The sequence below is a fragment of the Polyodon spathula genome, chromosome 24 (assembly GCF_017654505.1).
Source record: "Polyodon spathula isolate WHYD16114869_AA chromosome 24, ASM1765450v1, whole genome shotgun sequence".
NCBI lineage: Eukaryota > Metazoa > Chordata > Actinopteri > Acipenseriformes > Polyodontidae > Polyodon > Polyodon spathula.
Window position 1 is genome coordinate 17,348,590 of NC_054557.1, and position 144,179 is coordinate 17,492,768.

The 144,179-nt window shown below is 41.8% G+C and overlaps 1 protein-coding gene across 2 annotated transcripts; it reads left to right on the forward strand.

Annotated features, from left to right (window-relative positions):
- The first annotated feature begins 11,226 nt into the window (after positions 1-11,226).
- On the forward strand, positions 11,227-111,494 carry LOC121299046 (cytosolic carboxypeptidase 4). Of its 2 annotated transcripts, XR_005947353.1 has the most exons (24): positions 11,228-11,501; positions 17,458-17,521; positions 18,118-18,264; positions 18,897-19,028; positions 19,330-19,423; positions 26,354-26,391; positions 33,449-33,657; positions 39,197-39,365; positions 41,445-41,509; positions 42,736-42,852; positions 46,248-46,702; positions 49,137-49,220; positions 50,585-50,674; positions 51,265-51,413; positions 51,776-51,863; positions 54,242-54,386; positions 54,656-54,809; positions 63,518-63,698; positions 77,797-77,926; positions 78,828-78,959; positions 79,109-79,285; positions 88,192-88,352; positions 107,293-107,398; positions 110,806-110,857. XR_005947353.1 is itself a non-coding variant. In XM_041226529.1 (23 exons), the coding sequence occupies exons 1-23, from the start codon at positions 11,439-11,441 to the stop codon at positions 111,101-111,103; spliced, it is 3,342 nt and encodes a 1,113-aa protein (XP_041082463.1). In that variant the 5' UTR covers positions 11,227-11,438; the 3' UTR covers positions 111,104-111,494. The 2 variants fall into 2 exon arrangements, 1 of the variants encoding a protein (XP_041082463.1); XM_041226529.1 differs by lacking the exon at positions 107,293-107,398 and having other exon boundaries at positions 11,227-11,501; positions 110,806-111,494.
- Positions 111,495-144,179: the final 32,685 nt, after the last annotated feature.

A 144,179-nucleotide genomic window follows, 5' to 3' on the forward strand; every position in this document is an offset into this window, starting at 1 on the left:
GAGCTGGGATTGGAGGTCTGAAGCACAAGGAGCAAGCCTGTAACTGAGCTGGGATTGGAGGTCTGAAGCACAAGGAGCAAGCCTGTAACTGAGCTGGGATTGGAGGTCTGAAGCACAAGGAGCAAGCCTGTAACTGAGCTGGGATTGGAGGTCTGAAGCACAAGGAGCAAGCCTGTAACTGAGCTGGGATTGGAGGTCTGAAGCACAAGGAGCAAGCCTGTAACTGAGCTGGGATTGGAGGTCTGAAGCACAAGGAGCAAGCCTGTAACTGAGCTGGGATTGGAGGTCTGAAGCACAAGGAGCAAGCCTGTAACTGAGCTGGGATTGGAGGTCTGAAGCACATTGAGCAAGCCTGTAACTGAGCTGGGATTGGAGGTCTGAAGCACAAGGAGCTCCAACTGAGCACCTTTCCCAATGAAGGCAGATCACAGCCCAGAAAAAGCCTATGCTGCTTATTTCCTCATTCGCTTGTGCCTGCAGCTCTATTACATTGAACTGTGCTTTTATTGACAGTCTCATTGTTTGTAAGAGTTTGCATTGTGTACATCATCTCAGACTGTGGCCCCTGTATGAGCTTTTCCAGGCTTCATTTTGCAAGTGCGCCAAAGGCTTTAAAGCATAGGAGCACATGCTGGTGGAAGCAAATATGTGTTTTTAAAAGAATGCATAAACTATTTTAGAAACTGAAGAGCAGAGGGCGTCATTTATAAAATGAGTGTCTGCTTTTACTGCTGAGAGAGAGAGAGAGAGAGAGAGAGAGAGAGAGAGAGAGAGAGAGAGAGAGAGAGAGAGAGAGAGAGAGAGAGAGAGAGAGAGCGCAATGTCCATTTCCATTCCTGCCATTCCAGGCACAATCATTCTGAAGATGTAAACCATTAATGAACAAGTCATAATACAGGACAGGGCCATCAATCTGGGCTGCTTAGCCATCTCCAGAAATATACAGGATGCTATAATGGACGCTTCTAGTTCTTGTTTATTTCATGTCACATATTTTGCTGTCCAGGCATGGAAACTGTTCTTCTGAATCTCTCCAGACAGCTTTGTTGTTTCAACAGAGTAGCAACTCCTTTATATTTATATGCTGCCGCTAATAGAGGCTTCTGTATCTCTGAGGTTTGTGCCACCAGTCCACTGAGCAGAGCTGATCAGCTCTGCAGCACACATGGTCTTTTCCTACTGTGATTAAAATCCATCCTTATGCTTTCAAACATGAAATACAAATGATTGATTGTTGCTGTCCAGTGACCATGCCACTCTTTCAGGGGTGTTCTCCAATGAAGTCTGGGAGCTGAAGGAGCTGCCTCTCAGTCTATAGGACATGTTTGAATGTGAGAGGAACCCCCATTTCCTCTTGCAATAGTAGATACGGGACGAACGGAGCCTCTCTGCTTGAGGTGTCTATTTACAGCATCTTCTCAAGTCAAGTCAAGCCACGTCACGTCACATGTAACATCGTCTCACTTACTAGAGCCTCTCAATATTTGGATTGATGTTGTATTAATTGTCCTGGTGTTCAATTCATTAGTTACGTGTTTTGTATTGATTGGAATTGATGCATTGATCAGGTAATTGCCTATCCACAAGGCATTCCCGCTCAGTGTGGGGGTTGGGGCGGATACATTTCATTTAGTGTCTAATCTGAATAGTAATGGATTAATAAAGGAGGCACAGGACCTGTAATTGGATCATTAAGTGGATTGTAATATATTTGCAGCAGGTGTATTTTAGATGTATTTGTGTCTAAGGATCAAGCAGCTGCAAACTTGAGAATGAGGCAGTTAACAGTGCAATTAACCAATTATCTGTCCCAACAACAGCATTATCCTTCCAATGAACCAGCTCCCCATGTAATAAACAATAAGAGACACCAAGGACTCACTCGTTCTGCAGCGTGAAACTCAATTGTGGGACGGCAGCTTTAAAAATGAAGTGTGCAGATCTCTTACTTCTAAAAATCAGATTTTTCATACAGCTGTGCTGGAGTGCAGCCAGCCCTCAGTGCATCTGTGCGTTGGTGCCACTAATGTCGGCCTGCTGTTGACAAGGCCTGACTTGGTGATTTACTCAACGAGCATGGCAGGCGAACCTGTCTCTTCAGCTCTTCGATATTTCTGTCCTGTGCCATGGGGGGGTGGAGGGGTTTTTATAGGCACTCCAGTGGGACTGAGCCTCAAAACCCAGTGGGAGGCAAGCAGTGCAACAGAGGTGCAAGGCTTTTTGTTTGCTTGTTGTGTTATCACACAATGTTTAACTACAGCAGATTCACAAACTTCACTTGGAAAGGAACCTTGAAGGACTGGGGACACTTTGGAAGCAATGGTAAGCTGCGTCGCTATATACTGCCAAGAAGAAGTGTTTTTTAATCCTTTAACCCTTGAGAACTCTGCAGAGTGCCAGCAGCCACTAGGGCTAGCTTCGAGAAGTATACCCTGCGCATTACAAAGGATACTGAGGCATGCTGGCTGCTCTGTGCAAAGGAACTGCAAGGGCAATCTCACACACAGCTTTCGCAGTGTTATCTGTCCGTATGAGTTCCTAACATTGAACCATGACAAGGACTGCATGTGTGAACACTGAAAATCTTTCTACAGCCAAGATCTAAGAACATGATGGGCTTGCAGATAGTCTTGTGTCTTATCACATAGTATCACACGTACACTATCATATTCCAGTTAAAGCAAGACAAAATCCGGTATGTATATGCATTGGATACATTTTTAACATACTAGCTTCATGATTGTAAACTGATAGCCATGCTGTATAATTGAAATAAAGCGTGCATGCAGAGTAATTCATTAGCACGCTGCAGCAGATGACTGTGTTTTAAGAGGGGTTTGTTTTATTATTGTGGCATTAAAAAGCGTTGTTCATTAGCTAGTGAACACAATAGCTGAATGAAATGTATGTATCTTGTGGCTCGTGGTTGAGCACCTTGTTTACCCGGTGGGCTCAGGAAGGGGAGGATGATGAGAAAATGTTTTGGGCACGTTGCCAGCGCTTCCGTCTCCCACAGATGCAGGTTATAATTTAGCAGCTATGCTTGTGTAATTTACTGTGCCTGTGACAGGCAGAGTCACCTTGCCTTGCTTGCTGGGAGCTGGGCTCTGTGAGCCACGGGGACGGCTGTCAGATTTAACACCGCAGAACCGATCAGTGGCTAACAGCTACCTCTACAGACGTGCTTGTAGGTTTCGCCCTCCAATCAAAACTTGTGTAATACAGTAAAGCAAGACAGCCCTAAGCAGGACTGGATGTTTAAATAGGAGAGATATACTGTATTGCACATGGGGGGTATTGAAAATACAAATCCTAAATGAACATGAGCATAACTATACACCACCTACCTTGGAAACTGCACTGTAAATGCAGCCTCCTATGCAGGAAATAAAAATAATTCAATTCCTTATTCTTCTCAATCTGTAACTCGGCAACCCTCCTTGATAATCTCTTCTGAGCAGGGACGAGCCACCTTCCTTCTTGCTTACAATTCATTATGAGATGCACTTGAGTGTCTCAGCAGTGCATAATTAACAGCCTTCAGAGTACAGTGAGCCTGCCTGTTAACCTTGGAGAAAGTCAGCAGAACGACTCCTAAACGGGCTTGTATGAAATGAATATGCAGGGCTCTGGCAATCCTGTGCAGTGCTGGAGGTCAGAGGGTGGTCATTGGCAAATTGCACTTAAAGTGTTTTTCCCAACAAGTATGGGATTAGCACAATCAGTGTGGCGCTCTTAGAAACCCTTTGCAGGTCTTCTCATTGCAGTTGGGTTCTGGTCTAGGGTGAATGTTGCAGCTTGTGGTAAGAGGGTAGGCAGTACTGGTTACAGCAGAGGTCTGCTAGGGTTCATATTCAGTAAGCCAGTGGCAAGCAGTTGAGACAGGATGTGAAGTTAGGAAAAACTGGGTTTGCAGGGAGGATTTCTGATCAATAGTTAGATATAGAAAATAAGCAGAAATGTTAAGCTAAAGTTATTACTGTCAATTGTATCCACAATGGCTTTCGGTTGATTCACGCATAATTAGTGTTCTCCTTACTGTAAATACAAAGTCATTGTGTAACTCACTTATAGACTGTATCTCTCCTGGATAAAAGATTGTGTTTCATGAATTCGATCTTCAGATTAAATTATGGCTGCTACACAATTTCATGACCTTTGAAAGGCTTTATTATAGCATAAATGTAGGAATTCATAAGCTGATGATAGCTGTTGTAAAAGCAGGGTTTCATTTGCAATGTCTACGTGTCTCTGGTAGACACTGGCATTTCTACGTTCCCCTGTGTGCGCACTTTGCGAGGCTGTAAATTACTTTATGTGACTGAATTGGTCCCCAGGGAATGCTCCTTATAAATACACATGTCCAAGTACAAAGATTTGTTACTGACATGTAGTATTAGCGACATTTAATAAAACTATTATATAACTATATTATAGATCTCGTGGGCCAGCAGAAGGTCTGTCTCACATGGCATGGCTTTCTGGAATGAAAAAAGGAAAGACCACTCTAATTTAATCTTTGCAAAGACATCATATACAACAGGAAGCTGCCTGAAGCTGGTCCTCATTGTTGCTTTAATAAAACACAAAGTCAAATGCACAAGTATTTAGTTTGGCTCCAGCTTGTAGGATTGTGGTGAAACTACAGTTACTGTTAATACCTCACAAACCGTGGGCTATTGACACGTATGTGTGTGTTTGTTTGTGAGTCTGTGTTTATGTGTATGTGTGTGTGTGCATGTGTATGTGAATGTGTATGTGTGTATGTGTGTCTGTGTGTATGTATGTATAATTTTTTATGTATATGTTGCTTGTTTGTGTGTGTGTTTGTGACAGATATAGAAATAATCTCCACAACTAAGACTGCAGCTGTCTGAGTTGAAGGCACAGTGAGCACGCAGTGAGTGCGCAGTGAACGCGCAGCGAACGCGCAGTGAATGCACAGGGGCAATGAATGTTTGTGAGATCCACACAAAGCAAGAAACAACAGTGCAGGAGTCAGGCATACTATTATGCTATAAATCTTGTCATCAAGACATTATCGTCTGCCTCTATTATTTTACAATGTTTTTATTGCAGATTAGAAGGGCAGTAGAGAGGCTTTGTGGAATCTTTGTCTAGCCACCTCCTAAACTACGAGACGTGATGGTGTTAAAATACTCAGAAACAGAGGCTCCCAACGTCACGGCACGGGCAGGCAGTTTAATGGCAGAGCTTGATTGAAGTTTTCACAGCTGATCTGGCAGCAGTGGCAGCAGCAGTCTTGTGCACTGAAGAGCCCCAAGTCTGAGTCCCAGAACACAGGCTTCTTCTGGAGGCTGTTGTTTTGCAATCCTGCATACTCTGATTTAAAGGTATTCTGTATTCTACAGCATGTGTTCTTGTTTTATGAAGTACCATTGCAAGGATTTCACTCCATGACACAGTCGGCATACATTCTGCACAGAGCTTCATTTTATATACAATGGGAGCACACCGCTGTCGTTTGCTGTGCTCACTTGTGTGAATTCACTTCGTTGGCAGGCAAGTCTGCACACGTCCCTGATGTTTCATAAGAGCAGTTAGAAAAGTGAGGATGGTATGTCATTGTGGAGCGCTTCACTGAAGGAATGAATAGCAGTATCATTGAGACATGGTCACTGCTCCTTGCAGAACTATTTCAACTCCTACCAGCGGATGACCAGGACTCAGGATGTTTTTACCCAAGTGTTTGGAGGGTTAGGTTGGGAGCTTCACAGTTTGTAAATGTGTAAATGTGTTTTGTCTTGTGGAGAATTTGCATTGCAGTTAAACTGTATTACAACTGCAGTCAGAATGTTAAAGCAGAGCACATTTGATAGGACGTGTTGAGTGACTGATTTTAATATGGGACAGAGGATCCAATTCCAAACAATAATCTGTTCACTTTGGGTTTTACAGCTCTCAGTTGCCAAGCAACGAAACTGGCAAGTAACTTGTTGCTGGGGAAACTATAAACCTAAACAGGTTGTCAGGAGCAAGATTTATTGTGGTGATATTGAGCTGCGGTTATTTGCTTATTTGTTTATTTGTTTATTTTTGAACTTGTACATTATTTAGCTTCAGGGCTTTTCATTTCCAATTTCAGTGATCAGTAATTGAGTGTATACTGTGCCTTTGAGCTGCCAGACTAGCTCATAGCATTCATTACATTTCTGTAATATCACAAAGAGAAATGGAATATGAACCCCCAGAAGGGAGATGCAGATGCAAAGGAAGTGTGGGAGGGTGTGAGATAGCAGGGAGGGGGTTAAAATCCTCCCTGCTAAAAAACATGTGAGAATGCACGTTTGGGTGAATGGGCTAAGGGTTTTAATTGGTTAATTGTTTAATTGTTTAATTGTTTTATTGTTTAGTTAGCCCCTGCACCTGGTGGTAATTGTAAATTAGAGCCAGGTGCAGGGTATTTAAGAGAGGCAGCCAGTCTGCTCAGTGCTGCTGAGAGAAGAGCCTGACTCTGTGTGTGTGTGTGTGTGTGTGTGTGTGTGTGTGTGTGTGTGTGTGTGTGTGGTGTGTGTGTGTGTGTGTGTGTGTGTGTGTGTGTGTGTGTGTGTGTGTGTGTGTGTGTGTGTGTGTGTGTGTGTGTGTGTCACTGAGTGAGAGAGAAAAGGTAAAGTTGTGTCTCTTTTCAGAGTAGACGTCTCACTGTTCAAAAGGTAAAGTGCAGAGTGAAGCCTGTGTGTTTGTGGCAGGTAAACAGCATTTCTGTCCTGCGAGCTAGTCAGGAACCTGCAACGAATGTTTAGTCAGTGTTCTAAAGGTGCTAGGTGTTAGTTTTTGTAATTAAAAGTGCGCATCAGTGCTATTTTTCTTTTAATCCTGTGTGTCGATCGTGATTTGAGAAGGGAAAAGAACACAAGCGGGTCTGTTTTGGTGAGCCGGCCGTCACAGGGCTATACAAGAGCACCCCAGTGCAGTATTTAAGGAATCAGCAAAGGGGATGTCGAAATACAGGATGCCTCCAAGTATCAATGCAGTAACGATGGGCATTCCAGTATTGCAAAAGTATGCATTGGCTGCTGCCCACAGTGGAAAATCGGGCAGAAAGAAGTTCTTTGTTTGGATGGAGGCAACATGTTTGCTGACTTTCACAGAGACATGTATTTAAACACAAGCTGACCATGCATTCACTGTTTGATTGGAGGGCAGGACAGCTGAGACTCTCAGAACTCTGGGTCGAGAAGCAAGGAGTCTGGGCTGGAAGTCAGAAGCAGGATTATTATACAGAAAGGATACTGTTGTCATTTACACTGCATAACGCTCTGCTGTGCTGTACCAAGGTAAAAGCACAGTGACATGTGGTAAAGGATATTTAGTAATATGCAGATGCTTCAGATTTCTTGAATGTTGATGATGATAGTAGTAATGTAACTCCACACTGCAAACTGGTATTTCTTTGAAGGCTATGCAGTAATGCCAGAGTTTTTCACTCTTTTATGCATGGCATGAGGGCACACTTGTAGTTTTGTGAGGTGTTCACCATGCCCCCCTGCTTATTTCAGTAGATCCCAGATTCCAGCCCTGGGGAATGTACTTGGAATGGATCAGAGTGCTGTGCTGTAACACAGTTCTGTCTAGTCTGAGCAGCTGGTGGGCCGCTAATTCCCTTGAGTATTTCAAGGTTGTGCCAGTGGGCTGCCTTCCTGAGCTGTGTCTCGTTGAGCGAGCGAAGCAGAAACACTCCACTGCAGGGCCCTCCTCCACATGAACCAACCAGACCTTTTCTTACCCACTTTCTAACTGAGTCCCACACTCTGCAGCTTCCTGCTGAGGTCCACAAATTGACACAGGTCAGGGGTCACACTAAAATCCCACCGGCGGAGCCTTGATTTTAAAAAAATAAATGGGGACTTACCTTGTAAAGAAATGGGGTCTTGCCATATAAAGAAATTAGGGCTTTCTGTATAAAGAAATGGGGACTTGCCATATAAAGAAATGAGGGCTTTCTGTATAAAGAAATGGGGTCTTGCCATATAAAGAAATTAGGGCTTTCTGTATAAAGAAATGGGGTCTTGCCATATAAAGAAATTAGGGCTTTCTGTATAAAGAAATGGGGACTTGCCATATAAAGTACCTGGCCTGATGGTCTGAATGATACAAACGTGGTATGTTTAGCCTACAGTGACAGTATCAAATGCTACTACTATCAGTAACATTTCACAACAAGTGTATCAGGTGAAGCAGTTCAGCTAGCCATCACCATGGGATTTACGACTGTCATAAACTCCTTGTGTGGTCTGTGAGGGAACATGTCTGCATGATTGCAGGGGTTAAATAAAGACTTTAGTTTCTAAACGAGCTGTTGGACTGCAGAGCACCCTCCAGCTGAGCAGGTAATGTCTTCAGCATGCCAAACTCGCATGAGGGGTCTTCACAGTCACAGTGCTGCATCTAAAACAGAAAGCTTTCCTTTCACTACTGAACCGAGTGAATGAAACAGCTCTGCTCATTCTAACTAACTTCACGGTGTCATTCTAACTAACTGTACAGTGTGACTTTGTTTGAAGAGTTCCATTTGTAACACTTCAGGAATCCGCTGGAAGCTTTCTCTATGCAGGGAATCAGGCAGCTCTCCAGCTAATTACGAAGAATAGGAACACTGCCCCCTTGTGTTTCCAGATAGTGTTGCCTTCAGCTGATACATACAGGGCAGGACCTATAAACAGACACCCAGCCCCCTGCTGTGGAAGTATGCAGTCAGTTCCAGCAATGTATCAAAGTCATGGAAGTTTTTAAAATAACAAAATGCATGCTGATTGAATTACACCCCCTTCATAGCTTGCATACTCCTACTCTCCCTGCACAGGCTTACCTAAATGTGAGGGACAGTCCTTTAGATACCTTACCATGTCACTGTCGACCTTGGCAATGGGCTTGGGTCTCAGCACTAATAATCACCGTAGCATATTCTCACACACTAATCTGCTGTATTATGCTATTTGAATGATTAGAAGAGTTTGTTGAAAATGATCGTAAGGGAGAAATACCAAAGACACTGTTCACACTGTGCAGCCAGATCAGAGTGCAGCACAAAATAACTCAACAGGGTTAATAAACACAAAGGTTTCCCAGATGGGAGCAGGGATCCCCAATTTGCCTGAAATAAATTGTACCTCCAAAACACGTTCCATTAACTCCTAAACATAATAAAATAACTGCAGGGTCAAAATCCATGTTTAAATAAAGAAGAATGAAAGGGGTCACACTTGCCTCCTTGCATTAGTGAATACTAGGCAGTGTGTATCTTTGCCTGGTTTGAATAGAAAAGTAAACAAAATTTGTTTAGCCTGACGAATCCTCAGTCTCACTGCATTTGGTCTCATTGGAAATGTGCCGAGCTCTACGAAATATACCAAGCGACTCGAACAACAGCAGCCAGGAAATTGCTTTAATTGAGCCATCAACTTCAATTATACTCTCGGAGCATCTAGTACCTGTGGAAATGATGCCCTGCTGACTTCTGAACTGGAGATCTGCTGTGTCTGAAGCTGACGCTCTGATTCACCTCTTCTGAGGTTAGGATCGAGTGTGGTAGAGCTGCCTCCCCTGCCTAGACCTGGCACAGCCTTAGACCCCTCCTGTTGCTTAACCTTCATGCCTGGGGCACTGTCAGCTGCTTGACAAACAAAGCTTACCTTTTGGTGCTAGCCTGGGTTTGCATTGCTGGCCCGAGAGCTTTGAGATTATGATGTGTATGAATTAGTATTTTGTTTTTCAGGGGTCTAGTCATCTGTTTTGAGTGTGCACCCTGCTGTTTGCTAACTATTCTTTTCCCTTTAACAAGGTATTTCAACATTAGGCGGTCCTGATTCCTTTAAGCACGACATCTTGAGTGTTACTCTATTGTTTCTTTGGCCCCTCTGAGCTCCATGCCAGACCAAACAGAATGTCCATTTTAAACTGCCAGCCAGGCCACAGCCTCCAACAGATGGGCAAAGCGATCTTGTTTGACCATTAAGAAAACAGGTGTCTTACAGTTTCACTACAGAAATCATGATTGAGTGTTTGTTATGGAAGTTATGGGTAAGAACAGGTGTAGCTATATCAATGGGAACATTTCTGTGACCTGCTCCCTCTATTATATAGTAGCAACATATATTAATACAATAATAATCTCTGTTAGACCTGCCTCAGACCAGGGGGCCTCTGGTTCAAATCCCAGGCACTGTCACTTTCGAGACAAATGAAGCTGGTATGCAGTATAATGTGCAATTCCAACAATCCAGTCCTGACCTTGAAGACACCTGGAGGAATGTGGGAAGCACAGTCTCATTCGCAAGTAGCAGAGTATCAGAGCTGCTGCTCCTGATACTCCAGGGATTCAGCCTGGGTGGTGCTGGGGGTGGAAAAGTGTTTTCCATCCTGGCATATTCCCCAATGGCATTGCTGTAATCTTGACAAGCTCCCACTCTAGTATGGAGAGATGCAGCCGTTTGGTATCTATGAATACGATGAGGGGGTGGGGTATGGTGAATCTTACCATACTGTTGCCTAACATGGAGTTCTGTACTGGTGCTCCCCCTGCTGAGAATGCCTCCTTGTCATCACTCAGCTGCTCAATCCAGCCCAGAAGAGAAAGAGGGAAGTGAGACTATTACTGGTAACTTCAGCCTCTCTCTCCCTGTCCTTCTCACCTTTTCATTTTCCTTTTCTTTATCCCCATGGCAACAGTAGAGTGCTGTGCTGATTACACAAGCAGTGATTGTTGGAAAGGTGTCTCTGATAATCCTGTCTCAATAGAGAGTGTGCTGTGCAGTCAGACCCTGTTACAGCTTCTACATACACACACACACACACACGCACAAACATTTTGAAAACAAAAGTAGCACACTTCCTGTGTCTCAATACTTTGAGAGGAGTGCACATTATTGTGTTTCCTATCACAACACTGACTGATCCATTTAAAACATTTTCCTTCCTCAACACCAGAGCACAAAGGCCCCTGTGTGTACATTTAACTTGATTCAGCAGAAATAGAAACACAAAAAAGCATGGAACCCTGGGAAAGTACTGAAGTGCACAACTGAATGCATGTATTGATTAGGACTGTTGTTTAAAAAACCCCCAAAAAAACACATGTCTAAACACACACACACACACATACACACAGCAGTTCACTGAAATCCCTCTCCTGTCCCACAATCCACCCCCCCGTCATTCCCTTCTGGAGTACTCTGATCTCTTGAGTCCCTCAGGCTGTCAGTCCCTTTATATAGGAAACTCGTCTCAGCGTCCTGGCACACATGGGCTGATGGATTTATCTCTGGAGATAGAGTTACAGGCTGCAGGCTCCCCCTCTCTTTCCCTCCCCTCCCCTCCTCGGCTTTCTTTTTAAATTGTCCTGAGAGTGTGCAGCAGCTCTGCCCCATGGTTTGGATATAAAGTGGTCTGCCTGTGATTATTGTGTCTGTACAGAGCGAATGCAAGTGGCCATGGCGGGCCCAGGCCCCAGCGGACTGGAGGTGCTGCTCTCAACGTTACAGGTAGGAGACTGCGAGTCCTGTGAGCATGTTCTATCCTACCAGCAAGCCACTGACCACACCAGCTGAACTGCATGCAAAGAGCGAGGAGGGGGAGAGTCAATGAAAAAAGGATTTCAACTAAATCCTCAGAACGCTATACAGCCATACGACCACCTAGAATTTCAGAATTAAAAAAACCTCTCTGTCTCTCTCTCTTTAAAAATATATATATATATATATATATATATATATATATATATATATATATATATATATATATATATATATATTATATATTATTCAGATCTTTTCTTGAACTTCATGTAATCAAAGAAACTCCAAAATGATTTCATAGAAGTCTGCCGGAAGCCTTAATATTAGTGCGGTATTTCATGTTACATTTTGAAATGTCAATTTTTTGTCAGTTTTTCGTTAAGTATATGGAAAACTATGAAGTGGTGTGTAATTCAATATGCTAACATGACATTATTCAGCAGGTTTTATTCCACTTGATGTTATTGATCCCTAACCCTAGCATTATTAATTCATCGTGATAAGCATTCATTTTAAACTGTTGTCGGTATGTTTAAGAGTGGCCTGGATAGAAAAAAAGAATCCTTTCAAGAGAATACAGTAGAAATATGCCAGTTTCTATGCAATTACATTTTAATTACTTACGCTATAAAGTTTGTTATCGCTAGTATTCCAAAGAGTTGCATTGTATTTTCAATAAATAACTAAATTAGTAATGACTTAGTTAAGTGGAAACCATAAGCATAACATTGCCAGTGCAGCTGGACTCATTGTATTGAATCATAGTAGTAAAAGAAACGATTGGAGCATATTGAAAATGAGGTGCATTATGTAGTTATCCTGCTGAGGATTACATTGTCATAAAAAAATAATGCGTTAAAAAAAAAAAAAAATCATAATAATAATAATAATAATAATTTAACAAGAATTCAAAGTTCCTGCATTCCATTTGTGTAACTGACTTCTGCTGTAATTAATTTGTACTCCATTTTACTCTGAAGTAACAGCAGTGCTGGCATGTATACCAAGCTCCTTCATCAGGACTGGCGAGGGGAGACCAGGGGCACAAGCTATGAAGTGCGCTAGAAGATACATCTATGACCACAAGTTTTGCATCACCCTATAGAATTCATTAATTTTGCTTCATAAAGTTGAATGAAACCTGCTGAATAATCAATCAATCAATCAATCAATCAATCAATCTTCATTTTGTATAGCGCCTATATAACCACCATCACAAAGTGCTTTACAAGATGCAATAACAACATGAAAATCCATAATACATTAAATACAGAGAAATGCATAATACATGATATACAGTAAAAAAAAAAAAAAATGTTACAGACAGGTCGTCAATATAACTAACATTACAGACAGGTCCTCAGTATAACTAACATTACAGACAGGTCTTCAGTATAACTAACATTACAGACAGGTCCTCAGTATAACTAACATTACAGACAGGTCCTCAGTATAACTAACATTACAGACAGGTCCTCAGTATAACTAACATTACAGACAGGTCCTCAGTATAACTAACATTACAGACAGGTCCTCAGTATAACTAACATTACAGACAGGTCCTCAGTATAACTAACATTACAGACAGGTCTTCAGTATAACTAACATTACAGACAGGTCCTCAGTATAACTAACATTACAGACAGGTCCTCAGTATAACTAACATTACAGACAGGTCCTCAGTATAACTAACATTACAGACAGGTCTTCAGTATAACTAACATTACAGACAGGTCTTCAGTATAACTAACATTACAGACAGGTCCTCAGTATAACTAACATTACAGACAGGTCCTCAGTATAACTAACATTACAGACAGGTCTTCAGTATAACTAACATTACAGACAGGTCCTCAGTATAACTAACATTACAGACAGGTCCTCAATATAACTAACATTACAGACAGGTCTTCAGTATAACTAACATTACAGACAGGTCTTCAGTATAACTAACATTACAGACAGGTCCTCAGTATAACTAACATTACAGACAGGTCTTCAGTATAACTAACATTACAGACAGGTCCTCAGTATAACTAACATTACAGACAGGTCCTCAGTATAACTAACATTACAGACAGGTCTTCAGTATAACTAACATTACAGACAGGTCCTCAGTATAACTAACATTACAGACAGGTCCTCAATATAACTAACATTACAGACAGGTCTTCAGTATAACTAACATTACAGACAGGTCTTCAGTATAACTAACATTACAGACAGGTCTTCAGTATAACTTTGGAGTGGGAGTCAGGGTTCTCTATAATAAAGCAGATTGTCTCCCCGCATATTTTTATTTCCATGTGTCTTTTGCTGCTGCCATTTTAAACGCCTCTGCTTCTCATGATAAATCGTGATAGAGTCGAGCCAATGATGCAGATGTTATTTTCATGTGAAAAACATACACAGAGCAAAAGCCACGCAGCCTCTCATTCTGTCTAGAGTGTCCATTATTTACCAGCAGAAACAGTGTATAAACAGGGAGCAAAGCCTTCAGCTGAGAGATACTGGAAATATCTGCGGTGATTGTGCAAAGTGCAAACTCACAGCTATGGGTCATGAAGTCATCAGACTCCTCCCACACACAAAATAAACAGCAGGGTTGTTTTGTCAGCAGGTGACTGTATGCTGGGTCTGGTATTGTGGGGTGCCGTGGCAACCCTGCTCCACGTGCAAGCTGCCAGTGCTTGAAATGGGATTTCAAAAGTACCAGTGCTCAACACTATCAACACACACACACACAGATCCAGTGCACAAGCACAAAAACAAAGTAGTGTCCATGCCGAAGTGAATAGAAAAGGCAGACTGAGACTTTACAGGCAATAGGAGCAGCAATAAGAAACTGTGAGAACTTGAACACTGGTATTGGAGAATGAGTCAATTCAAAACTCCAACCCTTCCAACTGAGCCCTGGGAAACACTGTTCTCAATCTGAGCACGTCCCAGGTGAGATGGTTTGAAGTTAAGCAGACATGTTTTACACGATTAACATGCGTCAGATCATTAATACAAAGACAGACCCCTCTCTGACTCATGCTGTTTGCTTCCCTCCATTCAAGTGCCAAAGTAATCATTGCTGAGGGTTATAATGGTACTCAAACCAGTGTGTTTCCTTCTTGTGGTGAGCCACGGCAACATCATCACAATAACTCAAGTGCATCTTCACAAAACAGGCTGAAACTTGGTAGAAACTAAAGTCAAACGGAACCCAGGCTGAGAAATATTTAGATTACATCATTTAAAAAAGGATTGAGAAAGGCCTCCTAATAAGAATATTGCAAGAAAAAATCCTAATGCTGGAGTTTCAGAAAAATAACTAATACATTTGTTACTTTAGCCAAGTGCATAACAGATTTTACAGAAATTATTATTATTATTATTATTATTATTATTATTATTATTATTATTATTATTATTATTATTATTAATAATAATTTATATAAACTGATATAATGGAAAGTCTCTTAAGAACCCTCAATGCATTTGTTTCTCATTTTGTAAAACTTAAGACATTTTCACCTTTCCAAAAAATAACGCACTGTGTAAATGTGGCTGACAGGGGGAGGTGACTCTACCAGAACCTGTCTAACCCTGTCAGTTTAGTGCACAGTAAAACACTGTAGAGCTGCGACAGTATACAGCAAAACCAGACAGTACCGCCACAGAGTTTCTCATCTGGCAAATAGCTTCATAAAACATAAAAACCAAACAAGCTGCTATTTACATCAGCAACACAAATGACAGTTTCGTAAATAATAATACAGTAATCCCTTTTGGTACTTGCTGTTTATCATGAAGCTACTTTTAAAATGCTTTTACCTCTCGGGTGCCTCAAATGCCCTGCCTTGGAGGGAGCACCTTGGTAGGGGTGAGAGGCAGGTCGGGAGTCTCTGCTCCCCGCTCTGAGAGACAGATAGGCCAGGGTGCAGTGCCACTCATGGAAGTGTTATAGTGTTTATAATGTATACTGTTTCCTTATACTGATCAAGAGTGATAATACAGTGCAGCCTTCTCTCCAGTGTGCCCTGCACTAACAGGCTGTTTAAAGCATATCTGTTAGTTGTGACAGGCCCTGGGAAGCAGGTGTCAGGCTGAGTGGGTGACATGTCTCTCCAGGCAGTGCTGGTGAGCGCCGGGGTGTCTTTGATGGGTCAGGGACTCATGACAGGGCAGGCAGTGTGTTAATAGTGTAATTGGAAGGCAGCAGTAGAAACCGCTAGGTCAAATAAGAAATGACACCTGTGTACGGTTTGCTCAGCAGAAAACACCCGGTGCAAGTTGTTTGTTGACACTGTTCGGGGGTCTGAGTTGATTGCAGTTGAAAACAAGCACAGCTACGCTGCAGTGAAAACCGCGGTAAATCAGTCTGCCTGCGTGGGAACTACACTGTGTCTGCTATTATGTGTGCAGTAATCTCAGAATTGTGCTCCAGCTGCTGTTAAATTGTGCTGCATTGAGGTCAATGTACATGTGGGGTCTAGAAGGTTAATGACAGCTTTTTTTAGAGTGGCCTAACTTTTTTTTGATTTAACTAACCCCGAGGGCTACTCCAGTTTCACCTCATCTTGCAGTTCCTATGTAGCTGCACTGTAGTGAGATCTCTATGCATCCAGGGTTTATCACAAAGAGGTTATTCAAGGTTTGTATAAATTCTCCTGCTCTTGGAATTTGATCCCTGCCTGGTGGCTGTGCTTCCCTGTATAGATCCCTGCCTCTCTCCTCTTCCTCCTCCTCCTCTCTCACTCCCACTCAGTCTCTTCCTTCTTGCAGCATTAGCTGCCAGCTCTCTCGCTGTCTCGTTGTCTTGCTTTCTCACTCCGTCCCTGCATACCCATGGCAGGTAAGGTGATCTCCTCCCCAGCTGTGGGCCCTCTTCCTCCCGGATTAGGGGCACCCTACAGCTTTTCAACTCCTCACGGCTTTTAATAACCCCCTCCTCTCCCCTACACATTTCTCCAAGTCCCATCATCTGCTTCTTACTGGGGTGAGTGGAACTGGGACAGAGCCAACTCCTTCTCATCTGCTTCTTACTGGGCTGAGTGGGACTGGGACAGTGCCAGCTCCTTCTCATCAGCTTCTTACTGGGCTGAGTGGGACTGGGACAGAGCCATCTCCTCCTCATTTGCTTCTTACTGGGCTGAGTGGGACAGAGCCAGCTCTTTGGACTTGGAAACATTCATCTGCTCTTGATCTGCGTGAGACACACACTACTTAAATATCTCTTTCATGCCAGTCTTTGATTGATTAATTTTCCAATTCAACTGAAAACTGTGGATTTGTCAGAGAAACCGCAGTCATCGAATTCACATTAGTCAATTGCTCCTTTTCCTATCTGAATGTCAATTCAAAGTGTCAAAGAAAAAGGTGGTGGACAATCAATAGCATTTTGAATTAATATCTGTTGAACTGTACATTTTTTGTGAGATAAGCAAATCAATGTATTTCATCTGTGTTCAAGTAATTCACAGTGGATTATAATACACCACTTTTTTTAAACCAACTACCTTCAAAGTGACTCCTCTCATTACACCTTTCAACCCATTCTTTGTGAAACTGTATTTTATTTAAAGGAAACACTGCACTGTGTAATAACCCATAATAGCTGCCTTCTGAAGAAAGGTGTGAAGGAAATTGCAGGATAAGAGACAATTGTAACAGAAATCTACAATGTATTGACAGCCACTAATACTAATAATACACATTTAACAAAACTCCTTTATACTGTAAAGAAGACAATTTTTCATGCTGCTCTTGACAAAAAGAACGTGTATTGTGCACAGTGATATTATATTGAGACAGCCTTCCTTCTTTTTCTTGCAGGACGCCAGCGACAGTGACACTCCCTGAATATTCTTGATGTTTTCTTGCATGATGCCAGCCACAGTGACACTCCTTGAATATTATCAATGTTTTCTTGCAGGATGCCAGCGACAGTGAAAGCACCCTGAATATTCTCAATGTTTTGGACGAGCTGCTGTCTGCTGGTGAGGAACAGGACAGAGTAATATGTCAGAAGTGTTTAGATGACTTAATTGCTCATCATTTACCTGTCAGCATGTTCTAGAATTAATAAACAGTGTGTGACCCTCATTCACATAACCAGCCTGTCTGAACCTCACACCTCACATAACCAGCCTGTCTGATCCATTCCTGAGCAGGCTAACAGCAGGGGTGGGAGGTGGTTCTCCCCAGGTTTAAGGTGCAGAACACAGGTCCCAATCACACCCTGTCTGCTTTCAGCTGGGTTCAATGTTTGCCACAAAGGCTCCATTTCATGAAAGGAGAAAATCGATACTGTTGTCCAGTATGAGAGGAATTCTCCGTACGGCACAAACGTGATGACAAACCCCATTTCCTGTTGTTCACAGGCTGTCTCTCTCTGCAACCTGAGTTTCTAATAGGGTGTGACATTCCCTGGGTTTCACAATGCACCTCTAATATGAAGAGATGAGCAGTTTTATTAGCATTAGAATGAAGGCTATTATTAGAAACTAGCAGCCATAGGAAAGAATTCCAAAACGTTGCCATTCCGCTGTCTGGCCTGCTGGGCTCATTCCATCTGTTTCTCTGTGTTTTCCAGGCACTGACAGAAGGATCCACTACATGATCAAGAAGGGAGGCAGTGAGGCTCTACTGAGGACCCTGGTGAACACGGGCTGCAGCCTCTCCCCCAACTCCACCATCCTGGTTCCTCTGTTGCACCTCCTCGCCAAGGTTGGGCACAGAGGTAAGCCTTTGCTTGCAATCTGTAAACCGAGAGGGGGCACTGCCAGTTTCATTCTTTAATTAGAGGCAGCGCACTCACTGCCCATGAGCACTGTCTGTTTAAGATCAACCTGAAACTATGACTATCCATTCAGCATGCAGTAAATATCTTCAGCAGTACTGTGCTTCAGCACTAGAGGGTACACTCCACTCATTAGACTGTCAAACCACTCTGTCTCAGGCAATGTTGTTATTACAGCTGTTAGCTGTATGTTTATACAATATTGTGTTTTCTGCATTTGTGTTGTTGTTTATACTGAGCTGCAGAGACTCTCTCTACTGTACTCTCAAGCTGTTCGTTTTGTGCTGCTTTACTGTCACGTATGAGCATCAGCTTTACCAAGTCTGAGTGATGGATTGGCTGGTCACGTGTGTGCATGTGTGTGTGTGTGTGTGTGTGTGTGTGTGTGTCTGCGAGTGCGCAATGCAGCACACACTCTTCAAATCAAGCCCCATTAAAATCATGTCCAATTAAAATGAGCAATTTTAAACTCTAGAATGTGCTTTTATTTTTTGATATGTTTTGTTTTATTTTTTTATAACTCAGTATTGTCTCCTGTACAGTGATACAATGTTAACTGTGTTTCCAAACAGACAAAAAGATTGGCCACAAAGCCGAGAAAGCGGGGGCTGTTCTTCTGCCCCTGGACTTGCTGAGACAGAGCCTGAGCGATGTGAAGACAGCCGCTGCCTGCCTATGGCTGCTCAGGGTGTATGCGTCCTGCGGTGAGAATCTGAGGGACTTTACCACCACAACACATCAGCACACATTGGGCTGAGCAAAATACGATACCACTGCTACTCCAATCAATAAACAAAGCCTACTACCTGAATATATGTGTCTGTATATCTATATGCCCTTCTTAACTCATCTCTATCTGTTTAATTGTAGCTGGGTATTGTATTATTCAGTAGTATTGCTATAGAATTAGAGAATTGCGTGAGCTTGTTTCCATCCGTAGCCCTGGAACTGTTCCGGATGCTCATTAACCGAGCTAATGAACTTTTATTTCTATTTCAATTCCAGTTTCCACAGCTGCCCTGCTAGGTAAAAATGGAGCTCTGGACGTTCAGTTTAAGCTCATCACTCCCCACACCAAGAAACACACACGCTTGGTCAAGTAAGTACATCATGTGACATCATCATTCGCTGTGTGAGTGACGACCAGCTCTGCAACAAATACATCCTATACCATAACCTGGATGAGATTAACCACCTATAGAGGGGAAGAGAAAATACACAGCAGCTCAGTATTTACGAGCAATACTTCACATGCAGCAAAGCCTTGAAGTGGAGCTGGAATGAGAAGGTCTGCTCTCCACCACTGCACTTACAGCTCATTAAACTGGAACACATAACTGCTCAGGAGCTGGGCTATGGCAATTGCAATTATGACACTACAATAGCATAGCAAATCAAAAGGGCAAACAGAATGGTTGGGTCTATTGCAAAACATGTGTAGAGTACAAGTCCACAGAGGTTGTGATGTGGTTGTATAATGCAATCGTGAGACCGCACTTAGAGTACTTAGTGTACAATTCTGGTCCCCACAGCACCAAAGGGACATTGTGGCCCTGGAGAAAGTCCAATGAACAGCATCCAGACTAATCCCAGGACTTAAAGGAATGAGAAGAAAAGCTGAAAGAACTGGATTTATTTAGACTTGAGCAAAGAAATATGATGGAGAAACATGATTTGAAATCTTCATGGGTTGACTTTGTTAACCAGTACTTTAAACACAGCTCAGAAACCAGTCACAGAGCTCACAATTAGAAATGAAGTGGAGATAGACTGAGCACAGAGGGAAGTGACTTCAAACACAGCTCAGAAACCAGGCACAGAGCTCACAATTAGAAATGAAGTGGAGATAGACTGAGCACAGAGGGAAGTGACTTCAAACACAGCTCAGAAACCAGTCACAGAGCTCACAATTAGAAATGAAGTGGAGATAGACTGAGCACAGAGGGAAGTGACTTCAAACACAGCTCAGAAACCAGGCACAGAGCTCACAATTAGAAATTAAGTGGAGATAGACTGAGCACAGAGGGAAGCAGACATTTCTTTGGTCTTATATACTACACAGCTGATTCTGCTCCACATGTCTTCTTGTTTGGCGCTATTCTACATGTCTTGTTGTTTGGAGCTCTTCTATATGTCTTGCTGCTTGAAGCTGTTCCACCTGCCTTGTTGTTTGGATCTCTTCTATGTGTCTTGTTGTTTGGAGCTCTTCTATATATCTTTTTGTTTGGAGCTGTTCTATATGTCTTGTTGTTTGGAGCTGTTCTATATGTCTTGGTGTTGGAGCGCTTCTATGTGTCTTGGTGTTTGGAGCTCTTCTAAATGTCTTGTTGTTTGGAGCTGTTCTACATGTCTTGGTGTTTGGTGCTGTTCTATTTGTCTTGTTGTTTGGAGCTGTTCTACATGTCTTGGTGTTTGGAGCTCTTCTATATGTCTTGGTGTTGGAGCTGTTCTACATGTCTTGGTGTTTGGAGCTCTTCTATGTGTCTTGTTGTTTGGAGTTCTTCTATATGTCTTGGTGTTTGGTGTTGTTCTATTTGTCTTGTTTGGAGCTCTTCTATGTGTCTTGGTGTTTGGAGCTCTTCTATATGTCTTGTTGTTTGGAGCTGTTCTATGTGTCTTGGTGTTTGGAGCTGTTCTATGTGTCTTGTTGTTTGGAGCTGTTCTATATGTCTTGGTGTTGGAGCTCTTCTATGTGTCTTGGTGTTTGGAGCTCTTCTATATGTCTTGGTGTTGGAGCTGTTCTACATGTCTTGGTGTTTGGAGCTCTTCTATGTGTCTTGTTGTTTGGAGTTCTTCTGTATGTCTTGGTGTTTGGTGTTGTTCTATTTGTCTTGTTGTTTGGTGTTGTTCTATTTGTCTTGTTGTTTGGAGCTCTTCTATATGTTTTGTTGTGTGGTGCTCTTCTGTATCTCTTGTTTGGAGCTGTTCCACATGTCCTGTTGTTTACCAAAGCTCCTTTCAAGGTTATTTAGCTGAGTTTATGAGTGGAAGACGAGTGGCTATTCAGTTTTACAGTTTTAAATTCCTTGCTGTCTGATTGCGGTTTGCTGTTGCTTTATTCCATGTTTTTAGCCTTCTGTGCACATTTCATCTGAAGATTGACAATCCAGTTTGTTTACAATCCCCAAAGGTAGTTTTTGCTGTAAAGACACATGTTTCCTGAAACCCCCCCCCAAACCTGTCTGCTCTGTGAGTCATAGTTCTGCTCCTGTTACTCCTTCCACAAACAGACATGTGTTTCTGGTTCTACATTTCACTGTGATCGCTCTGCTGGGCTAATCATTCCAGCTGAACCCACACAGAAGGGCACCTGAGCGCAAAGATAATCTGCCATTGTTGGAGGTGGAGTTTCAGCATTGAGGCTATTATACTATCACTGCAGATTTATTCTGGATTACCTTGTATGTGCACTGGATTTGTCGGCAAAATAAAGTTGATCACTTTATTCATAGCCAAGATTCACAGCCCTTCCACTGCAGTGTACTGCATATGGAACTGAATGCTGTGAATTCTAGAAACTTAGCAATGATTATAGCCAGCATTGCAGAAATCAAGCAGGGAAGTGGGGAGTAGGACGTAGCTCTAGACAAATGCTGTCTTGCACTTTATCTGTGGATAGTAAGCCCAGTTACATGTAGTATTCAAATGGCATTTTCTTAGGCATTCTGTAGAATTAATAATTTGTTAACATGGTATAACACACTCAAAAACAGTTGAAATTGCATTTTTATAGTCCAACGTGCAGTAATAAACAACGTGTGATCAAGTTTATCCGACTTGCTATAAATGTTATTTAATGTTATTTAATGCTCTTCACCTATCCAGGTCATACAGTTGCATTTTAATTACCAGGAGCACATGTTCCTTCTAGAAGCTTCTATCCATTGGAGGGTCTACACACACCCATGCCATATCTAGTCCTTCGAACAGCTTCAGTGATGACGCGTAGTGTTTGATAAAACAGGGAATGGTTCAGAGAGAAGCAACACTTCAGTATTAATCAGTTCCACGATTAAGCAGGTTAGCAACACAGAGACAATCCAGACACCCTCCTATCTTGTCTTGCCAGATTACTTTTTAAGGGCTCTATTTTGATGCACAAGATGAATAAAATACTGTTATTTAAGTTGTTGCTGGCTGGCTGTGAACCTGTGTGCTGCCTTTGTTTGCTTGCCATGGATACTTCAGCAGCCTGGCTGACATTATCTGCTGCCTCCCTCCCTCTCTCTCTCTCTCTCTCTCTCTCTCTCTCTCTCTCTCTCTCTCTCTCTCTCTCTCTCTCTCTCTCTCTCTCAGAAGGTTTAGTCTCTTCCAGTTGCCACTGGCAGATGTGCATATGTTTATTTAAAGGTCTCTGCCAAACAATCCAAATGCTGTTAAATTACTAGCTCTAAAAACACACACAGCTGTTTCGCCAAACAGTACAACAAGTAGCCCTGTGACAAATTGCAGCACAGGAGTCAGGTTTAGCCAGCTATCATCTGTTCACCCAACCATCTGTGTAAGAAATACATCTTGGACAGATTTGAAGGCTGTTTTTTTTTTTTTAAATTGAAGCATTGGGCATTGGGCTAGTCGTTTCAGGCTGCCTCTGGAATACAGCGGTGTTCACCTAACTGTTTACATACCTTCTCTGCTGTTTTTCTTTACTGAAGTCATATCAAAGCTTGTACTCTCTCTACTCCACACAACAGCAATTCATTAAATGATGGCTCCCTGATAGTTTAGTGCTTTCGGCCATCACAACAAACCAGCGCAATAGGAACCCAATGATTCAGGACTTCAGATAATAATAATAATAATAATAATAAATAATAATAATAAAATAATAATAATAATAATCTGCCTAGAAAGAAAATCGAAATAAGCCTCTGTTAGGGGGTACCCTAATAATTTATGAAAGAGAAGACAATGAAAAAGGCAGTTAGCTGCTGTTAACATTTGCATTTTTGCTCTAATTACACGGTTGGATGAAAAACAACAATCTGCCCTACCTGAAAGAAAATCCCTTGAAATTAGCCTCTAATTAGGGGGTACCCTGAGGAGGTAATTTATTTGAAAGAGAAGACAATGAAAAAGGCAGTTAGCTGCTGTTAACATTTGCGTTGTTGGGGATTTTTGCTCTAATTACACGGTTGGAGGAAAAACAACAATCAGCCCATACCTGGGAAAACATCCCTTGACGATTGTGCTTCTAATCTGGAAAGCATTTCAACCTGCTGAAAGCTACACATCAGTATGCCAATATAGCAGGAGAAGCAGCGATTACCAATTCCCCTGCCAATTACCAACCCCCTGCCAATTACAAACTCCCTACCAATTACAAATCCCCTGCCAATTACCAACCCCCTGCCAATTACAAACTCCCTACCAATTACAAACCCACTGCCAATTACAAACTGCCCCCCTGCCAATTACCAACTCCCTGCCAATTACAAACCCCCTGCCAATTACCAACTCCCTGCCAATTACAACCCCCTGCCAATTACCAACCCCCTGCCAATTACAAACTCCCTGCCAATTACAAACCCCCTGCCAAACTCCCTGCCAATTACAAACCCCCTGCCAATTACAAACCCCCTGCCAATTACCAACCCCCTGCCAATTACAAACCTCCCTGCCAATTACAAACTCCCTGCCAATTACCAACCCCCTACCAATACAAACTCCCTGCCAATTACAAACCCCCTGCCAATTACAAACCCCCTGCCCCTGCCAATTACAAACCCCCTGCCAATTACAAACTCCCTGCCAATTACAAACTCCCTGCCAATTACCAACCCCCTGCCAATTACCAACCCCCTGCCAATTACCAACCCCCTGCCAATTACCAACCCCCTGCCAATTACCAACCCCCTGCCAATTACCAACCCCCTGCCAATTACAAACCCCCTGCCAATTACCAACCCCCTGCCAATTACCAACCCCCTGCCAATTACAAACTCCCTGCCAATTACAAACCCCCTGCCAATTACAAACCCCCTGCCAATTACCCCCTGCCAAACCTCCCTGCCAATTACAAACCCCCTGCCAATTACAAACTCCCTGCCAATTACAAACCCCCTGCCAATTACAAACTCCCTGCCAATTACAAACCCCCTGCCAATTACAAACTCCCTGCCAATTACAAACCCCCTGCCAATTACAAACTCCCTGCCAATTACCAACCCCCTGCCAATTACCAACCCCCTGCCAATTACAAACCCCCTCCCAATTACCAACTCCCTGCCAATTACCAACCCCCTGCCAATTACCAACTCCCTGCCAATTACAAACTCCCTGCCAATTACAAACCCCCTGCCAATTACCAACCCCCTGCCAATTACCAACCCCCTGCCAATTACCAACTCCCTGCCAATTACCAACCCCCTGCAAATTACCAACTCCCTGCCGTTGTGCGCCCCTCCCACTGGGATCTGGGAGAAGAACGCTCTGGGTCATTATTTACAGGTAAAAGCACTTCTAGCATTTCTACCGTCATTTTATACAGAGAAATCGCACCCCATGTATAACACACAGTATTGAGTCTCAACTTTATAAAACGGTTACGCTCTGAAAGTGATAATACCTTCAGATAATGGGATTGTATAGTAAAGTCTAACTACCACTGTCCTGAAAGAAAAACATCTCTTTTAAGGCTTTGCCCCCAGAGAGGCTCAGAAAGGCTCAGGAATTAAACATCCAGCCTGGGTCAGTCCAGTGGTCTTCTTGATGAAAAAACACTGAGTTCCAGTAATGCTGTTGAGTGGGCAATGTATAACATTATGGATTTGCCATTAGCATACACACAGCATGCATGTGTGATGTAGAGCTGTGGTATAATGCACTTGATGTGATTTCTATGCATTGGTAATGTGCTTTTGTATGTATGTATAATGCGTGTCTTCATACAAGTGTAATGTAGGACTACAGATCAGTCCTGGGAATATGTAATGGCTTTAAAAGGATGTGAAGATTAATCGCTGTGTAAGAAGCTGCTGCTAAAGTGAAATCGGACCTTATTTTGAAACAAAAGGCAAAGAAACCTGATCTGTGTGGATTAAAAACCAGTGCAATGGTATTAAACTAGCGAGAAACATCTCACCCTAAGATTGCTTTTTAATTATAGCACTGCTATCCTTTTAGCAGATTTAACAAAGTACCAGATTAAATTATTATTATTAAACTAAGTATTTAAGGTTAATGCTGTATAAAGTGGTAGGACTCATCAGGTTTATTTGTCACCGTTGCTGTTTGTTTTGTTCTTTGGTAGTTTTTACAAGCCGCTATACTGACAGTGACATCACAATTCTTAACTTTACCCCGTGGTTTGAGAGGTAAACTGTTATTATCAGTAGTTTCCTGTTACAGAACTAACGTTCTTCCTTTCATCAAACCATGTGTGTTTGTTTTTCACCTCATCAATATTCGCTCCATCATTGCTGTTCCTCACCAAAGAGAATCTGAAGTATGTACACGGCACTCTCTTTAGTAACATGACACGCTTGAATGTTTAGGAATACAAGTAGCATTTTAAATGTGATTCTGCTTTTAATAAACAAGCTCTCATGCTATTGATCCGCTACTGCATGTAATTTGGCTATTACTAAACAAGCTCTCATCCTATTGATCTGTTTCTACATACATGATGTAATATGAAGTGATACTGTGTATGAGGTCATTCCTTTTGTTACAAACAGATGGATGGTAACATGCCATCTTGTGTGTCAGTGTTTATATGACTTTACAACTTGCTTAACAATGCATTTTCATACATAATATGGTGCTGGAAACCTGAAGTGTTGCAGAGTGAACACAGCATGCTGACAGAATCTTTGAAATGTTTCCAAGGCAGCGGCAGCATTCTTGGGTGGAATAGAAGGAGTGGGAAGATTCTTAGATTTTCTGTAAATGCTTTTGTTAACAGCAGGGTTAATAGCTATATATATATATATATATGCTAGATATATATATATATTAATAATATAGATATATATCTATATTATATATAGATATAGAAATCTAATAGATCTTTTTTTTTTTTTTGCAGGGCAGCAATAGATGCACTAGCAGCATTGTTAAATTCAAGTAAGTTTGTTTTTTTTATACTGCATCTATATTCCTTACATATATTTGTGGGTACCCACATACTCTATGTGTGTGCGCGCATGTGTGTGTGTGTGTATGTTTGTATGTGTTAAGATCAGTTTGCATGCTTTGAGAATACAATATTCATCATATTTAAATGTTCCACTCAGTTAAACAACATCAGAGACAGCATAGCTAGCAATTGTTAATTACCTCAATAATGTGTTAAAAATTTTGATGAATCAGAAGGTTTCCTGAAAGACTCTTCCTCCATGGAGCTGACACTATACCCTCTCAGCACTGGCAATGAGGCTCTCCACAGAGAGAGCCTGTTCCTAGGGGAGGAGGGCAGGTCCGTCTCCATGCCCATTCAATATGCCAATATCTGCAGTGATGCTGTTGTCCACTGGGGAGCTGGGCTGAGAACAACTGAACTCATTACACAAAGACTCCCGACAGCCCCCAGATTGATGTGTAATTATCACTGCAGACATTGACTGAAATGAAATCTGTCCTGGAGGCAAAAGGCTGTTGCTGCTGTATTTTACAGACCGTGTTGGTTCCAGAGTTGTCAAGGTTGTGAAGGAGGTTTGTTGATTGCTTTAAAGGCAGAATGCTCTTGCTGGGGGATTATTCATCCCATTAGTGACTTTCTAAAGCCACATGTCACGTACAGATTCATGAGCACCAGAACAGAAGACGTGACTTCTCAAGGGGATGTCATGCTTGAGAAATATATGGGTCTGTGGTCTCAACATCATTTGAGCAAACGAAACATCTAATATTAGTCTGGTTGAGCTGAACTGTGTTGCATTTTCTGAAATCTTTTATTTCCTTCACACCATTTAAGGCAGTGAGCATCAACAATTTACAGCACAAAGAAAGATTAATTCAAGTAGTTGTATCTACTAAAGGAAATTGCAGGAGTTGTGTAAAACCTGCCTTGGTGACCCACTGAGACCTGCTGTAAATTAGTAATGGTTGCTGTGTCAATGAGAAAGTGCCTGTCTGCATAACTGCATTCACATTGCGAATAATGAAACGTTTTAAAAGCACAACATAACCAGACAGCTGTTTTGGCAGTTGTCTGCATGAATAGAGGCTGCTGCAAATGAACTCCAGGAGGAATAGAAAACTTTACCGGAGCCTCCAGGTTTGGGCCTTGCTCTCAACTCCACTTTGATTAACAAGGAGACAGGGCCTCAGTTTAGCAAAGCTTGTCCCAAGTGTGCAATTTGCACATTTACTGTAAAAGGAAAATAAAACTGTCAGCGTTACAAATGAAGCAGCAGCTCAGAGGGTTCAGAGATATCTTTGTGAACATCCTGACTGTGGGAGCAGCACTCCAGCTTAGAAAACGGCAGAAAAAAGTAAGGAATCCCATGCAAGCATGGTGAGGCTCGGCTAGGTTCTGTAGGATCACTGTGCAGAAAGCATGGTGAGACACAGCTAGGTTCTGTAGGATCACTGTGCAGAAAGTATGGTGAGACACAGCTAGGTTCTGTAGGATCACTGTGCAGAAAGCATGGAGAGGCACAGCTAGGTTCTGTAGGATCACTGTGCAGAAAGCATGGAGAGGCACAGCTAGGTTCTGTAGGATCACTGTGCAGAAAGCATGGAGAGGTACAGCTAGGTTCTGTAGGATCACTGTGCAGAAAGCATGGTAAGGCACAGCTAGGTTCTGTAGGATCACTGTGCAGAAAGTATGGTGAGACACAGCTAGGTTCTGTAGGATCACTGTGCAGAAAACATGGTGAGACACAGCTAGGTTCTGTAGGATCACTGTGCAGAAAGCATGGAGAGGCACAACTAGGTTCTGTAGGATCACTGTGCAGAAAGCATGGAGAGGCACAGCTAGGTTCTGTAGGATCACTGTGTAGAAAGCATGAAGAGGCACAGCTAGGTTCTGTAGGATCACTGTGCAGAAAGCATGGAGAGGCACAGCTAGGTTCTGTAGGATCACTGTGCAGAAAGCATGGTGAGGCACAGCTAGGTTCTGTAGGATCACTGTGCAGAAAACATGGAGAGGCACAGCTAGGTTCTGTAGGATCACTGTGCAGAAAGCATGGAGAGGCACAGCTAGGTTCTGTAGGATCACTGTGCAGAAAGCATGGTGAGGCACAGCTAGGTTCTGTAGGATCACCGCAGAAAGCATGGTGAGGCACAGCTAGGTTCTGTAGGAGTGCTTTGCAGAAAGCATGGTGAGGCACAGCTAGGTTCTGTAGGAGTGCTTTGCAGAAAGCATGGTGAGGCACAGCTAGGTTCTGTAGGACTGCTTTGCAGAAAGCATGGTGAGGCACAGCTAGGTTCTGTAGGAGTGCTGTAGGAGTGAGGCACAGCTAGGTTCTGTAGGAGTGCTTTGCAGAAAGCATGGTGAGGCACAGCTAGGTTCTGTAGGACTGCTTTGCAGAAAGCATGGTGAGGCACAGCTAGGTTCTGTAGGAGTGCTGTAGGAGTGAGGCACAGCTAGGTTCTGTAGGAGTGCTTTGCAGAAAGCATGGTGAGGCACAGCTAGGTTCTGTAGGACTGCTTTGCAGAAAGCATGGTAAACTGCAGAGCTCTCTAGAGAGCAGAGTCACGGAAACCTGTTCCCTCTACAGGAAGCTTTCTGCATCATTCACTCTCCTCACTGCGAGTCAGTGTCTCTTCAGAGGCAGGGAAATACTATTTGTGACCACCAGGAAAAGAATTCCTTTAAATGCTGCTGTTAGTGTATAAAAGGTAGGCGGATTTGATTTTACAGCAAAGCTGTTCCTCTACCTGCCTGCTGGTGGCAGTATGGACTTGTGCTACTCTGGCTGAGTTGGATATTTTTGTTTGAGGTCAGGTTGTTCTGCATGTTGCAATCGGTTATTGTGCACTGTTTTCCAGTTAGCCTTTTGTCTATTTTTCTCCCCTCTCTTTAATCAAGTGCTGATTACGCATCATATTGTTCAGTTGTAAGTAGGTGGGATGTCAGCAGCAGCTCCAGGCCCCAGTACACAGTGTTCTCTAATGAAACAGCACCCATCAACACATCTTACAAACATCACTGTATTAACTGCATCAGATGTCAACTGGATTCAATGCATTCCAATTAACTTTTGCTAAGCATTTTACTAAGCATTCATAAAAGAGGTGGTCCAACAGCCCAGCGTGGTTTTGAAGTGGACACTCCCCTGCCCACAGTACCTCAGTATGGTTTTGAAGTGGACACTCCCCTGCCTGCAGTATCTCAGTATGGTCTTGAAGTGGACACTCCACTGCAGTAACTCAGTATGGTTTGAAGTGGACACTCCCCTGCCCACAGTACCTCAGTATGGTTTTGAAGTGGACACTCCCCTGCCTGCAGTATCTCGGTATGGTCTTGAAGTGGACACTCCACTGCAGTAACTCAGTATGGGTTTGAAGTGGACACTCCCCTGCCCAGAGTACCTCAGTATGGTTTTGAAGTGGACACTCCCCTGCCTGCAGTATCTCAGTATGGTCTTGAAGTGGACACTCCACTGCAGTAACTCAGTATGGTTTGAAGTGGACACTCCCCTGCCCACAGTACCTCAGTTTGGTTTTGAAGTGGACACTCTCCTGCCTGCAGTATCTCAGTAACCATACTGAGATACTGCAGGCAGGGGAGTGTCCACCTCAAAAGTGTCCACTGAAGTGGACAGTCCCCTGCAGTATCTCAGTATGGTTTTGAAGTGGACAGTCCCATGCACTATCTCAGTATGGTTGTGAAGTGGACACTCCCCTGCCTGCAGTATCTCAGTTTGGTTTTGAAGTGGACACTCCCCTGCCTGCAGTATCTCAGTATGGTCTTGAAGTGGACACTCCACTGCAGTAACTCAGTATGGTTTGAAGTGGACACTCCCCTGCCTACAGTACCTCAGTATGGTTTTGAAGTGGACACTCTCCTACCTGCAGTATCTCAGTATGGTCTTGAAGTGGACACTCCACTGCAGTATCACAGTATGGTTTTGAAGTGGACAGTCCCATGCACTATCTCAGTATGGTTGTGAAGTGGACACTCCCCTGCCTGCAGTATCTCAGTATGGTTTTAAGTGGACATTCCTCTGCCTGCAGTATCTCAGTATGGTTTTGAAGTGGACACTCCCCTGCCTGCAGTTTCTCAGTTTGGTTTTGAAGTGGACACTCCCCTGCCTGCAGTATCTCAGTATGGTTTTGAAGTGGACCGTCCCCTGCACTATCTCAGTATGGTTGTGAAGTGGACACTCCCCTGCCTGCAGTATCTCAGTATGGTTTTGAAGTGGACACTCCCCTGCCTGCAGTTTCTCAGTTTGGTTTTGAAGTGGACACTCTCCTACCTGCAGTATCTCAGTATGGTCTTGAAGTGGACACTCCACTGCAGTATCACAGTATGGTTTTGAAGTGGACACTCCCCTGCCTGCAGTATCTCAGTATGGTTTGAAGTGGACATTCCTCTGCCTGCAGTATCTCAGTATGGTTTTGAAGTGGACACTCCCCTGCCTGCAGTTTCTCAGTTTGGTTTTGAAGTGGACACTCCCCTGCCTGCAGTATCTCAGTATGGTTTTGAAGTGGACCGTCCCCTGCAGTATCTCAGTATGGTTTTGAAGTGGACACTCCCCTGCAGTATCTCAGTATGGTTGTGAAGTGGACACTCCCCTGCCTGCAGTACCTCAGTATGGTTTTGAAGTGGACACTCTCCTACCTGCAGTATCTCAGTATGGTCTTGAAGTGGACACTCCACTGCAGTATCACAGTATGGTTTTGAAGTGGACATTCCTCTGCCTGCAGTATCTCAGTATGGTTTTGAAGTGGACACTCCCCTGCCTGCAGTTTCTCAGTTTGGTTTTGAAGTGGACACTCCCCTGCCTGCAGTATCTCAGTATGGTTTTGAAGTGGACACTCCCCTGCAGTATCTCAGTATGGTTTTGAAGTGGACAGTCCCATGCACTATCTCAGTATGGTTGTGAAGTGGACACTCCCCTGCCTGCAGTATCTCAGTATGGTTTTGAAGTGGACACTCCCCTGCCTGCAGTATCTCAGTATGGTTTTGAAGTGGACACTCCCCTGCCTGCAGTTTCTCAGTTTGGTTTTGAAGTGGACACTCCCCTGCCTGCAGTATCTCAGTATGGTTTTGAAGTGGACACTCCCCTGCAGTATCTCAGTATGGTTTTGAAGTGGACAGTCCCATGCAGTATCTCAGTATGGTTGTGAAGTGGACACTCCCCTGCCTGCAGTATCTCAGTATGGTTTTGAAGTGGACAGTCCCCTGCCTGCAGTATCTCAGTATGGTTTTGAAGTGGACACTCCCCTGCCTGCAGTATCAGCATCTATAAAGCAATTTATAATTCCCGGATCAGACACAGTCTCTTCAGTTCTCAGATCTTTTGCGTCTGCAGTTCTGACAACACTCATTATACCATGTCTCTCTTCAATAAAAAACATATTCCTCCTTAAATCTTCAAAGGCATGCACACTCACCTTGTTATTGAAGCAATTCACCTTTTCATTAAGCACAGCAAAATGTGACATTTGGATCTATATGCGATTGACTTAAACGGCCGCTTCCTGGCTTTTTCAGCAAAGGAGATTTTCAGAACATTAATACTCTAATAAGGGAGCCACTATTTTTATGATCATACTGCAGTGGTGTTTAGATTTGTCACAGTTTAATAGGACCTAAGTGTCTAATTAATTTCTTCTCTTTTTTATTTGCTGTTAATTCCCCACTTAATAATACAGCAGAGTTGCAGATTCACTTCTGTTTTCAGAAAAAGAAACTAGGAAAGGAAGTGGTATCCTAGTTTCCCTTTCTCAGTGTCTTCTTTTATTAGTCTTTTGCTAATTCATCTCCTCACACTGCTTGATTTAAATACAGAAATTCATTAGAATATTATTATTATTTTTGTTTAACAAAGTGCTCTGTGGATCATATTAAATTAAATGCAGTAGTGTTGTTCATATCAATATTAATAAGTGATCCAGCTGCATGCAATACATATTAATGTTTACTCAGAACAGGAGAGTACACAGACAGGGACCAAAGCAAATGAACAAGCCTCTTGGTGTGCTGGCTCTGTCAGTAAATAAGAGATATAAACTTCAGCCCAGGATACATGTTTTAAAACGTTTTCCATAGACCCAAATGGATGATCTCTTAATGCAGGCAGGAACAGAACTATGTGTATGTAGAAGAGCATTTCTTGAATAAATTAGAACTTGCACAAAAAATTAAGTGTCCTAAACCTGTAAACACATTTTTTATCAAAGACTCAAGGAGCCCTATTCGACTGGGAAATACTAAACAGAGCAAAAATTTGTTTGGGCAAAGTCATCACACTATCTATAATGTGTATCAAAATGAAAACAAACATTGCTTCTCATTTTTCTTTTTTATTACATGCACTGGGCCTGTGCTTACCTGCACTTTATTCTGTCACTGACACATTTCAAATGACGCACACAAGTGATTGATTTGCTGATTTAAATAATAAATCAGACTCAGCATCGAAACTGTGTAAGAGATCAGCTGCATCAATTTTTCTGGTACCGTGTTCCAGTGCTCGCGGTCCTTTATGAAAAGCAGTGGATCTATACTTTCCCATTCGTTATCTGGCAGCCCTTCATGGCATCTGCTAATGCATTGCTTAACTGCTGACCGTACAGCGACACATCACTTTTACAGCCGTACGATTATAGTAATTGTAAAGGCATTAGTTCATGTTTTATGGCATGCCTGGCCTGGAGTTCAGACACTGCTGTGGTTTCGGGATGTTCACTGGTTACCAGTGGGGGGTCTTATGAGCCCTACAGCTCACTTGTTTTCTTTGTATTCATCTCCCTATTGATAATAGTCATGGATTGGGTTTCTTGTGTAGCAATGGTAAATATACAACTAGAAAATACTAGAAGCATACCATGCATCTACCGGTAGCCTGTCCCTCTCTTTGAGCAAACACAGAAAGTAACAATTGTTATCCAGTGTTTAGTGTCCTCAAGAGGAGCAGGTAGGGGACCCAACACACCTATAAAGGGAAAGCGGTTCCCTGCAGGGCAGGGTTGTGACATGTTAAAGTGACGGATCCTTTCTATACAGAGTGGAACTGCAGGCGCGCGGTAAGCCGAGGCTACGTGAACAGCCTGCTGAATCTCTACGAGGACTGGCACAGCAACGACGCAGAAAACAAACACATTCCCATCCGGAGGGCACTCCTGCACTGCCTCCGACACCTCACCAACCTCCCAGAGGGCCGACGGGCCCTGGAGCAGGACGGGGGCATGGAGATCCTCTTCCAGACCACACAGGTACTGCACACCAGCCCAGCTCACAACAGGGCAGAAAAACGGCTCAGATTCAATACGAGTCAACATTTCAGTTCTCAACACCAGTGACTACTGCACACCATGAAGAGCTCGTCACTCTTTCTGTTTAAACTGTAGCAGAAATGAAGGCCCCAGAGCCTCACAGAGGTGTGCTGTTTGAATTGTAGCTCACCTTACCTGCACAATAAAAACACTGGCTCAGGTTCCTTTATAGCATGTACATCCCATTGTATATTCTAATTACAGTGCACGGTGCTTTACTGCAGTCTGGCTGCACTTAGCTGTCACACTCAGTTGATTCTGTCGTGTTAGTAAGTTCATGGGTTTGACTGTAGACAGAGGTCCCCTTCCTGTAAAGAGTCAGGGTTTGTTCCTGGCTCAGCTCAGGTTAGCTTCTCATTGATTTTCTGTTGCTCACTCCTCAGAGGTGTTCTATTCTACAGCTACGCCTGGGGTGTCTGTTATGTGTGTTTGAGTGTCTGTTTACCGTGCAGTAATTGGTTTCTACTCAAGGACTGGGCTCCACTGCATGAATAACCCTGCTTTGAAGGACAAAGAGCTACCAATGCCAGTTAAATATGAAAACAACAAACACTTGTCAGCCAGTAAGATAGACAGAGAAGCGCGGTACAAATCTTAATATTATATCAACGTGTGTGTGTGTGATACAGGACTGTGTTTGTGTTTGTGTGATACAGGACTGTGTTTGCGCGTGTGTGATACAGGACTGTGTTTGCGTGTGTGTGATACAGGACTGTGTTTGTGTTTGTGTGATACAGGACTGTGTTTGTGTGTGTGTGATACAGGACTGTGTTTGTGTGTGTGTAATACAGGACTGTGTTTGTGTATGTGTGATACAGGACTGTATTTGTGTTTGTGTGATACAGGACTGTGTTTGTGTTTGTGTGATACAGGACTGTGTTTGTGTGTGTGTGATACAGGACTGTGTTTGTGTGTGTGTGATACAGGACTGTGTTTGTGTGTGTGTGATACAGGACTGTGTTTGTGTTTGTGTGATACAGGACTGTGTTTGCGTGTGTGTGATACAGGACTGTGTTTGTGTGTGTGTGATACAGGACTGTGTTTGCGCATGTGTGATACAGGACTGTGTCTGCGCGTGTGTGATACAGGACTGTGTTTGTGTGTGTGTGATACAGGACTGTGTCTGCGCGTGTGTGATACAGGACTGTGTTTGTGTTTGTGTGTGTGATACAGAACTGTTTTTGCGCGTGTGTGATACAGGAATGTGTTTGCGTGTGTGTGATACAGGACTGTGTTTGCGTTTGTGTGATACAGGACTGTGTCTGCGCATGTGTGATACAGGACTGTGTTTGCGTGTGTGTGATACAGGACTGTGTTTGTGTGTGTGTGATACAGGGCTGTGTTTGTGTGTGTGATACAGGACTGTGTCTGCGTGTGTGTGATACAGGACTGTGTTTGTGTTTGTGTGATACAGGACTGTTTTTGCGCGTGTGTGATACAGGACTGTGTTTGTGTATGTGTGATACAGGACTGTGTTTGTGTTTGTGTGATACAGGACTGTGTCTGCGCGTGTGTGATACAGGACTGTGTTTGTGTGTGTGTGATACAGGACTGTGTTTGCGTGTGTGTGATACAGGACTGTGTTTGCGTGTGTGTGATACAGGACTGTGTTTGTGTGTGTGTGATACAGGACTGTGTTTGTGTGTGTGTGATACAGGACTGTGTTTGTGTTTGTGTGATACAGGACTGTGTTTGCGTGTGTGTGATACAGGACTGTGTTTGTGTGTGTGTGATACAGGACTGTGTTTGCGCATGTGTGATACAGGACTGTGTCTGCGCGTGTGTGATACAGGACTGTGTTTGTGTGTGTGTGATACAGGACTGTGTCTGCGCGTGTGTGATACAGGACTGTGTTTGTGTGTGTGTGATACAGAACTGTTTTTGCGCGTGTGTGATACAGGAATGTGTTTGCGTGTGTGTGATACAGGACTGTGTTTGCGTTTGTGTGATACAGGACTGTGTCTGCGCATGTGTGATACAGGACTGTGTCTGCGCGTGTGTGATACAGGACTGTGTTTGTGTGTGTGTGATACAGGGCTGTGTTTGTGTGTGTGTGATACAGGACTGTGTCTGCGTGTGTGTGATACAGGACTGTGTTTGTGTTTGTGTGATACAGGACTGTTTTTGCGCGTGTGTAATACAGGACTGTGTTTGTGTATGTGTGATACAGGACTGTGTTTGTGTTTGTGTGATACAGGACTGTCTCTGCGCGTGTGTGATACAGGACTGTGTTTGTGTGTGTGTGATACAGGACTGTGTTTGCGCATGTGTGATACAGGACTGTGTTTGCGTGTGTGTGATACAGGACTGTGTTTGCGCGTGTGTGATACAGGACTGTGTTTGTGTGTGTGTGATACAGGACTGTGTTTGTGTTTGTGTGATACAGGACTGTGTTTGTGTGTGTGTGATACAGGACTGTGTTTGTGTTTGTGTGATACAGGACTGTTTTTGTGTTTGTGTGATACAGGACTGTGTTTGTGTTTGTGTGATACAGGACTGTGTTTGTGTGTGAGTGATACAGGACTGTGTTTGTGTGTGTGTGATACAGGACTGTGTTTGTGTTTGTGTGATACAGGACTGTGTTTGTGTGTGTGTGATACAGGACTGTGTTTGTGTGTGTGTGATACAGGACTGTGTTTGTGTTTGTGTGATACAGGACTGTGTCTGCGTGTATTTGATACAGGACTGTATCTGCGTGTATTTGATACAGGACTGTGTCTGCGTGTATTTGATACAGGACTGTGTCTGCGCATGTGTGATACAGGACTGTGTTTGTGTGTGTGTGATACAGGACTGTGTTTGCGCGTGTGTGATACAGGACTGTGTCTGCGTGTATTTGATACAGGACTGTATCTGCGTGTATTTGATACAGGACTGTATCTGCGTGTATTTGATACAGGACTGTGTCTGCATATATTTGATACAGGACTGTATCTGCGTGTATTTGATACAGGACTGTGTCTGCATGTATTTGATACAGGACTGTATCTGCGTGTATTTGATACAGGACTGTGTCTGCGTGTATTTGATACAGGACTGTATCTGCGTGTATTTGATACAGGACTGTGTCTGTGTGTATTTGATACAGGACTGTATCTGCGTGTATTTGATACAGGACTGTATCCTTGTGTATTTGATACAGGACTGTATCTGCGTGTATTTGATACAGGACTGTGTCTGCGTGTACTTGATACAGGACTGTATCTGCGTGTATTTGATACAGGACTGTGTATGCATGTATTTGATACAGGACTGTGTCTGCATGTATTTGATACAGGATTGTATCTGTGTGTATTTGAGACAGGACTGTATCTGCGTTTATTTGATACAGGACTGTGTCTGCGTGTATTTGTCCAGAACTCAGAGCTCTAAATTGTTCAATCTCCCACTATCCTCAATAGAGTTGAGCTGACAGAACAGCAGCAGAAAATACAGTATTGTTTCAGAAACCTGTTTAAAGGGGGGCGGGGGTGTCTTATTATTACCTGAGGAAAGCATTCCCGAGTTTTATGTGGAGCATCATTTTTATAATGAACTAAGTTTAGCATTTCAAATTGGTTTGTGTTCTTTGTAAATTCTCATCACAGGGGTTTTTACAGGACGTGTAAATCAATTCAAAATGACAAGACTGACTATAGCTAAAACAGCCCCTCCTTCTAATAGATACAGCTAGCTCACTACAATACAGTATATACACACAGGCAGTGTGCATGTTCTATGGTTAACAGAATACTTATTGTAAATGTACCCATTTTTGCAGTTTTCCAATACACAGCTAATACCAGTATATAATATACTGGTATATAATGCTTAACTTTAATGGGTACGCTTACTCAAAACTGTCCTTCCACAGTAACAAAGCCCTTGACTAAGTTTACACAATCAGAACTATAGACTAGTGTCTTCCATTGCATGTGCATTCTGTGGTGAAGCTCACTACGTACACATTACAGAAAGCATCCCAGTCCATTAATGATGATAAATCAATACAATGAGACAGTGCACAACAATGATGTACAAACAGGTTAGCACTAGCTTCGTTTTTCGGATAGCGGGGAGCGTGATACATGAGCCCTGGGCAGACGTATTGATTTTCCTGGGGAGCTGGAAATCAAAACGCAGGGAGGAATTACTATATTATTCATATCTTTTTTTACCATGCCATTTAATAATCCACAGCTTTCCCATATTAATTAGAACAGATTTGTTAAAGGATCTACATGGAGTTGCTGCTTTCTCCTGTGAAGATGAGCTTTCTGAAGCCGATTTATTAGGTAGGGGTGTGCTTGGCTCTGTCTGCAGAACTTGTGCTCCAGAGAGAGATAAAAAATAAAAAAAAACCTCTCTGCTCCTTATTCAGCAGATTTGCTACAACCAGACTAATTATCATCTCTCCAGCCTATACAACACACCAGCTAAGAAATGACTGTATCCTGTTCAGTACATTGCTGCATTTCCTTTGTATTCAAGTTTAAATGTGCTGTTTATATTCCCTGCAGTGTTGCTCACTCTGGTAAACGGATCTGTTCAACAAATATTTTTTTTTCCTCTTTGTGTTTTAGGCCTGCCTGGCAAGCAGAGGTCACAAAAACAGTCCTGTATCACACAAACACAAACACACTCCTGTATCACACACACACAAACACAGTCCTGTATCACACACGCGCAGACACAGTCCTGTATCACACAAACACAAACACAGTCCTGTATCACACACACACAAACACAGTCCTGTATCACACACGCGCAAACACAGTCCTGTATCACACACACGCAAACACAGTCCTGTATCACACATGCGCAAACACAGTCCTGTATCACACACACACAAACACAGTCCTGTATCACACACGCGCAGACACAGTCCTGTATCAAATACGCGCAGACACAGTCCTGTATCAAATACATGCAGACACAGTCATGTATCAAATACACGCAGACACATTCCTGTATCACACAAACACAAACACAGTCCTGTATCACACAAACACAAACACAGTCCTGTATCACACACACACAAACACAGTCCTGTATCACACAAACACAAACACAGTCCTGTATCACACACACACAAACACAGTCCTGTATCACACATGCGCAGACACAGTCCTGTATCAAATACACGCAGACACAGTCCTGTATCAAATACACGCAGACACAGTCATGTATCAAATACACGCAGACACAGTCCTGTATCAAATACACGCAGACACATTCCTGTATCACACAAACACAAACACAGTCCTGTATCACACAAACACAAACACAGTCCTGTATCACACACACACAAACACAGTCCTGTATCACACAAACACAAACACAGTCCTGTATCACACACACATAAACACAGTCCTGTATCACACACACACACAAACACAGTCCTGTATCACACAAACACAAACACAGTCCTGTATCACACACACGCAAACACAGTCCTGTATATATAAACAAATATTTTTTTTTCCTCTCTGTGTTTTAGGCCTGCCTGGCAAGCAGAGGTCTGGAATCACTTGCAAAGTCTGCCACCCAGATCATGCGAAAGTGTTACCCCAAGCAGCCCCTTCCTCTACTGAGCGATCGGAGCACCTACTCCTTCCCCTTGCCTGGCTGCCCTGCCTCCAAACCGGACAGCGCCCCCACATCGGAGGGTAAGGCGGGACAGCTTCAGACATGGCTTGCCTTCGGGAATGTGTCCTGGACAATTATTTCTACCTTACATGACATACAAAAGGGAATAAAAAAGGGGTAATTGAGACCAATCTCTGCTCCTTGGGGGCTGGAGAAACATGTCAGTTCAATCAAAACCTACTAAACAACGTGCAGTGCTCTTGATATACTATACAGTACATATACAATGGATGAAAGTGGTCTATAATCCTTCTTAAATTGCATGATCCGTCCACCTGTATAACAAATAACATCTTGCTTCTTGGAAATTACTGACCAGTTGGCATAAGAGGCCCCCTAACTTTGTTCAACACTTAGTTGGGTCTAATTAGGAGTGCTACTTTCTTTCAAAAGTGGCGCTTAATTAGATTCAAAGTGAGGATCTTTTAAATACAAGGACTACTGAAGTGCGTCAGTCTTCACACAGTCAGGACCCGGTGGTCTGCAGGGGTCATGTGTCCTGTCTCTCGCTGAATATTCTTTGTGATTAACCTTTTCCTGTCGCCTATGCTTTATTCTTTTGTGACAAGTTCAGCTCATCCCTATTCAGTATTCACATGTGCTTCTGAATATTTATTAAAGGAAACCCTCCAGGAAACAATTCATTGGGCTGATTCATCCTGTCCAGCGGGATCACAGAGCAAAAACACCCTTCATTAGACACACAAATCAAAGGTCACATAACACAGGAGCAATGACAAAGCCATTAGTTACAAAGCAGCTTCAGATAGAGAGACACATCTGATTTCACTTGGGAGAGGAGACGTCACTTTTATAAAAGCAGGTATTCTGTTCCAGAGTGAAGGAGTTTTAAAAGCAGAGATACATTTTACAATCCAACAGGGGCTTTAATAGCTCAAGTGCTCACATTTCCAGTAAAAAGATATAGAACTGGGGGAAAAAAAACTAACACTTTGAGATTTTCATAGGTGTCAACCAGCACAGAAACACTCTCTTATGCTGTATATTGGCTGTTAGGGTAGTAAAGGGAGACACACTTCTACTAATATATTACAGCTGCACACTTCCTCTAGCCAGGGGGAAAGGGGTGGAGCGGGTGTGGCCTGAATAAGAGACCTTCGCAAGCTTTAAATGAGGCGCACACCTGAGAAAGGAAGACACATTATACAAAAGCTAACGAAAGGAAGACAAAGGCGTGGTTTAAAAGTCTAGCAAGTCCACCTTTAAGATTGTTCTAAAGGATCAGCTTGAAGACTGAATCTCCAACAGCAGAGCATATTGGAGTGTAAAAAGTTTTGTTTTTGGACAATCGTTGACTTTTCTTGTCTCTCTGTGCTCTCCACTATTCTAACCACTTTGTCCGACTCTAAGAAGGCTGGTTAGTGGCGGTGCTTGAGAGTTGTGTGTTACAGCCTGCAATCTGACAGGAACAAGACACAGAGCAGCTTACATGTATTTCATTTCTGTTGTATAGTTAGAGGACAATGGGGTTTGAACATCCAGGCTGCTAACAGCCCCACCAACTCCAGGACTAGTGCAATAATCACCCTTCAGATTGAAATCTCTCCCCGTGTCTGAAGTGCCAAGAGGCTGATTGAATTTTGGCACGTCGTGATCATTTTGTTCGGCTCTCTGCCTCTCTCCTCGCTGGTGGGATTTGCATTTTTGTTTGTAAATGTTTGACTTAACCTTCGCTTTGCCCTTCCAGGGAGCTTCCCATGCCTGTACTTTCAGCCCATATGTTTGCTGGCAACCTGCTGAATCCAGTCATAAAATCTCAAGCACCATTTTGCTGGATGGATTTTTCCATCTGGTGCTCCGGCACATCTCGTCCAGAACACTGATCCCTGAAGCCATAAGAGGTTGAGCCATAAGGTGCAAGGCTGCCAGCTATAGATGGAATATCTTGAGAAACAGTAACAGTGACACTGTGACATGGCAATGAATGAGAAAGGCACTTACAAGAAGGCTATGTATTAATACAAATGAATGCATCTCAATATTTGAGTAACAGCTTTTAGAATGCTATAAAAGTTACAGGTCTTTAGAATTCTGCTAGAATGCCATATGAAACTATTTGACAGCCTCCTTATTTTCAGATAATAATTTGGAAGAAGAAAGCGATGAAGAAGACACAGAAATTGATGATTTGGACAGAGAAGAAGTAAGTCTGTTCATTTTGAAGATTGTACAGGGAAATGTGCTTGATTCACAGAGAGAAGTGAGCATTATAATTTATATAAATCCTCTTTAATGTGAAGGACTACATCAGACACACACACACACACACACACACACACACACACACACACACACACACAGATGCTATTTTCGAAATGTACGTCCCCTTCTGTGAAAAATGTTACGTGATAACTTTGAGACTTTTATGCCAATACATTCTGTTCAGTGTTAAAGAAGACAGTTCTGGCAGATATGAATGAAGGCTTTTGATTAGCTGAGAGGCACTCTCTAATTTATTATAATTACTGCTCCAGGAGCAGAGGATTGATTTGTACCATGCCAAAAATCATTCTGCTTTCTTGATGGAAATGGTAAAAGATATATATTTCTAGTCAATCTTTAATACTGATCTTTCCAAATAGGAGTTCTGTAAAACTGCTGCCCGACGTCTGCAGCATGGGAACAAATCCAAGTTTGAAATCCTGCTGTTCCGATGGGTGCACAGTCAGTTAGGCAGTTTCTATGCTTTAGTGAGACCGTATAGTCTAAACACACAGCTAAACGAAAAATGAAATAGCAAAAGAAATGAAAAGAATATATCGGAATCTGTATTGCATTTCCACCCTCTGCACACTCATGCTAATGACTTCCACCCTCTGCACACTCATGTTAATGCCCCTCCTGAGCGGAGTGCTGACATTCTGATATGCTGGTGCAGGGCCTTCCACATCCATCTCTGCTAAATGGAACTTTTCCTGACTTCAAGCCCCCTCCTCCCAGCAATCTCTAAACCAGCGGCACACTGGCTCGCTGTCAGTGCGAGAGGCTGGTGGCAGCCTTGGTTATATATCAGCTGGTTTAACACCAGCAAACCTGTGATGCTGCTGTACCGTTTGCTGTTGGCCAGGAGAAGTGAACTGAAACAAAGTCCCACTGTCAGTCACAACCCACTCTGCACTTTAGTGTATACTGCAATAGTATGACGTGCTGTTGGTTAAACCTGTAGAAATAGATTGAAAACACCTGGAAGCATGTCTGTTTGTCTGAAAGAAAATTGAGGGAAACAAAATACAGTAACAAACAACATTAGAGTTGGGCTGCTGGCATCCAGTACATCCTGTAGGAATCATGCTGGACCATGAACTGTAGAAGTAGGGCGGAGCGGCTGAACTCATTGTTCCTCATGCTGTGTAACCTGTGTACCTGCAGGACGATGATCTGGAGACTGACTTGACGAAGCTTCGTACGCGACCAGAGCCTGACCGCCCCCTAGAGGAGCTGGGCCAGTATGCCAGGCTCTGCCCTGAACTTCACTACGACTTCCAGGTAATCTCTTCAGCATTGTTACAGAATCGGGAGCTATACCTGCCAGCCTTTTCAAAAGGGAGCTTTGTCTTTTGGATTTATATTTCATTGTTATTTTTATTCAGCACTCCTAAGCACTGTGCATTGTTCTTAAACAGCTATGGCAGACAGCAAAATGCTTGTCTTTTGATCATTTGTTGGTAGAGCACCTCTTTCTCAAGCACAGTAAATATTCATTACTCAGAGACCAGACCTCTGCCTTGGTGTAGCGACCCTCTTCATCCAAACCTCTCAAGCTGAACATGCAATGATACACTTTGGTCTTTCCAAGAGTAGAAATGAATAGAAATGTCACCGTGCTCCAAGTGAATCTCTCCGCGCTGCGTCTCACTGCACCCGGCACCACTGTTTTAATTTAAACAGTATCACTTATTAGATTAACGGCTGGCATTGAAAAACGTTACTTCTCCAATTAATTTACGGTTGTCTTCCCCTCTGTAATAATTCAAAGTGGCGTGAGACAGCGGCTAAATGAAATGAGGCTGGGCCAGGATTTTATCAGCTCAGAATAATAAAAAAGATCTTGTTTATTCTCACATGTATGCTGACTCTGACATCGTGTCAATGGGGTCTTGTATCGGGTTGGACTCCTGGCTCTGCAGATGGAAGAGTTAAGCTCCGTAGTGTTAGTGGCTGATATTGTAAAAAATGTCAAATTGAAAATGTCAAATCTTTAGGTATTTCATTAGATTAGTGCTACAGTATAACACATTCTGCAGACCCCATTCATAACCTCTGACTGCTGTATGTAGTAGCAGGAGAGGGCGTGTTAGTCTGACAAAGTTAAGGCTTGACAGGGAGAAAACTTGTGTCTTTGCAGCAAAAAAAACTGTAGGGAAGACATTACCACTGATAATACTACTACTACTACTGCCCGCTGGTCTCCAGGGGAGCTGGGGACCTGGGATGGAGGGTCCTGCACGGATCGTTCGCGTCAGGAGAGATCCTGCATCACTGTATCGACTCTGACGCCGCCTGCCCTTTCTGCGGTCAGTCCGAGTCGGTGTTTCACATTTATTTTCTGTGAGCCAGGCTGCAACCGTTTTTCTTGCTGCTGAAGAACCTCCTGCTGCAGTTCTGGCTGCATTTCTCCCCCACCCTCCTCATATTCGGCCACCTTGTTCTTGGCTCCAGCAAGAAGAGAGACCTCCTTGTGAATCTGCTCCTGGCTCTTGCTAAACTGACAATTTACAAGACCAGGATGCGCAAGATGATCGTGGAGGGTCTCTTTGACTGCGGGACCATGTTTAGGGCCCTTGTCTGATGCGGGGTTCAGTTGGAGCATGCTCACGTGGAGTCCGCTGGTGACATGGCCGCCTTTGTCGACCAGTGGGCTCTAGGGGGTGTACTCTGTACCACCTCCCCTTTGGTTTTGAACATTTAGTTTACAGTCTTTTCAGTGGTTTTTCAGTTAAACTAGTTAAGGTTCATCTTATTTAGCACCCTCAAGGGTGCTAATTTGAATTTTTTTCCAGATGTCTTTGGACAGCTGGTGTAGTCCCATCAAACGGACCTTAAATAGGACTACTACTACTACTACTACCTAATAATAATAATAATAATAATAATAATAATAATAATAATAATAATAATGTGATCCCTCTTCTTTAATGTATATTCCCATGTCCGTTGATCTGATATGATCTGATCTTCCATAACATTTTCACCCTATACTTCTATGTGTCTAATCTAAGCAATTAGCTCTCCACTGGTTCCATTGCCTGGCCTGCCAGGCTCTCTTCTTAATACATGCAGGTCCCGCGAGAGAAGACTAATAATTCCCAACGCATAGTGATGCCTCATCTCCTGCATTCCTGTCAAGCGGAAGATCGTTTGTGACATTGATTGACGCTACTCATCCTTGATATAAGTGTGCAGGATTGGAAATGAGAAGGCTAATTTCTTCTGTGAAAACCCAGCTGTGTGAATGGGAGAAGCCCTGATTTAGACAGATACCTGAGCTAAGAATAGGTGACAAGAGAAGAAAAAGCACAGAGATGAAGCGAGTCCCAGGGTACCCTGGGAATGGCATTGGTAATCCCAGCAATCCTGAGCACAGACTCACTGTCTCAGTGAACAGACAAGCACCATCTGCTGTGTGTCAGCATCCTTCCCTTGAGTTAGAGCTTCCACCCCCATCTGAAACAATGCAGCTCAGACTGCTTGTTATTATTCAAGATTGTCTCATTTACTTGTGCTGTAAGCCCTCTACCCTCTTCTCCATCAACAAACACTGTTGAATAGTGACACCCTGCAAGGGAGCCGCAATGATGAATGCTAATAATGATGCTGAATTCAGCTCCTCGTATACAGAAAAGTATTAGCATGGTGAACAAAAAAGATACATTAACCGAGGCATTCCGAGGTGTTTGTAAAAACCCATTGAAAACATAAAGCACAGGCTAGCAAGGTAAAATACTGAAGTGTGAATATGTCATTTCCACAGGAGAGGCCAAAGCAATTTCATTTCCACAGGTGAGGCTAAAGCAGTGTCATTTCCACAGGTGAGACTAAAGCAGTGTCATTTCCACAGGTGAGGCTAAAGCAGCGTCATTTCCACAGGTGAGACTAAAGCAGTGTCATTTCCACAGGTGAGGCTAAAGCTGTGTCTGCCTCAGTGAGCCCAGCCCTGACAGCCGAAGCTCACTCAGATGATGAAGTTCAGCAGTTTGTTTGGAGGAATGAGTTTTTGTTTGGTTTCTGCAGGGTCGGCACCCATGACCTCTCCTTCAGATTCAATGGAAACTAATGCCAGTTATGGAAGGCAGCTAAATGAATATCTGAGTGCTGCTTACCTGCTGGGAATCCTTAATGCAGAAGATGTTTTGAATTTTTTATCTGTCAGCTGCAATAACTGGAGTGCTCATCTGTTTAAATATCAAAGTAACTGTTGCTTTGAATCCCTCTTACATAACAGGAGGAAGCTTGGGATCTACACCCTGCATGTTTCATGTACACTGTAGTGTTTGTTGTTATTTGTTTTACTGAACTGTGACTGCAGACTAGCAGCAGTTTCATCGCAATCAAAGTTTACCACAGTGACAACAAGTGTAATAAAGCATAGTGAATGTATGGCTCAGCATGAGAAAATCCCAGCAGTATTGTAAACCATATTAAAAAAAGGGCTATGGTAAAGCATGAAAAGCATAGGGCAACTGCAGCCTTTCTGTGTACAATTACGTGTTAAACTTTTATAAGGTTCAAAAGCATTCAAACTAGAGTTGCATAACAGATAAACTGTTGTCTACATTAATACAGTTATTGACACTGAGTCTCCTTCTAAACAGAGAGTGAAGGAAGAATGTCTGAGTGGCAGGTAGTCTGAGCTGCAGCAAATTCTCATTTCTAACCCTCAGGATCTGGACTCAGACCCAGACGGAGAGGAGAGCTCTGATGAGGATGGCTTCCTGTACAGTGACGCTGGTCCAGGCCCAAGATTCTTCTCTGGGGGTAGACGAGAGGACCAGCGGTCCCCTGGCTCTGAGAACCAGGGAGACCCTGGAGGGGAGGGGAACAGCTCTTGTCAAGCAGGCAGCAGCGGGGGTCCCGAACCCCAGCTCAACCCTAGAGACTTCCACAGCCAGTACCTGAGCAGCGGGAGAGCTGGACACGAGATCCCCAGTATGATTGAACGGCTGCTGGAGAAGCACCGGGGCTGTATCCCCGGCCATGACCCCCAGGTCTACACCACCACAGCCGCCAACACCAAATCCATTGCCGGGTACTCCGTCCTCGCCTTCCCGGATTTCTGGGGGCACCTCCCGCCACCCTACCGGCAACCAATGGCACAGCGTAGACAGGGAGTGCAGAGGTAAGGGCTGCTTTATTCATGCCATTTATTGGTATTATGATTGAAGTGCAATTTGAGGGAATGCAAATTCTAGGCAAGAGCTATATTTGCATATAACACCTGCAGATACTGTTTGCTACAATAAGTTCAGAGCTGTCTCGCTCTTGGCCAGCACAGTGTTGAGTGCTAGTCTCTGCCCAGGGCTGAGCACAGCTACTCTTTAGCAGGACGTGTCAGCATATTGTGGTGCCGTCATTATTCATAAAGGACCGTACTGCGGCAGAGCGTGTGACAATGAAACTGCGTGAGTGAGGGCAACAAAAAGCTACCGAAGACATTTTCATTTCCTTTCCTTCACCAATTGATTTATTTGTTCCCTCTTTGTGGCATCTTGGACAGCTGATCTTAGATCAGAATCGTTGAGTAGATACTTATCATTTCATTAAGGAGCATTGATGAGTGTTTGCCTTGACCATGGGGCAATTCACTGGGAACTAGTTACTGTGCTGTTCTGTCAGCAGCAGAATATCACCTATAAACAAGACAGAGTCCTGAAAGCCTTCTCTCAGACTGCAAGTGGGAGCCAGGTCCTGAAAGGGTGTTTTATTAAATTGGATGATATTACAGGAGAGGGGAGAGTGAACTGCAGATGGATAAACTACATTAACACCCCTGAATAGCGGAAAGACACTGGAGTGTGCCATTCTTCTAGTCATCCCTGCTCCATTCGATTGTGTTGTGTGCAGAGTCAAGGCTCTTACACCATGCTTACGGGTTCAGATGTGCTTTGTGTTGTAAACTGAATGATACAGAGACTTGCAGAGAGCTGTCTTTGGATCTGTGGACTGAAACAATACAGTCCAGCACAGAGGCAAACCTGCAAGAGCAAACAACACAGTCCAGCACAGAGGCAAACCTGTATTTGATTCGGTATGCTTTCCCTCTTATCCTTGAGAGAGAATTCTCAGTGACTGTATATACTTGCAGTTGACTTCATTTTGTATAAAGACTTATTCAAGAAAATGCCACATTGAAGTAAAAAGAAGTCTTTGAAGTGTAAAATCTCCAATGAGAAAGAGTCTCACTATCTGCACTCTATCATTAGCACTGGCGAGTCTCACTATCTGCACTCTATCATTAGCACTGGCGAGACATTTTACTTTTCAGTGAATTCTTTGTACCAGCCCTCCAGGACTGATTAATTTTGTTTGTAGTTCCTGTGGCTGCATTGACTCTAACACCAGCACTAAGCTTATTGGATAGGCATGTCTCACATGTCCTGTTCATGCTTTAATAACCAACCTGCTTAACTGCTGTCTGTCTGTCTGTTTGTAGAGTATTGAATAAGGGGGTGCCCTGCTGAACTGCAGTCTGTCTGTCTGTTGTTGAGTATTGAATAAGGGGGTGCTCTGCTGAACTGCAGTCTGTCTGTCTGTTTGTGGAGTATTGAATAAGGGGGTGCCCTGCTGAACTGCAGTCTGTCTGTCTGTTGTTGAGTATTGAATAAGAGGGTGCCTTTTTATGTATTGCACAATGCTGCCAGTTATTAGGTATTCTTGTAATTATTAATATGGTTTAAAAATCATTGGATGCTTTTCCGGGGAGTTTGAAAACCTGCCACAGTAAATTCTGACCTCCCACCCCAGTTTATCTCCCTTGGGTACATTTTGATTAAACAGTTGAAAGGAGCAAAGGAGTCCAGCACATGTTTTTTGAATGTGCTGTTTTCTGTGCTTTTCTTTCTTTCCGCATCTCAGAGTGGAGCTTGTTACACAGCAATGGATTCTAGCAGCTGGCTGTGAAATAATCGACGCATGACAACGCACTGTTTAAAAGGAGAGGGGCACTATAAAACTTCTCAACTGGCTTTGATTGTGTGCTCCTTGTATCTTCTGTCTGATCTGTGGAAAGGCTGGGACCGCTGGGAGCCAATCAGCATGACTCAGTGAGCGAGTGGGAAAATAACGAGTGTGCTGTTGAGCTGGAACAGACATGCATGTTAAGAACTGCTAATCATTTTCTAGTACAGAACAGGTGGCTGAGTGTTACAGAATACCCCTTGACACACCTCTCACCTCCATCACAACCAAGTGCTTTTATCGGCATATCGTGGGCCATGAATCAGCGTGGTGCATTTTAACGGGACCTCCACCCACTGCCCTGTCTACTTTACCTTCTGAAAGGCTCAGGGAAGGTATAGTGGCATTGCCTCTGATGATTGTTTCATAGATGCAAAAAAAACATCACTGTGGACTAGTAAGCAGGTTGCTGAGAGACAGGGATTCAGCAGAAATCTGTGCAATCCTGTCTTGTAAAAAGCAAGTGAAGTAATGCCTCCCTGTGTGTGAGAAGCTTTATTGGCCTGCAAATGTTTTTTTTTGCTGCAGCACAGAGAAAAAATCTAAAGGCAGCAGTAATTTATTCAATCTAACCGATTTTGTCTTTTCATTTCCAGAAGCAAAGTGTTTGAAGACATCCAGAGGTTACTCAGTCCTGCAGATGTTGTTGACAAAGTCGTGTTTGATTTGGAAGCTCCCAGGTAAAGGGCTTATAAATAAGGAATCACAGCTGGGACTGTGGAAGCTTGTGAAAACTATTTTTGAAGGCTCGTTTAACCAGGCTAGAGGGAGGGTGAAAGAGTCCTAGTTCTAGTTTAGTTTTCATCAACAGCTTATCTACCTTAAATAAATTAGTTTAGGTCATTGGCTATATAGATGTCGACACAGGTTAATTCAATCTGTCTTGCGGGCTGGACTTCCCATCCCATATCAGTGACTTTAGATGATTCAGTACATTGTTATCTGCGTTAAAAACAATAAGATCTCTGTGCTGAATGCAGGAGTATGCCAACGCTGGTGTGTCATCAACTTGCAATCAATGACGTGGCTGATGTGCAATATTAAATCTGTTGGTCAGTTTTAATCCCAAATATTTGGAAGTAGTTCAGACTGGTATGCAATCCATTGCCCTGTACCCTTTTACCCCCAAGCCAGAGCCCTGCAATCATTAATAATGCCTCAGAGAAGTTTCGGAAGGCTATGTTGACCCACAGAAGCAAGCTCTTTGTAGTTTTCTGCCTAAGCAGCTACAAGCTATTCCATTCTCAACTTTGGTAAACAAGGATTCTGTGTCAGAGCTTACCAGAGATGATCTAGGATCAGTTTAGGCAAAATGTGTATTTACATATTAATAACTGAATAATCCAAAACATTTGCACTCTGCATGATGTCTAGGCTAAAGGAAATCTTACTGCAGTACATCTGAGCAGATGCACTTTTCATCTCTTTGCAAATTTCACTGTGTGAATTAAATCTCTCAATGAAGAGAATGTATTTATTAACACATTGGGGAACACAAAGCCTTCATCTGAACACATGCCCCCTCCACTCCCTGATGCTTTCACTTTGCAGTGCACAGCCAACCCAAACGCTTGCAAAGGAATGCTGTTTGACCTCCAGCGTGATAGTTTTCTATGCAAAGTACAAAAAAATACACAAAAACTCTGTGCACCTAAAAGAGAAAAGAGTCTGAATTTTAAACTCCCAAGCAACAGAGAAGAGCAAAGAGCAGTATTCAATTTTCAGTACAGCAGCTTCAGCTCAGCCTGCTTGAGAGTAAGAGATTCTTGGGAAGTGTGAGCCTGGGGGTGATCACACTGATACAGCCCCTTCTCCGTGACACTCTCCCTCCTGTAACCCGGATTTCTACCCCCACCATTTATCATACTGCAGATGGGCTTACTCCATCCCATCCACCCTGCCATGGTGAAGCCATTCTCATGTGTGTGTGCTATCACTTATTATCACATATTGAACCATGCAGTATGAAACACAATATTAAACTCAAACTCAAGGGTACATTTACTGTTTCCTCCCCTCTCCTTCCCTTATCTTCCACCCTTAGCTCTCAGGACACTGCTGAAGATTCAGACTCTCTGCGCTTCTACTCCAAATTTGAGTCAGGGAATCTCCGGAAAGCCATTCAAGTCCGCAGGTATGTTTTAAGATTCCTTGTTTTTTTTTCCATTTGCCAGGCAGGATCTGACAGATTTGACAGTGATCACCCTGGACAGCCCAAAGATTGCAATGCGGTTACTAGAAATTATACTTGGAGATCCTAAAAGCAAGAAAGAACCAGAATTCCTCCTGATTGAAGCCAGTACTATCAGCATCATAACTCCCATGATCACTGGAAGGGGTTAGTGCAGAGAGAGACAGCATCATAACTCCCATGATCACTGGAAGGGGTTAGTGCAGAGAGAGACAGCATCATAACTCCCATGATCACTGGAAGGGGTTAGTGCAGAGAGAGACAGCATCATAACTCCCATGATCACTGGAAGGGGTTAGTGCAGAGAGAGATAGCATCATAACTCCCATGATCAGTGGAAGGGGTTAGTGCAGAAAGAGAATTTTACTGTAGCAATCAAGATTAATGTGCATGTATAGTTTTGGCACTGGCTGCTCTGGGAAGGTAAAGTAGCTCATATTGGATATAAAGTCGTTGCTATTAAGATAATACATTAGGCACGTGAAAGCACTGTTGTTTTCTGAAGTCTGTTCTATGTTCTGTTCCCTTCACAGCTACGAGTACGATGTGATTCTGAACTCAGATGTCAACTGCTCCCACTACCACCATTGGTTTTATTTCGAGGTCAGTGGGATGAAGGCGGGGGTTCCCTATCGCTTCAACATCATCAACTGTGAGAAAGCCAACAGCCAGTTCAACTACGGTGAGAGACTGTGCTGTAATACTGCTACTTAGAAGACAAGCGGGCGCTTTTATCGATTAGTCATGCAGTATAACTATTATAGATTAGTCATGCAGTATAAACCAGTTATCGAGTACATGAGCAGACAGGGCGGGTTTGTAGAATGGCAAAAGTGTCCATTTTGTTGTAATTAATTTACTGGTCCAGTGCAGCGCCTCCATATTAAATAAACGAATGAATACAATTTCCCAGCATGTTGGCCCGTGCCTGTGAACAGAGTCGTACTTGCAGACTGTACTCTCTGGAGAGAGTTTTAGTTCTCAGGGAGGCAGCTGGGAGGCTCTCTGCTCCCAAGCACTAACTCATCTCTTTACCCGTGGCAGGGATGCAGCCAGTCCTGTACTCAGTACGAGAAGCTCTGGAGGGCAACCCTCACTGGGTCAGAGCGGGCAGCGACATCTGTTACTACAAGTGAGTCCCCCTCTGTCTGTCTGTCTGTCTGCCTGCCTGTCTGTCTACATTTCACCCTATACTTTAACACAGACCAATTTGAGGCCATTTAGTAATGCTGCATATAATATTCCATTATTTTTCAAAGCACAGCTATGAGGTTTTTAAGCTTTTATAAATGTCTTCAGAGTATGCTGTGTAGTTGTTGTGGGACACTTGCAGTAAGCTATTGGTTTGGTTGATAACTATTGCTGTATAGGATTCTGAAAGAAGAGCCGACACTCATCCACCACCCACACAACCAGGACGGGACAGCACAACAACGAAAGATGTTTTAATAACTAAACAAATAGACAAATATCCCCACCAGAGGGGGAAAAAATACAAAAAAAGGAAACACAAAGTTGAATAAAATAAATAAAGAATAAGTCCCTTTCTGCAGCCTCAGCAGAAGAAAAACACTGTCCAAAGGAAATCATTGTTCGCCTTTATCTTGTCTTGATCTCGACTGGTATCCTAATTCTGTCTTCTTCAAGCTGGAGTCCCGAGAGAAAGAGAGAGAGAGAGAGAGAGAGAGAGAGAGAGAGAGAGAGAGAGAGAGAGAGAGAGAGAGAGAGAGAGGGAAGGAAGGAAGGAAGGATCCACTGGTTCCACTATCCCCTGGTTGCTTAACTCTGTAGGCAAGAGCAGCACTATAAAGTCCAAAGCTACTTGAAGCAGTTTAATTATAATGAGGGGGTTAAAGCAGGCAGGCTAAAATACTATAAAATACTGAAGATGGGGTAGAATGCAATGTTGCTAAAACAGTCTAGTTATAACAGGGGCTAAAAACAGGTAAAAGTAACTATACAATGCTAAAGGTGAGGCAGAGTACAATGCTACTAAAATAAAAAATACTAATTAGAATCAATAAAAACAAGCAACAGTGAAACCAGTCCTTCCATCACAGCGTCTCTGCTCTGTCCTTCCATCACCTCTCTGCTCTGTCCTTCCATCACCACCTCTCTGCTCTGTCCTTCCATCACTGCCTCTCTGCTCTGTCCTTCCATCACCCCATCTCTGCTCTGTCCTTCCATGCACCACCTCTCTGCTCTGTCCTTCCATCATCACCTCTCTGCTCTGTCCTTCCATCACCACCTCTCTGCTCTGTCCTTCCATCACTGCCTCTCTGCTCTGTTCTTCCATCACTGCCTCTCTGCTCTGTTCTTCCATCACTGCCTCTCTGCTCTGTCCTTCCATCACCGCCTCTCTGCTCTGTCCTTCCATCACTGCCTCTCTGCTCTGTTCTTCCATCACTGCCTCTCTGCTCTGTCCTTCCATCACCACCTCTCTGCTCTGTCCTTCCATCACCGCCTCTCTGCTCTGTCCTTCCATCACCGCCTCTCTGCTCTGTCCTTCCATCACTGCCTCTCTGCTCTGTCCTTCCATCACTGCCTCTCTGCTCTGTTCTTCCATCACTGCCTCTCTGCTCTGTCCTTCCATCACTGCCTCTCTGCTCTGTCCTTCCATCACTGCCTCTCTGCTCTGTTCTTCCATCACTGCCTCTCTGCTCTGTCCTTCCATCACTGCCTCTCTGCTCTGTCCTTCCATCACCTCCTCTCTGCTCTGTCCTTCCATCACTGCCTCTCTGCTCTGTCCTTCCATCACTGCCTCTCTGCTCTGTCCTTCCATCACTGCCTCTCTGCTCTGTCCTTCCATCACTGCCTCTCTGCTCTGTCCTTCCATCACCACCTCTCTGCTCTGTCCTTCCATCACCGCCTCTCTGCTCTGTCCTTCCATCACCGCCTCTCTGCTCTGTCCTTCCATCACCGCCTCTCTGCTCTGTCCTTCCATCACCGCCTCTCTGCTCTGTTCTTCCATCACTGCCTCTCTGCTCTGTTCTTCCATCACTGCCTCTCTGCTCTGTTCTTCTATCACTGCCTCTCTGCTCTGTCCTTCCATCACTGCCTCTCTGCTCTGTTCTTCCATCACCGCCTCTCTGCTCTGTTCTTCCATCACTGCCTCTCTGCTCTGTTCTTCCATCACTGGCTCTCTGCTCTGTTCTTCTATCACTGCCTCTCTGCTCTGTTCTTCCATCACTGCCTCTCTGCTCTGTTCTTCCATCGCCACCTCTCTGCTCTGAGCAAGACAAAATGCTCAAAAGTGAAATTCAAATCAATAGTGCAGTGTTATACTCTATAAATAAAACAAATTACAATAAAAGTAAATCAATCTAAATGCAAAATTATTACAGTGAGTTTCACCCTGTGATATAGTAATAAAACACAGTTGAGTCCCCATGTTTTCCTGGTCCAGGTTTAACCTCCAGTAGTCTTACTGTGCTCCCTGTAGAGAAGCTGGTTAGGGATGCTTCCCTGCAGTAGAGCAGAGATGAGCTCATTATTTATTCTCTTTTTCAGGAACCACTTTTCTCAAAGCTCGTTACCAGGCAGGGGACAGAAAGGTCGCACATACTACACTCTGACCTTCAGTGTGACCTTCCAGCACAGCGAGGACGTCTGCTACCTGGCCTACCACTATCCCTACACCTACAGTGCTCTGCAGGTACTGACCCTCTGAAGAATCTCCTGCTTCCCTTTACCAGGACGTTCCTGTGCCTGCTCTACCACTATCCCAATCTCTTTCCCAAACTTGTTTTATGTTCTCGTGTAGTGTAAGTTTTCTCAAGACATTGTAATGAAAACATGTACACCAACAGGCAGGCTTTGAGTTGTTTATGCCACATGAAATTATTATTTTTTTGTAATCTCTCTCCACTGACCCCAGCCTCCTGACAAACAGAAACCCATTGCACCATTGCTTCCCTGTTTCAGATGCAGCTGCAGTGCTTGCAGCGCTCGCTGGACCCCCTGAAGGTGTTCTTCCAGCATCAGACCCTGTGCGAGACGCTGGCAGGGAACCCCTGCCCCATCATCACCATCACCGCCCAGCCCCTGTCACGCAGCTGGAACCACTTGCACCAGTTCCGTGAGTACAGTGACACAGGGCAGGTCACACACCCAGCCCAGCGGACTCTGTAGAGACGTCTGCTGCTCACAACCTGCACACAACCTGCCGTCTATTGATTTAGATTCTCTACACAACCTGTACACAACCTGCTGTGTATTGATTTAGATTCCCTACACAACCTGCTGTGTATTGATGTAGTTTCTCTACACAACCTGCTGTGCATTGATTTAGATTCTCTACACAACCTGCTGTGTATTGATGTAGTTTCTCTACACAACCTGCTGTGCATTGATTTAGATTCTCTACACAACCTGCTGTGTATTGATGTAGTTTCTCTACACAACCTGATGTGCATTGATTTAGATTCTCTACACAACCTGCTGTGTATTGATGTAGTTTCTGGGGTAGGTGATAACAGATAGCTAGCAATGTACCTGCCCTAGTCTTAGTAGATATAATATGTATTTTCAGGGGCTTCTGTACAATGTTAGTAGTAGTGGTTTGTGTTGTAATAATAACACTAATAATAATATTAATTTGAATTTGAATAGGATGTGGTTTCACTCGCTGTCCTGTGTGATGGATGTCCTTGTGCCAGGTGGGGAGGGAGGGACATGCTGACCCCCTGTTCCAGACAGGAGTGCAGCCTGTCTGTCTGCAGGGGCTCCACACCAGGGACCCGTCACTGCGGCCTCGCTCCGCACACTGATTACTATTAAGGGGAGCCAGATGCATACTGCCCTCCCAGAGAGGCTAAGCATATGGTATATAGCAGAGTACAGCAATTTATTATCATATCAAACTGCTGGAGCTATTTTTACAGACAGTTCTGGTTGTGGATGATCGAGTGCTCTTCTGGCTATTATGACTAATAAGAAGCTACCATTGGGCTTTGGTTAAGGGTCTCAGAGTGACGTGAGCACTGTGGGGTACTGCTGAGCCCCAGGACTTTGGGAAGGTTTGGAAATCAATTCATTCACCCCAAACTCGATGGCCTACCCTGATACATTGCAAATATATATTGTTTTGCAGTGTGTAAATATACTTCATCTTTATTACAGTGTAATTCCAGAGAGTCTAAGATCAATTAACCCAGGCCCACTGGGCCCTGATTTGCCCCAGTCTTAGCTCCCCCTCCTCCACACTCCTACCTGGCAGATAATCTCTCAGAGTTTTGTGAGTCAGTTTAATTAAGTGCACTAATGAAATCAATGTTTTTCAGCTGTTTTACAGTCAGATCATCTTAAACGCAGCCAACGTAATTCTGTACCCCATAATTGATTAATAATGCAGTTCAGGTCATGAATAATTGGCTTCAGAATGTAATAACTGAAGCGTCTGTTTTCAGTGAAGTGATGAGAGGATTTGGGGTTTGGCTCGCTCAAGTTTCTAATCTGGTAACAGGCTTGCAGATTAACTGTTCCAATGAACTAATCTTGCACTGGAGGGAAGCATACTAAAAAAAACAACTGTAGTCATAGCAAAAGTGCATGGAAACAAAGGCTGCTGAGTTTCATTAGATTGGTCTCTAATTGTACTTGTAATTGTTACCAGCTGATTACAGCACTATAGCTGTACATTACAGTAAGGTCAGGTCAATGTCAAGGTCATTGATTTTAGTTATGGAACATTTGTTACTTAATTTTATTTTCTGAAGTTGGTGGAAGAGCCCTTACAGATTTTGCAGCAAGTTTGATAATGCAGTACTTTAAAGATGTGCTGTCATTTTAAAAAGCATTTGGTACCTTTCGATAGCTTTGGGAAGATGGTCTGCATTTCCAAATGTTTAAATCTACTTAATTCTACTTAAATCTACTTAAATGTACTTAACCTTTATCCTATTATGCATGATCTTCCTGACTCTAGCAGTTTCTGCTTAAACCACAACTGGCAGTGCTTCCTAAAAAGTGTGGGACACATATCAGTGTTTTCAGGTTTCTGATATCCTTCCTATCCTCACTTCCACACAGTCGGGAGCATGGAGATGATTTCGAGTTCCACTTCAATCACCTCACCAATGATGTCATTGTTGATGTCTCTGACTCAGGTTCCACATAAGAGAAGGGACTCTCTAACGTGGAAACCTTTTTTGCTGCCAGATTCAGTGCCGTGATTCCCAATAAGGAGCACGGTCAGCAGGCTGATAAACAGCATGTTAGGGCTGAAATGTGAGAAGTGTGCAGTACTTGCAGGACAGCTGTTGTTTCTCCTCGTTGTCCCTGGCGATGCTGCGCACATTCCGGCCCGGGTAGGAAATCTACACCAGCCGTGATAATATTTATATTATTCTGTAACTAAACTGTTTTCCACTGCAACCTTTACCAGAATACCTGCTCACTGCTCTCACTGAGCAACACATGCCATATTTACATAGCTGAACACTCAATAGGGCTCAATGCTATTTAAATGAAATCCTTAGGGAGAAGAAACTTTGTCTGGCACCACTGCGATTAGTTATCTGGGACCACTGTGCTGAAAATCCTATTGCTACTACTCCTTCTCTTACCAAAACCACAGAGACTGACTGAACAGTTCTTCAATACAGTGAAGGAATTCGACAGCACGGCTTTCTCAGTCACTGCCCCAGTGTATACAAATAGGAACCCTGGGAGGCGAGGCAGTGCTATATATCAGAGCTGAGCAGAGCAGGGAGAGTATTTAGGAACTTTATTACCCCAAGCTGTGGCACAGAGCACTAAGCAGAACAGATCTTCAATTGATTTGGGAACATATCAAATTCAGTTACAGAAAAGGGGCTCAGATCGATTTTCACCATATAAAAAATAGTTGTTAGTATTGCTCTCACTTTAAAAAATACTAAAATTATTCTATCTGTCCTATTTATTTTGCCACAACACTATTATCTAAAAAAAAGGTGACAGTAAAGTCATATTAAATAAAAATGGAAATTTGCACTAAAATATGTGTGTCACGCTCTTTCGTTTAATTTATGAAGATTTATGCGATGTTGCTATGCAAAGCTGACCCTGTGTCTTGTGGTACAATACCATCTGTTCAGCTGGGTCTCCAGAGTGCAGCGTCTGATAGACAGGAAGCTGTGTGCAGAGGTGCAAGGTGTAATTAGGCGTGTGGTGAGGGAGGACTGCAGGACATTCACGTTCATTGGAGCACATTTATTACATCAAAAAACTATTTCCATTTTTTTTTGTTAAAGGAAAATCTAACTGTTAATTTAGAGCCACAGACTGTATTCTTTTATAAAACTAGAAAGTTAGTTTTTCCAATGTACATTAGACTATTTGTGCAAGTTAAATATCCTATTTCTGGATTCTCAAGAAATCTTGTTCTTTTTTTGTACATGTTTTTAAAATGGCCTGTGAGACTGACAGGGTTAAAGATTGAACTAGATCAACACTCCTTTTTTCCTGAATCCGGAGAAGGAACATTGCCCTGTTTGATAGAGATCCTATTAGTCAAATCGTCATACTAAATAGGATTATGTCAGCAATTACCAGACACTGAAATGAGCTCCAGATAATTGCACTGGAACATTTTTAATTAATAAATTGGAAATTCAAATCTTCTTTTTGCAAGCTTTGGAGGGCAAATTCATCTTATAATTAGAAATGGACATCTCTGATTTGTACTAATTAGGTTCCATTTGCATATGCAAGTGTGGTTTGTGTGAGTGGAAAAGAGTGCGTTTTGTTGCTTCAGGCTAGATTTGTACTTTCACCAATCAAAGATAGCTGGCTTTTGTTCATGCGACTTGAATTACTGGCAGATCATAGACAATTTTTAGCAAAATAGGAAGTCACTCATTCCAATGGCTTCTGACATGTTTACAAATTACAAAGCAATCATTGCGGTCTCGTTGATGCGCTAGTTCAGAAACCTTCAATACAACCTGTACAGAAATAACCCAGTAATGTTGACCAAAGAACCCCATCCTCTTTCACTGGACTGCCTTCAAACAGAATCCTCTTTCACTGGACTGCCTTCAAACAGAATCCTCTTTCATTGGACTGCCTTCAAACCCCATCCTCTTTCACTGGACTGCTTTCAAACAGAATCCTCTTTCATTGGACTGCCTTCAAACCCCATCCTCTTTCATAGGACTGCCTTCAAACCCCACCCTCTTTCATAGGACTGCCTTCAAACCCCACCCTCTTTCATTGGACTGCATTCATAGATTCTGTTCAGGTTGTGAGCAGCTATGATCTTGAGTACCTTACAGATTGGAAGCCATGCCACATATTTTACGAAGAACTCATTTAAAAAGGTTAAAGAATGTAACATGATTTTGTTTTCACTATTAACCCATTGTCTTTTGACATGAATGCAAGTGAAACCAGTTTGGTGGTGTCCACTGCCAGTGGATAGTAGAAGCACCATCAGGCAGTTCAGCATAATTGCCACTTTGCAGGTAAGGGTTGTGAATGTTCAAAGGAGGCTTTGCTCCTGCACCCCAGATAGGAGGTTCTCTCTGGGCAGGCTTGGTGCATTCGTGGAGGGTATCACCACTGCCTCAGATATCCCTGCAGTAAAGATAAATATTAAAATATTAAAAACTGCATATCCAGTGTGGCACACCAAGATTTTTCAAGAGGACCAAACAGTTGTTAGATAACCTGGTGTTGCTGTGGGTTCCTGTAGCTTACAGGCAGTGGGTATGTCAGTGGGCAGTATTGCCTGCTTTGGAAGTTGTGACTCAGGTACCTAAAGTCTGCACTCTCACTATCCCTTACCCTGAGTGTGAAGCTACACAGGGTTTATCCACTCAGAGCTGCAAATGGAAAGCAGTTCCAGTTTCTGATTATAGCTCAGTGATGTAGCCCTGTGATGACACTTTTAAAATTAACTTGTCAGTTCTGGTTTTGTTATGCAATGGCACCCAGAGAGTAGACTTTCACATCAGTTCCACACAGCACTTTTGAGCACCACTCAGATCACATTGCGAGAGGTTTAAATTGTATTTTTATATGTATTAAGATATTTCCCTAGAAAGCACCATGGAGCTGAAACCTTTCTATTGCAAAGTTGTCTCCTGAGGAGTAACAAGGAGCAGCAGAATCAAAAACCATACGAAGCTTCAATCAAGACAACACAAGCAAGCTGCAAATGTAACAGTTTCACACACGCATGCACACATGCACACGCACACAGCTGAGCTGTATTTGAGCAGGTTGTTAGAAATTCATCAAGAGAATATTTTTGACTGTTGGAGACCCCTGCAGAACGCTGATCATACAGTGTGTACTCATTACCTGCGACGCCTTGTCTCATGCCGCACTCACAAGATGTGCTGCTGCTGCCATCCAGCCCAGCGGCTCTAATAAGCCTGTGGTACAAGTGGAACTAATGGTTTCTGTGCCGTCAGTGTATACAGTTTAAGGGCATGCTGGAGCAATCAGGTTTTAAAAGAGCACTGATTCTTACAGCTAAAAATCCCTGTGAACCAGCTGACAGGCTGAAATATAGAAGCCTATTAAAGGATATAGCGTTACTCATTTAACAGGCAAACAAACACGGGGGTCGTGGCAGACTGGGGATGATGTTGATTCATTCTAAATGTCTAATTAAAATGAGTGGTTTGGATTACAGAGACCGCACGCACAACAAGCAAACTTGTATTTTAACACTGCCTCTACTGCTAATATGATTTTTGCAGAGCACATAAGCCAGTGGCCGAATGTTTTTCTGGCCACGATACTAATTACAAAGTCAAATATGGATTTCTAAATATGTACTGAACTGTACCACAGGATCTGAAACACACACGCAAATTACACGTTGTGGTTGTCACCCTGGAAGATGAATGATTCTCAAACCTCAGAAGAGCGTCCAACATGTTGTGACTCTACTGGAGGTGTGTGCCCAAGTTGTTTCAGGTGCAGGAGTGCAGCCCAGCTTTCTACTTGCATTGGCTACAGAGAGTGCGACTTTAGATCTATATATTGATGAATACACATACATTGCACATGCATAGACGCCCTAGTTGTCCTTACAAAACCCCAGACTGCTCAGGAATATTTGAGCCTTTCTTTGGAATGCTGATGTTGAGTAAATGGAGTAAAAGAAAGCAAGAGAGATGGTTTCATATCAGCTGCACATTTGGAATTTAATTGAATCTGGCTATGGTGGATACTGCAGGCCTTCAGTCTGGTTAATAAATAAATCAAAAGAATTCCCTGACTGCTGCATTGATCCTCATGGAACAAGTTTCTACTGTCTCTCCTTTAAGATTCTTTTCTTTCTTTAGTTGATATATCTAATGCCATGCTGGCTGTGATGGAGAAAAGTGAGTGGCAGGAAAGAGACAAAGCTTTAAAAAGACAGATATTGAAATTTTACATGTTACAGGTTGTGCTCTGGGCATTTTTACAGACCGGTCTATTCTAATAGGAGCTATGAGATGCTGTGTCCCACAGTCCTGTTCAATACAATGCATGGGGTGTGTGAGCAGCGTGTTCAATACAATGCATGGGGTGTGTGAGCAGCATGTTCAATACAATGCATGGGGTGTGTGAGCAGCGTGTTCAATACAATGCATGGGGTGTGTGAGCAGCGTGTTCAATACAATGCATGGGGTGTGTGAGCAGCGTGTTCAATACAATGCATGGGGTGTGTGAGCAGCATGTTCAATACAATGCATGGGGTGTGTGAGCAGCGTGTTCAATATGGGGTGGGTGAATGCATGGGGTATATGAGCAGCATGTTCAATACAATGCATGGGGTGTGTGAGCAGCATGTTCAATATAATGCATGGGGTGTGTGAGCAGCGTGTTCAATACAATGCATGGGGTGGGTGAGCTCTACTTTATCAGAAGCAGAGCTTGTTGGGATTTTAGTTTGCTGACCCAGCTGTCCTTAAAGTCATCGGTCCCTCTGTAATGCACTCATTTTGCTCGTACCAATTTTATTGCAAAGAAATTTAGGGAAAAAATATTACAATTTAGTCTTTTAGCAACAAAACCTAGAGCCACGCAGAACATAGCAATATAGTAAGAGAAAAATAAACAACTTTGTCATTTGACACTGTTTCTTCTTTAAACTTCAAAGTTCATTATTCTCTTTTTTCAAAACAGCAGGACATAAATAAATATATAATAATAGCGTTTTCACCATTGAGATTCACACGGATGCAGAATACACTGATGGACTGGCTAGACCATCTAGTGAAGGTTAAAAAGCACTTCTGAAAAAGAAAAGAAGAATAAGCATCAAGCACCTCCTGGGAAAGTGTTTGTAGTTAAAATGGAAAGTGATAAATATCAAATCAGTAAGGGAGACAGAATTTAATTTTCCCTCAAAGAGATCTGCTTTATCCTGAGAAATTGATCATTTCTATTCTAATCCAGGATAAGAGATTTCCTTTATACCTCCCTGCTCTTATATATTCCATGTTAAACTGAGATTTCAATAGCCTCTTTCAATCTGTAGCCATGTTTGTATCAAGTGAGGACAGATTGAATTCATTGTATCGTCACACACAGCATGAGGAAGCTGAAGAGATTGATTGGATGTCATGTTGTTGGCTTGTTCTTGCTACTGTTTTATTGGCAGTGAATAAGAAATCAATGAAGACATTAGTCAACATGTTTGTCTGCTTGACCTTTCTGTTTCTGTTTCAGCAATAAGAACTGTAAACACACTTTTCAAATCAGGACCTACCTATAGTTAGTGTTATGTAGTAGTTATAGTTATACAGTAGTTATAGTTATACAGTAGTTATAGTTAGTGTTATGTAGTAGTTATAGTTATACAGTAGTTAGGGTTAGTTATTCAGTAGTTATAGTTATAGTTATGCAGTAGTTATAGTTATACAGTAGTTATAGTTATACAGTAGTTAGGGCTATAGTTATACAGTAGTTATAGTTATAGTTATACAGTAGTTATAGTTATATAGTAGTTGTAGTTATACAGTAGTTAGGGTTAGTTATTCAGTAGTTATAGTTATACAGTAGTTATAGTTATACAGTAGTTATAGTTAGTGTTATGTAGTAGTTATAGTTATACAGTAGTTAGGGTTAGTTATTCAGTAGTTATAGTTATAGTTATGCAGTAGTTATAGTTATACAGTAGTTATAGTTATACAGTAGTTAGGGCTATAGTTATGAAGTAGTTATAGTTATAGTTATACAGTAGTTACAGTTATGCAGTAGTTATAGTTAGTGTTATGTAGTATTTATAGTTATACAGTAGTTAGGGTTAGTTATGCAGTAGTTATAGTTATAGTTATGCAGTAGTTATAGTTATACAGTAGTTATAATTAGTGTTATACAGTAGTTATAGTTATACATTAGTTATAGTTATAGTTATAAAGTAGTTATGGTTATACAGTAGTTATAGTTATACAGTAGTTATAGTTATAGTTATACAGTAGTTATAGTTATACAGTAGTTATAGTTATAGTTATACAGTAGTTATAGTTATAGTTATAGTTATGCAGTAGTTATAGTTATAGTTATACTGTAGTTATAGTTATGCAGTAGTTATAGTTATAGTTATACTGTAGTTATAGTTATGCAGTAGTTACAGTTATGCAGTAGTTATTGTTACAGGTATCCATCATGTATAGTTCTAGTTCTCCGGTAGTTGTAGGTATTGTTCTAGTCATCCAGTAGTTATCGTTGCAGGTATCCAGTATTTCTAGCTGTATTTCTTCAGTAGTTGTAGTTATCCAGTATTTCTAGCAGTATAGTTGTGCAGCAGTATTTCTACAGTAGTTGTACTGTCTGGTATACCCCCCTCATGTCTCCCAGGTAACCGTCCCTGCGTGCTGCTGACGGCCCGTGTTCACCCCGGAGAGAGCAATGCCAGCTGGGTGATGAAGGGTACTCTGGAGTTCCTCTGCAGCAGTCACCCTGTGGCGGAGAGTCTGCGAGACGCATACATCTTCAAGATCATCCCTATGCTCAACCCTGACGGGGTCATCAACGGCACGTGAGTCCCTTTAACACAAGGGGAGCCCTGCAGTTGTTTATACAGCAGCATGCCTTCTCACACTTACTTAATGGGTTTTGACAGCCCATCATAACATTTCAATGTTGTCATGCACTAGTGCATTGGGGCTGCGTGCTGGGAGCCAGCGGGAGGGAGGACACCTCTTGTAATCACTTGTCTTTTGCGATGTCTTGATTGCTTGTTTTCTAAGATTAAATCTGGAGAGTCTGACAAGTTATTGCCCAATTCCTAATCTATCTTCCACATCAGGATACACCTCATTTCTCATCAAGGCTCATCGGTCACATTTTTAGTGAGAAGAACTGAATTCTGCCAGGAGTACTTTTAAACACCTGTGGAGGTCCATTGTATCTGTATGTCAGCCTGTCTGTCTAAAACCCAGCACTGGAGCTTCCAGGCTGTCATCAGCAAGTGTCTGTGAGGGAAAAAATACAAGTGATTCACTTTTCCAGGTGTGTGGAAGATAGAGATCATATCATTCACAGCACTAACAATGCTTGTCATTTGCATACAAAAACCTGTCACACAGCAGGAAACTGTAGTTTAGATATCCCTCATTAAATTATATATATCTTTTTTTTTTTTTTTTTAGACCCGCTTGGCAAGTTTCCCTCTCCAAATACCAAATATAAATCCTGTTGACATGGTTATGGAATCCGACTGGAATACAAAAATCAAAGTAGTCTTGCAGGAATGCCTTTGAATCTAAAGAATCATGACTTGGGTCTAGTACTGTACGCAGGGCAATCACAAGTGAGATTTAACTGTAGAGGTAACGGGAGGAATCTAGAGCAGACACACAGTACAACTTCAAGGGTTTGGTGGATAACCTGCAGGGGGCTGTGTGCCACAGAGAGGTGGTACCCTCCTTCCATTGCCACACATTGCAATATCACTTGGCTATACTGAGCTGTCTATACCCTGAGGGACTGTATTGATTCCAGTCCCTTATTGTATCAAGCAGTCTGTTTGGATTGGAAATGCATTTGCTTATCAGTAGAGGCTGGTCACTGCAGTGCCCTGATCACTGAACCCTGTATTTCTCACTCTAAGCTCCTTATCAGTTCCGGCTCTATTGACAGGGATCACATTCTTAGTGCTCTGCAGGCAGGGTGCCTAATAGACACGTCACAGAGAGAGAGTGTTGAGACAGCAGAAGACCCTTCAGACTCCCCAGTACTGCACATTAAAGTTGACATGCAATGCATCATTGATATGCTGGATCCACACTGTTGGGGGACAGGAGAGTTTTTGAAAGGTAGCCTTTCTTTTGCCTTCATTTCTATGTATTTATTTTTTTAAGTGGCTGAATAAATGGATTATCTGGGCTTTCACTTGTCTGATGAATAACTGGTAGATTACTACAACACCTGTGATTCATGGAAAACCATTCATTGAAGGCTGCAGGGAAATTAATCAGTAAAGTACATCAGTATTGACTGACATCCTCAGGTCTAAAGGCTATTTTAATGTATTTGGAATCTGAAAACAATAACCTTAAATCTCAGCATATCCAAGCGGAATTTAGAATCCTGCGTTTTCATTGTTGAGTTGTAAGGAATGTTGCTGCTCGGTCTATCTGTTGCCCAGCTCCCATCTATAATTTGCACTCTCAGATGGAAGCTGCCAAAGTGACCCCTGGCATAGCAGTCAGAAGAAATGATTTGTTTATTTCTTCAAGAAGCTCATTGTTTTGCTGCAGGTATTCATTACTTTTGTATCTTCACAAAACGGTATGCTTACCCACAAAATTGTTCCTGAGCAATTTCAGATGTACTTTTATGTGTGTGTGTGTGTGTGTGTGTGTGTGTGTGTGTGTGTGTGTGTGTGTGTGTGTGTGTATGTATATATATATACATGCAGGACCGCTGACTTGCACAACTGCATTTTAATTGCAGTTTGAATTCCTTTTAAAAACATAGAATGTTCTTTCTCTGATATTCAAGATTACATTTTTTGTCCTGATCTAGATCAATGATCCATTCTGAGAAACTGCACACTTGCCCTCTGTGTTATATTAACCTTCTCATGGATGATTCACTTTCTAAATGCGTATCATACATGGGGCGAGAGTCTGTCAAAAGAAATGTGTTTGAATCTCTAGTCTGCTACTGTTACAGTATAAATTAAATGCTTTACCTGCCAGCTGCTGTTTGTTTTGTGTATAACACAGCTCTAAGATCACATGACTCTTCTAAAGTCTGATTGATTTTTTTGACACTGGACCAGTTCCACCATTGGGCTGATATAAAATTATTCATAATAGAGTCTGCTCCTGCAATCATAAACTTTTATTCTGTGTTCTTATATTTATTACTTTATAAAGAAATAAAAAAGAAAGACAGAAACACAGGGCTAAGCTGTATTAAAAAAAAATTGATTCATTGGGGCGGTCCAGCATACGACATTGACATAGTGTGAGGCCTCCGTTAGCAGGATTGAGACGCGCGTGATGAATGGAGCGGTCTGTCAAGGAAAATGTGTTATTCATCATTGCGCTCAGTCTGAGAGAGAGAGAGAGAGAGAGAGAGAGAGAGAGAGAGAGAGAGAGAGAGAGAGAGAGAGAGAGAGAGAGAGAGAGAGAGAGACCACGCCAGAGACCTCAGGCTGTTTTTTGGGGCCACAGGAGAGAGCTCCTTTAAAGGACAGGAGTCAAACACAGCCAGGTGATGAATAGATAAACACAGGGTGTCTTTCTAGTGGTTCTGGTGCAGCTCCGGTCTTCGCAGGGGAATTATACACTGGATTTCTGTTGAGAGGATTAGGAGATGAGGATTGATTGTGCCAGCACTAGGTTTGTTTTTAAAGCAGTATTAAGAGAGCATTGTGGTGCCGAGCTTCAGTTCACTCATTGCCCTGTTTCCATGGTGTGGAATAGATGCTTTCTTTTATAGCTTCCTTCATTGTTTTACCACTTACCTGTATGACAGAGATTCTCTGGACTTGATCCAATACCAGTGACAATAGGTGAGAAATCTCATTCGATAGAAACTCGTGTCTCCTTGAGAAACCCATCATGCACTCTGACAGGCTGATTGAAGTCATTGAGTTTAAGGGAAGGGCAGTGAAGTCAGCGCTCCACAGCCGTGATGCCACAATAGAATAGGTCCCGGGATTGATAGATGCTAGTGAATGGGGGTGGGCCAGACCCATGCAGTGAAGACTGCTTGCTGTCAGTCAGCGCTCCACAGCCGTGATGTCACAATAGAATAGGTCCCGAGATTGATAGATGCTAGTGAATGGGAGTGGGGCAGACCCATGCAGTGATGTCACAATCGAGGGGACAGCAGGGTGATGCCAACTCCAGATGACCCTGAACAGGAACACTTCGACTGTCTACATTCTCACTAAATAAATTGGGAAGTAGTTTGCCCTGAGAAAATGTAAGGAGTTGTTATTGAGCCTCTGGCTTCTTTATTATTAATCTATTGAGCTTCACCTTTGGCAGTTAACAGGAAAGAAAGGCATTCAGCTTTAACTTTCATTACAGTTTAAACCACTGGGACTCACTTCTGAGCCTGAATCAGTTAATATCCTCAGAGGGTCCCAGACTGTTCATTTACTGAATCTCCTGAACACAGCTTTAAATACACAGTGCATGACCGGCCTAAATGTAGAATGGTGTTCTCCCCTTGAAGGTGTTATTGGTAACCTTTGATTCTAATGGGAAATGCATTTTCTTGTCTGTTAATATTGCAAATTCAAACTGGAGAAAACAAGAATGAATTCTCATATAAACTGAGTAAAAGAGGGTCTGTGCAGTAGAAGCTAGGAGTGCCCAGAGAAAACAATATAAATGCTTTAGTTACATTTACATCAAATACAATTGGTTAGAAGTCATTATGAATAACTTGTTAGCACCACTGTATACTGCTGGGTCTGTAGATGTTTCTATGGAAACAAGCAGCTAACCTCAGAGTTGTTGTGAAAACATAAGAGCAGGTTTGCTGCAAAGTGCATCCAACCTCAGACCATGAGAAGTTGGATGTGAATAACACTGAAATACTGTTGCAGTAGTCATGTCAGACAGCCACGACTACTGCAACACCTTGCCTTGCTTTCAACTTGAAAGACTCAGAGCCAATGGAAAAAATAACCATTTAAATCAGCCAAGGCCTTTTACAGACAGCAATCAGGCCAATTATTCAACTGAGGGCAGTGCAGCTCTTAGAATCCTGACTGAGATAGGTCAAACATGGAAATGTATTCTGATTCCTCCACAGGAAGCACAGCCAGACAGGGATGGAAATGTGCAGCTCGTTATGCGGTTACGTGTTCTGAGAGTCTGGATAGAGTTCTGGGCCAGGATGTATTGAAAGTGACCATTTTGCATTTCAACAGGCTATTTTGAACAAGGTATTAACAGCAAGAGGGGCCCGAGGGATGAAAGGGAATGAGGAATCACATGCATATTCTGCTAAGCAATGAAGTGCTGTAGTGTGGCAAAAAAAATTAAAAAAATTAAAAAAAAAAAAAAAATTTAAAAAATCCTGTTCTTTCTTTCTTTCTTTCATGGACCATTTGTCGCCCTTCTCAAAATCGTATTAGTAATAAAATAATTCACTATAAAAAAGTCACCTTTAAAATTGCAGGAACTCAGTGTCGTTGAACAGAACCTGAAGGCATAATGATTAGGCACTTCAAAGGGCCAGGTCAATGTGTGCATTTGTTTTTTGCAGGAGTGAGAGAGTAGGCAGGTAACTCCTTGCAGCCCTCTATTACTCGTATGGATTGAACCATTGACTTATAGTTTTTAACTTAGCTGATTGAAGCCCCATCATAGAGATAGTGGATATTAGAACACTGCTAATAGACAGCGCTTGCTGGAGACAGCCCTGTACATAAGAACATAAGAACATAAGAAAGTTTACAAACGAGAGGAGGCCATTCGGCCCATCTTGCTCGTTTGGTTGTTAGTAGCTTATTGATCCCAAAATCTCATCAAGCAGCTTCTTGAAGGATCCCAGGGTGTCAGCTTCAACAACATTACTGGGGAGTTGATTCCAGACCCTCACAATTCTCTGTGTAAAAAAGTGTCTCCTATTTTCTGTTCTGAATGCCCCTTTTTCTAAACTCCATTTGTGACCCCTGGTCCTTGTTTCTTTTTTCAGGCTGAAAAAGTCCCTTGCGTCGACACTGTCAATACCTTTTAGAATTTTGAATGCTTGAATTAGGTCGCCACGTAGTCTTCTTTGTTCAAGACTGAACAGATTCAATTCTTTTAGCCTGTCTGCATATGACATGCCTTTTTAAGCCCGGAATAATTCTGGTCGCTCTTCTTTGCACTCTTTCTAGAGCAGCAATATCTTTTTTATAGCGAGGTGACCAGAACTGCACACAATATTCAAGATGAGGTCTTACAAGTGCATTGTACAGTTTTAACATTACTTCCCTTGATTTAAATTCAACACTTTTCACAATGTATCCGAGTATCTTGTTAGCCTTTTTTATAGCTTCCCCACATTGCCTAGATGAAGACATTTCTGAGTCAACAAAAACTCCTAGGTCTTTTTCATAGATTCCTTCTCCAATTTCAATATCTCCCATATGATATTTATAATGTACATTTTTATTTCCTGCGTGCAGTACCTTACATTTTTCTCTATTAAATGTCATTTGCCATGTATCTGCCCAGTTCTGAATCTTGTCTAGATCATTTTGAATGACCTTTGCTGCTGCAACAGTGTTTGCCACTCCTCCTACTTTTGTGTCGTCTGCAAATTTAACAAGTTTGCTTACTATACCAGAATCTAAATCATTAATGTAGATTAGGAATAGCAGAGGACCTAATACTGATCCCTGTGGTACACCGCTGGTTACCACACTCCATTCTGAGGTTTTTCCTCTAATCAGTACTTTCTGTTTTCTACATGTTAACCACTCCCTAATCCATGTACATGTGTTTCCTTGAATCCCAACTGCGTTCAGTTTGAGAATTAATCTTTTGTGCGGGACTTTGTCAAAAGCTTTCTGGAAATCTAAATAAACCATGTCATATGCTTTGCAATTATCCATTATCGATGTTGCATCCTCAAAAAAATCAAGCAAGTTAGTTAGGCACGATCTCCCTTTCCTAAAACCATGTTGACTGTCTCCCAGTACTCTGTTACCATATAGGTAATTTTCCATTTTGGATCTTATTATAGTTTCCATAAGTTTGCATATAATAGAAGTCAGGCTTACTGGTCTGTAGTTACCTGGTTCAGTTTTGTTTCCCTTTTTGTGGATCGGTATTACGTTTGCAATTTTCCAGTCTGTCGGTACCACCCCTGTGTCAAGAGACTGCTGCATGATCTTGGTTAGCGGTTTGTAAATAACTTCTTTCATTTCTTTGAGTACTACTGGGAGGATCTCATCCAGCCCAGGGGATTTGTTTATTTTAAGAGCTCCTAGTCCCTTTAACACTTCTGCCTCAGTTATGCTAAAGTTATTTAAAACTGGATAGGAACTGGATGACATGTGGGGCATGTTGTCAGTATCTTCCTTTGTAAAAACTTGTGAAAAGTAATCATTTAACATATTTGCTATTTTTTTTTCTTCCTCTACGATTTTGCCATTTGTATCTCTTAAACATTTAATCTCCTCTTTGAATGTTCTCTTGCTGTTGTAATATTGGAAAAACATTTTGGAATTGGTTTTAGCTCCCTTAGCAATGTTCATTTCTATTTCTCTCTTGGCCTTTCTAACTTCCTTTTTGACTTGCATTTGCAGTTCTGTGTACTCTTTCTGTGTACTTTCTTTTTGGTCCTTTTTTAATGCTCTGTAAAGTGCCTTTTTTCGCTGAATATTTTTTTTTAATTGATCTATTAAACCATTTTGGCAATTTAGTTTTACATTTAGATTTGTCTACTTTAGGGATGTAATTGTTTTGCGCCTCTAGTACTACGTTTTTGAAGAACAACCATCCTTCTTCTGTGGGTGTTTTCTCTATTTTACTCCAATCTACTTCTGTTAGTCTCTGTTTCATACCTTCATAGTTTGCTTTTCTAAAATTGTAAACCTTAGCTTTAGTCTTTACTTTTGAGGATTTAAAAAACACTTCAAATGAGACCATGTTGTGGTCTGAGTTTGCCAGTGGTTCTCTGACCTCTGTTTTAGTTATTCTATCTTCGTTATTTGAAAAGACTAAATCAAGGCATGCCTCCCCTCTAGTGGGTGCCTTCACAAATTGTGTTAGGAAGCAGTCATTTGTCATTTCCACCATTTCTATTTCATCCTTCGCGCTACCCACCGGGTTTTCCCATTTTATTTGGGGGAAGTTGAAATCCCCCATTAGTATGGCTTCTCCTTTGCTACACACATTTCTAATGTCATTGTATAACAGATTATTGTGCTCACCGTCTGAATCTGGCGGTCTATAGCATGCTCCTATTATTATGCCTTTTGAATTTTTGTCTGTTATTCTGACCCATATTGATTCGGTTTTATTTTCTTTGTCCAGGTTTAACACCTGGGCTTCAAGACTGTTTCTTATGTATAGCGCTACCCCTCCTCCTCTTCTGTCCTGCCTGTCTTTCCTATACAGTGTATACCCACAAATATTATATTCGTCCCCATCACTCTCAGATAACCATGTTTCTGTAACACCTATCACATCATAGTTACCTGTTAGTGCAGTAGCTTCAAGTTCTAGAATTTTGTTTCTGATACTTCTAGCATTTAGATAAATACATTTAATGGTTGTCTTACCTGAGTTGTTGTTCTTGTTTTGATGCGGTCTCCCTTCTGTTTTTTTGTTGATTTCTCCCCCCTTCCTTTCTAGTTTAAATGCTTCCGAACCTGCTCGAGGATCTTTTCTCCAAGTAGACTAGTTCCCTTGTTATTTAAATGCAGTAAGTCAGTACAGGGTAGTTCCTCAGATACAGTGGGAAGCCCTTCTTCCATTGAGATGAGACAGCTTGTATAGGAAGAGATATGTATATATGAGGCAGAGGAGTGAACAATGAAAGCACCAGTCATGTATCACAGATCTCTGCACTAAGAAAAAAAAATTGACACGTGTCAGCTGTCAAGACGAGGACCCACCCCTGCTGTCTGCGCTTCTGTGATTGCTGTTGAGAAGAATCATGTGCAGGTGGGAGTGCAGCCTGTGAGACGCTATCAAGAAATGTGCTCCGAGTTCACCAGCGCTTTGGACAAGCTGTTTGACATGCCCTGTCTCTAACACAGCTCCCCATTCACTCCCTATCAGAGAGAGGTGAAAGATATGAGCAATCAATAGCAGGAGCTCAACCAGCTGGAAAAGTAGAGGAATCCCTATTTTACATAATAAGAACATAAGAACATAAGAAAGTTTACAAACGAGAGGAGGCCATTCGGCCCATCTTGCTCATTTGGTTGTTAGTAGCTTATTGATCCCAAAATATCATCAAGCAGCTTCTTGAAGGATCCCAGGGTGTCAGCTTCAACAACATTACTGGGGAGTTGATTCCAGACCCTCACAATCCTCTGTGTAAAAAAGTGTCTCCTATTTTCTGTTCTGAATGCCCCTTTTTCTAAACTCCATTTGTGACCCCTGGTCCTTGTTTCTTTTTTCAGGCTGAAAATGTCCCTTGGGTCAACACTGTCAATACCTTTTAGAATTTTGAATGCTTGAATTAGGTCGCCACGTAGTCTTCTTTGTTCAAGACTGAACAGATTCAATTATTTTAGCCTGTCTGCATATGACATGCCTTTTAAGCCCAGAATAATTCTGGTCGCTCTTCTTTGCACTCTTTCTAGAGCAGCAATATCCTTTTTATAGCGAGGTGACCAGAACTGCACACAATATTCAAGATGAGGTCTTACTAGTGCATTGTACAGTTTTGACATTACTTCCCTTGATTTAAATTCAACACTTTTCACAATGTATCCGAGCATCTTGTTGACCTTTTTTATAGCTTCCCCACATTGTCTAGATGAAGACATTTCTGAGTCAACAAAAACTCCTAGGTCTTTTTCATAGATTCCTTCTCCAATTTCAGTATCTCCCATATGATATTTATAATGTACATTTTTATTTTCTGCGTGCAATACCTTGTTCATGGCTAGCTCCGAACTCCTGATGTGTGTAACTGGCTGGTCCCACACACAGTACATTCTTTAAGTTCAAGGAGCTGGAGTTGCCAGCATAATGCTAACTGGCTCTTAGTTATCTCATGTTGTGTCTCACAGATGATAGCTCGATGTGTGGAGAAGTTAGATAATGGTCCTTCAGAGTGACAAATGACTGTTATCTGGTCTGTTGCTCACAGCATATCACTATCAGATAATGCCTCAGGGCTCCTGGCAAACACAAACTTGAACTATGAGCAGTCCAATAAGATGCAGCTCTAACGAGCTAGGCAGAAATTACCGAGAGAGGGGAAATCAATTTGTTTGATCCCCCATAGTCACTAATTTGTTTTGGGATAGGTGGTCCCTCCGTTCCCCTCTTCCAGGTGGTCTCATACTGGGAGGCTGGCATTCATTATTTAATCTTTCTCCGAGGGGCTCAACGCTGGGAAGATTTTGGCAGCATTATGCATCTGTTGATTTATAAATGTTTCATGCAATTACTTGTGGATGTTTCCGTTATGAATTATTATTATTATTATTATTATTATTATTATTATTATTATTATTATTATTATTTATTATTATTATTATTATTATTATTATTATCATCACTTCAAGCATATTATTCTGCATGTCTGTTTTCAGATGTGTGTCTGCCTGGTCGAGGAGGATAGGGCAGTGCCTTCAGTTAGACAATAGTTACCAGGCTTAATATGCTGCAGTGAGTATGAGACAATGAAGTGGAATGTGTGAGTGGTTAATTGGGCTGCTGTTGTGACCTGCCCGTTCCCCCTGGGATCTTCTCATTACCCTGGCAACCATGTTTGAAAAAATAAAAAAGGGCGCTTCAGAAACCGGAAAAAAAGGTTTATTTGACATCCTTGCAGGTTGCGTGCAGCACCTGTTTAATCGAATGACCAGTTTTGCTTGCATACCACTTTCGTTTCTGATGACTGCCCCCCCAAAAGTGGATTGATTGTTCAGGCACCGGTGTTGCACTGAAGCATGAAGCCTACAGACTGTACTGCACAACTCTTTATATTAAACACATGCTTTTACTGTCTTGCCTGTTGCAATACATGTATTCCAGGGTCAGCTGGTAACTGCTGTCTGAGTCACTGCACATACAGTAGGACTGTTATGGAGAGAAATGACTTCGGAAGCAGACAGCCCAGACAGCCGGATACAAATTTTACATTAAAAAAAGCAAATTGCAATAATACGTAGCACACTGGAGGCAAAGACAGCTGAGAATGTCTCTCAGTAGATGGAAGTGCATTTATATCGGTGCTCTTGTGTGTTACATGCAGGTGTATTTATATTGTTTTAGAGTAAGTGCCTTTTCATACCAGCCAAGTCAGGTTTGTTTTACTTCAATTACCCCCTCTGTGTTCTATCATGAAGGTAATTTGAAAAGCAGTTTACTGCAGTGTAATCAAAGCTCAACTTTAGTAACTCGGATTTCATTATTTTAAGGTTGATCGTATTGAATGCTTTTTTGAGATCAATACAAATAGCTGCAGTAAATAAACCTTTATATCCATAACAAGATATCTGTAATTGAAGACCTTGGGGATTGCTGTAATATGGTTTTAAACAGGTTCTCAAATCAAATTGCTACAAGATTAAAATATAATGTTCTTAACATAGTTCGTTACTCAAGCCTGGATTCATTTGATTTCTGATTTTGACACAGAAGCAACAAAGGACTGGGGCCACTCACTGCTGTGTAGACAAGCTCTAGGTCTTAGCAATGGTTTGATCTCCAGCTGCTTCTAGTGCTGGGTCTTTTAACAGTCAATAAAGAGGCATTTAAAATAATTGCTGAGGGAAAGATTCACAACTTAAGTCCCATATTTGAACAGCATGATACTAAAAATCAAAAATCATATTTGGGCTTTTGAATTATGAACAGAATGTAACTGTTTTGTTTTTATCTCCTCTGGGGAGCTTTTGAATCAACAACAGAAGGTATATAAAAAAGCTACATATTCTGCTCAAACATTTGCCTTGTTTGAAAAACACAAAACTCACTGATCAAATGCATGCAACATAATTAACTGATAAATGATTTGAAGCCCTAGGTTTTGTGATCTCTAATTAAACCAATTAGATGGGTTGCAGGATCTTTTAGCTGTATTCCAATCTCATATTCTCGAGCAGCAACTGGGGTTACCTTATTCCAAATGCTTGGAGAACAAAGAGTCATACTGTACCCCTCTGATGTCTGGAATTACAACTCCTTCAAATAAATAAGATCAGTAAAGTTTGAATTGTGAAGGACCTTTGATTCATGCTTTCTTTTACAGGCCTGTTAAGAGATACAGAAAGGACTCTGCAGTTGATTAACTGCAAGGGAGGAGTGATAGCATGCTCAGCGGTGCATTGTTTTAGCTTGGCACACTCCATTATCACATGCATTACACACTGTTCACTATTCCGCCCGTTACTGCACAGTTCTATACATCTATTGCTTGCTTTTAGTGCTTTGTTGCGTCAGTTTATGATTTGAAACCATTCAAGCCCGACATCTTACTTCTGTTCAAAGTAACCAAGCATGTCTTTCAGGCCTGGTGCGTTTTTAAGTGTCACAAGTGCATTAACCTCACAGAGTTTAAATTAGGCGTGAGGAGACATATTAATGTTGCTGGCAGTAATCCATAGACCAAGCCTTTAAAAAAAAAACACTGACTTGGACACTCCTGGAGAGCAGTGCTAGTGCTGTTCTGGCAGGTCACAGGTAGGTCTGAAGTCCTATTAAAAACACTGGCTTGGACACGCCTGGAGAGCGGTGCTAGTGCTGTTCTGGCAGGTCACAGGTAGGTCTGAAGTCTTATTAAAAACAAAGCAACAATTCAACAATCTTTTCATGCAGATCTACAGTGGAAAACTTTCTTGTTTTGTTTTTTTTTGTTTTTTTTATATTCCAGCAGTCAACCGTGAAATATGAAATTATTTAATATAATTTCTAAAGACATAATATTGACGTCAGGCCAAAAAACCACTCTAGTCTGTATAGAGCTAATTCCCATTAGCTCAGTGCTCTCCTCCTGGCCATTTACACAAGAAAATACATGCGTGGGCTTATCTGCTTTCAAGATTCCTTGTTGTAGCTACCTTGCTGTTACTTTCCCTGCATTGTGTACGTTTGTGCATGTATGTGTATGTGCATGTATATATTCACAAAGATTTGCTTAAATTATGAATCTGGCCATGAAAAACAAATCAATAACAAAGCTAGGACTTGTAATTAAAGGGGATGTGTTGCGCAGTACTGTACTGTATATTTTATAGGCATAAGTAGTGTTGCTAAGAGTGGCACTTGACATATTTGTTTGTTATGAATTATTCTAAATTAAGACAGAACACAGCTCTCAGGTACACAAAATGCAATAAATAGAAGATGAGGCCTTGGCAATTCATCAAGAAAACTACAAAATCACTGCGTCACAATACTGAAAACAAAATGCAAGCTGACTTTAATTGTACATCCCTGTGTTCACTTTGATCTCATCTTGTTCTGTGCCAAATCTCTCATTAATTATTAGTACCTGGCACCATGTCAGAGGATTGACCAGGAAGCCACATGCAGAGTGCCAAACATTCTATATTAAATACTGGTATATGAAATGCTTTAAAATTTCAACAGTGTTTCTGTAATGCTGCACTTACACAACACAATGCAATCAGTAAAACATGCTGTTCAAACATGGATAACTCAGTAAGCTTTCCATGAAATATGCTAAAAATACATTTACAAACAACCACGGTGAAAACAAGCTAGCCCCCAGTTTTGTTTAGCTTTAGTTAATACAGTAACATCTCATATTTAATTTCCTTTGATTGCATCATGTATTCACTAAGATTGTACTTGTGTCTGCAAAACTACAATGTAGTTTTTGTCATCTAAGTGGTTTATGCAATGGCTGCAATGTTGGTTTCCTATGTTGCAAGACCTTTGACTAACCAGTATGCTGTGTTTGTATGGTCTGGCTTTAGCTAGTTGCACCTGCTTTACGTTACGTTCCCACAGTTTTGCATGAGTGCCGGTCAGTGTGTGTTGTTCTGAGACAGACACAGCGGTGTTTGAGACTCGCGTTCTACCTTTGCTGCCATTTCATTAAAAGAATAATGAAACACATTTGTTCAAGCCAAGTGTGTAGCGCCCTACCTAACACTGTAACTAGAAAGTATGCGCTCTCTATCCCATTAGACCTCAACTATGAAAGGGAAAATCAATTACTTTGTTTGGTCTTTTAAGGAAAATTTGATTTTTGGAAATCTAATGTTAGGTTAGTATATTTTTTATGCTCTTTTCCTCAAATCTGCTTCTACTACGAGATGCAAGCTCTTCAATTGAAAATTCAGAGGAAAGGATACACGAAATTGAAATCAACCAATTCAGCAGGAAAACATGGAGATATACATGATAGAATTTCCACTGCAAGATTTTTGTATCTGTTCTTCTACAGCAGGTGTCCTCAATATAATGTGGACATGTGTGTATATATTCAGCATGGAAGTGGTTTAAAACTCACAGACTTTTTTTATTTACACTTGATACACGATATAGACAACCTCTGGTCACGCTGGTGCAGCCAGAAGATCCAATGTTTGAATCTCATCTGAGAGAGCCACCAAGCCCCCAACACACTCAAGGGAAACAAAATGGACAATCATTGAGGCTTGAACCTACAATGTAGAAGGGACATATTTGTCCTGCAAATAACATTTTTGCAACGAGGTGGAGCAAGAAACAGCATTTAAAATGTACTGAGAGGCTGGATCTGGTCATCCACATGGTCAGTTTTCTCATTCTCAAATGTCTTTTAAGAAGAAACCGTTTGAACAACGGCTCAATTCCTTGTGTGCCCGAAGTGCTTAACCCTTTCAAAGCCAATACAGTTCCATGGTAAATGAATTCCCTTCACAGCAGGCATCTCAAGGTGATTTAGGTGGGCTAATGGGCTGTGGATGGCATTGATCAGCCTTGGCATGGCTCCCTGCTGTATGCTAAGCGTGCTCTCCTGTGTGATTTCAGGCATCGCTGCTCCCTGAGTGGAGAGGATCTGAACAGACAATGGATGAAGCCAGACCTGAAGTTGAGCCCCACAATCTACCATGCTAAGGGCTTTCTCTACTACCTCAATAGTATTGGGAGGACTCCGCTGGTGAGTGTGGCCTTTCAAAGCCCTTCAGTACCAACTTCACTGCTCTGTGCGCATTTCACGTGCTGTACTTCAGGTGCTGTATTTCACTTGCTGTATTTCACACACTGAATTTCAGGTGCTCTATTTCACGTGCTGTATTTCAGGTGCTCTATTTCACGTGCTGTATCTTACGCTTGTCAAAGCTGTAACGTGTGAGTATGAAGGGTTTGCGCAAGTGTGTCACAGAGAGGCTCTTACACTCAATAGCTTCCCTCAGTTTCACTTCCTTGAGCTCCAGAGAAATGTATCAGTGACTCCCCCCTCCCTATTGCCAAACCTGCCTATATAAAATCTGCAGAGTAACAAGAAAAGAATGTATAATCAGCATAACTGTTCCTATGCTATGAAAGGCAGATTGACATTTGGCCCTGCACATCTTTTTTTTTTGGCAAGCCCAGCAGGCACAGATCGCAGTAGCTGGCCTTTCCTCTGTAGCTCTGATAGCGCACCCAAGGTTGTTAGTGCTAAGGCTATTGCTCTTGCCCAGACCGTGAGACAGTGTAACTTTGTTTTAATGTACTCGCTTGAACAATGGAGCTCAGTAGTGTTTTCAAATTTAAAGTTGAACTCTCTTATACTGTAGATTACTTACTTTCAAATGAAAATTTCATGGCTGTGTACTGCAGCACTGCACCTCCAGATCAGCTGTATTCACAGAATATGAATTACAAGCTAAACACGTAAAAAGAGCTATGAAAAATGTATTTCTAGTTTGTATGTTCTGTACAAGGCTCAGCGCAATCTTGCCTCAATCTGAGGTTGGAGGCCTTGAACAACTTCTTAAGACATGATATTAAACGGGCTCATTCTGAATGCAGAACGGGAGATTCCTGCTAGCTCTAACCTTTTCTAACCCCTGCAGGTATTCTGTGATTATCATGGACACTCACGGAAGAAGAATGTCTTCTTGTATGGCTGCAGCATCAAGGAGACATTATGGCAGTCTGGCTCCACTGTCAACACTATGGCACTGAAGGAGGACCCTGGATACCGGGTAGGATCCTCCTTATGTTTAGTGTATCTGTCCTGATCTGTGTGGTACACAGAGGCTTATTTGTTTGCCTTCCCTAAGCAAGGCTGCAGTGCCAGTGTAACGGGGATGGAGTTTCCATTAGGACTGAGGAATAACATTTGCTGTTGCAGACTCTTCCCAAAATCCTGGACAAGATAGCGCCAGCATTTGCCTTCCAGAGCTGCAGTTTCCTGGTGGAGAAGTCTCGGGCATCAACGGCGCGGGTGGTCGTGTGGAGAGAGATGGGGGTGGTGAGGAGCTACACCATGGAGAGCACCTACTGCGGCTGTGACCAGGGGCTCTACAAGGTGGGTGCTGCAGCTCTTTGTGCTTTGCACAGGGATCGGGTCCCTTCAGTAACTCCCTTCCCATTCAGGTTCCTCTGTGGTGGTTGGGTATCCCAGACTTGTGTTTAGCAAGTAATACAGTCTCTTTGAGAAGATGCATGAACAAATTACAAGCTTTTCCTCCATTTCACGCATGCTAATATGCTTGCAACTTGTTAAGGCTGTCGTGCCACAGGGCAGGAATGTTCTGCCAGTGTGACCAAACGGGGGCAGTCATTGGAGGAAGGATTCTGTATCTGCAGTCGATGTATTACAACAGATCAGACATCAAAACCAGAAGCCTCAGGCTCAGTGATATAGGGATTAGTCCAGGCAGGACGCAGGCTATTTGTCTAGTTAAGTGCCTTTTAGAAATAACACAAAAATGAAAGGAAAGGTAATTTGTTGCCATAGCAGCACTCAATCTAGAATCAAAGTAACCCCTGCAAATATGACATGTCGAAGATGCTGTATCTGGCTCGGATAATGTATCACTGCACACCAGCTCTCTCCATTTATTAAACAGGCTTAAGACAGCTGCCACCAAGCTGCCTGCAGGCCCGCAGGCTTCAGAGAACTTGGTGATGACATCATCACTGCTCCTTAGTGCACCTAGTCGCCTTGGAAACCAGGGAGTGGATGCCTTTAATTAAATGACAACATCACTATGTAAATAATTCAGATGGTGTATACAGTACATTGTCTTTGTCACTGGAAATCGTAGTGTTTTGTTTATCTGCTACATAACCGTACCCGTGATAAGTAGTAATTTGAAACAACATTTTAGGCCAAATGATCACAATCCGAATAGCAAACAGTGCAGTACATTGGAGGAGTCAGCTCTCCAGTCAGCACAATATACATTCTTATTCTCAATTAAAGGTGAACTTAACTCTAGGAAAAAATAACAATGCACATAAACAGTTGTGACTTGAGGTGACTTGAAAATATTGTCTAGACTTTCTTTCATAGCGTAGCCAAAAAACATCAGGACATTACTGAACAATATGATTAGCTGTTTACCTTTCAAAAGACAGTAAGACAAGTAAGACTAACTGATGAATGTACCTCCCCTCTACCCTCTCCATCTCATGCTTATTCTCTTGGTCTCTTCTTCTTCACTTCAATTAGCCCCGTTGTGTGTAAAAATAGATCTGTTAATATGTGTTGTTTGTGATGCACAGTGTTCTAAAACGAGCAGCATTCTGAATGCTCTTTAAAAAATAAAAAAGAACATTAATGTATCCAAATGGTGTGACAGACCATCAGGCTGTGGAACAGGTCTAATACAAAATGAACTGGAGTGTCCCTCTCCAAGTCTTTAGTGTACCTGAACGGCCAGCACAAGCCTCCCTGAATTCAGCTCTAATTCATCCCAATTAGCGGCCCCCGCTCAACATGGGAGCCAGCGCAGAGAAAAGAGGCTTAATTACTCCCTCAGCCAGTCACTAAATCAGCTGCAAGTTCACTAAATTACCATGTACGAGTGCCCGTGTTCCGCCGAGAACAAATGAGAGGGGCCTGTGCTCAAAAAGTAGTTGAAAACACGCCTTCTCTTTTTCAGACAGGATTACTGTTAATTCATTAAAAAAACATTGGCAGATGTATTTTATCATGTAGGGTTAGGTTGTGCAAATATTGATTGCACACACAGAGCATTCTTTCTTTATATATTTACACTGCTGTTTAAGACCTATAGAACTGAAAGTCACAGATATTGAGTGGAGATATGAAATGTCCTCCAGAAAGAACTGTTTCAATACAGAAAAAAAAAACAATCAAGATTGAAATAGAAAACACAGACCGAGCAGCTTCAAAGCAAAAGATTCTGAGTCCTCGCTATGCATCACGAGTTCTTCTTTTTTCTCATATCTGTGCTGGAATGTTAAATTGAGAAGGTTTTAGAGAAAAAGAGAAAGGCCGAACCCAAGTTTTGCTCTCTTTAAAAGTGAGCAGGAGACGGTAAAGGCTTCGACTTTAGATAAACTGAAACACTTCCAGTTTCTGGAGTGACAGAAGAGCATGGGAACCCCATCATGGATGGGCTGAGTCAGCCAAGGGAGGGAGGCTTCAAAGGAAAGTGATTTACATCTCAAACACACCACCTCTACTCACCTGCAGCATGCTGTTCCTGCAGGCAAGGAATAGTTTCATCAGTTTCTTTTTTATTTTAACCTACAAAATTACTTTTTATTTTATTTTTTTCACTACATCAAAGTAATTGCTGGCAAATAATGTAGAGTCCAACTCGCTTTCTGGTTAGTTCTGAGGGAGAGGGAGGCAGAGTAGCCTTGTGATAGTGCTGGGGGAAGGAAGCAGGATCCGAGAGACAGTAGCCTGCCTAGTAGTGTGAGCTAAAGGATCAGGAGGAAGGCTGCCCTACTGCTTACATGTATGGATGAAGGTTACGTGTGAGGGATGCAATGCAGGGACTGGGAGAGGCTGCAATAATGTAACGACAGACAGTGTATCCAGTGTCGAGAGCTCATAACACAGAACCCAGGTACCTGTTTTTAAATCCTATCTCAACGACAGTACTTGCTTCCTTGATGAGCACTGTGGGGAGTGACATGACCTCCTTGTGCACCCAGCTATAAGAATCAGTACAAACAAGAACACAAGCCAACCATGACATTGTTTCAACCTTGATAGATCATTTCTGAAGGAAATAATTTGAATGTGAAAATGTACTTCATAAAATATTAATCAATATCTAATCCTGAAGAATAATCACAAAGCAAATACCAAAAAGAAGTGGGAAATGCGTGCACGACAGAAACCGAGGGATTCTCAGAGCAAATAGTCTACCCTCAATCTGGAGTGTTCTTCATGCTCACTGGAGTTTCTTGGGACAGAAATGAATACAACAACTTCCAGAAGGGGTTCAATTCCACTGAATACAGCAAGTTCTTACGTTGAAATTGGGATGTACTTTGTGGGATATAGAGTATAGTACACTATATGTTGCTTACTTAAATTAAAGAAAAGTATGTGCTGGAAGTACATTACAATGTATTGAACATGTTCTTCAAATATAAAACATAAAAATGGCTGCAATTATTGGGGCAAAATAAATGATATGCAAAATAGAAGTGTTTAGTATTGTGGGCAGGAGCACTTTGTTGTGTAAATTGTCACCGGTTTCTCAAAGTGGCACAGACTTGAATGGGTGCAGAAACCTAGTTAATAGTCTTCTAGAGGACAATGTGCACTGCTGCCCACATTTCAGACTGCCTGTAGCTGTCAGCTGTGTATAATTGTGTACGGGCTTGCTTTTAAATGAGAATGCACTCTAAACCCAGCTCAGGACTTTGTTGCTGGTTTGTCACCCTGGTTGAGTAGCTTTGTTCTGGTGGCAGGGGTCAAAACATTAGCTGGTAGGGCTTTTAATAGAGAAGGAAATATCATTTAGTATCTTATTGAAACCTTACATTGCAACTGACACCCTAATACAGGATGCATACCAAATACCGTAATGCAGCTCTATAATAAACAACGTTTTTAAACTTGCTGATAAGCACTGCACTGCTCTGCTGTTTCCTTAATGGGATTTCCAGAGACAGGTAGGTCTGTCAAGACGAACTAGAATTCTTATTTTATTTATGTAACATTAGCAATTCCAAATACCCCGGGGAGCGTGCAGTGTGGTTGAACTACACAGCACATTGCAATAGGACCGCTGCTTCTGATCCTTTCATCAGATACTCTAGTCTACAACATGGGAGCTTAGGTATTTATAAGACTCGAATCTCTTTAGGGCTTTTTTCTTCTGCTATGGTCTAGCATTAAAATATGAATAATATATATCTATACCAGTATCTGTATTTAGGGGTCCAAAGTTATATAAGAACTAAAGAAAGATTACAAACGAGAGGAGGCCATTCGGCCCAACTTGCTCGTTTGGTTGTTAGTAGCTTATTGATCCCAGAAATCAAGCAGCTTCTTGAAGGATCCCAGGGTGTCAGCTTCAACAACATTACTGGGGAGTTGATTCCAGACCCTCACAATTATCTGTGTAAAAAAGTGCCTCCTATTTTCTGTTAAGAATGCCCCTTTGTCTAATCTCCATTTGTCACCCTTGGTCCTTGTTTCTTTTTTCAGGTCAAAAAAGTCCCTTGGGTTGACACTGTCAATACCTTTTAGAATTTTGAATGCTTGAATTAGGTCGCCGCGTAGTCTTCTTTGTTCAAGACTGAACAGATTCAATTATTTTAGCCTGTCTGCATATGACATGCCTTTTAAACCCAGAATAATTCTGTTCGCTCTTCTTTGCACTCTTTCTAGAGCAGCAATATCTTTTTTATAGCGAGGTGACCAGAACTGCACACAATATTCAAGATGAGGTCTTACTAATGCATTGTACAGTTTTAACATTACTTCCCTTGATTTAAATTCAACACTTTTCACAATGTATCCGAGCATCTTGTTGACCTTTTTTATAGCTTCCCCACATTGTCTAGATGAAGACATTTCTGAGTCAACAAAAACTCCTAGGTCTTTTTCATAGATTCCTTCTCCAATTTCACTATCTCCCATATGATATTAATAATGCACATTTTTATTTCCTGTGTGCAGTACCTTCTACTTTTCTCTATTAAATGTCATTTGCCAAGTGTCTGCCCAGTTCTGAATCTTGTCCACATCATTTTGAATGACCTTTGCTGCTGTTTGCCACTCCTCCTATTTTTGTGTTGTCTGCAAATTTAACAAGTTTGCTTACTATACCAGAATCTAAATAATTAATGTAGATTAGAAATAGCAAAGGACCTAATACTGATCACTGTGGTACTCCACTGGTTACCATACTCCATTCTGAGGTTTCTCCTCTAATCAGTACTTTCTGTTTTCTGTCGTTGCTCTATCTATTTTAACAACAAAAACCAAAGTGCACTCATTGCATCTTTCATGTACCCTTTAATACCTCAAGGGTGCGAGCAACCCTGAGTTAAACAGAGGCATCAACTAGTACCAGTACGAGAATGGATTGAGTGTCCCCTTCAGAAGCTCTTGTTCTCAAGGTGTGCTGGCTGAATGCTGTTTGTGGTTTTCTTGAATCAGATTTTGGATAGCACACAGACTATAATATTCAGTAAAACTGAAAGGAAGGTATGAAGTTCATTCAAACCCAGTAATGTAAAGGCAGTAGTTATGATCATTTAGAACATTCCAAGCGCTCTGTAAATATTATGCATTATTAACATGGCAGGGTTACATTTACATGCAAACATTTGTTTAAAATATCCCCTAAACCTAAAGCCCCCTGCCCCCCTATAAATGAAATGTTAGCAGCCCAATTAAAGAACGTAGCTGCAGGCTTGTAAGACTGACGTGGAGTCTGCTCCTCCAGCCGCAGTGGTGTATAAATCGGTCTCTGTGCCTGCTGGTGCTGCATACTGATTCCAGCATCTTCACTCACTGCACAGAGCGAGGGGATCTCACAGGCATGGCAGAAGCGTATCGATCAAAAGCACAAAACTCTCTGAACTTCAGTCTTTTAAGAAACAAAAAAGCATGCTGTAAAATGGTGAATTGAATTTCGCTTTTGATGCTTTTTTTCCCAGTAGTGTTCACTTTGTGACTATCTCTGTTTAGAAACCGAGATTATTTCATAGTTACTCTGCTCTGCAAGCCCATGCTGCTGTCGTCAGGACAGGTTCACAGCCTCAGAGTCAGGGGAGTCAGCTGGGGAGTAACAGGACTGCAGTACCCGCTGTGTCTCCCACAGCCAGGGCTCAAGCATTTACTCTTTTTTCTTGTCATACAGAAACCATTCATATCATATCACACACATCCTTTGTGATAAAGCAATTGCATGCCGTGATCGAACCCATGGCTGCTGTGTTTGTTATTTGTAAATAAAGAGCTTGATAAGCACATGCTGCTGTTATTGTTTCTGAAGATCCTTCTCTCTCTTGGGCTGTTTGGAAGCTATTTGGTTGTATTGGTTTTGTTAGCCTGGTTAGGACCCCTGTTTCCCCTCCACCACAGTGGAGGTGTTGCAGTGATGGGGCTTGTTTTCTTGGTGAGGCATTACCAACACAGAGTCTATCCCACATGGAACCAGGGCCATGTGGTTTGACGATGACAGTAGATAGTGTCACTTACAATAAAGACTGCTCTTTCAAACCAGATTGATTCAATTGCAGATGAGAGGCGAATCTACTTTACTGATTTGGTATAATTGCAATTTCCATCTGTCGAGAGAGATTTTTCTATCTAATAAACAGATAAAAGAAGAAAAAAAATTATCTTGCCTGCAATATATAATAAAGTCAACTGAAATATAATTGGAAGTTTGAGCCATCTTTGTTAAAGAGCAAGGCAAGCAGTAAAAGTAGTTGTATTCAGTTCATGTGGACGTAGTTTTTGGTGCACCTTTGCCAGTGTTCATGTTCTTTAGGTTTCAAGTGTGCTTGGGGTTCTCATGTGTCTGCAGGTTCACCAGCACAGTTCAGATCTAAACTCAAATCACAAAGCACTCATGCTCCAATACTTGTGATCCTACAGTGCATCTCTTAAATGGGGCCTGAACTGTACATGTGAGTCTGGAGCCCTACATGCACTCCTATATAAGATTTCATTTGAGACGTGATGCTTCTATGAGAACAATGCAAACGTTATCCCTCGAGAACAGAAAGGAAGGGGCAGGGCTTGGGTAAGAGCAGCAGGGTACACTATCCCTCGAGAACAGAAAGGAAGGGGCAGGGCTTGGGTAAGAGCAGCAGGGTACGCTATCCCTCGAGAACAGAAAGGAAGGGGCAGGGCTTGGGTAAGAGCAGCAGGGTACGCTATCCCTCGAGAACAGAAAGGAAGGGGCAGGGCTTGGGTAAGAGCAGCAGGGTACGCTATCCCTCGAGAACAGAAAGGAAGGGGCAGGGCTTGGGTAAGAGCAGCAGGGTACGCTATCCCTCGAGAACAGAAAGGAAGGGGCAGGGCTTGGGTAAGAGCAGCAGGGTACGCTATCCCTCGAGAACAGAAAGGAAGGGGCAGGGCTTGGGTAAGAGCAGCAGGGTACGCTATCCCTCGAGAACAGAAAGGAAGGGGCAGGGCTTGGGTAAGAGCAGCAGGGTACGCTATCCCTCGAGAACAGAAAGGAAGGGGCAGGGCTTGGGTAAGAGCAGCAGGGTACGCTATCCCTCGAGAACAGAAAGGAAGGGGCAGGGCTTGGGTAAGAGCAGCAGGGTACGCTATCCCTCAAGAACAGAAAGGAAGGGGCAGGGCTTGGGTAAGAGCAGCAGGTTTGCACAACCTTTTGAATCGGCTGAGCCTTGTTGTTCTTTTATGTTTTATTCAGCATTGTTAAGTCTGCTCTTTCTTTTTGAAATCGTGTATGACTGTTTCCTTTAAAACATAATGATTTAAAAAAGAAAGATATATATCTTAATGAATTCATAGCAGTCATCTCATGATAGGGCAAGTTTTAAGTTAATTATTAAAGTCTACCATATTGTTAAATTAGGTGAGATACACTCGACTGTGAAAGCAATTAGTAAGTTCTGCATTTAATTTGGGCATGTGCTGAGACTAATTTGCTTTCTTATTAATAGGACACGTGCCAGACAAAGGTTAACAGCTTTACTTTGTAATGAGCTTCAACTTATTTGGTTCAGTATTAAACACAGCCTTCAATTGAGCTGATGTTTATGTAACTATTGTGCAGTCAATGGTTCAGAAACACACTCATTTTCACTGATAAATAAGGTTTTGAACTCCTCATTTTCAGTCTTCTTAATAAAGAGCTTACTTGTGTTTTAAAAGTCATTTCTGTGACAGTGTCATCAGTTTCCCTCAGAATGGCCTTTTCTCATTCCCAAATGTTTATGTTCTTAACAGCATCACCCTAAGCTGAAGTTACATCACTGTTAATTTGCACTTGCTCTGCGGTAGTCAAACTACACTTTGCTTTTTGTACCAGTTTACTGTATATATATATGACTTGAGCTTGGAGTAGCTGTCAATATATTTGAAGCTGTGAAAAATGGTACAGCGGCCATCAGAGATTTTGATAGACTGGTGTGTCAGAACAGCAGATTGCTTGACCAACTACTGAAGTGAACTGTGATCCTGTCACGTTGTAAACACAGAAATAATTGATTTTTCCCTGAATAAACAGCTACAGTTCTATGCATCGTGCTCATGTAACCCTTGTCGGCGTGCTGAATTCTGACTCTCCCGAATGCTTATTGTCAGTCCGATGGGCTGCTCCTGTGGTCAGGGTTGTCGTGGAAGGTGACGGGCGCTGTGCTATCACAGTGTGTCCCCAGGGCACCGCAGCGCACTGCACACACACTGCCGCTCACAGGAGACAGGTGGGGCTGTCAGACAAAGCCCCTGTCTCATTGTGATGCAGACCCTGCTTTACACATCATTGTGGATGTGCTCAGCTTTGAAAAGGCACGGCTTATCTACAGAGGCAGGAACTGCAGGAAGGAAACAGTTAGAGCTTGATAGAAAGAATGAAAGAATGAACCAGAGAAAGAGATAGCAGGAGAGAGCAGACAAGTAAAAGAGGAAGAGTCCCGCAGGAAAACAGTGTCGTTCTGTCATTCTGCCAAAAACACTACAGATAGAGAAGAAAGTGTTTATGAGGGTTATATAATCTAATAAGTAACACATCCTCAGTGAGGCATATTCAGAGACCATCATTTTACACATTTATAGTAAGATGCATATCTTTATCTGATCACAGGGGGTTTTGCTCCTCAACCATGCATCAGTTTGGGAAAGGGAAGTGCATGTTGCATGTTGCATGTTGCATGTTGCATGTTGCATGTTGCTTTCCTGTTGAATGAGTTTACTTCCCCCACCTCTTTGCAAGGAGGCTGGCATGTATGCACACATCTGCAAGTGAATGGAAATGCAATGAAAAGGGTTGCCTTCACCCCCAGGGTCTGCAGATTGGAACTCAAGAGCTGGAGGAGATGGGCTCCAAGCTGTGCCAGGGTCTTCTAGCTCTGAAGAGGAATTCTCTGCTCTACAGCAAGCTAATCATCCCTGCGTCTGCACTCGGAGAACTCAGTGACAACCGCCTGGATCACAAGTCCAACAGGTGAGTGACCCCAGTTTGTGTTTCTGTCATGTGACTTTCATTCACACAGTGCCAGGCTCAGCGATGCTCTTCTGTTACGGATCACTCCTGAAGAGTGAGAGGAGGTCATGGGATATATGCGCTGAGAGTCAAGCTGTAACTTGCAAAGCTGAACTTTTTGAACCAGAACTCTCACCCAGATTAGTCCATGTGGTTGTGATGGTAACATGGATTTACTGTGGTAATCGACAGCCTCCATTCAATAGTAAAATATAAAAGAAGCTTAAGAAACTATCCAGTTAGTGAAAATAAATATGTAATTAAAATAAATTACAGCAACAAAAGCAAGACCATTAACCTCATCTAGGCACACCCATTTAGAAAGAACATGTGTTTTCAGTGTATTTATAATCTAGAAGGCATTCATGCACAGCAAAGCTTTTTCCAAGAAGAGGTGCTGACCCGAAGGCACTTTATATATTAATGTCTCTGCAGAGTTAAAAACTAGTTCACAGCATTGATATATAAAGCATGTATACTTGCTGCCGCTCGTACAGACCAGGTTGGTCGCACGCTCAGAAATCTCTTATTCTTTTAGACTTGACTGTTAATAATTATATGCATCGATTCCTCTTGCATTTTATTTAAAAAATGTTACATTTTTTATTAAAACAAAACATGAAACAAACACAACGCATTTGAGACATAGCTGCATGAACACGACAGATACAATCTCTACAGCACCTGATGAAGACACACTGTGCGTTTTGTTTTAATAAATAATAAAAAGTTTTTGTAATACATATGGTGAATATGGGCCATTAATTTAAAATATATAGCTTGTCAATACAAATAAAACAATAAGTCAAACACACAGAATTAACTGAAGGAAACTTTTCACAAATCCAATGGTAACTCTTCCCTGTTCTCAACCCTGGCAGCAAGCCAGCTGGGAGGGGATTATTTTCTGGCAAATGAACCCTGGGAAGACCAGGAGCCATTGCCAAGCCCTGGGTCCCTGAAACAATCTTACAGCAGCTTCGTTTAAACAGCCGGTCATACATGCAGGTGTCTGCATGTAGTGTTGGTCCCAGGAGGCTGTATTAAATATAAATACGTTTTCAGGGCAATCTTAAAATGTTCCAATTGGATGCACAGTTAAGACATCAAAGCAAAGAGAAATATCTGATGGCTGTGTTTTTAATTACACTATTAACACTCATCCAGTCTGCCGTTAGTGTGGCTTAAATTCGGCAAAGACTCATCTCCATTCAGTTTAACACCTTCTTATCGGCTGGCAGCACAGACTCCTCGCAATTCTGCAGTTCCATGTTTTTGCAATAGGGTCCAGCAGTAAACTGATATAAACAACAGCATAGATAACTGCACTATTACTACCTGGGGACAACAAATCGAGGATCACTTATTACCTCCTAACCATAGATATGATGCAGCAAACCTGCTGTCTACAACGCCTTTTGTGTGTTCTGTTCTTTCAGTGCAATGTAATGGCATGTGAAGACCAGACAGATAAATAGAAGAGTACACACAAATCTACATTCACTGTTAAATCAAACGCAGACAGGGGATGCTACTGGAACACTAAACTGCTCAACATAAGAAAGCTGTGTTAGGGGAGCCTGTAAGCACTGTCTGTTTCATTTCCTACCTGTCTTTCACTCGGTCATCCACAGAAGCATAGTGTTCTGATTGGCAAAGCCTTGATCATGGTGCTGCAGCCCCCTGCCTATGCAGCCTCCTCCCTCTGCAGCCTCCTGCCTCTGCAGCCTCCTGTCTCTGCAGCCTCCTGCTTGCTCAACTGGTCTCTGAAAATCAGGAAGATAGATTTTATTAATATAAAATAAACCAAGGTTGCAGATTTTGATTTAGAAGACCAGCTTATGGAACTTGCTGTGGAGGAGATGAAGGCATATTGAACACACAAGAAATAAGAACATTTAATGAGAATCCCTTTAACCACACATCAGAACGCTGGCTGTTTAGAACAAAGTACACAGATTATTTAAAATTCAATATCAAATTGAAAGTCACCTTGGGATAATGAGCTGTGGTAAAAAAAAAATTAAAAAAATCTGCACCACAAACAGATCCAACTCTACAGAAAGCTCTCTAGCAATCTCTCCAGCATGGAATGATCATTCCCAATGCTTTTGACCCTGAGAGAACTGGTGTCAGTGTATCTGTGTAATTCATGAAACTATAGGATGGCTAGATGATTTGTGGAAATGGATTTCCACCCTTGCTGTCAGGGCTGTCCCAGTGAGCAGAGGTGGTGTTTCTTGGGGGTTGTGTGGTTTGCTTCATGTCATTTTGCTGGGTTTCTTGGAAGTTTTGTGGTTTGCTTCATGTCATTTGTGGGGTTTCTTGGCCGTTTTGTGGTTTGCTTCATGTCGTTTCATGGGGTTTCCTGGGAGTTTTGTAGTTTGCTTCATGTCATTTCTTGGGAATTTTGTGGTTTGCTTCCTGTCATTTCTTGGGAGTTTTATGGTTTGCTTCCTGTCGTTTCTTGGGAGCTTTGTGGTTTGCTTCATGTCGGTTATTGGGGGTTTTGTGGTTTGCTTCATGTCGTTTCGTGGGTTCTTGGGGATTTTGTGGTTTGCTTCATGTTGTTTGTGGAAAGAAGGATAGAAGGAAAGAAGGTTTATATGAACAAGGGTTGGGGAAAAAAACCCTGCTCACCTAAAACAGGTGTGATTTTCCATGATAACTGAAGAGAAAATAATGAGGTGAGACTTGAGAATAAATGAGAAAGGCAGGCTGATTGTTTACGGGTGCACCTGTCTGTTTCTCAGAGTTCACTCAGTTTGCCCCATCTGTGGGAGCATGCCAGTCTTAGAACAAAGTCACTGTCACTTTTAAAATAAGCAGCTCCCCCACAGCTTATGAAAAGCCTTCATGTTTTTATTGTGTAGAATAACAAATGCTGAGGTTTCAGTGTCTTGATGTCTCCTGCCTGCATTGGAGTGGCATTTTGATCCGTCTCCCTGACAGCTGACACGGCTGCTGTCAATAGATGAATATCAGTTTCCCTGAAACTCTTCCCCCTCCAGGATGTTGGCTGTGTGTAATCTGCAGACCCCCAGCACCTCCGTACTCTTCTATCAAAGCCCAGGATTTTCTGCAGTGAAGTGCTTTCTTTTTCACCTTTGCCAATCTTTCAATATCTCTGCTTGCTTTTTTACTTCCTTGCACAGAAAAAAACAAATTGGGTTTTTCGTATGTATCTATAAAGCCAAAGACATTCATCAAAATTCATTCAAAAATGAAGAGTGTCTCTTTTATTACCTCAATTTCATAGAAGCATACGGTACAATCAAATCGCTCTTCTGAAGGGGAAGAATATATCTCTTAAATCAAATATAAATTCATGTGAAAAAAAATGAGGTAACGCATTGAATCAAACAGATATAAAGGTTAATAATGAGCATCAGTAATCTAAATGTAATTATGTCTGAATTCCCATTGAATTTATATTGAAGTAAATATTTTACCGTAGCATATTTTCTCATGAAAATGCAAATCATGTAACAATTGCAGACCGTGTTCACTGATATCTTTCTACTGTCCGCATTTCACTTAATTGGCAGGACAGAATGAAACATTAGAGGGTAGCCATTAAGGGTATATTGTAATCGGAATGTCACTATGTGCCAGTGGTCACAAAGAAACCAGTGCCAAGCACCACAAACAACTGGTTAGGGTTAACTATGCATAATATCACTGGAATTCTGTGTAAGTTCACACGTATTTGCTATGTTACTGTTTCAATTATGCTGCCTGCTAGGTTTGTCGTTTCTCTGCTCCAAAAGAGAGGATTTTTTCCCTGAGCTGGTTATTTATGAGAGTTTGTATATTTTAACAAAGGAGCCATAACTCATGGGACACGGTTTACCAGATCCTTTTATTTAATCACATTCTTGTGTGTGAGGCGTTTTGGAAAAAATGTGCTTCTGTTTTACGGCTCATATGTTCCATGTACTGTTTTTGAATTTGTATTTTATTATTACATAAAACATTTCTTCATCAAAAAGGTATTTTAACATCAGCAACGAAAAACATGCACTTCAGAACTCTTACAATAGAATACATAGAGTGGCTGTCTCTCAAAATCACAATGTGTATCTGTCAAAGGAGCTGGTAATGCAATTGAAAGAGCGACCATCACAACTGAGGGAATATTATCAACTGCAATCAAACGAAAAGGGCTTCCCAAGAGGATTATTAACGCAGAGCACAGTAAACAAACATTTCAGTGCGTTCGAATGGAGATATCAGAACTCTCTTCTAATTAAACGAGTTACTTTCTGTGATTTGAAGGTTTGTTTTTATGTCATAAATGACTACAAAAGATTTAGAAGCGAGTAGTTTTTCGAGATTTACGATTATACTGTATTTACAGTATAATCGTAAATCTCGAAAAACTACTTGCTTCTAAATCTTTTGTAGTCATTTTTGTATTACTTTAGTATAAATACATGTTAATTTGGATTCATATGTTGTTTTTTTCTGACTTTATGTGAACAAAAAGACACACATTTGCCTGTTTTCCCATTGGAAATAGTGATATTTTGAAATATCATTGTCCTGGTCACAAAAGCAAAGTTTGTGGGGAATAATAGCCATTTTCTATACTTTTGAGGCATAAGCAATTAGGAAATAACACTTACTACCCAGGAACAAAAATTGTGTTACATAGTGTAATGAAACAAGCCCTGAATACAATTTAGAGTAAATAGTTTTAAGAATCAGCCACAATGTGTTTCAATGGTTAACAACAACTAAATAACAAAATAAAAATCCTGCAAGCTAATTGTGGGTGGAATAAGATGCAGTGTCTCAGCTGAGAAATGGCACCGTATTAGAGAAGTGAAGTGTGAAGCTCTCCCTCCCTCTAACTGTTTCTCCAGCAGGACTGTGCTGAGGGGGCATTGCCGTCTGCTCTCAATGTGAATTGCTGGCAGCGCACACCCAGAAGCAGCTCAACAGCAAGATTTCATTGGCAATAAAGAACAATTCAGATTGTATACTGAAACCACAGTGCTCCCTGTGAGGCTGACTGCAGCTACATGCAATAGGATTATTTCACCTGTTTATTTAGGACCATTGAGTAAATGTAGCGCTAATATCTCTTTTCACACCCCACAATGTAAGGGAACAGTAGGGTAAGCAATGGAAAAGGAACACCCCTCCATCCCTCAATACACAATGAATCAATCAAACTGCAGCATGTAAACGGCACAGCTTCAAACCTGTCTTAATGATTGAATTTACACTCTGCACTGATTAACTGGGATTGCAAAGTCATTCAAATGGGAATTACGTGGGAGTTCCTCTGTTCCCCTCCTAATACTTGTAGTAATGATTAGGGTTGTTAGGGTAATAAAAAACACTACATGAGAGCGCTTCACAATCATTTCAATTAATGTTCATTCTTGACTAGTTTATATAACTTATGGCTGTTATTTCGGGTCCATCTGTTTCAAATGGATTTTCCCCAATATACTTATTAGCGGACTGCTGCACACCCTGCCAAACCCACAATCTCACACTCCAGCCACAGCGGGCTGCTGCACACCCTGCCAATCCCACAATCTCACACTCCAGCCATAGCGGACTGCTGCACACCCTGCCAATCCCACAATCTCACACTCCAGCCACAGCGGACTGCTGCACACCCTGCCAAACCCACAATCTCACACTCCAGCCACAGCGGACTGCTGCACACCCTGCCAAACCCACAATCCCACACTCCAGCCACAGCGGGCTGCTGCACACCCTGCCAATCCCACAATCCCACACTCCAGCCACAGCGGACTGCTGCACACCCTGCCAAACCCACAATCTCACACTCCAGCCACAGCGGGCTGCTGCACACCCTGCCAAACCCACAATCCCACACTCCAGCCACAGCGGGCTGCTGCACACCCTGCCAATCCCACAATCCCACACTCCAGCCACAGCGGGCTGCTGCACACCCTGCCAATCCCACAATCCCACACTCCAGCCACAGCGGGCTGCTGCACACCCTGCCAATCCCACAATCCCACACTCCAGCCACAGCGGGCTGCTGCACACCCTGCCAATCCCACAATCCCACACTCCAGCCACAGCGGGCTGCTGCACACCCTGCCAATCCCACAATCTCACACTCCAGCCACAGCGGACTGCTGCACACCCTGCCAAACCCACAATCCCACACTCCAGCCATAGCGGACTGCTGCACACCCTGCCAAACCCACAATCTCACACTCCAGCCACAGCGAACTGCTGCACACCCTGCCAAACCCACAATCCCACACTCCAGCCACAGCGGGCTGCTGCCTTTACTGTGAAAATGAAATCATTTGTGTGATTCACATTCTTATTCTGGCTTTTATTGAAAGAGTGTTATTTTAAAGTGCTTTGCGGTACCCTGCCAATAAAGACAGGGACTCAAACAGACAGATTCATAGGAAGAAATGGACCAGAATCTAATGCAAGGGCCCCGAGGGTTTTGACAAAAGGAGATCCAAACAGTGATTCTGTTTGGAAAGATCACCCTGCTACTGTGTGCTGGAAATCATGCCTTATATCAGGGTGATTATACTATGATGATCTGTGTGGCAAAGCATAGTCTGTACAGGAATGAGAAATAATATTATAAAACAACAATCTGATATGCAATATGATTTCCCCATCAGTAACTAACCCCGACCTCAACCCCAACCCTAACCCTGCTTTTGTTATTCTTGATAATATATCTAGATACGATTACCTTAGTCTGAAAAAGGGGGAAATTGCTGTTTCTGATCTTCTGCTGTTGTTGACAGCAAGGGTTCACAAACATCCTGTTTTTGTGAATTACATTAAGAGCTGTTCGAGGATACCATTGATAACTTGTATGGATATTGTGACCACATGGTAATGGGACAGTTGTGCTAGTCCATGTTAAAGGATGAAGCGTCTATACAGTTTGCAGATACACAGTGGACATATCATTTTAGATACAAATAATTATTTGTCCTTGGTTAATAATCGACATGTTAGATTATGTATTTCCCCTGTGGATATTTAAACTGTTTCTGGAGACTGTAGACAAAGATAAAAAGCTTTTAAAATGTTGTTGGATTCCTATGAATGTGATTCCAAGGTGCACATGCTGTAACAGGCAAAGCAAACATTCTCAGTGAAAGAGTTTAAATAGTTGAAGCTAGTTCCAATTGAGTCCAAGGTACTGTACTATTAAATGGCGTGCAATCATTTTCCACATTTCCGTTTCCGTTGCCCTTCTTCCTGCTTCAGCAGTCATGTCATTATAAAGAGTGTGAATCCATTGGCATTATCTGTCTTTGTCCACTCATTCTATCAGCTGCATCGATGAACTCTTATTTTACACGCCTGAACGATTCAGAATTCACCTGCTGGCGAATTTGAAACCGTGAGGATCTTTAAAAGAAAAAACTCATCTCATTATTACCCCAAACTGTAAAACATTTAATGCAGTTCTGGGATATTGACAACTTTATAAATTACTGCCATTGACAAGCTTCTGTTTCCAGAGAAGCAGACACTCTTAGCTATAGTCTGAAGCCATCTGAATCCTGACTGACTGAATAAATGCTGCAGTTTGATAAAAAGAATAAAAGCTCATTACTGAGGCGTCTGACAGAACTTCACGATAGTTTTGCTGACAACTTTCAGTTGAGAAACAGTAGCTGTGAGGATGAGCCAGTCCCATGCCAGTCTCGTACTGAGTGTGCATCTCACAATTGTCTATGGCGTTTACCAGAGGGGTAACGTAACATGGTTGGCAGACATGTAACACGGGCGCACATGTTTCTGATAAACAAAGCAATCGTAGGGTTGTGTTCTGCTTGAGATGAGATTTCTGACACGTTACTGTTTGAGAGTGACATCAGATCTCAGCAACACTTTAGTTAGGGGTCTGATAGAAGTGATTATAAATAATCTATAAACATGTTATTAATTATACTAGTAACAATTATAGACTAGGATTAGGAATAATAACACTATTATTGTACACTTGTGTCGTTGTTTTTGTGCCATTGTTTCTAATCAGATATAGTTTATCTGCCTGTTTTTGCCAAGCTGTCTGTCTTTGTCTGTCATTACATGTCTGTCTCACCAATTCTATGAGGCTGCTTTGTTTTTGCAATACAGTTATTATGTGATTTTTCCATTGTGTGTTTGCTTGTGTTGCTATTGTTTATAATAGCTTATAACGGAGGCCTAAACTAAAGCGCTCCCCACATCTCTGCGTGGGGTGGAGGGGTTTCATCACTTGTTTCATGCTAATGAGATTGTAATCTTTATGTAATTGTTCCATCTAGAATCTGTCTGAGATGAGAGGAGGACAAAAATAGGTGATGTGAGAAATGAATGCCATGCAATTGCTGGCTGTCAGAGCAGCAGTGTGATGGTGTGTTTATTAATAGAGAGAGCTGTACTGTAAATACACTTCCAACTCATGCATTAGCACTTGCTAGGTGGTATATAGAGGCTAGGGTTACTTACCTGCCCTGGGAAGGCTTGTCCTTTACTAAAGACAATGAAGAACACAGGCAATTCAACTGCAAAAGCCAAGCCACCTAAACATAGAAATGAAAGATTGTGTTGCCTAATACAGTGCTGCCTCGCTATAAGGCTCTCATTATAACGTGCCTCGGATATAACGCTCCTGCAGCATGTCCCCCAATTCCCTATACTAGTGAGTCATGCAATATTTCTACAGTAAATACAGTACCAGTCAAACTGGAAACAACTTCACAGTCTAACTTCCGTTTCTGTCTCTCTCTTTTGATACAGTATCTGAACTGAAAAAGAGCTGCGCTGGCACTTTAAAACACAGACATCTTATTCAACATTAATTTTATAACTAAATAAATATTAGGCCTATTACCTGGTCATCTTTACTCATGTATTTACTTCTTTGTTGTGAGAGGAGTTGTAGCTTTCTCCGGGAAACGAGATGCTTCAGCCCCACTCTGGGAGCTGAGCCTAGGGCGAGCCCATTCCCTCTTCCCCTCGCCCGACGACCCTCTCTCCTTCTCTCATTTGGGTTGTTTGCCTGTCGCTTTGAACTGAACTCCCAGCTGCTGTTTAGCCAGGCAATTTATAGTTTAAAAACTGCTAATTAAAATTATCCACGAGTGGGAATGTTGGCTTTTTTATAGCGTTGATTACAAGGTGTTTTATACACGGTTAATTCACAGAAAGTTACATTTTTGCTTCACTATATGTGCATTATAGAGAGGGAGTTATTTGATTTAGTATTTTAGTCAGATGTGTGTTGTTATGCGTCCCTCGGCGCCCCCCACCCCTTCCTCATTTATAACGCTGTTCAGTTATAACGCTTATATTGTGCCCCCCCCCGAGGCCCACATTATAGCGAAGGAGCTCTGTATATATATAAACATGATAATGAATGATGCAGAAAGATTTTAGAGAAGAACTCTGCTGGGATCCGGGAAGGCATCCTCTTCCACTAATCCATGTTAAATATGCATCTCTTTCATTTCATGAAAAGCATGACATGAATCTGTCTGCTGCGGTTCAAGCTGTAATCCCCTTGGATGCTTCCCTCACTTGTGTGTGTCTTCCGTGCGCAGGATGGCCAGTAGAATTCCCTGAATTGTGTGAAGAGGGACTTCATTAAACATCATAGGTGTTGTATAATGTGTGGCTGTGTGTGTGTGTGTGTGTGTATAAGCTATTCCCCGCAGTGTTCCTGCAGCTGTGTAAAAGCAGCAGTGAATCATGTTTTCTGATAACACTCCATCTGCCTGCCTGCTGCAGGCTTGTTCTTATTAATCCAAATGCACTTCTTTCTGTATGGAAACATGCAAGTACCACACCAGTGATAGTCACGGCCACACCATAGGGAATACACATTGCATCAGTATGGGACACACCATAGGGAATACACATTGCTTCAGTATGGGACACACCATAGGGAATACACATTGCATCAGTATGGGACACACCATAGGGAATACACATTGTATCAGTATGGGACACACCATAGGGAATACACATTGCATCAGTATGGGACACACCATAGGGAATACACATTGCATCAGTATGGGACACACCATAGGGAATACACATTGTATCAGTATGGGACACACCATAGGGAATACACAGTGCATCAGTATGGGACACACCATAGGGAATACACATTGCATCAGTATGGGACACACCATAGGGAATACACATTATCAGTATGGGACACACTATAGGGAATACACATTGTATCAGTATGGGAACACACTATAGGGAATACACATTGTATCAGTATGGGACACACCATAGGGAATACACATTGCATCAGTATGGGACACACCATAGGGAATACACATTGCATCAGTATGGGACACACCATAGGGAATACACATTGCATCAGTATGGGACACACCATAGGGAATACACATTGTATCAGTATGGGACACACCATAGGGAATGCACAGTGCATCAGTATGGGACACACCATAGGGAATACACATTGTATCAATGTGGGACACACCATAGGGAATACACTATAGGGAATACACATTGTATCAGTATTGGAACACACTATAGGGAATACACACTGTATCAGTGTAGGACACACTTATATCATGCAAACATATTTACACATGTACATTGTAATCATGTGTAAGTACAGATGTATTTACAAAGTAACGACTATGTAAATCACAGTAATTAGAGACACTCCATGTAAAGTGTTACCTGGTAAACTGCAAGTCTCCAGAATCGAGTGGTGACCCACTGTTACTAGCTAGTAGACCCTCTCTCGAAACACCTGTGAGTGTTCAGTTACTTTGGTTAACAGTTTCTCTGCCCCCTGATAATATTACGAGTTGTGTGCCAGTACAGAAAAGAACAAGCAGCTTTATCACTCCATGCAATATACACTGTATAATTCATTTGGATGACTGAATCTTGTCAACAGGAGATGGTTTTATTATAGTTTTGTAATTTTGTGTAAATGCTCTCAATCAGATTATTTATGTTGCTGCTCAAGGGAGTCTCGGTGCAGCCATGCCTTGCAATCTGCTGGGAGAATTGCTCTGTTCATTATGCAGCATTAAGAGAGTGCATGAGACCATCCTCCTCATTCCTGCCCCCTGACCTGTACAATCTGTTATCCAAGGTTATTGAGATTTCCATCCGCTTTTCTGATTAGAAATGTAAAGAGATCTATCGCTGTGGGCTCTGCGTTCATCATTGGAGCGCAGGTGTGAATCCAGCACGGCAGTATTGCTCTAGTTCCACTGGGTTTTTTCCATTAAAAATAAATAGAACATTTCTTATGACAAGCAATGCTTTTTAAGACTGTTAAAACTGTTAGTAAGAGTCTACTTCAACCCAGCTAACCAGTAGCTACCTGTGCAAGCTTACTGTATCTGCAGGTTTGGTACACGGTTAAGATGCCTGTCACACCACAAGCCCCTTTCTTCCACAGTAAATGAGAGAAGAAGCAGACAGAAATGTTTGTTCATTTTGGTGGCCAGTTATTTGAGGTAACATTGTAATTTGCATCCACTGCTGTACTGGGTGGCTGGGTTCCATCAGCAAAACATTTTGCATCTCTCTGTTTAACAGTTTGATCCCTTTCCTGTGCAGATGTGAAAAGCAGTATTGATTTGAATTGCTGGGATTTAATGTGTAGTTAATGTAGTTATTAAAAAGGGACTAATCAGATCATTCATCACAGACAAGCCAATCAAGTAGAACAGAAAGCTTCCCACAGGCAAGTACTCTCCCTCCCTCACTCTCTCTCTCTCTCTCTCTCTCTCTCGCTCTCTCTCTCTCTCTCTCTCTCTCTCTCACACACACACAATATTATCAAGATCTCTATACAAACTAATACATTTCAGCCTCATGGAGTCTGAAGTTTAAGAGAGCATGTCTTTTTCATGAGATTATCAAGGCTGGATTAAGGGGTTTAAAACCTTAATCAGTCCATCTTTCTGCCTGTTACGTGCCATCTATCTTTCTACCTGGATACCACAATTATAATGATAAAAAGAAGAACATCACTTAGATCTGGATTTTTTGTTTTCATTTCTGCATGTACTAGAACAGTTGCATAGCGTGTATAGAGAGGAAGGGTTCGGTCAGTCTGTGGTATAATCCTTCTGCCAGAAAGATGATCAGAAAGAATTCTATGCAAATTCCACAACCTTGTGTACTACTAAAAAACTGCACGATGCACGATGGCTCCAATATAAGCTGGTCCACCCCACACCTTCTCTTGATATGTTGGCAAGATACTGCTTCACCACAATACTCCCAAGACACCTGCACCATTAGCATGCAGGAGACTACACATGAAAAGACAGCCCTGTATAAATATCTTCAAATAAAGATACAATAATTGGAGAACTAGATCAGTCACACACTGAATCTTAAACTGCACAGTGCTAAGGTGGTGGGAATAATAACAAATTACAAAACAGCAGCAAAGCGCGGATTGAAAAAAGCCAGAAGGAAGGAAGGTTGGCTTGAGGTCGGGAAGCATCCTGAAGTGTCTGACTGGGCCTTTGTTAACATTCCCAGCCACTTCATTAACTGACTGAAATAGGACAAGTTATTGTGAGTCTTACACAATGGGGGAATCACATTGCTGAAATTAATTAGAAAATGCTGTAATTAGGCCTTTTGTTTGTGTTGTGATATAAATGAAATGAGAGGAGAGGGTTGGCTGAGCACAGAATACTGTTCGTTCAGTTGAAGTATTTAGGAATTGGCTGCACAGGGCTTGTGTTGCTGGAGAGCAGCTGGTGGAGAGGGGATGGTCAGCAGGGTTAAGCTACCCCACAGTGTGCCCCTTTTCGATTAGACCATTTCCCACAAGTTTCCTTTGATACTCAGTAGTAAATGTAATAAGATGGGACAGTCGCAGTGTAAACATACTGCAATTTGCATTCGCAAAGTATACATTTTGCAGCATGTACTAATGAAAAGTATATTAATGAAAAGAGGTGGTTTGCTGCAGAATAACGTCTATACATGCAAGGGTGCAAGAATCAAAATAACATTGTTTTTGTCACATATAAACATTATCTGTACAATGACGTTTACATTTTACCTATTTTAATAGTTGTATATATTTAAAAAAACAATGAAAAGCAGTTTAATCCCATTAGATTCTGTAGTGGGGCCCACACCTTCACCCCCAAAAAACTTTCCATTACCATACAGTAGCCCCTCACTAAACCAGACAGTTTTGTAGTATTGCAGTATTGTAGATTTAAAACAATACAATAAAATTGCACACACATACATTTATAGTGCTCAATGTATTTTAAATGCATAATTTAAATCTCCACCACATTTTTGTGAATTTATGAACGACTGCCCATAATTACATATTCATCTAAGGTTGAACCGCAAAGAAAAACTGTTTGCGACTATTGCGACAGGCGCAACACTTATAGTACATTTCCCCCTCAGTCTTAGTGGTTCTATGAAAACGTCTTTACCAGGGCACTGGTTGCCTTCCCCACTGGGGCCTGGTTCAAATCCACCTAGGAGACTAAAGTGAATTGAGTGCTGGTGGTCCCTACCTGTGCAGTGCAGTAAATTGTCCTGGTGGTCCCTACCTGTGCAGCGCAGTAAATTGTACACAGATTTAACAAACAATTTCTATTGACAGTCAAGACACACTCTCCAGCAGTGAAGTTGTTAGTCAAGAATATCCCTTGTATACGTTTTTGGGGTTTGCGTGAAGCTATGGGGAGGCCTGTCGGTGTGTCCCCAAGTTTGAGCAGAATCTATCCTTCTTCTAGTCCTGTACTGAGGCTGCAGCTTTGACAGAAGTGCTGTACAGAATGTGTTGTTTTTTTTTCCATTTTGTATTTTACAGTGGTAATAAATGCGAGTGTAATTCTGCACACTCTGAGAGGAGCCCTGGCAGCTACTCGGCACTCCTGACATGTTTAACAATGGCAAATAGTTGAGATAAAAAAAGTGTTGTGCTTCCTTTGTACTAATGATCAAGCCATGGCTGATTGGGCATTCCTGACTAGCACGCCGACAGGGCTTGAAGTGTAAACATGCACTCTGCAAATGTTTCCCTGCGCTAGTTTCAAAATAAACACAACATTTGCAGAATTGAAACTGGCTTTGTTCCCAGTCATGGATATCTTCGTGGGGCAACAGAGAGACTGTTAGCAATAGGGATTGAATGACTGGAGTCATCAATGCTAGCTGTTACCTCCATGTGATTGATCCAAACGAAGGCTGATATGAATTCCTGTATTGCTTGAATCAGAGAAGGGGACTTTGTGGAAACCAACCTATTTAATAGAGCATGTCTCTCTAGTGTATTTCTGTTATTGGAAGTAATACAAATGCCAGGTCTGGCCCAATTTTAAAATGGAAACAGCGGCTTGTCTAACAAATGAGGGGTTTTAATGGTAGGTATAGGACTGAGGTTGGGAGTCATGGTATCAAACCCTCTGTACAGAATATACTGGGCATCATGGGTCCCAGTCAGTGCATTAGCAGACAGGTCCTGTTACAATCACACGCTGATCTAGACATTGGCAGGTCCCATTGCAGGCACCCAGTATCTCCATCCCATTGGACCCAGTCAGTGCATTAGCAGACAGGTCCTGTTACAATCACACGCTGATCTAGACAATACAAGGGGGGGTTATTGTGTTTATTTATTATTTATTAATTTAGTCATCGCCAATTATTATTTATTTTCTCCCCAATTTAGTCATGTCCAATTATTTTTAGGCTCAGCTCACCGCTACCACCACTGCACTGACTCGGGAGGGGCAAAGACGAACACACGTTGTCCTCCAAAGCATGTGCCGTCAGCCGCCTGCATCTTTACACACTGCAGACTCACCATGCAGCCACACAGAGCTACAGCATCGGAGGACAAAGCAGCTCTGGGCAGCTTACAGGCAAGCCCGCAGGTGCCTGATCATACCACAGGGGTCGCTGGTGTGCAGTGATCCCAGGACACCCTGGCCGACCTAGCCCTCCCTCCCACCGGACAGCACTGGGCCAATTGTGCGCCACCCCTAGGAACTCTTGGTCACGGTCGGCAGTGACATAGCCTGGATTCAAACTTGTGATCTCCAGGCTATAGGGCACATCCGCACGGAGCGTCTTTACTGGATGTGCCACTCTGGAGCCCCTTTATTGTGTCTTTTTAACATCACGGAATACAATAACAAAAGGTACAGGCAACCTGATTAGATTATTAAAATAGCCTTCCTGGAAGTGGGACTTACTTGGTGTTTGTGCTGAGGGCTTGTGTTATCAGCTGTAGATGTCATAGATATTGTTTTGAGAAAATGATGCCTTTATTAAAGTCTGTCTCCCCACTCACCCTGTGTTTAAGGAAAGCAACAGTGCGTTGCTAACAAAGACGCCTGATAGGAGCACGCGGTTAACTGCACCGTTGAATACTGTGAGTTTTCTATTAAGTGCATGTGGCGGTGGTTTTTAACTAGTTAATAACATGTAGCTATCAGAAGTCTCTTTAGTATTGTGCTAATGGCTGGAGTGGTCCCTTTAGATTTCTACATGTACTCTGTAGTAATAGTCAGAGTGGATCTCTCTGTAGCGAAAAGCATTATCTCCTGATTTCAATGTAATTAAACTGTATGAGTGACAGCAAGATGACCTGATAGTCACAGAAACTCTTACATTATCCATCTTCAGCCTTCATTAATGTCTCCTTACAAAGGAAGGGAGGAGCGCGGTGGAATCTCACACTGAACTTGCAGTGCAGATCAACTAATTTCTCATCTCAGTTGTAAAACTTTGTCTGGAAATCTTAAATGGTACCTGGAGGGCAGTTTGCCTGCACTGTAAGCACTGCAAAGGGGCTGGATAAAGAGCAGGGGAAGGGAATGAAGCTCCTGGTCTTTTTAAACATACAAATCCTGTTTTTTCAGGTGCAGGTGACCAGCAATGCTTCAAAGCACTTTATAGTCACTGAGCGACCGTTGACAAGTGCCAGCACACAGCATGTCGGTTTGCATTTCATTAGATCTTTGTATCCAAATCATTATTACTGGATTTTTTTGGAATGTAGAGGGGGAATTTGAACCCAGATCATGGGGGTCAACACCCCTGGTCCTATTCCTAAAGTAGCAAGCTCTTCAACACTGTTCTGGGTGTGAGCTGCACGTCACCGAGCCCCAATGGAAACAGCAGAATCTGGTGACACAGCAATCAGCCAATGGGACAACACTGCTGTCCACGTTCCAATATAATCACATGGTCTAGACAGTGTTAATACAGGAGGAACCATATAGAATATGTTGAGCCAGCAGGAATCGATCTACAGTTCAACTTTTCAACCTAAACTGTGCTTAAGCCTTGTATTGCATATCCAAACATTCAGGCTTAACACTGTTTAATTGGGTTGTGTTTCAATTCTGAATCTGTTTGAAGATTATTTATTTTAAAACCCAAGCTGTTTAATTAAATATTTTTCAAGATATTTTGAGGTGTAGCAATGCGATTTGATTTTTTGTACTTTGATATTTTAAAATGCTAATGGTAAAGGCTCTGGTGCTCTGCAATGTGTTGTGATCTGTTCTTGTGCTTGGTAAAGGCTCTGGCGCTCTGCACAGTGTTGTGATCTGCTCTTGTGCTTGATCAAGTCTCTGGCGCTCTGCACTGTGTTATGATCTGCTCATGTGCTTGGTAAAGGCTCTGGCGCTCTGCACTGTGTTGTAATCTGCTCTTGTGCTTGGTAAAGGCTCTGGTGCTCTGCAATGTGTTGTGATCTGTTCTTGTGCTTGGTAAAGGCTCTGGCGCTCTGCACTGTTTTGTGATCTACTCATGTGCTTGGTAAAGGCTCTGGTGCTCTGCAGTGTGTTGTGATCTGTTCTTGTGCTTGGTAAAGGCTCTGGCACTCTGCACTGTGTTGTGATCTGTTCTTGTGCTTGGTAAAGGTTCTGGTGCTCTGCACTGTGTTATGAACTGTTCTTGTGCTTGGTAAAGGCTCTGGTGCTCTGCACTGTGTTGTGATCTGCTCATGTGCTTGGTAAAGGCTCTGGTGCTCTGCACTGTGTTGTGATCTGTTCTTGTGCTTGGTAAAGGCTCTGGCGCTCTGCAATGTGTTGTACATCTGCACAATCACTTTCGAGCTATTTTTACTCCCTCAGTTAAAAGCTAAACATTGGTCATGCCGTTGCTGTAAATGGGAAAATAAAATGGGCCAGATGCAGCTCTTTAACTCCTGATGGTGTTTTAAATATGTCAGGGATAAATATTACTTCCAGAATGGCCAGCTGTGTGCTTTTAAAAACAGGGTGCTTTTAATTGAGAACAGAGGGCAGTATCTTAAAAAAACTTTTGAAACAGGTGAATCACTGATAGGCTGCATGGCAAGATGAGTAGAGTGCTGATACTGTTTGTGGAGTTAGCTATGAAACACCCACACATGAGGGCTGAAAGTAGTTTGGTATATTTCTGCATGTGAGCACTGTGGGTGAATTTATGAGTCAGTATTACCGCAGCATGTGTGGTAGGGAATTGGCTCAGGATCTCACCATGAGTCACTTATTAATGTCAGGTATAACCCACACTGCTTTCCATCCATTAGCTTTAGCATATCAGTATCTGAAGAACAAGTTTGCGAGTAGGGCTCCATATCTCCACTGGTTAATTAGTTATGTTGTGAATATTTCAAACCCCAAACTGACAGCACCTTCTCTGTACTGTGTCTATATTTACCTACACGCCCCTCCTCTCCAATCTGATTGGGGTCTTTCATCCCTGTCCTGTGTACACTCCATCCCCTCAAATGACAGCACGACAGTATATGACAGCACGCAGTATATATATATATATATATATATATATATATATATATATATATATATATATATATATATATATATATATATCATATACCGTTACATGCAGATTGATTTTATAATAGGGTAACTACAGTAAATTATAAATAAATAAATAAACTAATTTTCTCCTGTGACCTAGAGCCCTGTGCTTGGCATTTGACTGACATTTTGAAACATGATTTTGTTTGACTAATATACAGCTCCAAGATGTTTTTCAACATATAGTAACTGACGCTCCTCCACTATTCAACAAAGCCAGGGGCTAGAACAGTTAGAAGCTGTCACAATACCTCTACATACTGGCTGTACAATACAGGCACACAGACATATACAGGGAGGGGGTGAGTGCTAATGCATTTCTTACTGGCACTTGGGGGGGGGGGGGGGGGGGGGGGTCAGTCCACTTGAGGACCAAGGATGGGAAGAGCTTCTTTGCTCCATTATTAGACTCCAGCCCACTATAGGATCAAATGCTTTCATTAAACACTCTATTGTTTTTCATTTCCTGGGATTAGATGCATACTGCCTTGCAGATGATGTTTGTATTCATTGTGCAGCAATCGTAGTGAATTCATGTGCTGCTTATTCCACTTGTTCAAGCAGCACTCCTATCCCACCGGGGGCAGTATGCCAATGCCTAGTGACTGCGCTGCAGGGCCCCCGTGACCAGCGAGGGTGCTTCTGAATCACCAGGACCAGTGTCTGTTTCTTTGCTGATTGAGATAATGATTCAGATCAAACCTGCTGGGATGCTGCAGGAGATTCATTCACACAGAGCAAAGGAATGTATCGACAGCTGGCATTGATGTTTTAATTAATTGCTTTACAAAAATAAAAAGCTGATGAAATGAAATGTGCTGTAAGGCAGCTATCACCACAGGCAGAGCTTAAGCACCATTCACAGAGCTTCTAGAATGGATTTCATATACTGTACAGCATGTGTGCTTACTCCCACTCTTAAATCCACCACTGACAACTAATGACTCAAAATACACTTCATGAGAATGCAGTTGGTTTGTGTGTGTGTGTTCATTATAACTGTACGTAATTGGAACACAGAAAGAAATAATAAACACAGGTTCCTTTTCTACAAACAGAGTTTGCTGTTCATTTGATTCCTGGAGACAGATGGTAAATATGAGCAAGTGAAGTCCAGCTTACAAGAGAAAAGTAACGTGGGAAACACACAGCTCCAGAAGCGAGGTGCGGAGTCAGCGATCACTATCAGACTGCAGTCGACCTCATGTTAACTGGGGGGCTGGTCCATTTCTAAGGGCCTGTAAACCACTGTTTTCCTTTCTAAAGTGTGTAGAAGCCAGTTGTTGTCTTTAATCCTGTGCCAGGTATCTGATGATAATCGCTAGAAGACAGCCTTCTCCTTTCTTAAAAATACAAATAAAAAAGGAATATCAAGATTAACTCTCAACCTTTCTTAGAAGAATGTATCTCCACAGAAATGCAGTTTTCTTTTGTTTTTGCTCAGCAGATGCAGGATGAAATGTGGAAGGCACTAGGTTCAGGTATAGGAGAGTATACTCCACCCAGAAATGAATGGCTATGCATTGGGATCCCATAAAACCTGGAATTTGAATTAATGTTTCTCAAAATTAGTAAAATCTTGAGAGTGCCAGTGTTTCTTAAAGCTTTTTTAATGTATTTTAGACAAATTGGTGAAAAAAATTACTAAAAATAACAACAATAGAAAAATGATATGGGTTCAGCTCAAGCTTTGGCAGTGCAGAAGTTAAATGATATGGGTTCAGCTCAAGCTTCGGCAGTGCAGAAGTTAAATGATATGGGTTCTGCTCAAGCTTCGGCAGTGCAGAAGTTAAATGATATGGGTTCAGCTCAAGCTTTGGCAGTACAGAGGTTAAATGATATGGGTTCAGCTCATGCTTCAGCAGTGCAGAGGTTAAATGATATGGGTTCAGCTCAAGCTTTGGCAGTGCAGAGGTTAAACAATATGAGTTCAACCCAAGCTTTGACACTTCCACTGCTGTGCTGTCCACACACACACACACAGTCAAATCAGGATGCTGATAGTGAATTCAATATTTCTTTGAAACACGATTTTCGTATGAACACATAATGACTAACTGTCAGGGAGATGCATGGTGTCCTTTAAACTGAGCAGCATAAATAAATGAGGGCAGGGCTGTGATCCTTTAATTAGAGAGTGCTTCGACTGGAGAGAGAGGCCCATAGTAATCTATTCTATCACTGCCCCTCCCACAGTCCTGCAATCTTCACTCACAATCGTTCAGCGGGTCCTCTTACAAGCCTCTCCTTGTCCTGCTTTCCCTGGCCATTTGTTCAATTTTTTCCCCTCAGCATTCCATCCCTTATTATCTTCTCACCCAGGTCGCAGGGTACAGTAGGTCAAGGCTGAAGTTTAATTATTGCTTGCAGTTTTTTCTTGCTGTACTGCACAATCAGTATAATTAAACTGCAGTCTAGCGGTGGTGTGGAAGCAATCTGAAAGAGAAAGATTAAGCAAGGGGGTGACACCCTCTCTTCCTAATTTGATACAGTTAACACTAAATTACTTCATTGCTTGAGCTTTGCTTATTTTTAAGGAGATAATAGCAGAACCTTGTCACCACAACTCTGAATATCAAATTATTAACTGACCAACAGTGATTTGCTATGCGCTATGAGTATGCATACAATAATATACTAAATAACAATACCCACTGATTTACTGCAATTGGGCGAGTTGCTTGGCACATGGACTAGAAGGGTACTTTCTTTAGGGTCTCATACACTGCAAGCTGTTAAACCTGTATTCAGTTCACTGTGTGTTTCATCAGAGCAAACATGGATAAACACAAGGTGTTACAGAATAAATGCATGATCATTTAAATTAAACAGTTACGATACATGAATGATTGGGGAGTGTGGAGTGGTCTTGGAAGGTGAATGATGGGGGAGTGTGGAGGGGTCTTGGAAGGTGAATGATGGGAGAGCGGGGAGAGGAGTCTTGGAAGGTGAATGATGGGGGAGCGTGGAGGGGTCTTGGAAGGTGAATGATGGGGGAGCATGGAGGGGTCTTGGAAGGTGAATGATGGGAGAGCGGGGAGAGGAGTCTTGCAAGGTGAATGGTGGGGGAGTATGGAGGGGTGTCTTGTTATCCAGCACTGGAACTGGAAGGTGAGTGAAGCAAGTCAGATACCTCACCCCTAGATTTATGAAAAATTTCCAAGAATAGAAAAGAGGAAAACAAACCACAGTCTTGCCTTTTTCATTTCTTTTCAGAGCAAAGCAAACAAAAAAAACAAGGAGAGAAAAAGTGAAATCTGTTTGCGTGTCACATCCGTGTCCCCTGTGAATTCTTGTTTATAATCTGATTAGAGTGTCTGGGCCTGACTGTCAATCATGGGGTGCTATGTGAAGGTCGGTGCCTCCTTGAGAGGTCTAGATACCAGATCTGCATGCATACAGACACACCGCATCACTGTTATTCTTCAACCAACCCCTCACGCCCCCCCCCCCCTTTCTTCACGACATGAGGAATCATGGGTGTGTTCACTTCGCAAACATCTGACCAATTCCTTTTCCTCAAGCCAGAACGGCAATTTTAAAAAGCATTACCCCCAAATGGGTTTGGAAAACAGAAACACATGCACACACAAAATGCATCAGAGTGCTGGTTCATTCTCATTGGAAGCAGCAGCGCTGTCAAGGCAGCAAGCAGCAGCATGAAGCACTAACCCACCACTGGAGCCAGTGCACAGGAAATACAAGAGGTCAAAAAAAGAAAGACTGTGTTATGAATCCCCTTAGAAAAAAAAACGCACAACAAAGGGGCAGCAAATCACTCAGCACATCCGAAGGATGGTGAAAAGTATAGAAAGTGACTTAATCTTCACACCAGTTTACAGAAGGATTTCCTTCTTTGTCAATAAATACCTAGAAAGTCAAAAGCTGGATAAATCAGAAATGTCCTTGAGGCTCCATCAAAAGAATGAAATGAAATAAGTTTACAAAAAAAGAATTGTATTTGCTCCCATATTTGTGATGTTATTGGGTGAAACACCGAGTTCTGTGTGTTGGAAAGAAGGCCAGGAGAGACTTGTAGTTCAGAGCGTTGTCAGGGAAGCTGAATCTGTTTCATCCCCCAGCTCAGTGCAGGATAAATAAATAATGCATTCTGAAGAGACCTGACATGTAAACACAGTTACTAAGGCTGCCCACCTCAGTGCAGTGCTCCCATATAGCACTGATGATTCAGCACCTCTCTCTCCGTTAACAGCTCTCATATACCACACATGTTTCAGTACCTTTCTCAGTGGACAGCTCCCACCGTCTGTACTGTACAGCTATGGCCAAAAGTTTCGCATCACCCTATAGAATTAACAAATGTTGCTTTGATTTCTCAATCCTAAAATTATAGGTGATGCAATGCTTTTGTCCATAGCTGCGAGATCTCTGGAGAGGAGGAACAAGCAGAATTGGACTTTCTGTAGAAAATATTCGGTGTGCAATCCTTATTCAAATGTGTTTAGAACTCCTGGGTTGATGTAACATAAACAGCAGTGGCTACTCCTGAATATATCTGGCAGTATAAATACACAGTGAATGCATTGTTTAACGGCTCTGTGCTCCTGCAGCGTGTTTGAAGATGACGAGCCCCCCTGTGAGGAGGAGATCGAGTACCACAGTGACGTCTGTTCTGAGCACGGCGCAGACAGCAGTGAGCTCGACGCCGAGGTCAACGGGGGTGGGAACGACTCAGAAGAGGACCCGCTCCAGTATGGCCTGAAGACCCCTGACAGGAAGTCCTGTCTTTCAGCACAGCTGCTAAGGAAACCCTCTGTGGAGGTCGTCACGGTTACCCTCAGCTCGCACAAGAGCTTCAACAGCTCTAAGAGCCACTGCCTGAATTCAGATCTAGCTCACATAGAATAGCTTAAAGGATGGAGCTCAGATCTGGATTCAGATCTAGCACATGTAGAGTAGCTTAAAGGATGGAGCTCAGATCTGGAATCAGATCTAGCACATGTAGAGTAGCTTAAAGGATGGAGCTCAGATCTGGAATCAGATCTAGCTCACGCAGAGTAGCTTTAAAGGATGGAGCTCTCTTTGTAAGAATGGGTTTTCAGTTGTTGGCATAGGGGTTTACTTGAGTAACTTTTGGAAGTCTATTTATTTTCCGCTGGATATTTCTATGGCAGGGGTCTCCAACCCTGATCCTGGAGACCCTCCATCCAACAGGTTTTCTAGGTATCTTTACATCATCAGTGGCTAAAGATCTGGAACACCTGTTAATCTTGACTAATTAAGCCAATAATTGGTTCAATTAAGTAAAAGAGATTGGTTACGTAACAAAAACCAGCAGCCACAGTAGCTCTCCATGACCAGAGTTGGAGACCCCTGGTCTTTGTTAAATGAGGAGCTTCTTAGCTCTGTTATGTCATGTTGTTTAAGAAGTTTACACAAAAATAAATTGTGGTTTAAAAAAGTGATTTAAAATTTGCAGATATATAGAATATATATTTTTAATTGGTAGTATTTACAAAAAAAAATCCAACAGACACTGTACAGTGTTTTTTTAAACTAGTTGAGGGACAGGACTTTAATACATATCTTACTCATATTTAATTTAGCTATTTTCTGTTTATTGCATTTTACAACATGTTTTAATAGTTTACACACCATGCGCTTTGTAAATGAGTGTTGTATAGTATTGTACAGCCTACTTGGTGAGTGGAGTTTTAATAGCAGATTCCTCACATTGGTTAATTTGACTTTTAAAATGGCAGAGGTCTTTTTTCAATCTATCTTTTGAGAGCTGTGTGTGATTTACACATACACTCTCTATACGATTTGAGATCTAAATAAACTCCTCATGTTTCATTCTGGAGCGTCTCTGTTCTTTACAGGAGAGGTGCATCCCAACAAACCATGGTCTCTGGGCATGCTGACAGGTTTGCTTTGCAATCCCTGGAATTACCAGAAAAGAAAGAAATCAGTTTAATGCCATGTAAATCTAAGTAACAGTAGCTATATGATGCGGCGCTGGCAACTCATGAGGACCACAGCTTTACCAATGCCCAGCCTGGCACTGGCAGACACAGTGCTGTAGATCTATGACACTAATAATGGAGTCAAGACATCTCAGAATGAAAAAGAAAGAATTAATTTAGACACCCGTTTGATCCTCTCTTTATGGACAAGCAGTCCAGAGGGAGTTTTTCTATGTTACAGTCTCTCCGATTGCAAAATGATACCTGCTAGCCCTGGGGACAGATTCTTCCTAGGCAATAGCTTGGCTTGGTATTGATCTTCAGAGAGCACATGACTGCTGGAGCTGTGGCTCAGACAGCATAGGACACTAGACAAATAATCAAGTAACACTCTCAAAACATCAGATAGATAAATAGAGAGAGGCAGAGAGAGAGTGTGTTTAAACCATGTAATTCCACATAATTACAATGGTATTAGGCATAGCTATAGCCAAACCCTAACCCTCTTTTCTGATGGAATTGTGCACTTATATATATTGTACAAAAAGATGTACACATCAAAGACATTGTAGCTATGAAAAATAATATTATAATTATGTGTAAGTACACATGTATTTACTAAGTAACTACGTAAAGTTACAAAATAAGTAATACACGACGAACAGTGGCAGAATAAGCTAAAATAATGACTTGCTAATGCCGCCCCCCCCCCCCCCCCCCTTCAATAAGAAGATACACAAGGGTGCAAGGCATTAATCTGGGAGTGCATCTTTTAACATGTCATTGGGATGTTTTAATCTGTGTATCCTGCAGACACAACACTTTTCAATCATAATTTAAAAGCTGTGTGTATTCACATCAGATTGAAACTTTCCTTTGCCTGTGATTCTATTCGAGATTTGCTGTGATGGACAGGTGAATAATGAAAGAGTGAAACATCAACCACTGCCTCTATTTCAGTAAGAGCAACATTGCAATGCCTCACTCAAGCTTGGCTGTTGGGTTTATGTTTACTTTAGAGCTTCAGACCCATACAATCCGCAGTGCTTTGTGTGTGGTTCTTTCAACTGAAATATGTGTTCTTCAAAACAAGCTGTCACAAGCTCTTATGATAATGCTCCGGTACTTGTAATGCAGGTTTAAAGCACATTGCTAATCCTGCTATCAGTGTGCTGCATCAGTGTTGTTGTGTGTGGTTCAGTAGGGAGCACACTTACCTTCATGTTGAAGATTACAGGGTAGCAAACTGCAAGGGGGGAAACTAACTACTAACACACTGTCCCCCAGCACAGTATCACTCCTGGGTAGCCCTGCCCCCTCGGAACATGATATCAGCACACGTAATGGGAGAACTGGTTGTGAAACCAACTTTCCATGAGGTGCAGTAAGAGTTCTCTTTCAAAAGGGACAGTTCTTTTAAAGTGGGGATACACTTTCACAAAACATTCCAAAGAGTGCTCTTACAGGACAATGAGCCCAGCTGGGTCTGAAGAAGAGGAGCCCTGGGTCAGAGAGCAGATGCACAGTTGGGTAATCAGCACTTACAAACAATTACTTTGCATTTTCTAAATTAATATTTAAAGCTGAAAACAATTGTTGCATTTCTAATACAAACCACAAAGACTAATTTTTACAGCTACAGCCCATGGATTACTGACTATGTGATACATTGTAACAACGTTTGGAGAACAAACACGACTTGTCGATTAATGGAGGACACCACTGTGCTTTTATTTTCACTCCGAATACAAGTCAATAACTATTTCTATTTCCTTATTGAACATATGTCAACCTCCCATCAGATGAAACATTCAAACATGCAGATGTGATTTGGGAAAGGTCAACTCCCCAGCCTAGTTTAGCAGCCCTGATTGAATTCTGAGTTTACTATTCTCAGTCAAGAGTAATGGGGAGGAATGCGCAGATGAAATCGCTGTGTGTGTTGTGTACAATCCATTGAAGTGTCATCCTGTCATGAACAGTGAACCATGGCCTTGAGCAAAACTGTTTCTTCAAAGATGGACTGCTGTACAGTCCACTTCACCACTCTTTAAATAGGCCGATGTTGGGTCTGGAGGGGCTGCATATAATCACCAGGTAGGCTGTACAGGCAGGTTTTTAAGCCTTGAAAATGATCTCTCCTCTACACAGATGGTACACTTACAGATTAAAGGGTTCTTGACCATCAAAAATGTAATGAATCTGGAGTGCAGATCTACAGCGAGTAACACGTTACATTAAGTGTCTCTAATTACTGTGTATTCATATAGTAGTTACTTAGTAAATACATGTGTACTTACACATAATTACAATGTTATTATGCACAGTTACAATGTACTTAATATGTAATGTTTTTGTATGATATAACCCTGATCCTTTTCTGATACAATTGTGTACTTACATATATCATGCAAAAAGATTTACACATTAAGTACATTGTAACTATGCATAAATGTTTAATGTATTTTAGTCAATAAATACATTATAGTGATGGGATACCAAGACACAAGCCTTCCTACCTACTGTAGATACATACATATATTTGCACACTTTACAATGCGTATTGAAATTAATAACAGTCTAATGAGATGCTTCAGATCCCAAGACACACTAAGACTTGATTCAATGTACAAGAGAAAGTCCACACACAAGTTTCACTGTACCCCAGTTAACATACCTCGACATCCTCACCCAAAACACTAGCATAGCACCACTGCCATCACCCCTGTCCTCAACGGAGTCTCCTCCATTGTGTCTGACAGATAAGAATGCTGCCCCCCAAGAACGATTATATGGAATCTGTTACACACATAACTAAACACCTAGGTGTTATATTAGGCAAAGCACACTTCCTTTGAAACTCAGATGCTTCTGAATTCGAATGCACATACATATGTAGGGTAGTCTTCCTGCATAACAACACAAAAATCTTCATATAAAAAAAACATGTTTTATAGGATAAGCCTGTTTAAAATTCATTAGCTTGTCCACATGTTAAACCTCATTTAAGAAGTGGACAGGTTTCTCCACGGTCTACAATTGTGTTCATTTCTAATTGGTTAACCAATGAAGACAATGAAAACTACATTGCCCAAACATTTGTCTACTTGCCTAATTCAATAACACAGAGGTATTGGACTCTGAATAGACCCCAAAGCAGCATTTCAGTTTTGTGTATGTGGCTACACTCTGTATGCTGCAATTCAAAGTAACAACTTGTGTTCTATTTCAGGAGACATGTATAGCTGTTAAAGCTCTTTTCTTCAGTGTTCAGCAGATATTCATCCTTCTTCTTCTTCAATATTTTAATTGCATGAACATCAGTTTGAAGCACAGCTATTTAATTTCATAGCTTGCATTTTCATTGCTGACAATCTCTCGTAACCCCCTGCCTTGTATCTATAATTAAAATATAACAAAATTATCTCTATGCTGCAGAGTTACAATGTATTAAATAGTGGCACTTTATTCACCTATTTAACTTTTCATTCCGTTTTAATTAAATGAACAGAAAGCCAGTTGTTGAACTTCACACCACTATACAATGCAGTAAAATGGGCTGGAAATCAATACACACACACACACAGAGAACAATTCCTGGCGACTCCAGAGGCATGCTAAAACCTGCTGTAGTGTAACCGTGTAGCTCAACTCAATGTATAGCTTCCAACAGCTATTGGCCTGTAACTGATCACATCAGCATCGATTTGTTTTGGAAACAGTACTGCATGTTCAACAGAATGCGACTGCAGAGTACTGAACCAGCATTCAATAGCAATAAAGATTCAAGCGTGGTGTGTTCTTACAAGGACTTTAACCAGTATCACAGATCACCAGTAAGCATGAATTACATCCAGTCTTTTACACATTCCCATACTGTACGTACTGATCAAGACTTTCTCGAACCTCATTGAAATATGAATGTGCTGCATCTGCATCCAACCACGGCTGGGTAAACTGAGCACCTGCAACCTGTGTACAAAGCAAATGTCTGATCTGCCCTTGGCTACAGACGTTGTTTAAAACACGCTTCCTGTATACTACTCTAGCAAAACATCATGTTGTAACACATCAAGACAAATGCTCCAATATTTAGTAGAAAACGATTTTAATGAACAGCTCTAAAAATACTAGATATCTTTAGGGCAATCAGTGACCCCCCCCCCCATAAAAGTCCAAGGTGGAGGGATGCTGGTGCTATGAGGAGCACTGCTGGCTGCAATGTATCCCTGGAGTGGAGGGGCGCAGCCCTGATGAGAGCTGTACTGCTGGCTGCAATGTATCCCTGGAGTGGAGGGGTGAGCCCTGATGAGAGCTGTACTGCTGGCTGCAATGTATCCCTGGAGTGGAGGGGCGCAGCCCTGATGAGAGCTGTACTGCTGGCTGCAATGTATCCCTGGAGTGGAGGGGCGCAGCCCTGATGAGAGCTGTACTGCTGGCTGCAATGTATCCATGGAGTGGAGGGGCGCAGCCCTGATGAGAGCTGTACTGCTGGCTGCAATGTATCCCTGGAGTGGAGGGGCGCAGCCCTGATGAGAGCTGTACTGCTGGCTGCAATGTATCCCTGGAGTGGAGGGGCGCAGCCCTGATGAGAGCTGTACTGCTGGCTGCAATGTATCCATGGAGTGGAGGGGCGCAGCCCTGATGAGAGCTGTACTGCTGGCTGCAATGTATCCCTGGAGTGGAGGGGTGCAGCCCTGATGAGAGCTGAGTATCCCTGGAGTGGAGGGGTGCAGCCCTGATGAGAGCTGTACTGCTGGCTGCAATGTATCCCTGGAGTGGAGGGGCGCAGCCCTGATGAGAGCTGTACTGCTGGCTGCAATGTATCCCTGGAGTGGAGGGGCGCAGCCCTGATGAGAGCTGTACTGCTGGCTGCAATGTATCCCTGGAGTGGAGGGGTGCAGCCCTGATGAGAGCTGTACTGCTGGCTGCAATGTATCCCTGGAGTGGAGGGGCGCAGCCCTGATGAGAGCTGTACTGCTGGCTGCAATGTATCCCTGGAGTGGAGGGGCGCAGCCCTGATGAGAGCTGTACTGCTGGCTGCAATGTATCCATGGAGTGGAGGGGCGCAGCCCTGATGAGAGCTGTACTGCTGGCTGCAATGTATCCCTGGAGTGGAGGGGCGCAGCCCTGATGAGAGCTGTACTGCTGGCTGCAATGTATCCCTGGAGTGGAGGGGCGCAGCCCTGATGAGATCTGTACTGCTGGTGCACGACTAAATATCCGATCTGTGCAAAAGCAACCTGCAAGCCGGTTTCAAGGAGCTTGTTTCTGAAGCTAGAATATACTAAATACATCTTGTCTTATAGAACTGAGTGAAAAAGATTGCAGGAACTGTCGTTTTAAAACAGCAAACTATCATTTTCTCAGACTATAACTGTCAACAAAGTCAGCTCGGATCTACAATCTAAAATGAGTTTTTTCTGTAATTTAGTTCTGAGTCATGCAGAATAAGCAACACATGAGCTGGAGCAATTTAAACCACTCAATCGCTGTTCATTGTTCTGGCATATTCTATTCTTCTTTGCCATGGCTTCCTGTATGTTCTCAAGCTGTCAATGAGAGTTTTAAATGTCACAAATACATCTCATCAACAGTCTGTTGAAATCAGTGCACATTTTAAAAGGGTACCAATGAACTGTATTCTCTGGTGCAGCTGGGGCCAGCCCATGCATTGCTGAATACTGCAATTAAACAAAGAAGCAGAGGCATGTAAACAAATCAGTAATTTCAATCAATGCAACATGTTTGTTTAAATAAAAACAAAAACAAAAAAACAAGTTCAATTATAATGCTACTTAAAAGTGGTGCTTGAATTAGACTCCATTACCATACCTGTTCATCCATAGTATAAATCTACGGCTCACTGAATCATCTCCTCTAAAGGGAGGCCATAGAAAGCATTTAGCCCCAGAAGGGGGGTGTTAGAAGGGGGTCCAATCTACCTCTTTAATGGGAGTGGACCGAACATTGTATTTAGTAAAAAGAAGAACAAAAAAAAAAACATAAACAGGGCAGTGAAAATGAACCATATACAATATGCACCAACATTTCCCTTTATTAAAATGCAGAAGATGCATTTAAACAAGAACTAGCTGAGGTTTCTGCAAATCATTCCATTTCTGTGATAAGAGTAGTTTGGTAGGTGAGCTGGAGTCCAATGTCATTGTAAAGGAGATACAGAGAAGGTTCACATGCAGGGATGTCTCTCACGCAGATACGATCTCAATAAAGTGTTTAGAAATAAATTAATTTCTCACCAATGATAATCCCTATTCACACATAATAGCCTTCTCTGCAACAACACAATGAGGCAGAAAGGAGGCTCATCTGCTCCAGCTCTATGGCCAAGCGCAGGTCCTGTGTGTGTATGTGTGTGTTTCAGTGTGTGTCTGAGAGAGAGAGAAAAGAAAGGCTTTTCAAACCGAGGAATCACACAGATTTGAGCTATTTAAATATGAGAAATACGTTAAAGAGAGACAGGGGAAAAGCCACCTGTCTATTATCATTCTGTCATCGCCTGCAGCAACTGCATAGCTATAGAAAGTTCCAGTCCATCTTGGACAAATCTTTTGAGTCTACAAGATGTTGCAAGTCATCCAAGCAATTGAAGCCCATGCAAAACTTAATGACAAAAATGCAAATACCACTTTGGTTTAAATCCCTGTCAAATAAACTGTTTCCATGTTCAGCACTGTGTGCTATATGGACATGTTTGAGTTAATAAATGTATATATTTCTGTGCATTTCCAGAGTTATTTAGCTGTTAGTGCAGTTCACCTTTTCCAATATCCCCTCTTCTCCTCTTTGAAAATGTGGATTATCCTTTAACACGGATCAGTCTGGTATTGATTTGGTTGCTCAGATGTTCCATATCAGAATTCTGCTATCAACTGCACCAGGATTTTCTCTAATTAACATTGAATCTGATTTAATCTATGCAGGCAGGCTGATTGACATCACAGTGGACGATAGCCTCTTACCAGCAGGTTGATCACCAGGAGTTTATCTTAATCTACAACAAGCACAGGGAGTTGCTGAGAGTCACGCCATCCCTTCACACCCTCATCTTAATCTACAACAAGCACAGGGAGCTGCTGAGAGTCACGCCATCCCTTCACACCCTCATCTTAATCTACAACAAGCACAGGGAGCTACTGAGAGACACGCCATCCCTTCACACCCTCATCTTAATCTACAATAAACACAGGGAGCTGCTGAGAGTCACATCATCCCTTCACACCCTCATCTTAATCTACAACAAGCACGGGGAGCTGCTGAGAGACACGCCATCCCTTCACACCCTCATCTTAATCTACAACAAGCACGGGGAGCTGCTGAGAGACACGCCATCCCTTCACACCCTCATCTTAATCTACAAATAGCACAGGGAGCTGCTGAGAGACACGCCATCCCTTCACACCCTCATCTTAATCTACAAATAGCACGGGGAGCTGCTGAGAGACACGCCATCCCTTCACACCCTCATCTTAATCTACAAATAGCACGGGGAGCTGCTGAGAGACACGCCATCCCTTCACACCCTCATCTTAATCTACAACAAGCACAGGGAGCTGCTGAGAGTCACGCCATCCCTTCACACCCTCATCTTAATCTACAACAAGCACGGGGAGCTGCTGAGAGACACGCCATCCCTTCACACCCTCATCTTAATCTACAAATAGCACGGGGAGCTGCTGAGAGACACGCCATCCCTTCACACCCTCATCTTAATCTACAAATAGCACGGGGAGCTGCTGAGAGACACGCCATCCCTTCACACCCTCATCTTAATCTACAACAAGCACAGGGAGCTGCTGAGAGACACGCCATCCCTTCACACCCTCATCTTAATCTACAAATAGCACAGGGAGCTGCTGAGAGACACGCCATCCCTTCACACCCTCATCTTAATCTACAAATAGCACGGGGAGCTGCTGAGAGACACGCCATCCCTTCACACCCTCATCTTAATCTACAAATAGCACGGGGAGCTGCTGAGAGACACGCCATCCCTTCACACCCTCATCTTAATCTACAAATAGCACGGGGAGCTGCTGAGAGACACGCCATCCCTTCACACCCTCATCTTAATCTACAAATAGCACAGGGAGCTGCTGAGAGACACGCCATCCCTTCACACCCTCATCTTAATCTACAAATAGCACAGGGAGCTGCTGAGAGACACGCCATCCCTTCACACCCTCATCTTAATCTACAAATAGCACAGGGAGCTGCTGAGAGACACGCCATCCCTTCACACCCTCATCTTAATCTACAACAAGCACGGGGAGCTGCTGAGAGACACGCCATCCCTTCACACCCTCATCTTAATCTACAAATAGCACAGGGAGCTGCTGAGAGACACGCCATCCCTTCACACCCTCATCTTAATCTACAAATAGCACGGGGAGCTGCTGAGAGACACGCCATCCCTTCACACCCTCATCTTAATCTACAAATAGCACGGGGAGCTGCTGAGAGACACGCCATCCCTTCACACCCTCATCTTAATCTACAAATAGCACGGGGAGCTGCTGAGAGACACTCCATCCCTTCACACCCTCATCTTAATCTACAAATAGCACAGGGAGCTGCTGAGAGACCCGCCATCCCTTCACACCCTCATCTTAATCTACAACTAGCACGGGGAGCTGCTGAGAGACACGCCATCCCTTCACACCCTCATCTTAATCTACAAATAGCACAGGGAGCTGCTGAGAGACACGCCATCCCTTCACACCCTCATCTTAATCTACAAATAGCACGGGGAGCTGCTGAGAGACACGCCATCCCTTCACACCCTCATCTTAATCTACAAATAGCACGGGGAGCTGCTGAGAGACACGCCATCCCTTCACACCCTCATCTTAATCTACAAATAGCACGGGGAGCTGCTGAGAGACACGCCATCCCTTCACACCCTCATCTTAATCTACAAATAGCACGGGGAGCTACTGAGAGACACGCCATCCCTTCACACCCTCATCTTAATCTACAAATAGCACGGGGAGCTACTGAGAGACATGTCATCCCTTCACACCCTCATCTTAATCTACAACAAGCACAAGGAGCATAGAGTGTGAATCTACAGGTTGAAGGCAGGTTAATTGGGCTTTAAATGATTCCAAGTGAAAAAGTCTGGAAAACCAACCCTCATCTTAATCTACAAATTGATTAAGGAGCTTGCAAGATCCCTTCACACGATCTTAACTCAAATTCCACCTGTGCAGCGCACCCAAACGTATTGCCTGCCTTTTAAAATGCCACCAGTTAAATTGCTTTTTTTCATTAAGACATGATGGTGACAGTTTTTCAAAAAACTGACATCAAGATGATTGTAGAATAATATCCATTTACCATAATGTCTTCAAAAGAAGAGAAACCTGGAAAACATCAATACGCCAGGACGCCAACGCACACAGTGTTTAAAAAGCAAACAGATGTGTTCATACTGTCTCCTCTATGAATGGAAAGCTTTGACTCGGGTGCACCCAGTGTTTAAAAAGCAAACAGATGTGTTCATACTGTCTCCTCTATGAATGGAAAGCTTTGACTCGGGTGCACCCAGTGTTTAGTAAGCACACAGATGTGTTCATACTGTCTCCTCTATGAATGGAAAGCTTTGACTCGGGTGCACACAGTGTTTAAAAAGCAAACAGATGTGTTCATACTGTCTCCTCTATGAATGGAAAGCTTTGACTCGGGTGCACCCAGTGTTTAGTAAGCACACAGATGTGTTCATACTGTCTCCTCTATGAATGGAAAGCTTTGACTCGGGTGCACACAGTGTTTAAAAAGCAAACAGATGTGTTCATACTGTCTCCTCTATGAATGGAAAGCTTTGACTCGGGTGCACACAGTGTTTAGTAAGCACACAGATGTGTTCATACTGCCTCCTCTACGTAGAAAGCTTGGACTTACTTTCTGTCTGGTCTATTGGAGGTACACAAAGCTCTGTGTTCCAGTTGTATGGGACTTTACTTTGCCAGTACATATAAACAGTTATATATACTTGTGCAACTGGTTCTGTGCCACATCACTTTGGGGGGGGGGGTCAGATTCCAAAGCAAGTCCCGCAAAGACTCTATAGAATCCCATTTTATAAGCATGATTTAAGCAATGCTTGACGATGCTTTAACAAGATTTGAGCTGGTTTCGAAATGCTAAATAACCCATTCTTCATTCATGGATTTGTGATTTTCTTTTGAGTGATACAGAATCAAGTTTTTATCAAAGGGGTCAGGGTTTGCTAATACAGTTTATTCTAGTAGCAGTTAAAACAGGCTGCATTACATGAAATTTATTTTACTTGTAACAGATTTTTATGTAACAAATTCAATCACAGGAATAACTAACGACAGATTAATCTAGAGAAAGTTAATAATAGATGTCAGATTTATAAATATTGTACAGCTATGGCCAAATGTTTTGCATCACCCTGCAGGACAAACTCATTTTGCTTTATAAAGTCAAATGAAACTTGTTGAATAATGTCACATTAACATATTAGATTGCATGCCGCTTTGTAGTTTTCCATACATGTTACGAAAAACCAGGACAGCCATGCCAGAAACATACACACAACAGGATATATTAAAGTGGTTGCACTAGATTATGAGACATGCATAATCACAGAACTGCATTGTAATAACAGAGAAACTGTCAATAGCACATGGACATGATTGGCTTAATAAAGTTCTCCCATTAAAACAATACATTTGTTCCACATTGTTCCATATACTGTGCTATGAGATGGTCTTCTCATATAAAACGGTACTCATAAGACACAGTTACACAAATGCAAACTACCATCAGTCTGCATGGTGCCTAAAGCCCTGGTGCAACATTCCTCTGCAGAGACAGTGCCAACTGTCTCTGCATATAGATAATATAGGAAAGCAGCATAGGAAATTTACTTCCACTCAAAATAGCAGATCTGCAAACTAATGAAGCATTTCCATATTTATATTTATAGTCTCATCTCCAACGTTTGAAATATCACATTCCTATTTAAAGAACACAAGGCCCCTCATCCCTCACAAACCTTCACTACAACAAAAGCATTGTGAGCAGCTTTCAGGAAAGCCCACTAGGGCAAATTGAACAGCAGACCCTAATGAATGCCTTATCGGCATAGTTTCATATTATAATATGCACTGTTAAAGAAGAAATACATCACATTACATCACAATAATTCCCATCCGCACCAGCATCCACTGATCAGACAGTGTTTCATTCATATTGTTCATTATTCTCAGGAAAGGCATGTTAGTGAATACATTCACTGGGGAGCTGAAACCCCACTTTCAATTACACCAGTGTGCCATTCACATTGAGACAAGAATGCAAAACACTGCTAACAATACTAATGCCATGAACAAACTAAAACAATCTAAATAAACAGCTTGATGATCTTCAATGCCTCACTAACAGGAAGCCTAATGGTTAAACAAGCCCCATCTTTGTTTGATGCTACAGGAAATGCAGAGACACACTTCTGTGGAATTGGCCTAATTGCTGTTGTGTGCATATCTTAGAGTTGTGAAGGGCTTCCGTGTGTAACTTGCTTTAAATGATTAGAATGTGATTTGCTCAGGGGCACACTGCAGAGTTCCGAGCCACACTTCTCTTCTGAAACTTCAGGAACAAGCAGGCTTGACCTGTTCTTCCTGACTGCCTCCAATCCAAGCAGTGAGTACAATTTGAGTAAATGCACATAATTACACAACTCTGCTTATTTCCATCCTTCATCTCTCCATCCTTCCATTATATCTTCCTTACAGATGATTACAATGCCAGCAAAGCACCTCATTATCCAAAATGATAAGCATTTATAGAACTGCAGGTTAAATTCCTGTTGGTTAAAAGAAACTAAAACTAATAGCTTGATAATAATGGCAAGCATCACAGCCTGTTCAAAGTTTGTATTTAAGTTTGCATTCATCTTATTCATTTATATATAAAATATATTATATATAAAAGTAGTTAAAACCAATATTAACTGCTTAGGTAATTGTTCAGCTCATAATTGTACCCCCCAGTGTATTAATTACAGCACAAAAATAGTTTATTGCCATTAGCATGTGCTGTTACAGATTGTGAGTAATGGAAAATTGCTCCAGAATGAGAGAATGGCTCCTGGCTTCTCTGTGTGTCTGAGATCTCCAAACTGCAAAGCTTCAGGTATGAATACAGAGTGCATTACTGCAGCCCTGGGTTGCCTCTGTCACCACCAGCAGCCTGCAGCTTGTTCCCACACAAGCTCCGACCCTGGGACACCTGGAAGAGAGGTGGGTGTAAAACCTGCATGGGACCTTGCACTCGATCAAGGCAAGCATCAGTCTGTGAGATGAGAATGAGAAACAGCAGCACGGAACCAAGTGGAACTCATCAATTGTTTAAAAAGCTCCACCCCTTCCCCCAGTCCTAATGGGACTCTGTAGGGAATTTCATTACTGGATAGATTACAGCAATACATTTTCTCCATACAGGGCAGGGGGGGGGGGGTAACATGACATTTCTACGAAGCAAGTGTCGCTTACCTTGTCATGGACTGTAACAGGCTTCGTTCCTCGTTCTTTTTTCCCCTTTTCTATTTAACCTTCACCTATTATTCTAGCGGCATCAGAAATATTCTGTCAAAAGAGATATATTGCACTCTGCTATACAATAACACCAAAGCCTTGTTTGTGCCACTAGTTCCTTAAAACAGAAACAGTTTTAAAAACCTCACAATCCTACTGACATATTCTTACAATATGCCTTTATTCAGGTTTTTTTTTTTTTTATTTAAATCTTTTCTCAAATGCCTGTCAAAATGAAGGATGACAACAGAATTTTCCTTGTAGGCAGTTTTTTGTTAGTTGTTATTGGCTTTGCTTCTGGGCTCCTGACGGCAACAACAAACAGAGGGTTTTATTGTTTGCTTAAAAAACCTTAACCTTTAAAACCCTGAATTTATTTACAACCCATTCACACCTGACAACGACTCTCTCTCTCTCGATTAACATGCATCATGTATCTGTAGATGCATATTCCTATGGGTAACCATCTTCTCTTCAACACCAGAGCTGTGGGTGCAGGCTGTCAAGTCTTTGAGGCTGAATGGGTCAGCACTGCTGGGAGTGCTGCTCTCCTCTCCAGCAGCTCACTACTTTGAAATTATATTTTATACATATTGCCTCATTGTTGTTTCAGAACAGCATAGCTTAGAAAAGCCTTTTCAATATGGAAATATGAAATGTGCCAGCAACACGAAGCAGTGTGCAATCCTGGTGTATTTGCATGAATTTTAATTAGGCATTCATTTCAAATATAGAATGGCGATACTTCTTTTACTTGACTAAGCTCAGACTTGGGGTCTTGCAACCTAGACTCTTGATCTTGTGTGTGGAATGGGATTGCCAAAGTGCAACACTGTGCAGCAAGCCTACACACAAAGGCTAGGAATGATGTCCAAGTGTTTAAAGTTGAAAGTCACTACAAGTTTCAGCTTGAAGCTCCAGGAGCCAATGAAACATGAAATTAAATTAGCATCTCTATAAGTTCTGGAGGCAGCAGACCCTCACAGGAATGACAGGCTTTCTCTCGAGCGCTTCTCTCCCTGACACACTGCTACATGCTCACAGATAACTGACAAATAGCTTTTATTTCATCATTTTATTTTTCTTTGTGCTATCAATCGTTGTCATCCGAGACAAGACAGGTGGCTAGTTTTATACAGCAATTTGAAATCTGGTCAATTCCAACAATAAAACAAACATACAAAATGACAGCCTGTTAAACTACCTGCTGTTTCTGACAAATTTGGTAAATAGGAAAATATTTCAGCCATTTACTTCCAACTCCAGCCCCACTTTACCTCCACGTGCTTTGAAATCAGGATGGCTTGTTTGAGCAGCAGAAAAGTTAAGAGATTTATACTTATTGGCTCACTTTGTTTTCCACTAGCTTTGCAAAGACCCTCTAACTAGCAGCCCCTAGTCCAAGCATCATTCACTGCCTTGACATAAAAAAATAGTACAATACCCAGAAGCACCTGGGGGCCTTTGTTTCGCTCTCTTTAAACCAGGGGCACTGGTTTGATAGCGAATAACGAGCATGCGCCTCTGCATGCCACTGAAAAATAACATGTATTTTCATTTGCCATTTACAGGGTAGCAAATATAATTTACTCTTACAGCCAAACACTGGAGTTCATTTATTTGCATTCGGCAGTGGATACATTTTTATAAAAACTGAATGAATGTGACATAATGTAACAAAGATTAGTAGGGGACTGCTATTCCTGTCTGTCCCCATTAAGAGCTCTAAATCACAGCCACAAATCAAGCCCCCCCCCCCCCTCTGAGCCACTACCAGTACTGCCGGTACTGCCTCTGTTTAAAAATTGATATTGCCAGTCTCTGACACCAAGGCATTATTTATTTACATCTGGGAGGTAATTGCAATGCTTTACAGGCACTCGTAGCAGAATACCAATCATGAGATATGAGGTCCCTTTGGACAATGGTTCTGCCTCCTGTGTGGGTCAACCAGAGAGACAACAATTTGGCCTGTAACCTTCCGGGATGCCTTGTGTCAGCTCAATACTTATTGCTCATTTGTCTGGGCGTGACTTTTGGAAAGTATTGGCTTTCTTTCTCTGAATGCTAATTCAGAATTATTCTTGGTTTATTATGATTTGAACTGCTTTATTTCCTCCCAGTCCCCATAAAACTGTACTCCGCACTAATGATGTATTCCTTGTGTTCCCTCCTGGGGCTAATAGATCAGTGGCGTCTAACTGTTTGATACACAACCGTGTGGTCAAGTGCTTCAGCTTCACAGTGTCGGTGTGTTAAAGAGTAAGTAGCTGGGTTCCGAAAAATAAGGCGTTCCACGTCCCAACGTGTTGCTACAACTGTACATTTTATTATCATTGTTACATCCTGACAACTTTTTACCCTTATAACTTTAATGTCCGTTTCAAATTGGCAGCTCCAGTGCACTGATATTGTGAGGATTATTGCCCACATCGTCAAACAGGTAACACAACAATAACGATCCCTGATGTAGTAAGGAACAGAAAAGTCAGAGTACTTGTGTTGCTGTTCCTGCAGTGATTTAGAGGACAGCTCTCAAACTACAGTGAACTAGAACAGCCATTTAGAATAGCACTTTGAAACAGAATTTAAAGTTGTAAGTGTAAAAAGCTGTCAGGATGTTAACAATGAAAAGAAAAATTGCATGTACATTATTTAAACAGCTGTAGTCACACGTGGGAACATATAATGTTATATTTTTCAGAACCCCGCTACTTACTCCTTAAGCGTGACCCCCTCTAGAAATCCTGGTGGCTTTGAGTAGAACTCTACAGTGGGATTTTAATTGTCAGCTGGAGTACATTCAAATACAGTACATATCACTGCAAACTCATTACAAAGAGGTTAGTTGTAAGGATTTTGTTGTGCTTGGGTTAGGGGTCCATGTCTTCTCTGGAAATCCCTTGTCTCTCCCGGATACTGAAAAAAATCCTCAATGAATAGTTAAATGCATTCCATCCTGTCTTCACCCTCCTGAATATTCGGTACGGCTCAGGGTTTTGGGTTTGTGCACACCCCCACTTGATTTTACTTGTATTCCTATGATAGGTTTGCACTTCTTGTGAGCTACAATAGGTATAGGTATGTTATCATCAACAGGACCCCAGTTCCAAGATCCTCCTCTCTAACTTCACAGGTACACCACAGCCACGCTGTAAAGAGTGTTTTACAATTAAATGAGTTCCTGGAGCCTTGCTGAACAGGCAATTTGCATCCTAGTCTCATTTTATTTTATTTTCCCCTTGACTTGGGGACCTGTGTTCATTCTGTTAAAATGCACTATAGTATTTCTTTGCAAGACTCGATGGCATTTAATCCCCAAGGGAGGCAAGCTGTCTGCAGAATATTTGTATATTTATTTTGCATGATATGTTTATCAAGTAGAATATAATTATCAGCCAGTTTCAGCACCAATAACAGAGAGGATGACCCCTCCTGAATAGTGCCACAGAGATTGGGAAGCCTGTCACCTTCTCATCATGAGTTTAAACACAGCTCCTCAACAAGCTGCCCCCCTAGCACAGCGGAGCAGCCCACAGACTAAGGAATCTCAATGGCTCTTAGCTAGCTTGAAGAAGCTGGTCTCACGTGTGGTTAAACATTCTTGTCTCGGAATGTGGGCGCTAGAATTGATGGCTTGTTTCAGGATTTTATTGAAATGGAATGTATTTTGTGTTGCTCAAACCACTCACAGTTTTATTGGTTGCTGGCCTTTGGCAAAGACTAATATAGTCCTTCAACAATATTACAAGAAACTGAGAAAGAAAATAAAGTTTAAAAAGTTTTGCACAGCCAAGAGGACACCTCGCTTACCCTCAATTTGAATGATTGATGTCCTGCTGAATCTCGGGTATTTTAAATATGTTGTACAAGTGCCCCTGGTGCTGTTTATTGAATGAAAATGCTGAAGGCAGTTTTGTTTTTCTGTGTCTCTCCAGGGCTTGGTGACACATTGGATTAGAGGCTCCTGCAAAACCCATATCTTTCCTTTCTGTGCAGCTCTGTCATGTTTAAACATTAATAGAGCAGCATTCCTTTCTGTAGCAATGCTCCCGGCTCAGGGAAACCTGCAGCTTACTACTGTTGTAGTGGCTCTGCTGTAAAACACTTTGAGATTAGCTGTGCTGCCTAATGTGTGGTGAACTCAAGCGACTTTAAAAGGGTCACTACTTCAGAGGTGAGGAAATATAGAAATCATTGCATTTGGGTTGCCTCTTTCTTCAAGACAGCTGCCCTTGACAAAGCATACCCTCACTGAGTCTATAGATATAATAAGATAGGGATTTCACGTTAATGATCTACATCTAAACATTATACATCTATAGAACTATTTGTTTTCTTTAGGTCAAAGTTCCATTTAGAATCCTTTGCTTCAATTGAAACCATATTATATAGAAACCTCTGCCTACTGGATTCATAATTGTTCTTTTTATTTTTTATTAAAACAAGCATTCCATTGATAGAAAGCCCGAAGGAGGCACCTGAACCCTTCCCCAGAGATTTTTCATTTAGCTTCAAACAGGTTTTCCATTGACAGTCCCAATTGGAAAGCTGTAGGGGGAGTGGATGAAGCTGGTCAGCACTGCTTGTTGACATTGCAGATTGATATCTCTCCAGAGATTTACAGAGCGCAAGTTTGATGCAGCATGCTAATCCACTGCATTAACACCATTTCCACAAATGAAATATACATTGACAGCCAAGGTAAGCCACCACTGATTTATGAAAGTGTTCCATATAAGGAACATCACACCAGCACGAGGGGAGCACACTGGAACCAGACCAGGACAGGAAGAGAGAGACCACGGGGGAGCACACTGGAACCAGACCAGGACAGGAAGAGAGAGAGCATGGTGCGGTATCTTGCTATCAGAGTCACAGCAAGTTCAAATACAGTAGTATGAAAGAGCTTCTGAAAATGGCTCATTTGTGGTTGTGTCAAAAACCATCAAGAAGAATGAAGTTATGATGGTCACGGGGAGTTGAATTCTCTCTTATATTGAATTCTCTCTTATACTGAATGAAGCACCTGTGTTCTCATGGAATTATCTGGGGAGGAGAATAATGAGAACCCCAGAGCTGCTGCCACCATTCTAAACTCTGGGGCAATATTCTTTCACCCCACACTTCAACTACAGTTTGTATTGTGTGTATGCATCACAGAGCAACTCATAAACAGCCAAGAAGCAATTACACAATGGCTCTCATTCTGCCGTCCTCTGCTCGTAGAATATTTTCTAGGTGACCAAGATCAGTAATTGGAAAATGGAAGTTTTACTTTGACTGCTTTTATTTCTTTATTTGCTATTTCATTAACCTGTAATCCTTAGCAAGCCTCTTCTGCTCTAAAAGCCTTGGCTGATATCCCACTGAAGTCAACAGCAGAACGAGGGCAGTAGATCGCCACTGCTGTGTGAGACTTTGCTGGCAAAAGTGAAAGAATCAAAACGCTTCCATAGAAAATGGCAAATCAATGAATGTACACAGCACACACACACACACGCACACGTTTAGTTTACTGTAATATGTAATTAATGCTGTGTGTGTGTGTCGCGGTAGAGTGTGTATATATTATATATCATATAATACATATATATATATATATATATATATAAATATATTATATATATATATATATATATATTCCATATGCTGCTTTGTATTAAATGCGTCTTCCCAAGCATGTTGTATGTTATCTATGAAACAATCCCATAGAGGACAGTAAATGCACACACGCTTGGTTTCCACGGATATCTTTATAAGTAAGCTTCAAGACATAATGATTACATTCCACTTCTGTGTTATTTATCCAGGTAGCTGATGAGAAACAAGCATGGCACTGTCACAATAGCACTCCATTAGGCTGCTATTATATATACTGTAGCAGTATGAAAAGTGTACTGAAATATAGTCATGAAGCCGTACCATAACACATAAGCAATTGTAAAATAAAAGCAAAGTTTAACATAAAAAAATTCTCAGAAACAAACTGGGTGATGGAATTGAGATGAATGTGTTGCTGTAAATGCAATGTGAATTAAATGCAATAGCATCACTACGGTAGGAAATCTGCACTAGAACTGGAGAGAACTGCAAATCGCATTCAGAGATGCCATGATAGTGCAGTCTCTGTTCTTGTTTGTTGGGATCGGTAAACTTTCCCTGGAGCTGGAGCTGTCTGTGGTTCTGGGAATGGAAAGCTGGCAGCTCCAGGTACAGAGACTGATACCAGCTTTAAAAAGTTCAGTTCAGCAGGTGGGTATTGACTTAGAGAACGTTTAACTCTGTTCATTCACTGCTCATACACTATGGCTGTGGTATGTGCGTCTCTGCATAACCCCCCTATTGTGGTGTCTAGACATGGCACTGGCTGCACTCCATACACACATGGTGTGATAGGGCCAGCAATACATTCTAGCAGTGCAAACAGCACTGTATTCATTATGATTCATCATTCTAGCAGAGTAAACAGCACTGTATTCATTATGATTCATCATTCTAGCAGAGTAAACAGCACTGTATTCATTATGATTCATCATTCTAGCAGTGCAAATACCACTGTATTCATGTTGACTCATCATACTAGCAGTGCAAACAGGACTGTATTCATGTTGACTTATCATTCTAGCAGTGCAAGCAGCACTGTATTCATTATGACTCATTTTCTTGTCATTATAATTGTTCTGAATTGCACCCAGCGGTTGGGTAATTAAAGCAAAATAAATTGATTTTTTCCCCAAACCCTGTCTCATGCACAGAATCATCAGCTTATCTGCCAGTGAGTGAAAGTCATTATAATTACTTTAATTGGAAAGGATCATTTTCTTACCAAGTTAAATCACAAGTCTATTTTAAATAACTTGTTTTGTGTTGTTTTTACTAATACCTTCATCTTAAGCCAATTCTTCGTCTTTTTGTTTAATTATATGACACAATTTTCCTAAGTGACCTCCCGAAAATCAATCTTACCATTATCCTTGTATCCTTTTGTTTGAGATCCAGGCTGCACGGAGTCAGAATATTTCAAAGGCCATTTGTAATGGATCCAGGTTACCACATGGCTATGGGTGCATGATTGCAGACAAAACAATATATAGATAAGACTGAGCTCAGTAAGTGAATCTCATTTCTCCTAAGCACTGACATTCTCAATCAAATACCCAGGGAGGCTCTTCTGACCAGCTTCAATTACATGAATCTCATTGAGCAGCCTGCCTCACAGTTTCAGCACCATGGACAGCACCCAAGTGATAAACTGCTCTATCACTCTGCCCATCCAGAAGACCCAGGTCCAACCTATATATTATTATGTAATACCTCAAGATGGCCCATACCTGATTTTACATATCACACAAGTTTATATTCCAGCAAATTGGAGCGGAGTATATAAAGCAGAATGTACCCAGTATAAATGTAACATTTTTCAAATTAGTAGGACAGAACTTTATCTGCACGACAAACATAAATCAAGTCTGAAATCCAATCTCTTATAATAATGCACATCAAAATTAGCTTAGGTAACCCTGACCTCCAATATTAAACCAGAAGCACACAGCTTCCCATTCACTACAACTTGATTAGTACTTTTGACCTGTTCTAATCAAATCTAATGAATTTAAAACAGATATTTCCTCTGATATTAAACATATGGTAGCAAAAAGGAGAATATCTGATTTTGTAAAATCGATACTTTTAAAGGGTAATACTTATTTATGATAACAACATGACTAGTTTAAAGACCAGAATACAGAAGCTCTGGCAGCATTCTAAATGTCCACCACTGCCTCAGCCATTAATGGAACAGCCCTAGATCATTCTGACAGGCCTTTTCTTGAACTGTGACATTCATCTTCATTTCTGTCCCATCAGCAAATCCTCTTCCACTTTGAACAGACTTTTAGAAATGAAATATGATTAGGTCATTTTGGTGATATATCTGGATTAACATTTTGGCATTTAAATAAAAAAAAAAAAAACAATATTGGCATATGAACAGGTGATATCTGTGTACAATTCTCTTAGAATTTGTCAGTTCTTAAGCAGCATAAAATCATTACAGCAGCACACATGTCATTAAATATTGAACAATGCTTCAAATGCTTTACTGTATGCATTTCTAGAAGTTTGTTCCAAGTATGTCTTTCCAGACAGTGTTGTGTAAACCTCCTGTGGTTTGAGAAGACTGGAGGTCGAATGTTATGTGGTGTGCTTTGTTCTTGGATCCAAACAGTACTGAATAATATAAACAGCAGTGCAATGGTGAGTTATATCTATCAAGTTTTAACAGGGAGCAATATCAAAAGCTTAATACTGCTGCATCAATTCAGCTAAGACATCCGTCATACAAAACTTTCACCAGTGCAAGGTTGAGTGGGGAGTCTGCAGCGGCTCTGAACCACCTCCTCCCCCACCAGCAGGGGGACCCACAGATTCCTACCTAACCCTTTAGAAGCTCAGAATCTTTCATCACTAGAAATGTCAGCCAGTGCTCTTTAGCTCCAATGTGATATACAGCATCTGTGTCAATTTCAATCTATGTATTCAATGAACAGCATGACAATACTCCTCCATCGCTGGCAGTCAGGAAGTTAGAGGAAGGCAATTGTTTATTATCTGTATGTAAACTATCAACACACACACACACACAGAGACACACACACACACACACACACACACACACACATACACACTTTTATAATGGTAAAGCACATAACAGAATGTCAGGCATCCAACACGCTCAGCTCAGTGTTACAAAAAGATCTTTGCACAAATTTGCGTGATTAGAAAGGTTATTCATTTCAAATACATTATTGATTTTGGAAGGTCAGGTTATTTTTAACATTAACCAAAACAATAAATATTACTTCATCATACAAGTCCCTCAGGTAAAGCATTATAAAACAATGAATTCACTGTAGATGATTCACCTTTGGATCAGAGGGTAAACAAATCCACAACCCGTTTTGCCACTAATTACATAAACATATTCTCAGGCGTACATATGGTTAACTCTATAATACACCTCTCCAGTTGTAGTAAAATCTAATCTCAACACTAAAACGGTTAATTTCATAGTGTAGATCACTGGAACCTGTGCCTTCTTGTCCTGTTCAGCTATTGGCTCACTGTCACAACTAGTTTATGTTGCAGCAATGACTGCCTTTGACCTCTGTTTCGCAAAACAACATAAGCATGGGGCTTACAGTATGTGGAGGCAACGACTTTCTTCAATCAAACACCAACAAGCAGTAAGATCAGTTTGAAGTAACGAAGGACAAACATTCGCTAGGATTCCTCTCAGTTTAGCATCATTGACTGACAGATGCTATGCTGAAAGTTTGACTTAACCTGTGTTCACTTTGTAATAAACAGGGTAGCAATGGGTCTCTGTATTTATGAAACTTGATGCTCTTGGGCTCACAGTGCCAGTCATGTTTAACTCATTGATTTGGGCCCCAGGACTTGAATCATCCAGACTGGAATTAAGAAGCAGCCTCCCTGGGACAAAATAATTCATAATAAGACAGAACATAAAACATATTAAATCTAAAAGGATAATAAACCTTAAAACACAAGTGTCACTTCCTGAAGTGTCAAGGCAGGGTTTGGGTCCAATCCATCTCTGACTCATTTAAGATATGGGCATGATTAGATTTACAACCAGGACAGCTTTCTCTGCTGCCTAAATCTTTCAAACCTCTGTTAAAAATGATGTAGAACATGGAGTTTCATGTGATGGAGACAGAATGCATTATGCTTGAATTAATAACCGTGGGATTGATTTTTTCTGTGCAATTACTTTTTATTCCTCCTTCTACTTATTGTATTACAATGTTTGTGTTTCAAAGTTACACTTAAAGGAAGCCAAAGTAATTATGTAACCAATCTATTTCTAGTTCTAAAGTACACAGTCAAACTAAATACTCTTCTATTTTCTTGTGCAACAAATTATTTTTTATTTTTTTTTGTTTTGTTTTGTTTTTTTAAATATGTTGAATAAAATCCATTTGTCAAAGCTCCATATATTGATTCTAAATATTTTAAGCATGTGAACATATGTATGTCCATCAGTGCCAGTTGGCAGAGAGACCAATATTTATACCCTTTTCCCTGAATTAGTGCATTTTTTGTAGGAATGTTTACTACAGGGCTCAGGTGAATGCTGGGTCTCATGGACCTTTGATATGAATGCTTTGAACTCATTAATTCAGCTAGTCCCTTCAATATAGCAGCGGGATCTCTCTGACTGCATGCTCCACTGACTGTCGTCCTTGACGTGCATTCAGACCTTTAGATCAATTTGCTCTGCACTGACTTTCTTCCATAATTGAGTTTTGATCTTGACCTAGATGGGATATCCTGTTAAAAGAACTGCAAAGAGCAGGTACAGTTAAAGTCAGTTAACTCTTTACTCTCATAGAAATAGCAGGGTTAGCATTGTTACACACCACTACAGAAACACTACCAGTACATTGAAAAAGTGGTTGCAGGGACCATGAGCAGAGCACAACAATGGCGAGCAGTGACTATGTTCTAGCAATACACAGTATACAATAATAAAGAAAGTTTAAATATGGTGGGATCAACATACCCTATTTGGTAACAGTTTATATGAAGTGTCCCTAATTACTGTGTATTTATATAGTCATTGCTTAATGTGTCCATTTATTTTTATACTATAACCCTAACCCGATAGAACAGTGTACTTAGATATATCATGCACAAAGATTTACACATGAAGTACATTGTGCAACGACGCATAACAGCATTGTAATTCTGTGTAAGTACACATGCATTCACTATGTACACACACAGTAATTCCAGACACTTCATGTAAAGTGTTACCCCCGTATTTATTCATTCCAGTTTGTACTCTTGTAATACATGAGGATAGAGGGTCTAAGGGGAAGGAAACACAAGCATCTGAGTGCATTAGCAGGGCTCCAAGGATACTTCAAAGAGAGCTGCTTGAAGATATGCACATCGAGGATAGATCCTTTTCACACAATCTTACAAGAAATACACGAGTATACTACCAATCTTACAAGAAATACACGAGTATACTACCATGTATTACTGCTGGATGGGTTTTCTGTTTATTTACCCACTGTCTTACCATTTAAGAACAAAAAGAATTAGGTGTTGAAAAGAGACATCAGCTGTCTCCAGAAAGAGAAGTGCACACATCAAAGTGGATATCTAGGTGAACAAACAGATGTATTAAAGCAGTTTCATCCTTTTAGTACAGGTATTGATATATACAATAAATGCATTATGAGGAAGTACAGAGCTATATTTAGTGGGGCATGAAAAGCATGCAAGCTATAAGGAGCCTGAATAACCTGCTGAAGTTAAAACTTCACCAAGCTGAGGAGCTACTGACATCATGCTGTGTCCTGTATCCCTAGCAATGCCTGATGAGGGCGCAGGGTTATACAGCAGGCAGAACCTGTGTCTACTTCATGGGTTTGAAGCTTATTGGGAATATTCTGTACAGCAATCCTAGCTCACACCATTCATTTATCTGAATTCAGGTTCGATTGAGAAACAACTACAGGTATTTTATCAATTTAAACGGTGGCCGAATATTTCATTTCAAGATCATGTCAAGTTTAAAAGCTTTCTCATCTCACTGCAGAGCTACTGTGGAAGCACAGGATATGAACCTCAAGCACAGTGATGTGTTCTGGAAATATTCCACAACAGTCTCATTAGGATCTAGTTGAACTTTGTCTTTGAAACTGCAATGAGATTTGAGCACTTCTCATTGTAACGGTATGAAATTACTGCCTATAGAATATTACCACCTACACGCCTACTGAAAAAACAAGCCGAGATACAAGAGCTAGTTCCACAGGTGGTATCAGAATGAGACTCCTTCATTATTAAATAGTAAAAGTTGTTCATTGTTCATCAGTCATTAAAGGGAGGGGGGCAGTGAAGCTTGGTGCGTTGTTTATGAAAACAGTATCTATTGAATACATCCCCTCCCATCTTACAGCACTGGGGTGCATGGGATTTATACACTCAGACATCAGGGTTAGCACAAACAATAAGGTATACAACTGAGGGTGAGCCCTGAATTTCAAAAACATTTCCTTCCACAGCAAGCCGAATTAATTGAATTCAGAGAACAGAAGTGGAATGCAATATCATCATCTGCCAGTAATTCCGTTGAGTCTCATTGTGTTCCAGGCTCCCTTCTGTACAATAGAATTACACCTCTCCAAATCCATTCCCTTTTATTGTATAAACCTTGTAAGAATTTGTGATATCCCCAATTGAACACATAACGCCTGGAATAGGAATTCCTTTTATTAAACTTTACCCAGTACAGTCAAAGCACACTGTCCACCTAAACGATGTTGACGGCTCCTGCCAAAACAGGGCAACAAGTTTCATTAAATAAAATATCCAACTCTCTCCCACCAGCAGAGCAAGAAAATGTGAGCGAGCTGTGACCGTCCTAAAACAAAAGAGCTAGAAAGCTAGACAGCATTAGAAAGCTTGTGTTTCAATACACAACCACACACAGCACACATATAGACTGGAATTATTACAGAGTTAACACCACAATACATACCAGCCTTTCACTAGTATTACATACAGTCTGAAAAACAAAAAAACACAAACAATGCCATGTGGTAATTGTGGTTATTTTAAATTAATCTCTGAATAGGACACATTGCCACCAATGGGTTGAATGGTGTAATAGTGGTTTGTATTTGCAACTTAAAGGCAAAGCCCAAGTATTCTGCAAACCGATATTTTGATCATTTTAGACAGAACTAAACTGAGCAGCCCAACAGGATTCAAGAAAGCTAGACTTGTCCCTTGAAGTTGTCCCATTAGTAGAATTTGGTGATAAAATATACTGAACTTTTGTTCTCCCATCAGTTACTTTCCATGCTCTCATCAATACAATGTTCACATGCTCTTAACACCAATTGCACTCTGTTCATTAAATGCATGTCACATTTACTGTATTTGATGGATCACTTCTCTTCATTCTATTACATTGCATCAGGTAGCTGACCTTTGTCAATAGCCCAAGTCAATACTTACTACTTTCCCATATTAAATATTCATTGAGTGAATACTACTGGTTTATGAAAACACTGCCTATCGTTTTTATTATTGTTAATGAAGAAAAACAATATAAAAGGACATGTGTAAACTGGGTGTGTGTACACTATACATCAGGGATGCTTTCATAATGCTGAAAAGCTGTTGCAGCAGTTGTAGGGGAAAGTAGATCATAATCTATGCTTTGTGTTACACATTGGCCTTCCCTATACAGTGAACAATACCAATGTGAATCAGCAGTCACAGTTTACTCTTGTGGGTGTCGAGGTTAGGAGCAGTTTCCTCTTGTAGGTGTAGTGGTGTTTCCTCGAGGTGTTGTGGTTAGGAGCAGTTTCCTCTTGTAGGTGTCATGGTTAGGAGCAGTTTCCTCTTGTAGGTGTTGTGGTTAGGAGCAGTTTCCTCTTATAGGTGTTGTGGTTAGGAGTGGTTAGGAGCAGTTTCCTCTTGTAGGTGTCGTGGTTAGGAGCAGTTTCCTCTTGTAGGTGTCGTGGTTAGGAGCAGTTTCCTCTTGTAGGTGTCATGGTTAGGAGCAGTTTCCTCTTGTAGGTGTTGTGGTTAGGAGCAGTTTCCTCTTGTAGGTGTCGTGGTTAGGAGCAGTTTCCTCTTGTAGGTGTCATGGTTAGTAGCAGTTTCCTTTTGTAGGTCTTGTGGTTAGGAGCAGTTTCCTCTCGTAGGTGTTGTGGTTAGGAGCAGTTTCCTCTTGTAGGTGTCATGGTTAGGAGCAGTTTCCTCTTGTAGGTGTCGTGGTTAGGAGCAGTTTCCTCTTGTAGGTGTCGTGGTTAGGAGCAGTTTCCTCTTGTAGGTGTTGTGGTTAGGAGCAGTTTCCTCTTGTAGGTGTCGTGGTTAGGAGCAGTTTCCTCTTGTAGGTGTCATGGTTAGTAGCAGTTTCCTCTTGTGGGTGTCATGGTTAGGAGCAGTTTCCTCTTGTAGGTGTCATGGTTAGGAGCAGTTTCCTCTTGTAGGTGTCATGGTTAGGAGCAGTTTCCTCTTGTAGGTGTTGTGGTTAGGAGCAGTTTCCTCTTGTAGGTGTCGTGGTTAGGAGCAGTTTGCTCTTGTAGGTTACGTGGTTAGGGGGTTTCCTGTTGAGAGTTTCCATATATCCCATAATAGATTTTCTTTTAACATTTATGTAAGAATTAATCAGATAACATCTGGATTCTATAAAATTCATTTCACTTTGGCAGAGTATCGATGCCTGGAAATATACTCCTAAATAAAACACAAGCCAAAGGAGGCAGCTTGAACCGACATAATCACCAACATCAAAACACTGCCATTCATTATGGATCAAATGACCTATGAAAGATCACAGCTTCTGGTAACTTGATGGTTGTGGTTAATGGCTCCCATTAAAGGCAATTTTAAATCATTAGCGCCTTCTAAAGCCCTAAGCTTGCCGGTTCCAATATGGTTCCCTGTCCTGCTTCTTTGATGTTGCTTCCATAGCAAAATCCCTCCTCAAAGGTATGAATCCATCAGATATTCAAGCCGTGCAGACTTTCCCTTAAATTTGTTGCAGTTCACGTTCAGCTGACTGTTATAAAACATATTTTCTTTTTTTGATTAAAAAAGAAAAATCAATATTTGAAATCTTGTTTCCAACTATAAATATTGCTTGTTGGTAATTGTTAACATCCCTGTTTATCTCTGATACCACATAACTCGCTTCATTCACGGTCACACCACCATGTATCTACTGTAGTGTGGATTCAGTCAGTGTAAGTTAAATGAACCAATTCATAAGACCTGCATGGTGCAAAGCATTGGGCCACTGTATCACCAACTGAACAACTAGCTTCACTTCGCCAATTAGAATTCTGGTTTGAACTGAAATGTGGGCAGCTTGACTCCTTAATTAAGGACACAGGTTGGAACAAGGTCTTGCGCAAGCTTGAAGTGGGAGAGACACAGGGGAGTGAGTGTCATTGGTCTCTGAAGCATGGGCCTTCAATTCAAGAGGGTTGTACTCTTAGCGGCAGAGCATTCTGAACAGATCTATTTAAGATCACAGCAGGGTGGAATGTGCAATGAGACTCGCTTGCTGTCATTACACACCATTACCTTGTGGTCTTGGTAGTTGTGTATAATGCCCACAGGCAACAAACCTGATTAGTAGACTTTATAGCCTGTACATGTGTTTAACTGTGAGAGACATATTCTAAATTCAAAATCCATATGTTCCAGCATGTCAGAAAGCTGTAGTGTAATTTACTGAGCCCAACATGCTAGATGTTGTGTGTCTCTAGTACTGAATAAAACTGATATTATTCCATTTTGATATGCCTAACCTCTGTGAGTGTTTCTCATGTGGGATTTGGTTCTTTGTAAATTACAACAATACAAAGAAATTAAAATTGTTAAAAGAACATACACGTAAGAACAGGAATCTATATGAAGCAATCAAGTTACTTAACATGTCCTGAAGCTTCACACCAGCAATGAGTTGCTGAAATGTTTTTGGAATAAACCGTTACTCTCTGCTGATAATTGTCCAACCTGCATTATAAATGACCTGTAAACTAAAGTGGGAGAGAACTAAGGCTGCACTAGTAACAGCATCCATGCACATGTTTGTGTCTGTAAACTGCCAAGATCTGAAAAGCAGAAGCCCCCAGATTAAACAATAGTCAGGTGCTCTCCATACAACTTTACACCAATCCCTGACACTGAGGCAGAACTCAATCTTAAAGAATTAGTGGCACAACAAAACCGTTCCCATTCTGTGTGCTTGTACAGGTTGTCATGTATTATGTGTAAATCAATTAAAACATCTTTTAGCTACTATATCCAGAAAAGAACCTTTTTGAATGACGCATATGCCAAATAATGAGGACGCATGAATTTTGATTTTGATCAGTTGAAAGTACAGCATTAATATATACTTGTAAGACAGTACAGTAACACAGATTAGACATATTTGGTCAGGCGGAATGTGTTCTGATCTTGCAGTAGTGGAAGGTTTGATCACAGGCAAGCCTGTTAGTGTATATTTGCGACAATTACTGAATGGTCATTTTATTTGAACGCTACAATGCATTTGCTTTAGCTATGTCTGAACAATGATACAACACATTAAAACACAGCTATTATTAGGTTAAATCAGCCTCCTAATTAATTACACGAAGATTAGTATAACAAGAATAATAATCCCATCATCTACATAAACACTGCAACTGTGTTAAATGAAAGGGTAGCCTGGAACAAACTGTTTATCAGATCAATACAGATTGTATTCTCAATAAATCTAATGAAAGAACAGGGAAAGGTTTTATTTTCCACCAGCCACTGCAGTCTCCTCTGCTCTTGTAGCGTCTCTCTAATAGATCTAGTTAATGCACATTTTATTTAAAGCTTGCAGCACTCCACTAGGGATTAGCCCTTTAGGCAGCATGATAATAGCTATGAATCCTCCTTCATAAAAAAGGAAGAACAAATTGTCTTTTCGAAATTGACTTAAGATACTGTGAAACATGATGTTCTTCAAAAAGTACTTTGTTTTTTTTTTATATATACAGAGAGTGTATATATATATGTGATATATATATATATATATATATATATATATATATATATATATATATATATATATATATATATATAATCTGTCTTCGCAGAAGCGGAACGGTGTGTTTGGCAAAGGGGGCTTTTTGAATGAATCTTTAAATGCAAGGTTTGAGATTAGTATTCAATCCTCAATGCTCTTAGGGCTGGGAAGTAAAACGGGAATAAAACCAGGTTCCTTATAACAACAACACAGCACCCAACACGAGTGCCAGACTGTACTGGGTACCCATGTGTTCCTACTGATATTTTTAATTAAAGTTCAGGAGGAGGGTCAGACACCAATCTTTGCCTCACAAATTGAATCATTCAATTTACACATTAGCTATTAAAGATTGTTAGCACTATAGAAACCCTCTTCACTTTCCTTTCAGTTGCATTTCTATTTCATCGTAACGGAGCACCTCCCCATCTCCACCTTTCTTAAAAACCATTTTATCAATGGGGGTCTCCACCTTGTCCATTCGGCCAGGCAGCGAGCCCTCAAACCAAGTCAGCTGTACAGTAGACTTGTGTGATACACTGTCCCAATCGACTGCATATCTCAGCTATACAGTAGACTTTGCTCAGGGACCCCCAGCTGGATCGTCACCACATCATTATTTCATTCTGTTTCAATTATTTTTATAGACACATAAAAATACCGGCAAGACCTTTGAAAAATATAATTGTGCACACTCATCATTCGAGCACTGATTCAGATCTGTACAGAACCTCCATCATCGCAGCAGTATCCTGTAACTGCTGGTATGCAGCTCAGGGGAACAAGTACCATTTCATACTTCATGTATGTCTCAATTCCATGATAACCCATTGTAATGAATTGGCATCTCAGCCCAATGCATTGAATGAAAAGGCAAGAGCTAGACTCAAACAGCGCAACAGAAGATCATTTACCCTATGAAAGGCAATCATATTTCAAAAGGACACTCTCACAATCTCTTGATTAAACACTGAGTGATCAGGTTATTACACACATCACTTAGCCAGTGCTGTTTTCAATACATACTGCACCTAGGGCACTCCTACAGCACGTGAAAATAGTATCCTCTGGAAACAGTGTAATACACGGGCAAGAACGTTTTCAGAATGATTAATAAAAAGAAATCTCTAGGTTTGAATACAGGCTTGCCTTCCACAATATTCACAATAAATAACAGTACAGCATATCAACAAAAACAGAATGCTATTTCTCAAGACTCCATGCTTTCAGCTCTTTTTAATTTACAGTCTTCCTCCCCTTTTTTTACATACACTGCTAACACAGATGAGGGAGAGGTTATAGAAAAAAGCATTGCTGAAACTAGAATGAAACGTAACTCAGGACCGGTGAGATCACGTCAGTGTCTGCCTGGGTCCTGGGTCCAGTTTCAGTCCCTTTATCATTTATTTGTCAGCCAGGCCCCTGATATCTGAGAGCCAGTTTAATTTAAATTCAGCTTGGAAAAGCGAGCCCTGCGCTGTACAACAATTTACTACCAGCTGCTTTGCATTTCAGCTTTTGTAAAGAAAATAAACTCTTTCTCAATACAAGGTAGAACACTGGTGCTCTGAAGAGAAGATGGATCCACCTTTCCAGGAAAGCAAACAGTATTGCAATCTGCAATCATTTTGATTCTTTGACTTGAAGTTTCTCGTATCCGTTTCCATGGGTTTATCAGATCATCTCACTTTAAAAGACTGGATATGTTTGTTTTTTTTCCTGAAATTTGTAGTTTTCTTTCCCCAAAAGTTAAAATGAAGAAAATTCTAGTTTCACTGAAAGTATGCAGTACAGTATGCAGGCGATATTCTGCATTTGGGTGTTTTTAAACTTGGAGGCATCAAAAGACGTTCACCAAGGGTCCGGGACAACCGCTGCAGGTCAAAAAGGGCTGATTCACTCCTCTCTTGTGAAAGGAACAGAGCTCCACACTGTCTTCACCACTCCGGGAACAGGAGAAGGGATACTGGGGCATTTATTACAGCTCAGATTTCTTACAAAGAGGATAAAACCATTATGGATTATGGAAGCTGTGAGAATATATCACACTTTGATAAGTGGTCATATCCCGAGCATCAAGAGAAACTTATCACTATTATTACACATTTATTTAAAAAAATAAATAAATAAGGTATATAAATGATGGACATTGACAAAATGTTTTTGGTTTCTTTTTAATCACTTGATCATTCATCCTTGATCATGACACGCTTGAGTGACTATGATTGAAGCATATGCACTTAATCACCTAATTAGTGAGACAGTTGATTGGACACTGGATGTGGAGTGATTTCAGCTGTTGAATTGCAAGCTTGAATAAAAGCAATAAAGCAAATCACAGAAAAAACCCAATATGCCACGTCTGTCAAGAGAGCAGCATACTGTGGCTCACTGTCTTGGGTGCTCACAGCCAGCAGTTTCAAACCTGGCGAGAGGGTATAACCAGACACACTCTGTCAATGACAGGCCATGAACCGCCTGTTACTAAACAAGGGAATAGTTTAAGAGAACTATGGGGATTTGTATTTTATTGGTATGATATGCTTTCTATAAACTAGCCTCAGGTCAACTTCTGGAATATCTCCCAGCCTCCTATTTGGCTGTTCATAACAGTTCCCACTCACTGGTTCTGTTGTAAATTGCTTCCACGTTTTAACTGCACTTTGTGTTCTGCACTTTGTGTTGATCACATTAATTCATTTAAACAGTTTAATAGCTTTATGAATACATGTGCAAATATATGAAGTGCCTCAATGTTTAATGAAGTAACACTGATTGTTATTTAATCTTTTCTTTTGCCT

Excerpts from the sequence above, each read along its gene's own strand:
- LOC121299046 (XM_041226529.1), top strand. The coding sequence starts at position 11,439 with ATGCAAGTGGCCATGGCGGGCCCAGGCCCCAGCGGACTGGAGGTGCTG. Across the intron at positions 19,029-19,329 it reads CAGGGTGTATGCGTCCTGCG|TTTCCACAGCTGCCCTGCTA; the intron begins GTGAGAATCTGA and ends TTTCAATTCCAG. Across the intron at positions 63,699-77,796 it reads GACGGGGTCATCAACGGCAC|GCATCGCTGCTCCCTGAGTG; the intron begins GTGAGTCCCTTT and ends GTGTGATTTCAG.